General features: G+C 41.6%; 8 protein-coding genes across 9 annotated transcripts in view; 4 read left to right on the forward strand and 4 right to left on the reverse strand.

Annotated features, from left to right (window-relative positions):
- Positions 1-2,687: 2,687 nt before the first annotated feature.
- On the forward strand, positions 2,688-4,925 carry LOC308135456 (protein THEM6-like). The gene is made up of 3 exons (XM_080503461.1): positions 2,688-2,764; positions 3,988-4,493; positions 4,577-4,925. Exons 2-3 carry the CDS (start codon positions 3,990-3,992, stop codon positions 4,682-4,684), a joined length of 612 nt encoding a protein of 203 aa, XP_080359587.1. The 5' UTR covers positions 2,688-2,764; positions 3,988-3,989; the 3' UTR covers positions 4,685-4,925.
- A 913-nt stretch (positions 4,926-5,838) lies between these two features.
- LOC308135457 (protein THEM6-like) lies at positions 5,839-7,739 on the forward strand (the record flags this gene model as incomplete). Its single annotated transcript, XM_080503462.1, has 3 exons — positions 5,839-5,893; positions 6,543-7,047; positions 7,632-7,739. Exons 2-3 carry the CDS (start codon positions 6,547-6,549, stop codon positions 7,737-7,739), a joined length of 609 nt encoding a protein of 202 aa, XP_080359588.1. The 5' UTR covers positions 5,839-5,893; positions 6,543-6,546.
- Positions 7,740-10,538: 2,799 nt separating this feature from the next.
- LOC308135127 (uncharacterized protein) lies at positions 10,539-22,332 on the forward strand. Its single transcript, XM_080503001.1, has 19 exons — positions 10,539-11,187; positions 12,028-12,123; positions 12,210-12,443; positions 12,526-12,685; positions 12,756-12,857; positions 13,245-13,343; positions 14,120-14,183; positions 15,058-15,574; positions 15,760-15,820; positions 16,013-16,336; positions 17,267-17,446; positions 18,195-18,754; positions 18,981-19,067; positions 19,158-19,391; positions 19,609-19,768; positions 19,865-19,909; positions 20,020-20,100; positions 21,515-21,586; positions 21,656-22,332. Exons 1-19 carry the CDS (start codon positions 10,588-10,590, stop codon positions 22,186-22,188), a joined length of 4,209 nt encoding a protein of 1,402 aa, XP_080359127.1. The 5' UTR covers positions 10,539-10,587; the 3' UTR covers positions 22,189-22,332.
- LOC308135416 (elongation factor 1-delta-like) lies at positions 22,246-34,434 on the reverse strand. 2 transcript variants are annotated; one of them, XM_080503389.1, is made up of 10 exons: positions 34,350-34,420; positions 34,023-34,043; positions 30,860-31,436; positions 30,015-30,135; positions 26,620-26,676; positions 25,932-26,010; positions 25,453-25,550; positions 24,205-24,402; positions 23,685-23,879; positions 22,246-22,345 (listed from the first exon to the last, which is right to left on the reverse strand). In XM_080503389.1, exons 3-10 carry the CDS (start codon positions 31,393-31,395, stop codon positions 22,307-22,309), a joined length of 1,323 nt encoding a protein of 440 aa, XP_080359515.1. In that variant the 5' UTR covers positions 31,396-31,436; positions 34,023-34,043; positions 34,350-34,420; the 3' UTR covers positions 22,246-22,306. The 2 variants fall into 2 exon arrangements, with proteins under 2 accessions (XP_080359515.1, XP_080359516.1); XM_080503390.1 differs by lacking the exon at positions 30,860-31,436 and having other exon boundaries at positions 34,350-34,434.
- A 3,724-nt stretch (positions 34,435-38,158) lies between these two features.
- On the forward strand, positions 38,159-41,388 carry ackr4a (atypical chemokine receptor 4a). The gene is made up of 2 exons (XM_080502913.1): positions 38,159-38,244; positions 39,933-41,388. The coding sequence occupies exon 2, from the start codon at positions 39,949-39,951 to the stop codon at positions 41,053-41,055; it is 1,107 nt and encodes a 368-aa protein (XP_080359039.1). The 5' UTR covers positions 38,159-38,244; positions 39,933-39,948; the 3' UTR covers positions 41,056-41,388.
- A 7,296-nt stretch (positions 41,389-48,684) lies between these two features.
- Positions 48,685-64,104, reverse strand: lrrcc1 (leucine rich repeat and coiled-coil centrosomal protein 1). The gene is made up of 19 exons (XM_080503002.1): positions 64,034-64,104; positions 62,629-62,834; positions 62,478-62,543; positions 62,227-62,394; positions 60,745-60,905; positions 60,032-60,229; positions 59,267-59,451; positions 57,522-57,687; positions 55,645-55,793; positions 54,614-54,818; positions 54,319-54,458; positions 53,480-53,681; positions 52,737-52,922; positions 51,679-51,853; positions 51,267-51,430; positions 50,697-50,905; positions 50,476-50,613; positions 49,104-49,239; positions 48,685-48,801 (listed from the first exon to the last, which is right to left on the reverse strand). The coding sequence occupies exons 1-19, from the start codon at positions 64,075-64,077 to the stop codon at positions 48,691-48,693; spliced, it is 3,009 nt and encodes a 1,002-aa protein (XP_080359128.1). The 5' UTR covers positions 64,078-64,104; the 3' UTR covers positions 48,685-48,690.
- A 5,388-nt stretch (positions 64,105-69,492) lies between these two features.
- Positions 69,493-97,499, reverse strand: LOC308135881 (RNA-binding Raly-like protein; the record flags this gene model as incomplete). The annotated part of the gene is made up of 7 exons (XM_080504023.1): positions 69,493-71,178; positions 75,423-75,580; positions 75,723-75,836; positions 77,147-77,340; positions 78,080-78,127; positions 78,635-78,710; positions 97,244-97,499. The coding sequence occupies 7 exons, from the start codon at positions 97,497-97,499 to the stop codon at positions 71,083-71,085; spliced, it is 942 nt and encodes a 313-aa protein (XP_080360149.1). The 3' UTR covers positions 69,493-71,082.
- A 45,170-nt stretch (positions 97,500-142,669) lies between these two features.
- Positions 142,670-144,179, reverse strand: part of and2 (actinodin2) — a gene marked incomplete at both ends in the record, with an annotated part of 10,851 nt that continues 9,341 nt past the window's right edge. The window contains 2 exons of the mRNA XM_080503003.1: positions 142,670-143,062; positions 143,289-144,179. The exon at positions 143,289-144,179 is cut by the window's right edge and continues 9 nt beyond it. Coding sequence (XP_080359129.1) covers positions 142,670-143,062; positions 143,289-144,179 — 1,284 coding nt within the window. The remainder of the gene's footprint in view (positions 143,063-143,288) is intronic.

The following is a 144,179-nucleotide window of genomic DNA, read 5'->3' on the forward strand; positions in this document are numbered from 1 at the left end:
GGTTTTACACACACACACACACACACACACACACACACACACACACACACACACACACACACATTCCTTTCCCTGTTCGCCTTCAGTAATAGTTATTTTTATCCCTTTTTCCTCGTCCTTCAGCTTTTTCACGATTAATACATCTACCTCTTTTTTTTCCATCGTGTCCTACATTGTGTGTGACAATCTTATTCCAGTATTCCAGAGTGAGTAACTGAGCTAAATGACATCTGTGATTACTTCAACTTATTTTGTATTCATTTACATTCCTCATGATGTGTGTGTGTGTGTGTGTGTGTGTGTGTGTGTGTGTGTGTGTGTGTGTGTGTGTGTGTGTGTGTGTGTGTGTGTGTGTGTGTGTATGTGTGTGTGTGTGTGTGTGTGTGTGTGTGTGTGTGTGTGTGTGTGTGTGTGTGTGTGTGTGTGTTTTGCAGGAAAACATTAAAAAGCAGAGTCAGGGTGGGTGTGACTCTAATCATTCTGAACCTTCACTTGCAGGTGAGATTTCACATTGTGATCATTTCCTGACATCTAGTGGTAGTTTGAGGGAATTAAAGGAGAACAATTCCCATATAAAATGGGAAATATATAAGCTTTGTGGCCACAAATTACTATTTTCGTGGACACGTTGTAGTAGTTTGTGTCCAATTAATAATTCATGGCCACAAATTACCATTTGGTTACCACATTATGGTATTTTGTGCCCTCGAAATACTATTTTTCTGGTCACAGATTACCATTTCATGTCCACAAATTACTTTTTGTTGGCCACATTACGGTATTTTATGCCCTCAAATTATTTTTCGTGGCTTCTAATTACTATTTCACGCTCTACAACTTGAATTTTGTGTCCATAAATCTACAATTTTATGACCAAAAAAAAAAAGCTTTTCATGGACACAAATAACTATTTTGCAGCTTCAAAATAATATTTTGTGGCCACAAAACATCCATTTCTTGACATGAAATATACATTTTTGGCCTCAATTTAAAGCTTTACTTCAGATATCAAATCTGAGGCTCTGTAGGTTTCACAATGTCCAATACATCAGATTGATTTTTTTGTGTGTGTGTTTGTATATTCCTAGATCTCAGAGAGCTTAAAGAAGCTCTACAAGCAGACCTGGACCTCTACCGCGCTTCATCTGCAGCTTTCCAGCCTGACAAGGACCTGAAAAAATGCGTCAGGTCAATACACCTCCTGCAATTGTTCCATGTATTTTAAGACCTCAGATATATTTTAAGTTGGACATTTTACATTTAAAGAATTGAACCACATGTCATATTCAAAGCATGTGAATAAAATCCCATAACAAACTGCTCATTTCCTGTTCAGAGACTCAGTTCCATCATAATCTACCAAGTATAATCTATGAGTTTTAACACTTCTTTTTGTTAACTCCTCTTCTGATTCCTTTTCTTTAGGGTGCCAGCAGGACAAAGCATCAAGACTTCGACACACACGCCAATGTCAAGGCCATGTCTTCGTTTTCCTCTTTCTCACAAACCCAAACCTCCAAATTCACCTCCTCCCACTAAGAACTCGCCGTCCAGGACTTGTAGACCGTACAGAATCACCTCAGCACCCAGTGAATTAACCAAGACACCTGATGGGATGGACGCCTCAGCGCCTGCAAACATCTTCCCCTCGACTCCTCGGACTGACGGCCATTTGGTCGTTACACGCCAGCTTAAAAGTGTCCAGAAGGAAGAGACAGGGTCTCCGGTTCTCACTGGCTTTCACCTCACAGCCCCTCCTACCACACTGCCAACTTAACATCAAGGTTGAGAAAGAGCCTGAGATTACATTGAATTAACTTTTGTTCATCTGACCTAAAATCTGGTGTTGGTCCTCAATATTCAGCCAACAGATCACCGCATGTTGTTCAAATTATTGACTGATGACTGAAAATATCCACAATAAATATAATTTAAAATTAAAAAAAACAAACTGTCATTGAAAAAAACTCAAATGCAGTTTTAGAGGGAGTACAGATGTGTTTACATGACACAGCTGCAGTGTGTGCATGTGCGTGCGTGCTTTTCCATAGCAGGCCGATGTCATTATGTTGTGTTTTTGAATTGTTTAGTTTACATTCATCCTCAGATTTAATTATGTTGTCTGGCCAGTTAAAGTAGAAAGGTCGGAAACTACATAACTTTCATTAACGTTTTCGTTGTCACTCAAGTCACAGAAGCACAGTTTAAAAAAAGTAGTTAAGGTTAGTGGATAAGTGGGTTTCTGTTAAAGCACAGAAACCCCACAGTGGCCCCACAGTGGCAGATTCAAGACATTTATTTAAAAAACTATGTACATTTTCATTCTTTCATCTGTGTTCACTGTGGCTTTTTAGCCGTTTTGTCTCCTTGCAAGATTTACAATCGTTGGGATGTGTTTTGTTTGTTTGGTTTCGTTTCTGTATTTCTAATTCCAGCTTCTGGTTACTGCTCAATCGACACAATCAGTGTCAGAAAAATAAGACTCAGATTAAAAGCAGAATTCTCTTTAAAATCGCTATATTCAGAATATTTCCAATAATATTAATAACTGTGTCCGATAATAATTATTTTCTAAAGGTTTTTGAATTGTAGTTACAGAGGATTTCAAATAATAATGTGTACCTCGTTTGCATTTAGTTTGAATGCCTGACGGGTCAGCCAATCAGCGACGCTCATTCTAGTGACGTCACATGTTAACAGGAAGTAAGGTAACGAGGCTTTCAGAATGTCGACTCTGCACATTTGAGGGGAAACAGTGAAACAGGTGAGTGTTGATCACTTTGTCACCGTGTCTGAATCACTGGTAGACAGACGTGTCTATTTGGTAGTCATCTGATTACCCTGAACAATAAACTGAGCCTCGACAAAGGGGAAAGACCAACTTTGATCGCTGTATGGAGGGGGGTGCACACATTTTATTCTCGCCACAAGAGCACATTACTTATGAGAGGAACCAATTGTATGATTCCGATCTCAGTACTCGTGCTTACATTTGTTAGTTTTACTTTGACACTTTGTCAGTTTCAAATTAACCCATAGTTCAAAATACACGTGAAATCAATCATTTATTGTCTTTTGACAATTGGTTTGCAATTGGCTGCCCATGACCGCTATACTGGAAAGAAGTGTTGGAAATCAGTGTAAATGTAGATTTTCTTGATTTATTTGCCTTGACTTATGAGTTGAAGAATGGTGGTGTTCTTGCAAAATGCAGCTTGCTTTTCCTGCTCAACCAGTCTGCAGCCTTGTGTTTCCTTGAAATAAGAAGTCCACACACATACAACCATACAAGTAGAGCAGTAGATCTCACTCACATTGAGGAAATAAAGAGGCTACAAAGAGATTAAACCAACTTCGATTAATATGCAATTGTCATCTTATGAAATAAGATTCAAAATTCAAACTTTTTGAGATGCACACTTTTAGTTTTGAACTTTCCGTCCACATAAGCTGTGTATTGTCTTTAGTCTCCGTGAGTGATTCGTGTGCAAAAGCTGTTTTTGCTAGAGAAAAGTTTCACATTTGCACTGCAACGTTTTGAATACGAAGCCTTGCACGTTGTTATTTTCCATCTACTTGCACATGGGCAGAAGAACTATTTACTATGGTGCACATGCGCAGTTGCAGCATTTCAGAAAAGGTGTGTTTTTGTCCATCTACATGAAGACCAAGTGCCAGAGTATTTACAAAAAAGTTGCATTTACCAACATGTCCGTGGTGGTGGAGTGTTTTCAAAAGTTACACCTTGGAAGTTGTTTTCAAAATAAAGCATTGTCTCTTAGCACCGTTGTCATGTAAACAGTCACCAGAAACATAAAGGTTTTCCATTTTCACTTGAAAACGTTGTGTAAACTGGGATTAAGTTTGTTCTCTTACCCAGAACAAACTTTTTCTGTCTTTAATACCAACAGATGGAGCTGTAATGAATTAATGAGGCTTCAGCCTGATTGATCTCTCCTCCAAACCACTTGTGTCTCCTTCCCTCAGACATGTGGTGGCTGCTGTGGCTGCTCGCCGTCCTGCTGGTCCTGTTCAGCTGTCTGGATGTGTGGTACTTCCTGCGGGTGGCCGCGGTGGTCCTGCGGGCCTGGTTTCAGCCTCCGGTCTGGGACGTCACGGCAGAGCAGGTGCTGACGGGCCGGGTCACCCCGCGGGACATCGACATGGGCCACATGAACAACGCCCGCTACCTCCGCGAGTGCGACATGGCCCGCTTCTCCCTCTTCACTCGCAACGGCGTCTTCAAAGCGCTGCGAGCCCTCAGAGCCTCCTTGGTGGTGGGAGCCACCACCATCCGTTTCCGCAGGGCCCTGTGCATAGCGGAGGGCTACGAGCTACGGAGTCACATTGTCAGCTGGGACGACAAAGCCTTCTACCTGGAGCAGAGGTTCGTCTCAGCGAAAGACGGCTTGGTCTGTGCTGTCATGTACTGCAAGGTGAACATCGTGCGCTCCAGTCCGGACAAGATCATGCAGCACCTTTGCAAACGAAAGGTACAACAACAAAACAACTATGTGCAGTGAAATTGATGGCCCGAGCAGTTGAGAAAGTGAGCTTTCTGGTTTGCTTCTTGCAGGTGGAGTGTCCTGAGTTTCCAGAGGACCTTCAGCACTGGCTCAGCTTCATCTCCGCCAGCAGCCAAGCCCTCAGGGCCGAGAGCGGCCTCGAGGAGAAGAACAAATAGGACATTTAATGGGCAGCTACAGATGCTGGGACATTGAGTTTACCGGCTCTAATGTCAGAGATCTTCTCTACCGTCATATGGCTTGAATACACATGTGCCTTTTTTCTCCAAATGAGGTCAATGATCAGAGATGTGAAACATCTGAATAACACTAATTGTTTACTGAGGTTGTATTGATTATATTTAACGAAGCTGTGCAATTGTACAATGTGTACGACCTTGTATTTTGGAAACAATAAATATAAACTAAAAAAATTTTTGGAAATCATGTACTTTTTACACAAACCATCTCATAGAACTTCAGGCTGTAACTCCGGCCCTCTTGTTCCTGGTTAGTGCGCATTCACAGACTGACACACATTCAGTCATAAGTGACTTAAGCCCCATTTCCACCGCACAAAAGGTGCAGGGAAGGAATGGAGCGTTACGGAGTAGTAATACAAAGCGTAACCATAGCCAAATCTGGTGTGCGTTTCCTCCACAGAAATTTCACTTAAAATGTAGGCGGGGTTGAAAACTCCGCAGATATGTGACATTGCAACAGAAATCTCAACCGGGGCGGCAGATCTGGATCTTATGACTCGTCTGTTGCTGGCCCTGACTGAAACACCACCACATTCTACTGGGAGTGCCAGGACAGCCCCATGGTCTGTCCCCGTATCCGTTATGGCCATAGCGTCTGCTCCCGAGTCCTGGTCTCCATCCTTGCCTCACGTCTGCTCTTTCAGGAAGAAAAAGAAAAAAAAAAGTGAAAAGTGGTGACAGGAAGAGAATTTCTAAGCACACTTTGGGATCCTGATCGTCATTTAAACATCACAGCCACCCTGGGAATTATTACTGTCCATTCCTTTATGGCAGTCTTCTGATATCACATAGCAATGAAAAGAAACATTTTAAAATTTAGATTTTTTTTTTTCAATCGCTTGTTGAGCCTGTTCTCCTTTTATAGTTGTTTTTGTTTTGTGTTTGTCAAACAATTTAGAATCTATTTGAATTTAACTGAATTGATGCTTCATTTTGTTTGGTTCGTTGTGAAAATATATTTTAAATGTCGATAAAGTGAAGCTCCGGCACTTCAAGTACACAAGTTACCATGCCGACCGGTCGACCAATCAGACCCCGTGTCGTCACGCCCCCGGAAGTGGTGCTGATCTGCCGGTTTCTGGAAGTTGCGGCTCATCTATGGTAGCTCAGTCTTCGGGGCGCACGGTAAGTTTTATCTCCACGGAAGCACTCTCTTGTCGAGTTTGTAGTCGTTACTTGGGTTGTGGGATCCAGGTTAAAAGAAATTAGTGTGAAACTCTTGAGTTAGGAGCGTGTCCGCACCGGGCCGGTAGCGGTTAGCTGCTAAGCTAACGGATCTGGCTGTGGCAGCGGGTTCGCGTTAGCGCCTCTCAAGGTTGAAAGGCGTGGAAACATGCTGCCTGCAGCTTTTTCTACTGCACAGTGCAAACTGGGGGAGGGAAACAGCCTCTGATCTCAATACTGTCCTGCTCATTCGCAGTGTTATCGATGAAGGTAAAGCTTGAAGTAAATTATTCATGAAGTGAACACCATTCGTTCAGAATAAAAAGGAAAGTTAACATTATCATCATCATCACCAACAATGGGGGGGAAAAAATCCTTATTTCTCAATTTTTACGAATGTTTCATATTCATATTTTACAGTGAATGACCACAGTATCTGCTGAGTAAGTGCATACATGAAATTAAATGGATACGGTAATAGATTTCAGCTCTAAAGTAAAGGTAAAACGTTTTTACTTGAAACGTGTAAACGGGGCCTCAGGGTAGTTTTCTGCATGCAGTGTTGGATGAGCAGCTGACCCTTCACGTAGCCTTGATTCTGTGGTTGCAGAGAGATGTTGCTGCTGGTGCTGTTCACCCTCCTCCTGCTCTTCTGCACTCTGGACGTGTGGTACTTCCTGCGGGGGGCCCAGGTCTTCGTGCAGAGCCTGTTCCAGCCCAAGGTACTGGACATCCTGGCTGAGCAAAGGTTCGAAAGCATGGTCCTGCCCCACGACCTGGACTATATGGGCCACATGAACAACTCCCGCTACCTGCGTGAGTGTGACTTTGCCCGCTTCCACCATTACATGAGAAACGGCCTGTTCATGGCCTCGCGCAAATTGGGTGCTGCGATGGTGGTGGGCGCCTCCACTATCCGCTACCGGCGCTCCCTGGCATTCCGTGAGGCTTTCGAGATTCGGACAAAAGTGGTCGGCTGGGACGACAAGGCGTTTTACCTGGAGCAGCGATTCGTGTCCAAGAAGGATGGATTCGTGTCCGCGGTCATGCTCTGCAGGCAGAACGTGGTGCGCTGCAGCCCAGAGACCATCATCGAGTTCATCTGCAAGAAAAAGGTGAGCGCTGCGTTTGGAAGACTGTGGTCCGGCTGCAGTTTTACCAACTGCTTCCTCTGCAGCCAGCGGCCATGGGAGGTGTCCCGTAGTCAAAACTATAGAAAATGATGGATGTGGTGATCATCCAAACTTAATTGAAACAGATTGATGGTAACACAACATGTCTACCTTCCTGTTTTGAAGGTTTTCTTTTATTACTCCATAAAAGCTAATATTTAGACCAGTGCTGGAGACAAATCCGTCTTTACAACTAACTGAAGGTGAAGGCGACAGTCCATACACTGTCAAACACTCATACTAACATTCACACCTGAGCAGAAGAACACATTTTAGTAAGGAAACTAGAAAAACCCACACAAGAGACTGAAGACTAATATAGCTGAGTTAAGTGTGAAACCATGCAGGAGAAAATATGTGAACCACAGGGTTCTTATTAGTTTTTAATGGAGCATAAACACTAAGCTAATTCTAGCTGGGTGTTTGAAAACCTGAAATAAGATTGCGTCAGCTGATTGGAAGCAGGTCTCATCCTCAGGTTGTGTAACGTCTGTGACAGTTGTGCTCATTGCGTGTTTCTCCTGCAGATTGTGTGCCCAGAGTTTCCCGAGGACCTCAAACACTGGATCAGCTACATTTCAGCCAGCAGCCAGGCTCTGAGAGCGGAGAGCGGACTGGAGGACAAGAACAAGTGAAGGAACATATCACACACACACACACGCACGCACGCACGCACGCACGCACGCACGCACGCACGCACACACACACACACACACACACACACACACACACACACACACACACACACACACACACACACACACACACACACACACACACACACACACACACACACACACACACACACACACACACAGAGAGAGTTGGTTTGACAGTGTCATTTGACTTCCAGATTTCCACTGCGTGTTATCATGTAAGAGAAGCTCATTATGAAAACTTGAATGCCATAGTTTAAAATCCACTGCTTGCCTCTCCATCGGGAGGGGGGGAAAGGCTGCTTTTATCGTTGTCGCGTTTCGCATCTTCATTGTAAGTTAGCTCAAGAACAGCATGTAGCTTAATGAGGGGTGTAACATAAACCAAAAAAAAAAAGTGACGTATCCAAGAAAATCTTGTGAACAACTTTCAGTCAGAGTTGGGTTTGCTGCAGGATTTCAGATTAAAAGATTTAGTTTCCAGTTGAGTGAAGCCATATTATTCCGTGTTCTAACCCTCTTAGCTTTGACAAAACCGAGGTCTTGCGTGAACCGTTACACCCCGAAGCGTTTACCTCCCACTAGCATCGATGCATGTTCTCATTCATAACATTTGTTTTGACGTCTCACTCTTGAGATACTCCTCCTACGTATGCCTCAGAAGCGTTTAGCTCATTACGCCAATCCTGATTGGCTGGTAATCGCGACGCTCGCTTTGGGGGTGAAGCCACCTACCGGTCAAGTCGCTCACGCTTACTATGCAGAGTCACTCAAACACCTCTTGACCCTTCGTGTCCTCGCATCTGTCAACTTGGATATGCAGTCCGTGGGCAAATGCGTTGCATCCCGGCTGAACATCCCTTGGCCTGCATTAATAACGGAGACCACTAAGTCCCGTTATGAAGGGAAGAAGGTACCCCAGGCTACAAGGACGGCGAAACAGCAACTTTAAAGGCTTCGGTTTGCCGCTACTTAAGGGTAGGTGGCTCCACCCCCAATGCGGACGTTGCGATCACCAGCCAGTCAGGATTGGCATAATGAGATGGATGCTTCTGAGACATACACAGGGGGCGTATCCCATAGAGAGACATCTCTCTCATGAGAGCCGGGTTTACGTTAAGTAATCTATAGTTTTGAAACAAGGAGCCCGGATATTAAAGTTTTTTTTGTGCCTGTTTCTCGTAGATTAGAATTACTGCTTTTGACTGAACTATCCAATTGTGATGAACTACTGACATCAGTTTGACTCCCATCTGTATTTTTGCACAATAGAGGATATTTATAATTTATAATTGAACTCTTCTGAACGCTCCAAAAGGGAACACATCCTCACGAGGGTTTCAGACGTCAGGATCTCCTGCATGTGGTTTGAAAGCAGAAGCACTTGACCAATTCTGACCAACAGGAAGTTGCTGGCAACTTTGGGACCCCTTCTACGCACAGTGTGAACGGAAACACTCGGACCTTCTCGTCTGGGCTTCAGTTTGCGACCAAAGCAATGTATTGTTTAGTGTTTTTGAAGGGGAGAATGTTTATGTTTAATTCAGCACTGAATCTTGAAGGATGTTTGAAAATATGCATTGTCTCTTTATATTCCATTTATTTATAATTTATTGAGATATGTACGCACACTGAAGTCTATTTATTGTGTCAATGAATTCAATGCATTTTGAATTAAAGATGCACTGGAAACTGTTGGAGTCATGAGGTTTCTTCTTTAGGTTACACACACGCTCTCTGGAAAAGTGAGTTTGGTGATTTTGTCAGAATTAAACAACTTTGGAATGAACTCGTGTACTTCTGGATGGATGAGTCAATATTGTAGTTTAAGTGTCACAATCTCCATATCACTTTATGGAGAATGGATCAGGATGGATTGTAGCTATTATGATGATGACTTAAGACCGTTTATAGGTTGAATACAGCATTAAAAAAATTTTTTACATCACGTCACATACACAAACGGTTTGGGATATTTAGTATTTGGGTGGTATGTATGGAAGATGTATAAAATTCATGCTACAATGATGTATCAGAAAGTAGTAGTGAGATGTAACCCAAAACATGTAAGCTTGTGAAATATTTTTTAGATTGGTCTGATTTGTAAGACCATGAACTAAATGTACTGTAGCATTCAAGAATCAATTCAGTTTTTCGGTTTATTTTTTTAATTGAATTGAAAACGTTATTTCAGAGAAGTGGGAAACATGAATATTAATTTTTTTTTTTACAATAAAACAGACTAAACAGAACAAAGCTAAGTTAAATGAAGAAATGACCCAATATATCCTAAAAGAAGTAGGATGAAGCTTAAGCTTATTTACTAATTTACTGCTCCTACAGCTCAATCATTAGTCAATCAATACCACTGTTATGTCAGTTTTGCCATAATGATGATGTGTTGTTGCAATAGTACAAGCCAAAAAAGTAAGATAAATAAACGTAATAAATCATTATTATCATACCTATGTCAAAAACCCGTCCTCCATGAAATTGAGCTACGATAAATGAAAACCTGTATTCCCGGAAGAAAATGCATATCTGAATGCCACAACTGAACCCTAACCCCTGCTAACGCTGGTTGGTGATGACATAGTAAAGTCATAATATATGTAGATGTATCTTTATTTTGACGACAGCAAATAATAAATAAAATATTATAATCTGACGTTTATTTTGAGAGTGCATTTCCGCCGTGTCGTCATGTGGCCACGCCCCCGTGTCGTCACACATGCACGCCACCTCGCCTTCTTCCTGTAAACAAAGCGATCCGCTCGGTGTCAAAGTCCGTTCTCCCCACGCTCGTTCGCCCCCAGAGACCCGGACCATGGCTCAGGAGGCCGGGGTGGTCCTGGAGCGGGACCACTTCAACTGTTCCATCTGCTTAGACACGCTTCGGACCCCGGTGACGATCCCCTGCGGACACAGCTACTGCTCCGGCTGCATCCAGAACTACTGGGACCAGGACGACTTCCTGGGGGTGTTCGTGTGCCCGCAGTGCCGGCAGAGCTTCAACCCGAAGCCGCTGCTCTCCAGGAACACGGTGCTGGCCGACGTGGTGGAGCGCTTCAAGCGGGCAGGGCTCCAGGAGTCCTCCGCCGGGCCCGGGCCCAGGCTGGCCCAGGGCGACGACGTGGAGTGCGACGTGTGCGCCGGGAGCAAACACAAGGCCGTCCGGTCGTGTCTGGTGTGTCTGGCCTCCTACTGCGAGCTGCACGTCAAGCCACACTACGAGTCCGCCGCCTTCAAGAAGCACAAGCTGGTGGCGGCCTCCAGGCGGCTCGAGGAGACGCTCTGCCCGCGACACGACAAGCTGCTGGAGGTGTACTGCCGCACCGACCGGCGCTGCATCTGCTACCTGTGTCTGACGGACGAACACAAGGGCCACGACACGGTGCTGGCCGAGGAGGAGACGCAGCACAAACTGGTGGGATACACTATCACACTATCCCGTGTTTTCCTTGTTGTTTACACCCGTACTGGAAAATGCTCACACGTTCGGTTTAAAGGGACAACTTCGCCTGTGGGTGTGCGGCACCGCCCCCTATTGGCCTCTGGAGGAACTCCATATAACGTGTCAATATTAGAGTAGATTAGATGAGATCAGTCCTTATTAAACCTATGTGGGGAATTTCCATCAGCACAGCAGCGGTTTCACATTGCACAAAATAGGTAAAGACAGGATAGTTGCACACAGAGAATAGACAATGCATTTATACATAGATTATTATGTGTGTGTGTGTGTGCGTGTGCGTGTCCGTGTCCGTGTCCGTGCCAGAACAGATCAAGAAAGTAGTCCCATGCAGAATAAGAAACAGAAAAATACTTATGGGAGAAAAAACAACATAAAAAAAACCCACTAGGAGTCGTGTTGTTAGAGCTGGTGTGATGAGCTGCCACTGTCTTGTCATATCAGTATAAAATAAGCTAATCATACTTGCTAGTTCCTGTCAGTTCTCTTGCTGCAGTATTTTCAATCAATTGAATTTATTACGTTATGAGTTGCTTCAACCCCTTTTCCTCATTGTCCACCTCTGACCTATTTTTCATACCAGAAAATGTAAATTTCCTCACCAACTTGTTGCAGTATGAAACAGCAATTTCCTGAACCTCAATTAGAAGTTGATTCTAAATCCCAAGATGTCGTTGCACCAGGAAGTAAGAACTTTCAAACTATTGACTGGAAAGAGGAGATGAATCCTTTGCTTCTGGTCAGTAAAGAATGAAGAGTGCCTTTAATGTCCGCTCCGTCTCACTCTGTCCTCAGAGGAAACTCAGCGACATGAAGAAGAGCTCCCAGCTCAAGATCCAGCGGATAGAGAAGGACGCGCAGGAGCTGAGACAGGCCATGTTCTCTCTCGTCGTAAGTGCCGAGTCGTGACGGCGCCATGGAGCCGGTCTTCCTCGGCGCGTCGGGCGCTCACTCCTCTGCTCCGTGTCTCCCTGCAGCGGTCGTCTCGGACCGTCGCCGAGGAGAGTGACGCCATCTTCACTGAGCTCATCCGCTCCCTGGAGCTCAAACGCTTCGAGGTGCGAGAGCTGATCAACGCCCAGGAGAAGGCGGCTGTCGGCGAGGCCGAGCGTCTGCTGGACAAGGTCCAGAAGGAGATCGCCGAGCTGAAGAAGACCGAGGCCGAGCTGGACGAGCTCTCCCGCACCGACGACCCCGTCCAGTTCCTCCAGGTACGGGTTCAGTCTGCTGGTTCCGCCGGCCCTTCTGGCTCAGAGGCCCTCGGTCAGAACTCGCCTTTTCCTCTGTGCTCAGAACTGGGAGGCTCTCCACGAGCCGCCGGCGCCGTCGACTTCGCCCCTGGTCAACACCTACCAGAAGCTCACCTTCAGCCCCGTGATCACGGCGGTGACGGACTTCAAGGTGCTACTGCAGGAGGTCTGCCAGGGAGGCTTCATCAACATCTACGAGAGAGGTAGTAGCTGCACTCATCACGCCGCTGTGTTGCTCCGTCGACTCCCCGGTCACGTCTCCATCTGTTGCAGTGAGAGACGTTGCCATCGTGGATCCTCAGAGTCCAGAGGAGCAGTGCGACATGACGCTGTGCAGTGGCGGCGGGACTCCAGAACAAACCGCCGTGGCCACGCGTGAGTCTTTAACACACACCTGTAGATACATTCAGACACATTTGCATGTGCCCTGGGTGCAGAGCTTTTAGTGACTTGATTTTTTTATTTTCTTTATTTTATCACTGTTGATATAATATGGATCTTGAATAGCCGTTGAGTTCACAGACAAAGTCCATATTCAAGTGACCAGCGAGTAAAAATGCATCACAAATAATAAAACTATTTCCAGCACGGATGACATCATGTTTATACGTTTTGGGATATATTCAACTAAACTTAAAGATTGTGAGAATTTTAAATGGGAAAACTTTCATCCTAAATATGATTTAAACTCTCTCAATGGAATTTTCAAGTTTCTCTTTGCATGTCTTATATGACCTGACTGTCTGTTGGCACCCTTCGCAGCGAGCCATCCCATCGGCCTGGACCAAAGCCCCGTGAACCCTCTCAACCCGTTCCTCAACGCTGCAGCCCCCACGCCCACCTTCGCCGTCTCACCATTTGGTAAACGAAGCCATCGGAGCGTTTCTTTAATGAAATTTAATGAATCACAGAACACATTGTGGGATCTGTCCTTATTCTGAGACACTTTATCCAGAGAGCCATGACCTTCATGCTGAAACTGCCACTTTAACCCAAATACAGTATATCTACCCACTAAAAATGTGTCTGATGTAAAACAAAAAAAAGCAATACAGCTTATTTAGTTTTACAGCCTATAGTTTTGTTATATTGATCATATCTGTTTTGTTTTGTTATGTTATATTCATGAAATTAGAAAAATCCTATTTGGATATTTTATATTTACATTTTTTGGGGCATTTTAGTTTGATTACATGTGTATGGGTTTTGTTTCATCTTTTCTTTTTTTTAAGGAATATTAGCTTCTTTTTTGAGGTTTTAGAGTTTCATAGATGTGTTTTAGGAATTGTTGCCCCTTTTAGATTATTTGGGCTATTTTCATCATTTTCACTGCGATAGCCTTTTAGCCTTTTTTTTTTTTTACTATTAAACCAATCTTTTCTTTAAGAGTCCCTAAGCGGGAGATAAATGTTCAAAGCAACATAAAAAATCTGAAGTTTTATTTCCATGTAATTTTACCAAAGTTACAGGGAGCCACAGGAGAGAGGCTAAAGATCCAGCTGGCTCTTTGTGGCATCAGCTAAACTGGGCACATATTTTTCCAGTGCACTTTTATTTACCCTCGGTAATAGATTTCTTTTAGATTTCCGTGATATCAGCATGAAAAGATGTGGTGAGCTTCTGTTGTGTCCGGTCAGGCTTCAAACTGTCGTCAGGATCCAAACAGAGACACGTGCAGCGCCGCCCACACCCCAGAAGGAAGTGACAGAGGCAAAGAAGACTGACACAGGAAGCGACTGAGGCGAGGAAGACTGATACAGGAAGTGGACGAAGAAGACCGCCCACAGGAAGACCACCACTTTAAACAGGACCTTTTCAGTATCCACAGGATTCTACTTTGTCATTTACTTATCATTTTTACTCTTTTTAAGTGTGTTTTTTATTTTAAAGAAAAGTCTGGTTCTCATTAATTTTCTTTAAAAAAAAAAAAATTTCATTAAAAATCAGACTAAACTTTCTCAGACTCTGTTTCTCTCCCACACACACATGCACACTTTTTACTGGTCCGAACATTAATCCACATGTACAAAGTGAATTTAGCATCTAGTCTAATACTGACTTCAGAGTTTGGGGCAATTATCTGTTAAGCTCCAAGTTAGGGAATAACAAGTTGTTCAAAAAGCACTAAAACAGTCCACATCAAAAGTTTAGAGTCCTGCCTCTTATTTTTGCGGAATGCCCATCACACACTTGAAACTAATCTTGTCTTCAAAAGTCCCCTTCTATGGCTTAATAGGAACCGTTGGTGGAGCGTTCCATTATTCTGCATTTTTTATATCTTTAACCATTTTTTAATAAATCCCAAAACACTGGAAAAGATCAAAGTGAAAAAATGTCCCATACAAAGCGGATGGAAGAGGTACCTCATGGATATCAATGCTTAGATCTTTTTTCGCTTTGATTTTTTACAGTACTGTCTTGACCAGTTATGACATCACTATGAGTCATAGTGTTGTCATGACATTAGCTAGTGTGAATACAAAGGCATTCACACTCTTACTAGAAGATAGAACCCAGTTGGACCTATTCTTTGCGTGACAACCAATACTGACTGACGTCAATTCTGCGATTGTAGAAAGATGGTGCTGTTGTATTTGTGTTTTGTTCAGTTCACCTCCCTCCTGATCTTCTGCTCTCTGGACATATGGTATTTCCTGCGGGGGAGCCGGCTCTACATACAGAGCCTATTCCAGACAGAGCTATTGGACATCCAGGCTGAGCAAAGCTTCAACTGCATGGTCCTGCCCCACGACATGGACTTCTTGTTCCACATGAATAACTCCCGCTACCTGCGTGAGTGTGATTTTGCCCGCTTCCACCATTGCATAAGAACCGGCCTGTTCATGGCCTCACGCATGCTGCGTGCGGCGATGGTGGTGGGCGCCTCCAACATCCGCTACCGGCGCTCCCTGGCATTACGTGAGGCTTTTGAAATTCGGACAAAAGTGGTTGGCTGGGATGACAAGGCGTTTTACATGGAGCATCGATTCGTGTCCAAGAGGGACAGATTTGTGTCTGCAATTATGCTCTGCAAGCTGAACGTGTTGCACTGCAGCCCGGACACCATCATTGAGTTTGTCTGCAAGAAAAAGGTGAGCACTGTGTTAGGAAGACTGTGGTTGGGCTGCAGTTTTTAATGTAGCATAAAAACAAAGCTAATTGTAGCTGGGCATTTGAAAACCTTAAACAAGATTGTGTCTGCTCATGTGAAGCAGGTCTCATCCTTGGGTTGTGTAAAGTCTGTGACCTTTGTGTTCATTGTGTGTTTCTCTTGCAGATTGCGTGCCCAGAGTTTCCCGAGGATCTCAAACTCTGGCTCAACACCATTTTGGCCACCAGCAAGGCTCTGAGAGCAGAGAACGGACTGGATTAACAGTCCTTGATGACTATGGGGCAGCATAGCTCGGTTGGTAGAGTGGTCGTCTCCCAATCGGAGCAGCTTCGATTCCCATCCCTAAACTGCCTACATGCCAAAGTGCCCTTGGGCAAGACTTACTTACTGACGGGGTGTCCCGTCCCTATGCGTTAAGCCTACCAGATGAACCAGTTCCTTCCAGAGCTGACAATCTTGTGCCAGCTGCTCTGTGTTCTCCACTGCAACTCCATGTTATTGGAGGTCGCCTGTAATGACGTCGAGCCATCAGGTGCGGGGTTTACCTCGTGGCCGTCTCCAACCTGCAGCCCTTGGGTCAAACTGGAGAATGGCTCTTGTCGGGTGGTCAGGAGGAAGGCGGAGGACATGGCCAAACCAACGGCTGCAACGTTGTGCAGCCAGGTGGTATGCTCTGGGCTGGCCCGTGTGGGCTCTAAGCACTTCTTTGGAAACCCCCTGGGGCCACCTGATGTTCTCAATGGTTCTGAGAGCCCTGCTGTCAAAGCCATCAATTCTTGTGGCCAGAGTCTTGTTTAAAGGCCAAGTGTCCAAGCCATAAAGCAGGATGGAGAGTACTGCAGAGTTGTAAATCTGGAGCTTCTTCTTGCGTGAGATGGTCTGGTGCCACCAGAGTGCTTTCTAGAGACTGCAGAGCTGATGCAGCCAGGGCTCTTCTGTGGATAATCTCTGGTTTTAGGTCCCCATTGTCATATATACAAAGTGTTAGGAGTCACACACCTCGCTCCAGCACCGGATCCTCTCTGACACTCCTGCAGGCAATCAGCTGAGTGATTGCCTTGCATTCTTAAGCCCTGCAGTGAGGTGGGTCCGGTGCCAGAGGATTGTCTTGGTCTTCAGTCTGTGTGGTTAGTCTCCTGTTGGCTGCTGCCGCAGGTGAGTCGGTGTTGTCCTCCCCGGGGAGTGAGTGTCCTCCCCGGGGTGGTTCCCATTCCCGTTCCTGTTCCGACGCCAGAGATCCAGAGAGCCCCCCAGAGATCCCCCGGGTCCCGTCCCGGTTCCAAGAAGTCCCCCCGGGTCCCGTCCCGGTTTCAAGAAGTCCCCCCCGGGTCCCGTCCCGGTTCCAAGAAGTCCCGCCCGGGTCCCGTCCCGGTTCCAAGAGGCCCCCCAGAGATTCCCTGGGTCCCGTCCCGGTTCCAAGAGGCCCCCCAGAGATTCCCCGGGTTCCGTCTCTGTTCCAGCTCCCCTTTCCCTCCCTGCACAATAAAACTTTGACGTTTGCAAACAATTCTCTGCTTTGAGGTCTGCTTCTGGGTTCTAGCTCCACGCACCGGCTCCCAGCCGTGACACAAAGTTCTTGACAGGCTCTACAATGTCGTTACTAGGCCGTAGGGGAGGTGGATCTGGTCCATCACTGACATATATGAACTTGATTTTTCTTGAAGCGTGGCAGACAGTGTCAAAGGCAGCCTTCAGATCTATGAACCCAATGCAGAGATGGCGGTCTTTACGGAATTCATGGGTCTTCTTGATCAGCAGATGGATGGTGGAGATGTGGTCTCTTGTGGAGTGGTTGGGCATGAAGCCATCCTGCTGGGGACGGTGGCTGCTTCTGATGGCTGGGAGAGCACGAGTGAGCAAGAACCTGGTAGAGAGCTTGCCGGGGATGGGAAAAAGGGTGATGCCTCTGTGGTTGACTCAATATTGCCTGTGTGTCAAAATTCTCAACTATCAGACCAATAACAAAGTCGAGATTTGGTCAAATGAAGGCCAACAATGACATAGGAAGTTATGTGTTCAAATCACAACAAACTCAAATCACAACAAACTCAATGTTGACGTATAAAATCACAATAGTTTGTCTAACATATAAAGGCAAATGTTTTCAGTCAGTTAAACATTGATTCCTTCATGATTGGACCATGATTGTGCAGGTCCTGTTTGTTCAGTGGTTATATAACATGATTGTGAAGTCTTGTGTGTTTACGTTGAGTGATAATTTGAGTAGAGTTTGTGATTTGCACTGGTATATATTGAATTTGACTGATTTGGCTGTAAAGTGTCACTCAGATCTGGCAACCCCCGATCAAGTCACTCATCTTCCTGGCTTCCCTTCACTGGAGGGTGCAGTCTTTCCTCTATTCACCAGGCATGACACAGGCACACACTGTCAATGACTAAGCACAAACATGCCTGTACCTTTAAAAGCAGAAATGCTGGCGGTGGAGTTTCTGTAGGGCGGTTCTTGTCAGATGTATGTGCTGTGATTGGCTGCTTGGGTGAAACCTGAGAGCTGTTGTCAGAACACCTGAGAGCCACGCCCGTCAGTGTACACCTGAGTCCACAGAGTAGGATCATGGCCTCCCCCACCGTCTCTATAGAGCAGGAGCAGCTGTGCTGTCCGGTGTGCCTGGAGCTCCTCAGGGAACCCGTCACCGTCCCCTGTGGACACAGCTACTGCCTGCGGTGTATCCAGGACTTCTGGAACAGCCCCAAGCAGAGAGGGCAGTACAGCTGCCCTCAGTGCCGGCAGCAGTTTAACCCCAGACCGCTGCTGAGCAGGAATACGGTGCTGGGGGAGCTGGTGGAGACGCTTCAGAGGGGCAGATCCCTACCCCGGATCCCCCAAGTGCCCCAGCCTGAGGGAGTGAGCTGCAGCGTCTGCTCCACCAGAAGCAGCAGGACACTGAAATCCTGCCTGGTGTGCCTGCGCTCCTACTGCGGGGCCCACCTGAGGGTCCACGAGGAGCGCTTCCGCAGAGACCCCCACAAGCTGATCCCGGCCTCGGACCGCCTGCGGGAGAAGCTGTGTCCACAACACGGGAAGCTGCTGCGCCTCTACTGCCACACACACCAGCAGTGTGTGTGCTCGCAGTGTGTGAGAGAGGGCCACCGGGGCCATGCCACGGTCACTGTAGAGGATCAGAGGGCCGCGCAGCAGGTGAGTAACCAAGCTGAAACGGCCACGACAAGAGATGAAACTATACATTGTTTCCATTCAAGATTGTTCATATGTTTGATACAAAGTGGTGGATGATTCACACGACATTGAAATAAAGTTAAAACAAGCATAAATAGTTAAAATAGCTAAAGGAGCTGAAATGACAAGAGTTTATTAAAAGTATTTCAAAATGCGAACCCACTGAGCTTCATGGTTTTACTCTTAGAAAAGACTCCAGGATGCCTCCTCCAAGTCTTTGCAGAAACTGAAGGAGGCAGAAAAGGAGCTGAAATACATAATCAAATTCGTGAAGGTGAGTGAGTGAGTGAGTGAGTGAGTAAGTAAGTAAGTGGACGTCCAGCGATCCCTGGAGACCCAACTGAGGAAAGCCTGCCCTCCACAGCACTCCACGGAGGCCGCAATCGACGACAGCGAGAGGATCTTCTCCAAGATGATCCGATCCATCGAGAAGGAAAGCCGAGAGGTGAAGGACCTGATCAGAGCGGAGGAGAGGGTGGCTGTCAGGGAGGCGGAGGACGTGCTGGAGAAGGTCCAGAAGGAGATTGCAGTTCTCCAGAGGACGGATGCAGAGCTGAAGGAGCTTTCTGCCACTGACGACCACATTTACTTCATCCAGGTAGCAGCTAACTCCTGACATCTGGGAAAGTTTTCCGTTTTCACTTGACCCGTTGTTGTGTCCAACAGGAAGAGGATGAGAGTTGTGGACTCCACTTTCTTCCAAATAATGAATACCCACAGTTGAATTATGGGCTTTGGGTGTTCTCACTGTCTGTATGTATATTTTATGTGGATAATTCTCTTCATTGTTTCCCCGGAACTTCTGTCCTTGACAGAAAAGCAAATCTCTTCGCTTTGCTGCAAAGACTGTGGAGATTCCCAACGCTGAAGATCTCCCATATGTGATGTATAAAAGCATGCGAGGGGCTCTGACTGATCTGAAGAACAGTCTGAAGGAAACATTTCAACAAGAATTCACCAGAATATCCAAGAAGGGTGCGTATGCTCCTCGTCGCTGTCTACAACCGAGAAGATAATCTTCTGTTTTGGCGTCATGAACAACTGTTGATCTCTGCTTTTCTGCATTTCTAGAAACTTCACTAAAGGAAGTCAACAACCCCTCGGAAAATACTAAAGGTAGGACTCTGTGCTATTTAGCTGGTTTTCTTTTTGTTTTGTTTTTATAGCTGTGGATGCTAATCGTGATCCTCTCTCTCTCTCTCTCTCCCTCTCCCTCCCTCCCACAGCACCTGTTATCGCCATCCCAACCACACATCCCAGCAGCCCGCAAACAGGTTCTGATTCATGGGTCTTTAGAGGGGACATTTTATGAAAAAAAAAAAAATCATCGACCAATGTTATGGCTCGGTACATATCAGTAACAGCAGGGGGACACTCTGATTTCTTTGGACGTCTTTATACTGTTCATATATAATGGTTCTACTTTGTAATATAGGAGCAACATACAATGGAGTGTTTGTCACACGTTGCATTGTGATACTGGACATTATTGAATCTTTATAAGTCTTGTATAATTGATTGGAAATAGAAATGTTCATGCTACAGTGATATTTTGTCATGAAAGTATGTCATTTAAGTAGAAGCAATGCAATGGTGATTTCCTCTTCTCAAGCAGTTTTTTTAAACAAAATCCAACAACAGTGGAGGGTGTACCACAACAAACAATGTCAATGTCTCAATAAGTTGTCATTGTCTGCCTCAGCATGGCTTCCTACTCGGCCATCAGGTCATGGACGTTGGGTGTGCTGAGAGTTAGGAGCCTCTACATGGCGACTTAGCTGATCCCAGAGGTTTTCTATGGATTCAAGTCTAGAGAAAGAGCAGGTCTCTCCATGCGAGGTCCCCCAGTCTCCAGCAGCCGATCCATAATGATGCAATCTTGATAGGCCGTAACGTTGTCCACAAAGATGACATGAGGCCTGTGTTGTTCAATGACTGGATTAATGATGCTCTTCAGGTAGGATGGGAGTCCCACTGTATTTCTCATTGTTTGTACACCCCTACCACTAAAGACTCATCTGGTAACAGCAGTGAGTGACGCATAGCGCTCTCTTTGGCACTGGCAGCCATCATTTCTATTCAACATAAACGTATGTTCATCAGAACAGCACCGAGGCCCACTGGTCCCTCATCCAGCTAAATGCTCCCTGGTCCATCAAGACGATGACGTCTGTGTCTGTTGGTGTGTTCAGACGTAAACAATTTTCAATATTCTGACGTAACACTTGATGCCTCTCACATCCCTGAAATATGCAGTGGGAGGCATTCATAATCCAGTTTTGCAGAGTTGTTCCAGTTTTATTTGTGACTAGTCCAGTCACTCTGTCCAACCCACCAATGACACTCTGAACTCATTCAACTCTTCCATCCTGTTTGAAGCTTCAGTGTCGAGGTAGTTGATCCGTTGCTAGGCGTCATCCTGGTCTCATGTCAAAATGTAAACCACCATGATGAAGGGGACACTTTAAATACCAATTTATTGGTCCATTCATGGATCAAACTCCTGTTGTGCAATTTTCTGTTAAGCTCCTACGGTTTCAGTTCCAAAAGCACTGAAATAGTGCACATCAAAAGTTTAGAGTGGTCCACATTAAGTCCAGCTGTCAAGGTGGATTTTAGGTTCATCCTGTAATTTTACCCGGAAGCCAACTATACCAAAACTTTTTGAGTAGTGCAAATAAAAGACCTGACCGTGACTAAAAGCGCTGTGACGTCTTCCAGCTCGAGCAGAAGTGAACACGGCTTACATCGTGTCCAACATGGAGCCGAAGACACGAGCGGATTTACTACAATGTGAGTTTGATCATCAGCTTCTTCATGAACTCCGATCAGTTTGTGTTCATTCAGACTGTGTTTGTGCAGATAACAACAACCTGAACATCGACCCAAACACCGCCAACCCTTACCTGTGGTTCACCAACGGCGGCCAGGGGGTGACCACGCTCTCAGAGCTGCAGCCCTACCAGGACCACCCGGACCGCTTCAGCAGCTGGGCCCAGGTGCTCTGCAGGGCCGGCATGGCGGGCCGCTGCTACTGGGAGGTGGAGTGGACCGGGAGCGTTTCCATCGGCGTGTGCTACAGAAGCATGAGCAGGGGGGGGCGGGGCGACGACAGCAAGCTGGGCCATAATTCCAAGTCGTGGAGTCTGGACTGCTCGGACACGCTGTGCACGTTTCAGCACGGCCAGCAGAGCGTCAGAGTCCCGGCCGCCTGCTGCGGCAGGATCGGAGTGTTTCTGGACTTCAGTGCTGGAATGTTATCCTTCTACAATGTGTCCCACACCATGCTGCAGCTCCACAAGGTCCAGACCACGTTCACACAGCCGCTCTACGCCGGCTTCTGGGTGGGTTTAGGCTCCAGTCTCAACCTGTGCTGGATGAGGACCTCGGAATGAATCTAAAAGCTGGCTTCAATAACTAGTTTACGTCAATAATAATGAACGCAAGGCAGATTTTTGTGCTCAAAACTTTTTATTAACCGTCCAAGCAGCAGCAAAACTTTGGTGGCGAAGCTCAGATCTTATTGAATGCAGCAACATCCACACTCTGGACCTGCAGAGGAACAAACACACCAATGTAAATATTTCTTTCAGTAAATTAAACAATTTAAAGTGTATTTCTGCTCTTTTGTATCCAGAGTAAGTTCAGAGGTTGAACGGCGCTTCATTTGCACAAGGTATAAAATGGGAAGAGGAAAGCTTGGCAAGTTTGATAAGTGCAACATTGGTAAGACCCAAGCCAAGTAGGAACTGAGTAGTACAACATTTATCATGAACAACTGATAAATCATGTTCCAAACACTGCCAATTCAAATGAGTAATTTAAATAAAGATTGATTTAAACAAATCCACTAAAAAAAAAGTGTTGGTATTCATCAGAAATCACATTATCGCAATACTTCTACATCATCACCTAGTAAGATGTTCACCTAACACGGTGCAGTCGCTGTAAGACAATGACAGATTATATAACTTCAACTCCACACGTTGATTTAATTTTGTCTGGAAAATCCAGGGTAGATTAAAAAGTGGGTAAAAGCAATGATGCTCTCTAAAAACAAAACTTGACTTCTGTACAGACTGGCTTTCACAGTATTGTACAAAGATGACAGTTAACACCACAACTTTTCAGATGAAGTTTTGCACGTGCCTACTGACTGGTACCTCCATTTTGTGTTTTTCTAACAAAATATCTGCTTTTGCATATTTTTTGCTGCTTTTCATGCGAACAGTTTGCAAAGTCGTTACATCAAACCACACTATTCCAGAAATGTCCACATGCTTTGATGTGTTCTGTGTTCATGGTCCCAACGGTGCAGAATGAGTTAGGCACCGAATATCCAGCAGGAACACCCAAATCAGAATCCATGTAAAGAGCAGATCGTTACTTTACTACATCAATATGCGATAGATACTTCGCGCGTGATGTTGGCGACAAAGCAGGACTGGTGGCTTTAATAAAACGCTGCACTCAAACTTAAAGTGAAACCAAAACTGTCAGCAGCTGCTGCCGTTCAGCTGAGCAGTCTGAAGTCTGAGCAGATTGTTTTTCGGCAGATGTCACGAATCAGAGTCACGGTATTGCAAACTCATTGTGACACACCGATTTCCAGCTTGTGAGACACGTCGATGCCGTTTTACTCTGATTTGGCGACGAACCCTTCAACTGGAACTGGTTGAAGGTCTATATCAGGGGTGTCAAATTCAGGTCCTGGAGGGCCGCAGCACTGCACATTTTTCATGTCTCCCTTCTTCAACACACCCGATTCTCATGATGGTTCATCACCGACTTCAACCAAAAGCCTGATCACCAGAAATCACTGCAGAGCATGCAGGGCTGGAAGTTCTGGAGTTTGACACGCGTGGTATGTGATTCATCAACCACTACTCACGTAGTCCTCAAACTTGGTGATCTCCTCCTCCAGGATGTCCGTGCCCACTTTGTCGTCCTCCACCACGCAGTTGATCTGCAGCTTCTTGATGCCGTAGCCGACAGGCACCAGCTTGGACGCCCCCCACAGGAGCCCGTCGATCTGCACCGAGCGCACGTGCTCCTCCAGCTTGGCCATGTCCGTCTCGTCGTCCCACTGAGCGAACACACCCCCCCAACATTAACACCCGAGCACAGCAGCGATGTGCCAACAGCTGCATTCATTCTAACCTGCTCTGTAACGTTTAAGATAAACATACACCAGATTTTATTTTATGAAAGATCTGTTCAAAAACATCACCGCATCTTATTAGCCAAGATATGTGATATTTCTGGATTATAACTTTGTTCAACAAGGTGGCATTTTGAGTCAACTGACAAAGAAGTGAGCAATAACTAAAAATGTCACAAAAAAAAACCAAACAAGCACAATCAGAGTGCCGTCCTGCTGAACTGAACCGTCTGCTGCCGGTCCTACTTACGGGCTTTACGTCCAACAGGATGGACGATTTGGCAATGAGGGTGGGCTTCTTGGATTTCTTTGCTGCGTATGCATCCAGACGTTCCTGTCTGACGCGAGCCGTCTCCTCGTCGTCCTCGTCACTGCCGAACAGGTCGACGTCATCGTTGTCTTCCTCATCGTCACCATTCTCCACCCTCACCTGATGGGTCGGAGCAGCCTGGACGGTTCAGGAAGGAAAAGATGGAGGAATCAGACCGATCACATGAACTGACATTGAAAGTTTGCTCTTTGAATTTTTACATGACCGAAAAATAAATAAATAAATAAATAAATCACTAAATAGGGCTCAAGTGCAAACATGATTTATGAGCAGGAGAAAAAAAATATGGAGTAAAAAAAGGAACAAACAAGGGGAAAAACAAAACCTTGGCTCCACGACCAAAGCTGCAAATGAAGTCGGCAGTAATAAAGTAGATTTGAAGATATACATCAATATACCATCTACTGGTAGGAACAAGCACACTTCATATTTTAAATAGGTTTATTCGACAGTGTTACTCGTAGTTTTGAAATTATGCAAGATTCTATTTCTGAACTATAATAAAAGATGTAGTTGTAGTTTTTTTTTTTTTTTTTTTTTACATATATTGTAGTTTTCACATAGAAAGATGCTGTTTACACAGCAACGTTTTCAGGTGAAAATGAAAAACTTTCATTGAGTTTTCAGAAAAAGTAACTTTTAAATAACGTTTCAACTCTGTTGAAACAGGATCAAAAGAATACTTTCTAAAACACTATTTGTGCACGCGCAAGTTCTCCTGCACACGTGCAAGTACATGTACAAGAACAATGACGGCCTCCAGAGTGTTGTGACTCCCAGTTTATATTCTCCTGGAACTTGGTGATTATACAGTTGACAGTCACCGCAATAATAATCCAACTCTGGCCACTGATGATGATTAGAACATATTGTTCTCTGCTCATTTAGTAGCTTCATTACAAACGCAACCAACAGCACCCACCCACTTCCTGGCATGCCAACTACATTTTCAGTGTTTGCCATTTCCAGGGAGACGTATATATAATTCTTAAAATGTTGCTGAGTAAACGCGAACATCTTCTGAGACAAGAACAAAGGTTTACTTGAACCATAGTCCAGTAAACGGAACACAGGAGAATTATTCACAAACCAGATTAGTGTTTTTATAAAAATGTCACACATTTCAAGTCTTTCTGCTTCTTTACTGCATCAACTTGGAGGTCGTACCTTAACACATGGCACAGCCGCTGCTGCTGTGGGAGTCTTTTCCAGGAAGGCCACTCTGGACTCCAGCTGGTGCAGAGCTGCCCTCATGTCCTGCACCACTAACACACACACACACACACACACACACAGCCATGATGAATAATCAGCGAGGTCAGCCATGCTTAGATTAAAAGCAATTTTAACCACAAAGAGTCAATGAGAGCATAGAGTAGGCATGATACTTTAATTTCAGGGTCAAATTATTACTACTTCACTATGTATGAGAATAGGAACTAATCAGACGTAGAAAAATTATCGATTGAATTAGGTTTATCGAGTTAAACTGCACAAGTTATATAATGCCAGCTTTCAAGCGCATCTAACTTTATAATATTTAAGGAATAAATACAGTTGACATCTGTTTTATAAATGTGCTTAAGTGACTGTTCTTCATATAACTGTTGTGAAATTGAGATTTCATAACACTGTGGTCCACATACCTTTGTGTAGGGTCTGGTTCTCCAGCTCCAGGGTCTTCATGCGAGACACCAGCTCCTGGTCTCCTGCATGCGAGGATGACTGTGGGGGAAAAACGTTCATCAGCAGGGGGCGCTGTACACGTTTAAGCTGGAAAAGGTTACAATCCAGAGCTGTGTGTGTGCGCGTGTGTTCCAAACCAAGCATTTACTCAAGAAGCAAGCACAAAAACACAAAGTGATGCTTTAAAATGAAATCATGCAGGGGTGAAATCAGTCACACGGTCCACAGGTTCAAATTAACTCCCCTGCTCCCGGTTTAGTCAAACCCAAATAAATGATCAGTTCTGTGGAGAAGTGGAGGATTAAAAGCACTCCCATTCACCTGCAAGCTCTGAGGCTGAAAGCTGGGCCAATTCAAAAAGAAAAAAAAAAAGAAATTCTGAAAATCCAACAGCTTCACAGACGTTTGAAAGCTTTCAGGCGACGGACAAAGTTTCCCCTGCTTTCAGCCATTTAGTCAAGTTAAAACACACATTGGATTGATCATTTCATTCGACCCAAAGTCATGAAAACACCCCCCCCCCCAAAAAAAACATGAATTAATGTTGAAATCAAGGCTGCTGAATTAGAGCGTGATGGTGACGCCACAGAGCCGCACACTCCACATCCGGGCGGTCCCGGCTCGGGCTTCATGCAGCGCACCACTTACATTTCTGTGCTGCCGCTTCTGCTGTCGCCCTTTAGCCGCATGCTGGCCTGTTCTCGCCTGCCGCGGGCCAGATGAGGGTTACAGGGTGGAGGATACAGACAACAGAGTCAAGACAGGCAGGTGGAGGCACCGGCTCAAAGGGTTTAGGATTCCAGTACTCTTCAAAATCGTACAATAAGTAGGATTTTATTGACCTTTGTGTTGTGAGAATACAATCAATACATGGATACAATACCACCACATATAATAGGTCTTTGTCTAGAATCTCAAATTTAGTTACAAGCTCAACCTGCATGTATTAAAAGACTGAATTCAAAATTCCCTCGTTCATCTGTACCAAATGTCTTTCACCTCTTAAAAAGGAATATCACTTTAAAACAATGAAAAATAACTGAAAACAATTAGGCAAGACTGTATAGGCGAACTGCATATAAAAGATGTTTAACAAAAGTGTCCTAAACATTGAAAACCTGAAATAATTACAAAACAAATTGCAACTTTCAGCATTTAGTAAAACTACAGTCAATAGAGGCCCAAGACGGTGTGGAAACGAGGCACATATTGCGCTCAAAAACAGCCGATAACCACACGAGTGGACACAATGAGAAAAATACAAAACCCATCAGGAAATAACCAAAAGTTGCTTTTTATTCATGTCTTAATAATCCATAAATCCAGGTCTAATAGTTTATCAAGACAAAATTTGACTTTGCTTGGTATTGTGAGGTTTTAGGTTAATATGATAGTCAGTGGATTAGGTGTACAGAGGCTTTTTATTTGAAAAAAACTGAAGAACTTTAAGCGACATTGAGCAACATTTATAAATAACTCCCGTCTGTCTGATTGGTCCATCGGGCTGAAGCAATATTTGGATTCGTCTCCGCAGCTGAAGGTTTTCCCAGCCATCGGTTGGTCGGTCGTCAGGTGTGTAAACACAGGAACTTAACTTGACCTCAGGACATAAATCATCGCCACGTAATGACCCACTTTGTATGACAAAGGGTGAGTTTTTCCATTGAGCAGCACAAAACCCGGCACTTCAGATGTTACATGGAGACTTGAATGACGACTGCTTTGGTTAATCGTAACTTCAGACATCGCAAGTAACTTTAAGCTGGTCTTCAGTCAAGCTTTCACATTTTAGGTACTTGAGTTTTTGGGGAGGAATTTAAGCCAAAGTGTTCACCAAGATTTTCACCAGCCACCTGTTCATTTATTGTTGAACTGACACGAGCTAGAAACTGATAAAAATTATCTCAAAATCCTATTCTGTTGCCAATTCATTAAACCAAATTCGTGACCACCAATAGACTATTAAAACCATATCAAAACAATTTTATATAATTAGGGATCGTCAAAATGATCAACTACTCGCAGTATGCCACACAATGAGAAACTTTTTCTTTTTTTTAATTCAAACTGATTTTGTAGACTCAATAAGGTGTGTATATGTTCACAGAAAAGAATCATGTTTCTAGATTTTTTTTTTTTAACTCATCAGCACGTGTTTGACTGGAACACCATGAACAACTAGCATAAGGTCAGAAATCTGTGCTCAAGGCTACAAGTTCGAACTGTATGATACCAACAACCTGAATTACTTTGATACACAAATTCTGTATTTCATAATGGTGACAAACTCGTTACAGCCCCCGTATGGTCATTTTCATTGTATTGCCATTAAAAATTATTGACTTGTGTTAAAGGAGTATTGCAGCAAAAAATCATTTTGGGGGCATTTGGTCACATTTTCATTTAAATGGAAAGACTTTTTTGTTTTCAGACACGTTTAAACTTTGCTGTGAACAAACCAGCGCAAGTACTGAAAGTGCACAATAGTTTCAGTATTAAAAAAAATTGAGATATAAACAAAAACAGTTCAATCACTGATTAAGTGATTTTAGGGCAACATGACTGAGTGCAATTGGATCATTTGTATTGTAGCTTAAAGGACTGATGGGTGTTCCGATGGGATTTAGCATTACGTCCTTCATTTTGGCAGCAGACGCCAGGACGCATGAAACCGACAGGACGGCTCCACTTCAAACTTTATCCTGACTGTGTTTACTTTGGAAACCATCGCCATCTCAGTCGAGGAAATCCTGTTTTACTCTCAAAATCATGCTCCCATCCCGGTATGTTCTGGATATGACCCAGCCACAGTAATCCTCCTCTCCCTTCTCTGTGTACAAACTCCAGCGCTCGGGCCTGTGAGGAGCTCTGACAGCTGCCAAACCACCTGACCCCGGCCACAAGAACAGGCGCTTCTAAATCGAGTGGCTTAGCTGGCATGCGTGCAGCTGCTGAGCGCCATGACACACCTCTGTGACGGTCCTGGTCACTCCAAAAGGGCAGCGTGGAAACTGAGCTGTGTAGCCACACACTGGGCCCAAGAGAGCGCGTAGAAAGGAATACTATGCTAACGTAGAGGGGGGGAAAGCGAACCAGAATAACAGGCTTGAAACTAAATCTAAAAGCACTCCACAACACCTGAAGATTGGCTTCACGTCCTATGAAGGCATTCTGAAGGTTGTCAAGTGTTTTTGTATGAATGGGTTTTAAGTTATATACGGCAACATCAACATGCATAATTCCACGTACTGTGAACTGATGCTTTGCCCCACTGCCCTGGACTTTATGTGCAGCAGCTTTGTTTACCTTCATCATTTCAACATTATATGTAACCTTGTGGCAATGGACCAGAAACACAAAAACCAACGAAAGACAACTAAAAGTGCAACTGTGATCTAATTAAAAAGTTAAATGCAGTTCAAATTGGGTCCAAAAAGAGAAAGCGCACCGTTATTTGGAAGTACAACTTCCGAAGCAAGTTTTTTCGTATTTATCAACCAAGATATCATGATACGCAACATTATAAAGGTTGCGCAGCCCTGCAAAGGCTTACAAAACACCAATTAATTATTTACACCAAAATCCTTTCATTACAATTGGCTGTATGTCGAGATTGTAGTCATTTTTTGTACCAATTGTTTGGTTTTAGTTGAAAATTGACGTTTTCGTCACATACACTTTGCGCCACAACAAAGACACTATAAACTTTAAAATCAAGGGTTATTATGTGTCTATTTTACCAGTCCAGTCAAGATGAAATTGGGCTGTATGAGACCCCTGAACTTATGTGTTTGACACCCTTGCTGTATAGTATCTAATCATTCCTGGTAGCCTTAGGATATAAAAAATATTTCATCACGCAGTAAATATAAAACACACACTATCGAGAAACCGCAACACAATTGACCAAAATAAACCCTGGCATTCACTTATTGTAAAGACTGATATTGACTGATTACAGACATTGCAGGAGACTGAAGAAAAAAATGTGTGCAGGTATGCACTTCATTTGAAACCTCTAAAAGACCTGCATGCTTTCCCACCTGGTGCTGAGGGGCGGGGCCATTGCTGCCCTCGTAGAAGCGTTTCTCCGCCTCGTCGTAGCGGTGTTTGTCGAACCAGATGTTCTCCGAGGCGAGGCACTGCAGTCCACTCATGTTGGCGCTGAGGAACAAAAAGGGACGGGTTTGGGGGAGATTAGAAAACACTCTAATGCACATGGACCATTATTTGATGTCTCATCTTCGAGAAGAGTCTCCAGATGGTATTAAGTTGTTGGAAGTGGCACGGTGAGTGACTGAACGACACCACACGGCTGAGATTAGGGTGACGTTGCAGGATACAGCAGCATGCACACACACACACACATTTGGAGTGAGACTGAGCGAAGCTGAAAACTTTATCACAAATGTAGCCAGCAAGCCGACGTGACAACAAAACCGAGAAGTGTCATTAAGAGAAAAACGAACGCGACGCCAACATTTTAAATCCCCCTCTCGTTATGCAGCAGCACACAGACACGACACATTCCTCACCCAGACAGAGCTGCTTGCTCTGCAAAGTTGGGATTATACAACAAAAGGCTGGTCAGTGGCTAACCCTGGAACCCCCTCAGTCATGGCACAGGCCCACTTCATTGTTCAAACCACCGCAGGAAAACCACAGGCTATCAGCATGATGCACATCACAGCGGTGGCGACATCGACACGCCAAGACTCCATACGGGGAAAAAACAAAAAATGGCCCCTGCTGTTCGACACGAGTTAGAGTCACTGAGGAAACGATCAACAGTAAAGTGCAGACAAACGACAAGTACCAAAGAGTGGCAGGAGTTAAACTTCAAACACACATTAGAGCTCTGCCACTCCCTTTGCGAAAGGAGTCATACTTGTCCCATCTGGACCGGCCCTCCGTCTCGGAGAGCCCCCTCTTCCTTGGCTGGGGGCCCCTGCTGCCTTTGCCCCCCTGCTCCGTCTCGGAGGAGGTGCGGTGGCGGCCCCGGCTGGATTGGCGGTGAGGGGTTCCCGAGGCCCTCACAGTGGTGACGCCATGGTCTTGGGCACGTCTCGAGTGGAAGGTGAGGCCTCCTCGGGTGTTGGGGCTCCGCGGGGATGAGGGGAACCGGTGAAGGTGGGTGCTCTCCGCCTGCTCATAGGAGCCGCGGTGGCCCCATGCGGCCTCGCCATGCAGGACCGGACTTTGACCATAGGAGCCGCTCGCCATCGGCGAGGAGCTCAGCCAGTCCTCCTCGGGGCCGGAGTTCTCCGACTGGGACACTCGTGCGGGACGACGCAGCTTGCCGAACTGAAGGTTGTCGCCACTGATGATGCCTCGGTCTGTGGCGGCGCCCTGCCTGAAGGCGCCAACAGGAACGGCCCCTTGAGGGGCTCCTCTTGGATGACGGTTCGGCAAAGACTGATCCATTCCTCTGCCGCGGGGCTGTCTTCGTCTATCTTCGTTGCTCACTTGCGTGCCAGAAAAGAAAAGCAACCGATGGAAGCTCGAGGCATTAGTCGAGTGTGAAGTTAGTGCTGCAGTCTAACTCGCTGGTTAGAACAGAAGACCCACAGAACAAAACCAATGTGGTCTCGGAGCAAAAGAGACGGTAGATTGATCCAACAGCCAGAGACTTCTACACATGCCCACTTTCTACAAGGAACAGGTTCAGAATGAGCCGAGGCTACGTGGGAACAGACCAACAGATGCTGATAAAGCGAGGTACCGCCCACACCGAAGTTCAATGATCAATCCCACATTGCACTTTCAAACACAAACAAGGCAAAATGTAACAGAGGTTATCACAGATGAGGTCAACGTGGTCCGCATTCTGGTTAGGACGTGGCTGCAGTGTTTGAACAATATTCTTTTGTTTCAATTTGCTGGATGTTTGTTCATCTTGACTAGAATTTTAGGTCCAAGGTTAGCTGATCTTCAGACTTTCCCAATCTGTTATTTACATTTTTACAGTTACAGTTTATAGACCTGCAAACAGTTTAGGTATACAAAAACTACTTCAGCAAACGTATAAAATGTCTACAGCCAAGTCACAAAATAATCACACCTCCAACTCAGTCAAATTAAACCGAATCCAATAATACCGGTTCAGAACATCAGAGGTGGTACTCAACCACCGTCTCTTTAAACGGCTTCACTAGTTCACTCTCTGGAGTTTTTATCGTTCTTATTCAAGCCCAGTTTGTTTCTTTCCATCTGAACACATTGAACCCTTTGAACTTGCCGTTTAAATGTCGTATCAAACAGAGTTTTGCCGCCAACACAGATTGCTCATACTGCAGATAATACGCAAGGCTGGTGGAGTGTTATCACTTTCTACTTTATGATTTTTAACCATTTTTACTCATGCTGCTATGGATTGTTGTTACCACTCATTTAATTTCTGTTGCAAAGGTTTAAGGGGAAAAAAATATACATGAATTTGCTTATCCATTAAAGACCGTACAGCAGCAAGCACACAGGACTGATTCAATAATGCTCTTCTTTCAAACACGTTAATTCATGCTGGAACGAAACGTTGATGTTCGTAGACAGTGGAGTCTCTGTGTGGATATTGAGTAAATTCAGATCACATGCAGTGATACGTTTATAGAAATAAAACAAGGACATGACAGAGGTGTGAGAGGAGCAGCGCGTTTATAGACAAACAGCAAAAACAGCCACATTTCAGGCATCAGTGCAGAAGCAACCAGTTACTGAACTCTACACAGACCTGCTCAAACATTACTGAGGCATCGATTTAGTCTTTCATTTAGCCATTTAATTTATACGTTTAAGACATTGTTCGATGACATGAGGCTGTAAAAAAAAAAAAAAACAACTCTCCAGGCAAGTATGAAATGTACGCATGTATTCTCTCAAAAGAGAACTTGGTTAGTATAAGGTCAGAAAAGGAAACAGTACAATTTTTGTTCAATATGGACAATGTGGGGGTGTGCGTGACATCGTCTCATAATAAACTTGTTAAAACCTCAGAATCACTTTATTACCTTACGTTATTACGTTTTGATGGCATAATACGTCCAATCAGCAGGCATGTTGTCGTGAAAAGTTGGATAGCTGCAGTGCTACTACGCTCGCTGCAAACTGTGGAATGGATTTCCCGACTCATTACTCCACCTCTCAGAGACTCACTTCCATTCAGGAAATCCTTTGCACATTTTGCAGCCAGTGAGCAGATCAGTGGCAGGGAGACACATGGAGGCATTTCAGCAACAGTAAAGCACAGATGAGGTTTCATGGATCGGAAGTCTCCGCAGGTTGGATTGGAAAATTTCCGATCCGTGAATTACGTTGATATCGGAACCCAATACCGATACGGGATCGGACCCATCCCTAGAATTTACCATTAAAACCAAATACTTTAATCTCATCACTGTTCCAGAACATCATCTAGCATTCTGTAAAGTTTGGGTGTAAATTTGGAGAAAGCCAACACAATTTTCACCTCTAAAATGTTTGTAATTTGAGAAAACGTCAACACTGACTAATAATCACAGGACACATCCACAATTCTTTTAAGCACAATTAGCATTAAAACAGAACAATACATTCAGTTTAAAAATGATTGAAATCCTAGTGATTGCTCAGTATTGGGATCACGAAGAGAGATTGAACACACAGGGGGAAATATCTCTACAAAGTAAAGATTTTTCAGAGCTTTCTATATGTTAGAAAAATTCTGAAAAACTGCATGGACTACGTGGAATCTACTTATTGACTTCTACCAAAAAAACTATTTCAGCTGTGGAAATGGCCATCACCTGTAAGAATGCACTTATATTTGGAAACACCTCTTCCTGAAGTGATGCAATATAAAACTCAATTAACGTCTTGGAAAGAAGCCCGTTAGTGCAGGTTGTGTAGGCTCAGTATCCACTGAATAAAACGGTTCAGAGAAGCTGTGCTGATTCGGGAGGTCGACGCACAATGTGTCGGCTCATATGCATCAAATAAAACTTGCAGAGAATAAAACAGTTCACAGAGAGAAGCTGTCCTGATTCAGGACGTTGAGTTAAAGCAGCATCAACACTCACCTGTGAAAACTGCAATGAAGGCTAACAGAGGAGGAAAAGAGACAGTGAAGACACTCAACGACTGGATACAGCGGAGTTTAGAGGCTCACTGCAACTCCAGAGCAGATAACAAGCAGACAACGTTTGTGTGAGGGGATAATTCGGTGATAAGAACAGCTGGGTCCTGGCTACAAGTTACCGCACAAGTTTCTGACAGCCCTCCCAACTTGTACTCCACTTGAACACGTGGCGATAAAAAGCCACAAATTCACACCTTCTTGCGTTTTACCGACTTTACTCTGTAGTTCGTGAACAAGGTTGTGAAAATTCAACTTTTTGAACACTTACTGGTGTGTTTTTGACGTTTTACGGCTCGGGAATCGTCTGTTTGCGTGCTGCCTCGGCTCTAATCCGACGGTGGAAGAGGACTCGCATTACCGGGCGGCTCGTATTCATCAGCGGCCGAGGGGGGCGTGATCCAATTTTTAACCGGTTTCTCGACGATTACAACGTTTATTTAATATATGTACAAAGTGATTCGACACAAAGTAACTTACGACACGGATTTAAAATGTGAAAGGACGAGAAATGGTTGTTTTAGATGAATATCACGGCTTAATATTGGTATGATCCATGTTTGAAAAGACTCCATATCCCATGATGCACTACGAGCAAAAGGCTCCACCCGGCATGTGATGACAGCTCACTTGATCGGTGTAGTATTGTAGGTTATTTACTTTTTACAGTACACAGTAGATCCATTTCTCAGTGGGATTCAATGAATCCGTGCAATGGGTTTTAAACACCGATAATTTTCACAACAATTATGAAAAGACGCATATTTAGGAAAAATCACTTTTTAACACATTGTACATGTTGTACCCTGCCTCCTCCCAAAGTTTACTACGATCAGCTCCAACAATCCACAAGTCCTCAAGTCAAAAACATAAAAATTCCCTATTCTTAAAGTCAAAAACTTGCTTAATATTTCAGAATAACTGAAGATGAGCTATACGACATTACTATTTGTCGTTCTTCATATTACTCCCAAAATGAGTGACACAGAGAGTTTCTTCTTCAAAAAATAATTGAATTTAAAAATGAGCCACAGCCAGTGTTTTGAATAGCTCTGCAAGCTCCACAGGAGCTGACGCTCTTCAAAGAGTCAATTATTAAATCGCGACAGCACACAACCAAACTGAAGGACTGAGAAAATACAGATCAATCACAGCTTTTAGGTTTGTGAGGTGTGAACCCTCCTAAAAAAGCACATCTATGATTACCAAACTACACCATGAATGTTTAGGGGAAACACGACACAAACTGCACCAATGCAGATTAAATGTGGTTTATGCACTCACTTCACAAATGCAGATTTCAATCAGAGATAAAAATCTTACTACACGAAAAGATAGAACAACACAATTACCAGACTGTTAAAAGCATCAAGACTTCCCACACACACGTTGTAAAACAAGAGATCTTATCCTTAAAAGTTATTGGCATAAGAAGCAACAACTCAACAAAAATAATTCAAAAAAGGTCTCTAATAGAAATGCTGGACACAGGAACTAACCTATGAAATGTCTTCATCGACATGACAAAATTAATCATTACATGGACTGTTCACATGGCTTTTTTTTTTTAATCCACCTTTTGAAACTTTTTGAGTTTTTAATGTGGGATTTTTGAAAGGGCTTTTGTTAGTTAGTTAGGTTTAGTTTTTTTCATGGTCTATGATATTTCTTTTAAAAACTCCATGTTTAAAAGAGACCTGTCACGGCACTTTCAAGAACTTGTTAATGATTTACTAATAGATTGATTGATCTTATTCAATAAGATAGATGAGGGCACTGTATTTTTGTGACTCCCTGATCCTACAGGTCGAAACCAACTCAATACATTGATTTACAATAATTTCCTGCAGAATGAACTGAATCCTAATGACCACTTGCCAAACCGGTAACCGAAACGTAACCTTCGACTGAAACGTATCCTCACCTCAAAATACATGACTTGTACATGACCCTGATTCTCTTCTGTACAACATGGAATGAAGAAATAGTTTCTCTTCATTAAACATGTGTTTCCCACTACAATGGCCAGCAGCTTCTCCCAACATTTGCATGCAATTTGGATCAATATTCCTCAATAATTCTATTTAAGCTCAAAACCACCAGAATTCAATGAGAAAAGGGAGTTTTTATTTTCTCCACTGATCATTGTCTTGTGTTGCCGCTGGCCTCGGATGGGATGCAGAACAGAAACCTCTGACAAGCCCTTAATGAAAGAGCTTCTCCACCAGACAGTATCAGTATGTGCTCACTCTTGTCAACAGTTTATTTCAGGATTTAAGCTGTTTTCAGATTACACCATTGTCCTTTCTCTTGGATTTCTGGCTGCAATCTGCTGAAGTAAATCCACCAGTCGTTCTCACAGTCAACATGCTAAAAAAAAAAAAAAAAAACACAAAGGCAAGCGTTTCTCAATAAAAAAGAAAAAAACGAACAACAGCCAAGTGTCACTTGACTTCTCCATCTGTCTGAGTCATTCATTCTCAGAAGTCCATTTGAAATGTGCTGAGATACGAGATGCAGCTGCACCGAAGTCCTGCTCTTACCCATTAACACAAAGCTTCGGCATTTCGGCTGTGTTACAGATCTTAATTTGAGGGGAAAAAAAGAATTAAAGTGCCTCTTAATACACATCTGTTGTATATTTTCCTTAGTTTAAAAAAAATTATGCTATATCATAAAATTTTAGTGTGTGTTTTGTGCTTTTATATTTAGTGCTGTTGCACTTGTGCTGTGATGGTGGTTCACTTCAAACAGGGAAAATCAAGAATTTCTTGACATCCAACTGAAGATTTGGAAAAGTCATGACAACAGTGTTTGATGTTCTGCAGCACACAGTGGTGTAGTGGTTAAGCCTCTCGCCTCACAATGAGAATTCCTTGGTTTAAGTCTGAGTTTGGGGTTTTAATCCAACAGTACAATGTGTTTGAGCTTAATTTTGTTGACATTTTAAATGTATGCATCTGAGGCTACGTTTACCCAACAAAATTTCAAGTGAAGACACATCATTTCTGCAAAATGCAACTTTTCTGAAATGCTGTTACAGTGCATGCACACGTCGGCCAGTGGATAGTTCTGCACATGCCAGAGCAGGTGGACAATAACAACAATGGCCGCCTCCAGAGTGTCGTAACTCCCAGTCTATGTTCTCTTGGGATTTGGTGGTTTTATACCTGGATCATCCGCAATAGCAATCCAACTTCATCTAAAATGCAATCATTACCAAAACAACCAACAGCACCAACTCGTAGCCCAGCATGCTAACTACATCGTTTTCAACGTTTCTGCCGTGTAAATGTAAAAGGGCAACAATTTCAAAATGTTGCCGTGTAAACATGAAACCTTTCAGAAATGAAAACACAAAAAGAATGCCTTTTCCCCTTCATCATCAAGTAATATAGGTGATATAGCTTTGACGCTAATGCTACAATACCAGCAGCTTCTTTCACAAAAACAGTACAGACCCAAAGAGAAAAATGTAAAAACTTCTCACTGCGAGGGGAGAATACCAAGATAACGTCACGGCTGTTGCTTTGCGACATGAACGTTAGTGAATATTTCAAACCTATTGAAGCTTAAAGGTAGACTGACTGTCATGGTTCCTCGTGTTCTGGTGGAGCTCTGCCGTGTTTTAATGTCTTACATTCCCTCATGATTATCCAACATTGTCTTGGTTTCAGCTTTTTGTTTAGAATTCCATGTTTAGTATTCAGCCCAGTGTCTTTTAGCTCTTATCCTTGACTGTTATCAGCTGTGGGCAAATATGCATCCTCAAGTTTGTTTGAATTGTTTGTTCATCTCCTCTACTTGACCTTGTTTCTCTTAATCTTATTTGTTCACCAGGATTTTGGATTCGGTTTGTTTCTCCTTTTGTTTACTTTTGTTTTTGTCCCTGGTCAAAAGAATATGTCCTCTGTCCGACTCTGTCACACTGTAACTAACTTCAAAGCCATTTTATTCTCGATGGGGCGTTTCTCCCAGGACTGATGAGGAACTGTGGTGGATTTGTTGTGTGGTTGGAGCCGGGGTTGGCCTTCTTCCACCCACCCATGCCGTGCTGGTGTAAAATGAACCAGCCCCTTCTGTGCAGGGTGCGAAGACAAACAGCAGTTCGGAGAGCCGCACAGTTTATGGAGCGGTCGGCAGTACTGAGAGGAGGATACAACTCAGTGAGTACCTCAAATATTTGATGTTGTCCTGACTTCTCTTTCCCCTCTGCTTCCAAAAGTCATAGTACTGATTTGACTGTGGTTCTCTCCTGATGTGTTATTGTGTAATGTACTGTTAAAAAACAAAACAAAAAGAGTAATGACGAATTTCTTACTGAACTAAATAAATAATTTAAGATTAGGATGAACTAATTGTCTCTATTAGAGCAATGTACTGTTCACGTTTCGGAACAAAACATGAGCTAATTAATTTAATGCATACATGGTATTCAGTCTCTGCATGTCGTTGTCATTCACAACTCAAACCCCCTCAAAAACGTTAAGTTTACACGTTAAATCTTGGTGGTCGACCCATGTGGCTGTCTTTCTTTACTCTCATTTTTACATTGGACACGATCCATTGTGCAGGTTTAGATGACCGGAGGACAAAGTAAAACTAATCGGATGTCTGTGAGAAAGATACCAAAGCAGATGTTTTGATGTACTGTTGGGAGGACAAATCTGACCAGGGGATCTCCAGGGGAAGTTGATCGTTTAGGCAATCTATGCTCATGTCCTCTCCTGCACACACAGACAGGCAGAATCAACTCCCCCGAAATACAAAGGAAGGAATCCTTTGAAACTGAGCCTGCTTTCAGTTTTAGTGCGTTGGCTTCAAGTAGTAGCATGTCTGGAAAGTGACAAGTGTGTTGAAGAAATAGTGCTACGAGAAGTACGGCATCTGGTAATCTATCATGTTGGACTTATATTTTGCATACGTAAAAAAGGATTTGACCGTTGTAGCATCACTGTATTCTCAAAATAGTGTTGCATTGCTGTTGTGAGCTTTCAGTCTCCTCTCCTTTTTTTCGAGAAAGTTCCTGAATTTCTTTGTTACAAGTAATTTTTTTACATTTTTCCATCAGTTCCTGTTTACTATTCACATGTCACACAGAGCAAAACATTCAAACATTAGCATTATAGTTGCATGGTGGCTGTAGTGGAATGATGGCACTGGACCAATATTTACTCAAAGGAGTGTTTTAGTTGTCTTGCTCTTTGCATACCAGATTTATCTTTAGCGAAGCTTCAGTCAGTTATGTCCTAAATTGTTGCTCCAGCAGAATGTTTGAAGGTCCATTAAAATACAAGACATTGACATGGTCGCACATGTGATGTTAAAATCATATGTGTTTTTACGAAGCACATATGCTTTACTTTGATTTATTGATGAAGGTCATTTGTGCAATTAATCAACCTTTCAGAAGAATTGCAAAAATGACCATCAATAAGTCAGATGAGCAGAAACATTATATGTCTGGGGATTATAATACCACTTTAGGACACTAGATGATGAATGAGTCATGGTAGAAAATGACCTCACAGCCATTTCAAAAGCAGAAGAGATTCTGAATGTCTGAATACACCGTCAGGAAATAATTGTTACCTTGAAAAAGAAATAAGACATACATTGAATTAGTTGGGTCACATATCTGTTGGTACTCTACGAACTGCTCTAGTTGTATGCTGCCCCCGATTGGCGTGGTCTGTAATAACAGCACACAGGCACAGAAAGCATAGCTGACCCTGACGTAATCCCAAAGACGCATCCAACAGTCAGTGTATTTAGTTATTTTACTACCGTCTCTGTGTGTGAATTGTTTCACAGGCTGTGAATATTTTAAATAACAAAACGTTCTTCCTCGCAGCTTCTTTTTGACCAGCATGGACGTCCCTGAGGCGGACGACTACTACTATCATGAAAACATCAGCTACAACTTTAGCTACGACGACTATCCCATCTTGTGCGTGAAGGACGACGTCCGCTCCTTCGCCGGCCTCTTCCTTCCTGTCGTGTACGCTCTGTGTCTGGTGGTGGGACTGGCCGGCAACGCTTTAGTCGTGGCTGTCTACGCCTACCACAAACGCCTGAGGAGCCTGACGGATGCCTTCCTCAGCCACCTGGCCGTGGCCGACCTGCTCCTGCTCTTCACGCTGCCCTTCTGGGCCGCAGACGCCGCCAGGGGCTGGGAGCTCGGAGCAGCGGTCTGCAAAATCGTATCGGCCTGCTACACGGTGAACTTCACCTGCTGCATGTTGCTGCTGGCGTGTATCAGCTTGGATAGATACTTGGCATTAGTCAGAGTGCAGAGTGAAGACAGCAGAGGGTGGCTGGGGAAGGCGTTCACCCGGAGACACTGCTGGAAGGTGTGTTTGGCCGTTTGGACCGTTGCGCTCCTTCTCGGACTCCCTGATTTGGTGCTCACGGAAGTGAGATGGACATCTAATAGGAACATGTGCCTCACTATCTATCCTCCCTCAATGGCTCGTGGTGGTAAAGCGACGCTGGAGGTGATCGAGGTCCTGCTGGGCTTCCTCCTTCCCTTCCTGGTCATGGTGACCTGTTATTGGAAGGTGGGTCGTACTCTGAAGGGTCTCCCCACCGAGAGCAGGGGGAAGAAGTGGAAAGCTCTGCGCGTTCTTCTTCTAGTGGTCGGCGTTTTCGTGGTCACTCAGCTGCCTTACAACGTGCTGAAGGTCTACCGCGCAATGGATTCCGTCTATGTTTTGGTGACCCATTGCGGGACGAGCAAAGCGCTGGATCAGGCGGCTCAGTTGACCGAATGCCTGGCCCTCACTCACTGCTGTCTCAACCCCATCCTCTACGCCTTCGTGGGCTCTTCTTTCAGGCAGCACATGATGAAAGTGGCCAAGACGTTTGGAAAGAAGAGGAGGAAGCGGAGGAGAGAAACTACGGCAGAGACAGAGGGGATGGGGATGTCGTTTAATTCCCATAGTGCCTCCCAGGAGACAAACTCATTCTCAATATGAGTTACTGTCCATCAGAAACCAATTTATACGACTGGATCTCTCTTTTTATCGTGTGGTAGAAAGAAGAGCCACAGCAAATTTTAACAATATAAACACAAAGTCATTATTCTCCTCGTCATCTGCAACTTTTTTGCCAAGAATTGCAGGTGAAGTCAGTTATATTTCTGTGTATTAGACATATTAAAGAGCTTAAAACCAGAAATCCTTCAAAGTGCAATGTATTCACTCATCCAGCAGGTTATTAAAGCATAAATCACAGTATTTGCAATGAAGAGTTACGCAAAGTGATGTAACTGATCGACAAATGATAAAATGTCTTTTTTTTCTTACTTTCCTGGTTCGGATGTCAAAGATGAGAACAAATGTCACACTTTAACTTGTTTATAGGAATTATAGAAAATATTGATTGAGGTTTTAAATTAAGTTTCTCTCTCTGTATCTCTTGGCCAATAACTGGTAACTATAAACCAGAAGATGACAAAATGATTTGAAACCTGTGAATTGTTTCTATGTAGATAATTTATCTTTTCTTCATCTTTATTCGTTTGCAAATTTGAAGATTACAGCCGATGGCTTGTTCCCAAGCTGTGGGATGTTTTGTATCCTGATGCTAATGGGTTGATCCAAACGCTGCAGGGCTCTGGAGGTCAGAATTGTTCTGTGGATAGTGTGAGTCAGATCGCGGTCGTAATGTTCGGGCTAATCAGTGCAAGACTTTCACAGCCAGAACTTGGCTGTTAACTTTGTCATGAAGCGTGATCAATCAGATTAATCCTTAAGTTTCACAAGAAACGTTTGAAAATAGAAAAACAAGGTTCGATTCAAAGAGTGCTACTCCTGGAAAAACACTCAAACTGTTTAATGAAAAGTTCGTCTGAGTAATAGCATTTATTCATATCAATCAACTGATGCGTTTCTTCATTTACTTTGTCTGACATTGTTAGTTTTTTATGTTTCCTGCATTCCTGGGAACATCTGAAAGCCATACTGTTTTCTTATTGTGTGAGCAGAACCAGATCGAGGTAACCTTTTTATGAGGTTCGACACAGGGTTTTCATAAATGAAGGGCAGTAACACTCTGAATATTTATCAGCACACTTACCATCAAGTATTAGTATCATTAGATCCAAAGCAACATTTTATGGGATTTTCATGCATCACTAACCGTCGCTAACAAGAACACAGCACCCCCCCCCCCCCCCCCCCCCCCCCACCCCTTGTTGTTGTTGTTTGTTTAGTTGTTTGCCAGCTGTTCAAAATCAAGTGAAGGTTCGTGCTTGCAGGTCGTGATCAGGCACTCGCCTGTGTGGAAACTATCCGACTGAATCCTGCCATCTGTTATGAGAGCAAAAAAAAAAATCTGATCACTCTGCCAAAACAAAAAAAAAAAAAAGCGAGAATGCTGTCTTCCAGGGCGTAATCAGCGGAATTATGTGCGATAAACAGTCTGGTTTGTGTTGTTTAACATGACCAGAAAAGCATGTTTTATATTTACAAATTAAACAAAGAAAGATGAGAATTAAAGAACAATAAATAACTTTAATGAAAAAAAAGTGCAACCAAAGTGTGATTTCTTATTAAAAAAAAAAAAGACATAATTTGAGATCACAAATATGTCAAACTCAATTAAATTATTAAAATTTGAGGCAGTCAACATGCTTCACTATCAACAAACAAGGTACATTGTCTCTTAAATTAAATTAAACATAACATTTACTAAAATATAAATAATAAAAAAAACAACAACTGTCGAGTGAAACTTTCAGGTCTGTTTAACGATAATTTAGACAACAAGCAAACATTCACCACTTATGCACTCGATATATGAAACTGGTTGAAGACTAGTAAACCCTGAACTCAACCATCAACACTGTTTTTTTTTTGTTGAGCCAACACTATATCCATTTTTTTTTTCTCCCCCATCTCACTTTCACAGTAACGCAACATTTTCAGAAAACGATCATTTCCACCGGCTGTGGAGAAAAATGCAAAAAGCGCAGCAGAAAATGAAAGGATATGTTTCTAACTGGTTTCTGCAGAGGCACTTCAGTGTGGGGTCAGTTTGTGGGGCGGGGGCCAGCGGCCGCTCTCAGTAATGGAGGAGCTGCAAGTTTAGCGTGTCGAACAGTTCGTCGCTGTCGTCCAGGTGGTAGATGTAGTCTGCATCTGGAACAAAGAGTCCACCACACACTTTTTAAGACATTTAACAGATATTATTCAATTATTTAAAGGCATTTCTTTAAATTCACATCAACCCACGATCAATTATCAGTATAATTATACGGACGGTATGAACCAAAAACATGCTTTTACGCCATAAAAAGTTGGATTATTTCTCGTTTGAGTCCAAGAGGTGACAAGGAAAACTACCAGCAGACTGAAATGTCAGAATAGTGCAGAAGTTTAGTGATGAGCCTCGAAATGAAAGTCAGAAGCATGGTGAAGGTATCATCAGGCTGTGAGGCTGCACATCTTATTATTATTATTTTTTTAACTGAATGATTTAAGTTCACACAGGTATAAGAGAAAGTTGCTTTTCTGTTTCAAACTATTTTTAGAAGAAAAAAAAAACACTCAAAACAATGTACTTAGCATGTTGGGCCACTAGTTGTTGCTGTTGTTTGTTTTTGTACTGAAACTATGAGAAGAAGTAGAACCATTTACTACGGCCGTACATTTTCATTCATTCGATATCTTTTCGCAAATAATGAACATCTGTGACGACATTTCATGGGATATCTTTTACTACTTGCACTACTTTTAGTATCCAGTTATAATGTGGTATTAACGGTTTTACATAAGCACATTTAAAGTTTCTAAATATAACAAAACTCTTCCCCTCAAACAGCATCATGTGTAAATGAGGACTTTTTGCTACTGACAGTAACGTTGACACCGAATGTTAGAGTCCGATGCTTCATGTGAAACAGAGATCATTCTTACCATCAGCAGACAGGAATTCATCCTTCAGGTTCACAGCTGCTGAGCAGGAGAGCAAAACCATACATTATGTTCTATGATCTGTTTAAAGATTCACTTTTTTGGACCGCGTGTGCGTTTACCTGCGTGCGTCTCACCGTCCCGGAGGTCCATCTGCTCTGCAGCCGCGCCGAACTTGAGCAGGCCGCTCACGCCCAGCAGAGACGGCAGCTCGGAACAGTCCTGATCCAGCTGCTGCTGGTTCTCCAGCGCGGCTGCAGACAAGAAGGAAAGACGTATAACGATCCAGAAAGAACCTTGCAGGGTTTTGAAAGTGTCTATTAATTTTTTTTTTAAAAAGGGGAAAAAAAAAGTCAGATCCAGAAAGTAAGAGCTACCTTTTTGATAACAATACAACATTAATGTGAAAACGTGCTTATTGAAACCTCTTACAGACGCTTAATAAAAAAAAAAAAAAGATACGCCAACATTAAACACATAAACACCAAGCCTTATGCAGACGAAGGCAATGTGTTTGTACTTTGTCTCACTGACACCAGCTGTTCCAACTGGATCATGTTGCTTTTTTGTCATTATTTCTATCACATGTATATATACTTGTCTTTTTTTTATCACCTTTCATGATTATTTGCACTTCATTTGTAGGACTTTCCCCCCCAAAAGATCAATGAAGTTAAAAATCTAGTAGAATCAGACGAAGAGGCAAAGAGATGTTTTGTAAATGAAGATATAAAGTGAGAAACAGTTAAGGGACTGGTGAGGAGATTGATGCTACTATGCTAAAAAAAAGCTAAAGGTTAGCTCAACTCTGATCACTCCATAAGCAGGTTATTGATAATAAACGCTCGGCTCAGGAGGCTTGAGGCTCTCACCCAGCAGCTCATCGGGAGGCGAGAGCAGCTCGTCGCTGTCAGAGAGCGCCACCTGCTGTGAGGAGCCGAGGGACTCCTGGCTGCTGTTGTAGGTGCTGGAGGAGCAGCAAGCGGCTGCGGGGGGCAGGGGGAGGAGGGTGCTGAGCGGGTTGGGCGGGATGTTGAACGCCACGGACAGCTGGCGGTCCGAGTTGGTGCTGTGGTACTTGATGTGGATGGGAGCCGAGAGGCTGCGCAGCTTCAACTGGAACTTCATCTGATCGTCCTCCAACTTCAACGAAGAACAACGCAGAACACCTCATCAGCATTATTTCAATATCACGTGAATTCAGAGCTTGTTGAAGTCTTCAGCAGAGAAAATGCTGCTGCAATATATGAGGCACTTTGCTTTGGATGTCAGCATGCCTGCATCATATTTTCTAAATCGATATGTTCCAATAACTTCCTGAAACTTTTAAAACTTCGTCTCAGTCATCTTACCGGGATCCGGATTACCTACCGTGTTGAACGAGGCCAGCAGCTCCGTGCCTTCCAGGGTCTCGGCGGTGAGGACGGTGTACGGGCTGAACATGTCGCAGATATCCTCGTGCGTTACAAAGCTGCGGGTGGCGCAGTGTTGAGGAAACAAGACGCGATAAAACAAACAGCGACAAGACTGGAGATCCTCCTCTCCAGAGTTCGATCAAAAAGTGTTGACGAATATAGAAAACAAAGGATATGACTTGTTGGTGGGGTCGCGTCCGAAGCAGTCGATGTTGTCTTGCATCGTGGCCATCTGCTCGTCCAGCTTTCGCTCCTGAGCGTCCAGATCGCCGATTTGGCCTCTTAAAATCTTTAACTGCTGCAGCACCTCTGGAGACTGGCTGCCTTGGATCACACCCCTGGAGAGGACAAACACTTTGTCTTTTATCTAGCAGAGATAGGATCCATTTACACAACGATGCTTCAAGTGAAAACACATCGTTTTCAGTAGTAGTCGTAGTAGTGTTTCAGAAAAGTCCCCCCATTTTCAGGAAGTTCAAGCGTTTTCAAAAGGTTGTGTTTTCCTTTGTTCACATGGAGTCGGGAGTATTTTGTAAAAGCTCCACCTTGGGAGCAATTTTCAAAAAATTGCGCTTTCAGCGCTCAGAGAACTGTTGTCGTGTTCACATGGCACCCAAGATGCAACGGAGGTTTTCACTTGAAAATGTTATTGTGTAAACGGGGCCCGAGTAGATCTTTATTTACTGATTCATTGTTGTCAAACCTCCACTGGATGAGGTTCTTGCTTTTCTTCTGGATCAGCCCAACACCTTCGAGGACGTTGAGGATGTCGTAGATCCTCCTCTTCTGCTTCGTATTCATGACCAAGATGTCCGCGGCCTGTTGGCACAGACGTCCAAATATTTGCAGGATAGTCAACTACATATATGATAATACCAAGTATGTCTTTCACTTTAGTTTTTTTCATTTAAAAAACAAACAAACTTTATCACTGTATCCTCATATGTTTTTATGTGTTTTATAAAAAAATACATTTGAAAGTGTCTATAAACACATATCTAATGTTTATAGGTCGCCATATTCAGAAGTTTGCTTCAATACATTCTAATTAATACATTATGAAGTTGGACAGTGATACTAAATAGCATGTGACCAACATGTTCCATAAATCCATTCACAATTCAGCCAGTTTGACTTCAGAATGGTGATATTTCTGTGAGTTCTGGTCTGTAAAATGCTTTGCAATGTATTTCATCATGTATAGAAGGCACATAAAGGTGTTTCACACTGACTTTGAAGCAGTTTTAATGAATATCCCAATAAATCTAATCTAAGTTTGGCTTTTCCACGGTCACGTTTTGAAAACAATGTCTGAAACAATGTAGTTAGAATGCCAGGCCACGAGTTGGTGCCGTTGGTTGTTTTTTTTGGCATTAAACCACATACATAATCGAGAACTGAGAACAATACGCTATAAGTATTTACAATGGCGAGTACACAGACATTTGTATGGATAAACAACAAAGTTGGGTTATGATTACAGGTCATGACACTCTGGAGGCCGACGTCCTCTGGCATGTACAGAGGAACTGTTTACTATGGCCAGGGTGCTCAGCCTTTCAGAAAAACAGCATTTTTCCACAGGAGTTGGAGCATTTTCCAAATGTTCTACCTTGGGAGTCACTTTCAAAAATACAAACAAAGTGTTTTATAGTTGTCACTTGTAAACGTGTAGTTGAGCTCTTGACTTATATGTATTTAAGGCTTTATTATCTTCACATCCAGCAGGTGCTGGCTGAAATGGGGGGAAAAAATCTCTCTCTCTCTCATATATATATATATATATATATATACATATACACACACACACAAACACGTATAAACCGCAGGTAATGCAAATATCTGTACCTTAACACTAGAATCTGTCCATAAACACACAGGTTTATCGGGAGTGTTAGCATTGTGGTATCGATCCTCTGCACTGTCATGGCGACACACTCGCCAGTGATTGAACTGATTAAAACGAGCTAGCCGACCCGCCCCCGTCCCGGTCCCTTCTGCTGGGGCGGTAGAAAGTAAGACTTTAGTCTTACTTTCTACCGACTTTAGTCTTACTTTCACCAACTTGCTCTGCATTCACTCACCACTTTCAGGTCCAGGACGCCATCTTCAGCCTCTCTGAGCAGACGGACGAACTTCATGGTGAGAGAACTCAAACTTTTCTGGCGTCTGCTAGTGGAGGGGACGGTCTTCTTGGCGTCACGCTCCATCCTCTGGCAGTTAAAGGAATGAAAAAAAAACCCAAAACAAAACCCCCCCCAAAAAACTCCTCCAGGACTTTGCTTTGTGTTTTGAAGACTTTCTTAAACAGGTAAAGTTCTCCGTTCGCTTTCGGAACAACAGCAGCACCTGAGAGCCTTTTAAAGCGAGCCAGCGGGCAGATCCACGGTTGCCATGGTAACCGATGATCCGCTATTGCCGCGGCCCCGCCCAAATCAGATGTGACCACGCCCCTACTTGACACTGCAGGAATCGGGATCAAGGGGAGGCCTTTTTCCTTTCCTGAAATTGTCTCCATCTTGAACAGAAATCAGAATCAGTTAACCTTTTGAATGAACTCATGTACTTTGTTGTCCAATGAGCCCGCTCGGTTTTCACTGGGGTTTTACGCATAAATGAACACCGAAGCTTTCGTTTTCGCATCTCGTTTCCAACACATTAGTACATATTTGACCTTTTTTGGGGAGTATATTACACCTCATTTAAATTAAATCATAGATAATCTTTCATTTGATAAACGGACATCTATAAAACTAAGTGATCACAGGCACAACTGTTAAACGTCTGTGAGTTCCACAGTCATCACGCTCAGGAAGCTTTAACACATTCATTATTGAGAAATCTGTAATACTGTAATTGCAGATTTGGAGTTACAGTATTGGAATTGAAATAGACTTTAAACCTTTTGAGACGAGGCGGGGAAGAACTGCTGGTTTGCCAAATGGATAAAAGGTTTTTGGTCTGTATCATTTAACATTTCCATTTGTGTATTTTGAACTGACGCATCACTCTGTAAATCTAATTATATGTGCAAAACCCATTTATTGGAAAGTGCAATATATTTTGAGTGTAACATAACCTCGGATAAACCTATCCAAATCTAAAATATATATATAATATGACTTTAAAACCAGAGGAATTATTAAATGGTACTTAATTCGATCTTAAGAAGAGAAAAGAATTCAATAGATTTATTTCAATATAACCAGACTGTGCTGAAATCTACAAAAACGCTTGCATGCAATTAAATAAATACAATAATAAATCCATGTGTGTCGTGTTAAAAGTCCTTAAGAACACTGGTAAGACGTCTCATTTTCTCCTCTGTGATTCTCTTGTTGGTTTCTATCTCTTCTAGTAGCTGCCGCATCTCCTCCTCCACTTCTATTACCTGTTGAAGAGGCACACACACACACAACATCCGCTCAATAAAACAACCAAAACACCTGTCATGTCTTAAAAACTGAATACAAATATATATATTTAAAAAAAATCATTGTGACTGAAGGTCTCACTTTTGGAGAAAAAAAAATATGCCAAAATTGGGTCATAATTTACATTTAAAAACAAACTTTGCACTTTAAACCTTCTCTGTCAGTCCCAATGCATAAACAGTCCAGCTGAGTTGGAAATCAACTTTTTGTTTCCCTCCCCAAACACCAAAAACCTCCAGATCTTTTTTTTCCCCCTCACCTTCTGATTGGCGTGTTCTATCTTGATTTGTTTTTCATTCGCCAGACGAAGCAGCTCAGCCTGATGCGTGGCCTGGACCGACTCCAGCTGTCGGCGAAAAGCATCGTCCACACAGTGCAACTTCTCCACTGCTGCTCTGCAGGAGAGACGTAATGAAAGCAGACTTTAGAGAGGAGAGATTAAAACCCTCATAGCCTTAAAAGCCACCTTTCTTCTTTGGCCTTCGACGCCATGTGAGCTGTTGAATATGTATCCTCCGGTTTTTACTCATCTTTTTAATGTCTTTTATAATACCCATGTTTTTAATATCTATTGATTTGTTTTTACTGTACTGTTATTGTTTTATCTAGTTTATGGAAATGTGTGAACTGTGCCTTTTTACTTATTTATTCAGTTGTACAGCACGTTGGTCCACTGCGGTGTCTTTAAATGTGCTTTATAAATAAAGTTGGCTGGTAGTTTAACATAACTACACATTTCAGTAGACGTCGGGAGAGGGATTCGAAACTTGCCAACCTCCAAATACAGTATGATGCTGGGAGAAACATCACGGAAACTGTAGGATTATGACCTAAATCAGGGTTTGTTTGGTTTTTTTCTTGCACCAAATAGGAATTTAATACAGAATTACAAGACATAAAACCTTGACTCTGCAAGAGAGGAATAGAGATTCTATGAAATCCTCCCCATCACCAAATTCAACAGTAATGAAAATATAAACAAAAAAAGGAGTTGATAAAAAAGAATCATAATATATTTGATCAAAATCAGTGGTACACTATTTGGACAGGAGATTCTTAAATATTTTTGCCTTAATAATGGCCAAAATGCAAAGCACTTGAAAGGATTTGTACATGGAGTTCGAGAGTTGATAGAAAGTTGATGCTTAGAGGCTCGACAAAGTTATGACTGAAAGTCTTTAGGGGAAAAGTTCTGAGTTGTCTGGAAGACATTGTCAATAAATATGCGTGGTTATAGCACATTAATAAAATAAATTGGTAAAAGTTGAAACTTTGTAAATAGAGAAAGCTTATCAATTAGATCATTCTTAAAAATCTTTTTTGTATGAAGAGTATTTGATTAAATTGAGAAGGATGTGACTCTGCACAGAGAATCTTACGATATGGGAGGTGGTATATTAAACGACGGTACAGTGACATCAGACAGGACTTATCGACTAAATGAGAAACCCTTCTAATAATAAAGACTTCATCACTAACACAATAATGTTAACTATTTGGCTTCTGAAAATTTTGCCCAGGAGCCAAAAACTGTCTTGCCAGAGGGTTTGTTTTGTGTAATAATCAGCATGGCCACAATGTGGGACTCATGGGAAGTAAACAGAAAACAAAACAAAACCCAACATGCATACTTGTGTGCTTCTGTCGCTTGTTCTCTCTCTTCCAGCAGCAGGCGCTCCTTCGAATCAAAATTCTCCTTCATGCGCATCACCTGGCTCTCCAGCCGAGTCAGCAGATCTGCCTTGTCCTGCCACTTCTTACTGGAATCACTAGAACAAGACAGGGAGACACCCAATGGTTAGACATATAACCATTTGACTACTTCACCTTCACCCTCTTTAGTGAGACTTGCCTGTAAACTCTCCTGAGCTCCTCCAGCTCCGCCTCCTTGTCTCCCAGCTGCTGTTTGAGCTCCTCCTTGCGGAGGCTCAGCTGCTCCAGTCGCTCCCTGAGCTCGGCCTGCTGGCTCGTCTCCTCCTCCAGCTGCTGCTGCAGGCTCCTCTGGGCCCGGGCGGCTTCCTCCCGCTGCCTGCGGATCTGACTGTCACGCTCCTGCATGCTCTGGACAGCAGAGGAAGAGAGAGCAGCATGAGGAGGAGTTTTGACTTAAGGGATAGACAAGAGAAGATGTAAGTGTGGATGTGAGTGTCTCTCTCTGCATTCGTAGACTAGGGTACTCCGGCTACTGAAGTGTGTGCTGTCACTTCAAAATACAAAGAGCACTCTTTCACCTTCCTAAGAAAGGCTGTGATTGTATTTGAGCCTGGCAAGAGGTTTTTGTTTTTTTTTAAGTCCTTGGAAATCACCCTTGTGTGTCCTCACACGGAAGCAAAACTAAAATAATTCTCATGATTAAAATGCCCAAACTGGGCAGCTTCCGTTCAAGATCACCACATCTGCCTCCATCGAACTGGTATTGTACCTCCTTGAGTTTGCGGATGGTTTCCGTCTGGTCGTCCATGATTCTGGCTTTTATTTTAAGAGCGTCGCTGTCCCTCTCTGCCTGCTTCTTCTGAGAGTCCAGCTCAGAGCTCAGCACCTCAATCCTCGCCTCCAGACGTCCTCGATCCTGAGCCAACGAGGCTCCTGGGGAAGGGGAATGGAAGTGCCGAAAATGAATTAAACCTCTTTTCTGGCTGGAGAAGTGTGTTTCACGTACACAGCCACTAGATGGCAGGCTGCACTCGATCCCGGCATCAATAGTCACACCACTTCAAGAAATCACAATAATGAGAACCTGCTCCAAGATATACACTCAAAGTGTCTCCCACATTGTCCCGATGCTCCACAATGCTGCCTGAAAGCACACTGCAGCCGCCCCGGATGCCTCCCACCTTGCTGAGCCAGCTCCTGGCCCCAGATCTTCCTCTCCGCCCTCAGGCCGTCGATCACAGACTCCTGAGCCGTGAGCTGAGACAACAGTCGTGCCTTGTCTTTCTTGAGCAGCTCGAGCTGCAGGTCGAGCCGCCGGTCCTGTCCCACCTCTGCTTCCAGGGAGTGCAGCCGGCTCTGGGAGGAGACAGACAGACGATAGTGATGATCAACCTGTCAGATAGAACCGGAGCGGCGTCGTTCAGTATTCATGATGCATCAGAGCAGTCAGTTGCCACAGGTCTTTGAGCGGTGGTCTTTTATACTCTCGTCTCACACTACATATAGTGTCTTTCTGTATTTGGCTTGTTCATGGTGTACCCTGCCTTCAGCAACGCTCAGCTTGGATCAGGTTCCACAGAAATTGTTTGTTCTCACATACAATTTTTGACAGCAGTGGTTCCCAAAGTGTGTGTGTGTGGGAATCTCCTGGAGGGGGAATCAAGGGGGATGTTTTTTTCTATGCACAACCATTTAAATAGGTAGAAGGGTCGCACTTATTTAGCTAAAATTCAAATTTCATAACAAATTAGACTTCTAATGCCTCATTATAGCAATAAACATCATCAAAGATCAGTTCACATCCTAGTTTCAGCCGAGTAGAATGATCAACTTAACCTCAGGCCAAAACAATACAAGCAGCAACTATATAAAGAAGAGCTCCAAGATTTCAAATTAAAATCTACCAATGCAGGTGTGTCAAACCTGTGTAACTTGCAAAGCACATGGGGAACTGATGCATCATATTGTTGAAATTACAGTTTTTATTCAAATTTCAGGATTTTTTCACGTGTTGTAAATTGATAGTTCGTTAAATATGAACTTGTTAATGAAATATTAATACTTTGAGTTTAAGAGTTGTAGTTACTTTTCGATTATAATGCTCTTATTGACACCCTTGAACTAACTCGCTCGTGAATAGTTCAGCTTATAAGTCTCAACAGCTGATTGTTACAACTGGACCGTGAAAACGAGGAGGATCTCCCGCTTTACTCGCCACACGCTTCGAAAACCTCCACACCTTAAGTTGAGTCACGGCGTCTTTCTTAGACTTCATGAGCTCCGAGATGCAGCTCTTCTGTTCTTTCACTATGGCCGTGAGCTCCTGCACCAGAGAGCTGGATTTCTTCTCCCTCTGCTGCGACTGGTCCAGGGTCGACTTGACTTCCGTCAGTTCTGCCGTCATCTGTTCACACGCCTCCTTCACCTGCAGAGGAAGAGCGGAGGAGTCGAAGGGAACGTCGATCAGAGACGAGACCTAAACGGAACGAAAGACTGATCCCAAATTTAGCTGCCTGGAAAATGCCTCCGATCGGGGTCGACGGCGAGGTCCGAGGGAAGACATTTCAGAGGCGAGGATTTACAGAAAGCAATCATTTTAAGGTTCCCCTGCATATCAGGAACTCACTCGGAGCTGGTGGAAAGTTTTGGGTGAACTGAAGGAGAAATTGTGCGAGCAGCTGCAATCAAAACTAAGATTAGAGTTTCTGCTTGGGCTGGAAAGAGAAAGAAATAAAAAGGCAAGAATTGATTTGAATCCAATCTTTCTTCTTTGTGCAATCACAGGCTTTTTGTCCGGAGTCAAATGATCCTAATTAACTCTCAGCCAGAATCCAACCAGGCCGGAGTGGATTCCAGTTCAATCATTTCTTTTTGCCGTCCAGAGTAATCACTAATCAGCTGGACTGCAAATTCAAGATAACATGGCCGTGATTACAGTCCGTCTGTATGTATTTTTTATTTTTTTTTCTTCTAATGGCAGACCTCGGAGAAGCGGGCCGCCTCGATGGTGAGCGCCATGCGGAATTCGTCCTCCAGCGCGGCGTAGTGCCTCCTGCCCTCCTCCAGTTTCTCCTGCAGCTCCGCCTCCCTGCGGCCGTGCCTCTGCTCGGCTGACGACACTTCTTTCGCCACCGCCTCTTGGAAATCTGCCCCGCCGGGTTGTAACCGCGAGTCCAGCTCTTGCCTGAGGCAGAAAATGAAGGGACTCTTTTAATCTATCATTATTAACAGAAACCAAAAGCTATAATGTCACGTGTCTAAAACCGGATTTTCTTTGCCCTTAAAAAAAAAACTTTGATTCACCAGTTTTGCACCACAAAAGATGCATTCAGCTCTAACTTTGTCAATTGTGTCAATGAAGCCATATTCAATGTTCACCCTCTCAGCACTCCTCTTTTTCTTTTACACAGCTTCACCTTTCCATTGAGCCTGACACTCCATCACTGGGCACTGCAGACAGGATGTTCATGCTAAAAATGCTCTTGCCCTTGTGATATTACAAAACTTTTAAATTGTATTTGTCTTGTCTTTTGTTAAATAATCCCCACGTTTAATCAAACAGTTAGACTTATATAATTTTTAAACTATAATTCCATTAAGAAATCACAACTTTTTCTTGCCATAGTGTGGTAATCTTTATGTATTTACTCCCGAAATGTCAAATCTAATAACAATCCAATAACATGTTTGAAGATAAATGCTAAAAGCTCCAATAACAAAAAGCTATTTACAATAGTAGTTATGCAAGCAAATGGTCTGTCAGAATGTTTTGAAATCAACCTTGAGTTCATCCCTCAGTGATATTGACGATGAGGAGGTACCTGTGTACTTGTTCCCTGAATGCCAGCAGTTCATGCAGCTTCTGCAGTTTGTCTTTATGCTGGTGCACCGAGGCTCTCTGGATGTCCAGCTCTCTCCTCAGAGCCACCGCCTTGTTCTCCAGCTCCTGGTGCCGCTTCATCTGAGATGTTATATATACATTTATCAGACTCTAACACAAGGACACATCAGTTTTTTTTTCCACAACTGTTTAAGAAATGAGCTATAAAGAATGTGTACAGGGCCACCAGGTGCTCATGCCTGATCTATATGATGAAGTTCTGGGACAAAATGCACCTCTTCAGCCTGCTGGCGAGCTCTGAGTGCCTCCGCCTGTGAGATGGTCTCCTCCAGCCTCCGCAGGGCGGTCTTGTGCTGCTCCTCGTTGCATCGAGCCTGCTCGAGCTGCTGGGTGAAGGAGCAGCACCTCCCCTCCAGCTCCTCCACACGGGCCTGCAGCCCCGAGCGCCCAGATCGCTCCTTCAGCAGCACTTCTTTCAGCCTGGACAGGACGAGTTAAAAATAAAGCATGACGTACGGCCCAGGATTTTCTGTTCTGGCAGGCCGATAAAACCGCTGCCAATTGTGTGATGCCCTTGAACGTCCTCTACAGTTTTCCCTTAATATTAAAGATGTGATTGTCTGAGGAAGTGAAAAATTGAGCATGAGAGGCGCAGTCAAAATGTAATCTCAGGGGATGGGAACAGCAGTGTGGTGGAGAGAGCTGCACCACACGGACAGTCTGCTATTCTGAATAGATGAGTCACTCATCTGTAATCTGCCTCCTGATGAGTGTTGCAGCGACGGGAACGCAACAGAAAATGACAGCTCAGATTGATTTGTGCAATGATGCCGACATATGCGGCTCTTCAGGCTTTTAATTATGACAATAACGCAGATTCATGTAAGTGGGATGAGATGCAAACAAAGACCAAAGCCTTATCTGTGCAGCACAGAGGAGAAAAATAAAAATAATTATAGGTTCTCAAAGCCTGGGGAGTTTAAAGAAAAGCTGTGCAGTGTAATCGGGATGAGTGTGCAGGTTAATGGTCCCTGCACAAAAAAAACTGCAGGTACGATTTTGGGAGTAATGGAGCCAAAATATGCGCCCGATTTCAGTCCAAAGCACAATGACAGTGAGGGATTTTAATGGTGGTACAGGAGCTCATTGTTCAAATACGAGACGGGCAGGAGGCTCTGGTACAAAAGACCAGAAGTTTAGAAAAGGATGGATAAAACCCACAAAGACGACTTCATTATCTCGTCTTTCTCTCTTCACGAGCAATAGAATTAGAGCCACTGGTGATCCTTCTTCTGCTCCTCCTCACCTGTCTGTGGTGTGCAGCGCCATGCTCTGAAGGTCCTTTTCCTCGTTGACCTTCGTCTGCAGGAGCCTCAGCTCCTCCGTCAGCTTCCTCGCGGCCTGTTCTGCCTTCCACCGCCTCTCTCTCTCCTGGTCACGCTCCTCCACGATTATCTGAGCACACACAGAAAGTAACAAGTTGAAGTTTTTAAAAACAACATAATGAGTTGTCAAAATGTTCTCATCATCTGTAAGAACAAAAACAGTTTTACAAAAAATATTTTTTAGACAAAAGTTGGTGTAGTGGTAAACACTCTCACCTCATAATATATATATGTAAACATTTATATAGAGCTTCAGTATGTTTACTACATGTAAATATACTTAGGTATAATTGTGATGATTGTGTAGTGATACACAGTTTGTACATGTAGTGTGAAATAAGTCGATGGTTACATATCAAAAGGAACATTTTCCTTAATTGTTCAATCTTTTTTGTCGCATATTTCTTAAAATAAATGAATGAATAGTGAAAATGGATCATGGTTGAGAGACTTTACATGTTCTACCTGCAGATACAAGGGTTTTCTCAGAATACACTTGTTTCCTCCTACAACAACGTGCACGGGATATTTTTGTGTAAAACTACTCGTATTAATGTGACTTTGTTCGTCTGTCTTTCTGTGTTTATCCAGTGATGGTTGGTGCCCTGTCCAGTGTGTATCCAGGAAAACAAACAAAGAGATTGTGTGAGGAATGAAGGGAGCATTTCTACTGTTAAGAAGCATTTCCTCTGACATCCATCAGTTTGGTGGGTAAAGCAGAAAGATTCAAGTCTTTTGTTAGACGAAACTGAACGAACTGTGCAAAGTGTGGAGAGTGGACGAGACCAAAAAGATGGTCTAAATCAGAGCAACATGCATCATGCGACAGATTGTTTCAGACATTTCCCTGCATTTTTGCATCATTAAAATTGGCTTTATGTTGAGATTAAAGCCTTTTTTTTTTTTTTTGGTAGAAATGGTTTGGTTTTGTGAAAATATTGACATTTTCATCACGTATCGTCTGCACCACAACAAAGAAAAGTTTATATTAAAAGGTAATCGTGGCACTATTTTATCAGTCCAGCTGGCTCAAGATGAAATTGGGCTGTTTGTAGCACCTGAAGTAAAATATGTTTGACATGCCTGATCCAAAGAAACCAAGAAAGAGGAGAAATTCCATCTTCTGAAGTGATAAGTCAAAGACTAGTGCTTTGTAGTTAACCTTCTGGCCGGTTGGTTTTGACTTGTCGGCCGTACGTCGGACACACAGGCAGTGCAGAGTGGAATTATGCAGCTTGGCTGGCTGAGCGGCTCAGAGCTTGAGCAGCTATCTGAGATGACTGGCATTTCTTTTTATTATCTTCCGTCTTTTAAATGTAGTTTTAAAATACTTTACTAACACAAATGTTAAAGTGACAGTTGAGTGGGAATTTGGTGTTGAGAAAAAGTGAATAATACCTTGAAATGACATATGTTTTAGCAAAAATGTGCTTTATAAATTGTATTTTCAACAATGTTTTAAAAACTGCTTACCCCTCATTGCGCACAGAACAACTTGTTAAAAGGCAAATCTGAAGCACTGAGCTAACGTGGCATCTCAGAAATGATGACTGTTTTTTACTCACTATTTGATCATTACTTTAAGGTTATTTATAACATATTCTACCTTTGCAATACAGTGAAGCACAAGATTTCTTAAGAATTGACCAAATGCTATAATAAAAAATGGGTATAAAAAGCAATCATTTGACTAGTGGCTGTATTCTTTGAAGCGGGAATGTATGAAAGAAGTTGCTCCAAACACACTCCTGTATAGGAACTCATTCTTTTTAAATCCGGCTTCTTATCCCTGTCGCACCCTGTAGGTTTCCTCCTCCTGGGTCGACCTGGTTTTGATGACGTCTGAGGCCTTATCTGTCCTCGCAGGTCCCTTCTTCAGTGGCCCGCCGGCCTCCACGTCACCGGTCTTCCTCCTGGGCCCTGCTGCGTATTTCAATGTCCTCCGCTTACGCTTCTCCTGATCGCTGCACATAAAAAAAACACACCACGGGAATTAAAGCAGCTGTAAACACAAGAGTCGACACAGAAAACGACTCACTTTTAAAAGGCAAAGTTTCAACAAGCTGATGCTAAAAATCACCTTGCGGAATTTTAAGTGTCGGCAGCTGATGAAGTGAGATGAGCGGCGGAGGACCACGGAGGAGCGCTCATTAATCACCGCAGCAATGTGACGGTGGTAATTTCTATCAGAGGAGGAAACTTTATCACCTCTTTCAGGGCTAAAATGATTTCCTCTGTCATTAGGACACCTTGATGGCATTAAGGTGATGCATGATAAACCGCTGCTGCATACTGCTTGATTATTAATGATGCAACTTTGGCAATAAAAACATTCATGTCAGCAAACTTTGTTATTGTCAGTGTTTCCTGACTTTACTCCAGAAATATCTTTCATCAAGAGCCCGCGTCAAGCAGGGACCGCTGTAGTGGAATGCATGTGCACATGAAGAGCGGGAAAATGTGGAAACATCCGCCTTCTGCGGGGGAAAAAAACGTGTCATCGTATGAATTAAATTAAGCTGAATTAAGAAGTTTCCCAATCAGGAAGTTGCATCTTTGATTCCCCATCTCCACCTGTCCACATGTCGATGTGTCCTTGAGCAGGACACTCAACCCCCAAACTGCTCCAGACGGATTGTTATCAATGACGTAAAGTGCTTTGGGACTGCTCAAGTAGATTAAAAGCGCTACTTAAGTGAAATCCATTTACCATTTTAATTAGATGATGTTTAGGTGCTCTTTCTCTTGCTCCTAATTTAAGCCTTGTTTACACGACGTTGCCTTTTGGGGTCCGTTTATGTGGCAACGGTGCTCGGAGTCACTGAAAACACAACATTGGAAACAGCTTCCAAGGTGGAACTTTTTGAAAATACTGACTCCAAAATACTGTCTTCAGATCTAATAAAAGACTAGCTAAGTAAGCACACATCTTAGTTGTAGATAAAGTAGATGTCAGCAGCAAACAGTCTTCTTTTAATGAGCTGACATTTCTGCAGTATATGAAGAAAGAACTGTGCACACTGACAAAAACATTACCCCGCAGAAATATTGGCCATACGATTGGAATGCATGAATCATGTTAAGTAGTTTCAGTTTAAGGCGACTGTCTTTTTGTCTGCCTGAACAAAGAAGGTGCCAAACTAATCTATTCACTTTTTTTTTTTAAGGAGACAGTTGGTTTCCAGAGAAAGAAAGACAAAAAGTCAATAATAGGTTGATAATTATAAGACAAGATTTAAAAAAGCTAATTCAAACTACCTGAAATCTCTTATGCCCATCACTTTAAATCAATAAAGTTGTAAGATTTAAAGTTAATTAATCGCCATCATATTTCATCCTTCAACAAAATGCAGCAAATAATCGAATCAAAAGTCAATAAATAATTTCAACAATCAACTTCAAGCATTCAAATGATGCCCAAACACTCTTCAACAACACGACTGCAAACAAACTCGAATAATGTAATTTATTTTACTTTTCCAAATCCAAACAACCATTAAATTGACTTTGCAATGTGAATTCAGTTCCACTGAACAGCAGCACCTGTCAGACATCCTGGCCTTGCTCTCCTGCGTGCTGGTGCTCGACCTGAAGCAGGTACGAGGTTTGGGAATCCGTGTTTGCCTCCAGATCTCCTTTGCGCTGTCGCACTCGCTCTCTGAGGTGCGATCTGTGTCCCTCTTGGCTTTCCGTACTGTGAGGCGGGTGGATTTCTTACTTGCAGGAACCTGAGTAAATAGTGTAAAGAGATACCATCAAGTGTGAGCAGAAAGAAATTCAGGTTAGTCCAACACACCATCTATTTATCGATCAAAATTTTTGGCAGCTCCTTCTGCTTTTATCACTGAAAATGACACATTTTTGTTTTTTGATGATACTGCTACCTTTGTGAGGCAACATGAGCAGGAGATGTTTCATTTTTTGTTTAATTTTGAGTCTACAAGCGCCAATATCTGAGTGAAATCACACATTTGCGGTGTGATGAGATGTTTTCATTAGAAATGAGCCAAAAATATCAAATGCTGGAATTAATGTACGCAGTTGAACGAATGTTATGAAAATAAATGTAATGAAGCACTGTAATAGATGTAAAAAAGGATCAAGAAGCTCAGTGTTCAAGTTGGACTGGAAAGTTCCAATGTGCTGCTGTTTTTCATATAAAATGTCTCATTTTAATTTCCTACCAACACCGATGTGCACAATGGAGCAATTTGGATCCATTTTAATTTGCCAATTATCATAAAAAGCTCATGAAGTGTGTCTCAGCAGTTTTCATTATTGCGAGCGGTTTTTGAGTGAAGTGTGCACCTGCTGGATGCGCCGCTGCTCTGGTTTCCCGCTGCGCTGTTCACGAGCAGGATCGACTCCTGTGGAACAGACCGGCTGGACTTCCTCGCAGTCTGGGCTGGAGGCCGGATCCGACGCTGCCCGCGAGGCGACCTGCTGACGAAACTGAGTCAGCAGGTGGTCGATGCGAGGCGTAGTGATACGGCCGTCCCTTGCAACCTGGAAGACAAGCTTAAGGTGGACTTTCTTCTTTTTCCAGGTTTCCATTTTGTGGTTTCGGGAAAAAGAAAGTGGCCGAGAGAAAAACAATATTGTGCACAACAGAGAGTCGCTATGAGATGCAGTGAAAGAGCCAAACATCTACAGTAACATAACCGAGTCCCACGATTCATAGAATCCGGAGAAATGCACAAGACAGCACTGGGAACCACTGCTCTCCTGGATCTGATTGCCAGTGAGCACATTTCATTGTCCGATCCAGAAATACAGATTAAAGCCGTACCATGCAAACAATAAGATGTATGTGAACACAATTCTGAAATGCTGAAGTAAACCAAGAAAACTATTCTGCCCTCAGATGACGCTAAACTTTTATAGGCTTGAAACTGATTCAACTGAGTCTGAGTCCACTGGTGATGGTTTTAAAGTGGTGTCTCCACCTTCAAGCTTTACTAAAACGACATTCCTACAAACTAAACGTTCTACTGGTATCAGCTCGATGGCTCAACAATTACCGCTGCGCTGTGACTGTTGTCCGAGGAGAGCAGGAGGTCCACGTAGTCCTCCAGACCGGGGATGTCACACAGGCTGCTCAGGCCTGACGGCTTTCCGAGTCGGTCCACGCCATCCAGGACAGAGATGTGTGGCAGCGACTGCAGAACCATCTCCCTGTAGCCTGCAGTGATAAAGACACCCTCGCACATAAGCTGCCCATGAACAATAAAAAAAAAGCTTTTAAAGATGCATTATAAGTAAATGCTATAGGTGTGCGGCCTCAAAGAAGCAGTAATATAGTACTTTGAATCAAATCATTGTATTTATGTGAATATCCTTTGTGTTTGACTTTGCACAGGAAAAAGGAGGGAATAATGAGAAGTGAGTGCAGGTACATGTGATTACGCAGAAAACCAGCATGAGCGAGAATTAAGAATGTGGTGTGATGAAAAGAGACTGTGTTCGTGAATTAGTCAAAAAGTAAAAACTATGAATGACGACAGCAATTGGCTTAAAGCAGGAGTGTCAGACATGAATCAACCTGTGAAGAGGCTCCGCTCAGATTAAGGAGGATGGTTGAGTTCATTGGTCCATCATGAAGAAGAGGGCATCAGACTTAGAAAATGTATGAATCATGTAGTTTAAGACCATATAATCCAGGCCACATTCTGCAAGTTTTTTTCTTTGTTGTGATGCAGAGTATATGCAACGAAAATGTCTGTATATTCAAAAAGACTACTACCACCACTAGAAATGACTACAAAATTCAACATAAAGCCAATTTCAACTACTCTTAATAAAACTGTTAATGACTTCTTTGGAATGTTTACAATTCGGCTGGTAGTTTGGCGGTTTGATTCGAGCCTCTTGCGGCCCTGTTTTGGCCAACTGGCCTTAAGTTTATTTCAATTCAAAAACCACAAAACAGAAACAAATTAAGAACAAACATACCCAAATAAGTTAAGCAGATTAAAAACAAAAGTACAGCAGTAGAAAACTGTGAAATCTGAAGTGATTGTTGACAATCAATCATTGTTTTGAGTAAACTTGTCCTGAATGGGTGCTTTTGTTTGTTTGTTTTGTTTGCTTTATTATCAATGTGTTGAAAATCAACCGCATTAGACACAAAAACTTTTTTTGTTTAATTGTTCAAGTAAGGGGCATACAAATATAAGAAATTACTAATTTAAATACAAGCTTTCTTCTTGCTGCTCCTTTCTAGTCACGGAGGTGTTGATCCGAAAATGTAGAGCTCATTAACGTTAACATTTTGCTTCCGCTTTCATTACAGGAACACAATCAATAATAAATAAATAAATGAATAAAACAGATATGTATGTTGAAGCTAGAAGCACAAACACATCCTCAACATTTCTATTTATTTTTGCTGCAATACCCAACAGCATGAATACAGGTGAGTTGGCCTCCTGTTTTATAACAGACGAAGAAGAACACACATACTGTAATGAAGGCAATCGATGAATCGCGACACCGTGTCCTACCTGGTGACCTGCAGACGGGGTTATCGTTCCCATCCTGGATTAAAGTGACCTCTCTCAAATTGTTTAATCCCAGAAGGCACTGCAGGAGGTGATCGATATCGTCCAGGTGGTTGCTATGGAGACTGAGGTGCTTCAGCTGGTACTCGGGGCTGTGCAGATACAGCAAGCCTGGCGAGTACAAGTATCAGCCGGTTGTTAGGCGGCGTCCTGCGGGAGCGGGGGGGGGAGGGAGCTTTCGGGGCGCCACTCACCGCTGAGGTCGTTTATCTGATTGTAGGACAAGTTGAATCTGGTTAGGTTCACGAGGCCGTTCAGTCCTGGAGGTGGGAGGAGGAGAATCACAGGACCCGGTAATGAAGAGTTATCACTCAGCCGGCGCTGAAACGGTGACTAAAGACTCACCTTCGACCGTGCTGATTAAGTTGCAGGATAAATTTAAAGTCCTCAGGGACGCGAGGGAACTCAGACCTTCTATCTTGGAAATGCGATTGGAGGAAAGGTCTAAGTGGCGCAGGTGCCAGGCCGAGGCCAGGCCCTCGATCTTCTCAATGTGATTGCAGTGCAGATTGAGTGAAGACGCGGTCGGAATCAGGGGGATGTCGAACAAACTGCACAGAGGGCGAGGTTGGATGAACAGCACAACATAAAACATTGCACCACATGTGAATGAATGTTTTTTTTCCCCCCCTGATCATAGTTCAACACAGAGAAAAACACAGTGTTAATTTGAAATGACCAAGAAAACAAACAGGCTGAAGCCAGTGAATTATGTATGACTATCCTATAAATTCTATATGTTTAACCTGGAATATGTGCAAGTTACAAACAAAAACCTAGAAAAAAACAACTGAACTGAAATTCTGGATTTTACAGATTTCTTTTTTTTGTTAAGTTGATAGACTCCAACATTTAAGTTTCTCATTGAGAGATTAACTCCCTGGACATAAAAATGTCTAAATTATCCATTCCTTCTCACTTTATTAAAAAAACAAAAAAACAAAGCAAACCAAAACCAAAAAAAAATCCTCTTCACTAATTTTTCCTTCTCTTGTATATCAACAGGAAGGCTTTGACTCTGAATATCATTTTTCACATGTCAATTAGTAGACTCAGAAAAACAAACATTATTTATTAATCCAAATGCTTTTTTTTCTGTAGTTTGATTATTGAATCTAAATTATTAGTATTATTATTATACACATTTCCCTAACTCTCAGAACAGTAGGCTATAAGAGGAAAATACAGTTCACTGTATTTTGCATAATAAAAATTGGCTTTATGTTGAGATTGTGATTCTGTAGTAATTATTTTGTTTTTTTGGAGAAAATACATACATTTTCTTCAGGTACAGTCCGTGCCACAAAAAAGAAAAAAACTTCAAAGTTTAAATTTTAAGGTTATATTATGGCACTATTTTACCGGTCCGACCCAGTCAAGATGAAATCAGGCTGTATGTGACCCCTGAACTAAAATGTGTTTGACAGCCCTGCTTTAAACACATTTTTTTTTTCTGTTTCATGTTTCTTGTTCCTGTTGAAATGACTTTTTGTTTCACCTTCAACAATGGCTTTATGCTTGACATGTGGGTTATTTAGGTTGTTGTACAATAACATTAAGTACTGTGAAGTAACTGTTGCCGACTAAATAAAACGTAAATGAAGATTAAATGGAACGTTAAACTACTTTTTTATTCACTACATCTGTGGGGACAATATTGTAATATAGCATGTTTTTTTCAAATGATCAATGATTGATGTCAATCTGTGACTGTATCAAAAGTTGGTGTCAGCAAAAAGCAGGTAGTTACCTTGTTATATTCTTGTCAATGAGACACAGCTCCTTGTCTCCCATAGCGACGTCATGAAGCGGTTTGTTGACTTTTTACACATGAAGTCTGCTCAAAATGTAAAACAAACGAACCCCCGGTGTCAGATTAATCCGAACGTGTAAGAAAATACAGTTCTAAATGTGAGGGAAACATCCCAAAACACTCTCCAGCTGAGTTCAGTTCTCGGAAAACTCATCGGCGATAACTTACACGGACAAATAGTTTTGACTGTCCACAAATAGCAGCGTTCGTCGGTGGATTAGACACAAAGTGGTCAAAGCTCAGTTTATACGAGCACAAACAACATAGAAAATGTTGTTCTCTAAGAGTAAAAACAACATATTGTGAGTAAAAACAACATTTTGTGGGTTTGTTTATCAGTTGAACTCGCCGCTTCTGGTCTCTCACTTCCTCTTTACGTGACGTCACCGACGCGAATTTCCGGAATACTTAACATAGACCTATAAATGTAGTATTTAGACCTACACAAGTGGACAAGTAGAACATGTAGTCATTCAAACATATAGACATCTATATGTAGATACGTAAACCTATATAAGTGATTACTCGGTGGACAAGTAGATCATATAATCAGGCACATAGAACTATACATGCAAAAACAAAGATCTATATAAGCATACACATAAACCTATATAAGTAGACATTTAACCTATATAAGACAACACATAGATCTATATAAGTAGTTCTATGGACCTATATAAGTGAATACATATTCCTACAGGTAATCATAGAAACTTCTATAGGTCGATACATAGCCTTATATCAATAAACATATAGACCTATGTAAATAGAATTATTGAACTATATAGGCAAACATATAGATCTATATAAGTTTATACATAGATCTATGTAAGTAATACCATAGACGATATAAGTACACATATATACCGATATAAGCATCTATGTGTTGACCTATAAAATTAGACAGATACACTTGTTTAAATAGACTGTCGAGAGGTAGACAGTCCTATTGTAAGAAAGCGAACGCATATACAAGTAGCCACACAGACATATGTATAAGTGGACAGATAAATGTGTCGGCGTAAAAACACAGGCCTATATAGGTAGACACTGATATGTATGGACAAATAATAGACACAATTATTTGAGATGACACGTACAAATATCTTGGACACATAGACCTATAAAAGTGGACATGTAAGCCTTGTTTCAATAGACAGATATATACAAATTACCACATAGGCTACACATGTATAAGATGACATTGAATTTTAAAACTAGACTCAAGCACAAATAGGTATATACAGATGGATATTAGTACAAATATACACATTTAAGCAGATACATAGGCCATGGTGTGACTCTTCAAGTTAAAAGTCATAAGAGATTTCTTGCAGTTTCATGTGGCAGATGTGACAAATAAATGTGTCTCAAGATTTTATGATCATGATATAGAAGGATCCCTTTTTCTTATTTCACCTGCACAGTGCTTGTCACTGCAAGTGATTGATATTGACTATTTCACCGTCTAATCATCGCTAAATGCCAAAAAGAAAGCTCTTATTGAAAAATAGGGAGGTCAGTCTAATGTATACTTGATTCAATTTGGTTTCATAGCTAAAAGTAGGTTTATAATTTACAAACTAAAGAATCACTTTTGATTCTCTTCCAGAAAATGTATCAAGTCTTGAAACATATTCAATAATAAGATCTTATACATTTTGTAATACAGTTTTGTTTGTCAAGCAGATATGTTTTTTTTTAAATTACTTTAGACATTTAGTCTTGGACCGAAAACAATTTTCTACATCTCAATCAGGACAAGACTCAGACAGAGAGAGAAACAGAATATCCAATCAATATCTTTAATATCTAATTAATAAAAAGAAGAAGAAGAAGAAGAAGAAGAAGAAGAAGAAGAAGAAGAAGAAAACACTGATCAGTTACAGCTGCTGCAGAATTCAGCTGCTGACAAGGACCATAGGATGAGCATGTATCACACCAGTTTTATAGTCTCTTTACAGGCTGCCTGTTGGTTTTAACAGATTTCAATGTCCTCATATTGGTTTATAAAGGTTTTCATGGTCTTTGTTCATGAAACAATTTGTAAGACTGTTGGTAAAGAAAAAAATGCTTTTACATTGTAAGGTGAAGGAGTATCTAATATTGCATCTAATATTATGTTTATCTAATGGTTACTTCCAGGTACTTTGCATTTAATTTTTACTTGTACATAGTTGTGTTAATTTATTACTTTTGATCTTTTGAGAAAATGTAGATTGCATCATGTTTAGTATCACAAATCGTACAATCATACACTAACCACATCAAGGCAGTTTCAACATGTATGAATGTCTGTAAACATTGTCTGCAAGAATGTAAACCTCGATAAATGTTAACTTTTGTTATTGTTGAGTACCCAAGCAATACTGTGAAGGCGTCTGCATTAACCTCACTGTCTGTTTTGAAATTGCCATAAATTGTTTTGTGCTGATTTTTAAGAGAGAAAAATTGTTTCCAATCTACGTTCATCATGAATTACCTCCAGTATTACAATCCACAGTTATGCACTTGTTTACCTGCAAATTAGCAGACATTTTGTACCCAATTGCTCAAATTTCATAGCTGAACAATGTGGAAATTGCTCTTTTACTTTCCTAATAAGAATATAAAAAGCCAGACAAAATGTATTTTTTCATAAGAATAAAAAATGAGTGGCATATTACGGTAATAAAAGTACACATCAGGAAGACCTTCCCCTTTACCCTTGCATAGAAAACACAATATAAAACTCAAACACCTCTGGAAGTTTTGTCCAACTGACCACAGTGTGAACACAGGGATGCCTCAGGGCTGTGTTCTCACCCAACTGTACATTCATTTTGCACTTGTCCTCCCAGCCTGACACCAGGATCCTCAGGTTTACTCGTAGGACCACTGTAATCAGACTGCTATTAAAATGGTAAATGGATTTCAATTATATTGCAGTTTTCACTGGTCATCACATTCATCCATTCACACACCAGTGGAGGCAGCTACCACGCAAAGCACTCAGTCTACCCTCTGGAAGGATATTGGGGTTCAGTGAAGTACACTTCAACATGCGAACAGGTGGAGAAGATGGGAATCGAACCGCCATCCTTCAGATTGGGAAACAACCAATCCACCGAGCCAATGCCTTGCCTTCTAATGTCAGGACAGTTCGACCGATGTGACTGTGGTGACTGTTTCAAGGAAGACTGAAAAGCAAATATGCCATAATGACACGATGTGATGAAAGAAGATGGAGGAGATGTAAACCACACTCATCTTCTTGTCATCTTGTGAACATGGCGTCAATAAAACTTTATATTCTCGGACAGTAGTACTCAATAAGATGTGGTAATATTTTATGATGTTATCTGACAAAATCCAATGACATATAATTGTTTCTTTAGGCTATAAATCATTGAATACAGTACACACAACTGTCATCCGTTTTACACTTTCATTTTAGATTGAATCATAATTTTTTTTCTTTTTAATTTTGTGAGATTAAAGTGTTCTGTAATAAAATCATTTCTGAAATACCTGACAGAAGATGTGCTGGGTTTGAAACTATCAAAACTATTCCAATGAGGGCCCTAACAATCCATCAATCTAATGGAGAATAGAAAATGGACCAGATAACCAGAACTGCAGAAAGCCTTCAGATATCTGTCCACTCAATATTCGATAGTTTCATTTAAATGAATAAATGTGTGGTGGTTTTCATGCCCTCAATTTAGTGTGAAAGAGAAAATCATGGGTCAGAGTGAAGAATTCCAGCTCTGGCCAAGTGGAACAAATCGAAGATTAGAAAGGTGACGGTAAAAACTTGTTTTGAATAATTTATCAAACAATATACTCATTATTAAACAATTGCAGCTGGTTGTATGTCCTCCCTGAATTCCAGCTAATCTCAGATGTGTTACAGAGATCTTGACCCTCATTACACTTGGAATTCCTCCAGCAGCTCTGCCGGCCCCTGATTGATTCAGCTGATCTCACGCTGAACATTGTCCATATCAGAGGAGCCGCATGAATGACTGATCACGGCACTTGCTGGCACCCAGCCAGCGAATGATAAGAGCCAATTATACCTGCAACCCAGCCAATGGCCCTCCTTAACCAGCCAAAAATGATGAGCTGGTACTAATTAAGTGACTAAATTAGAAATGCCATCTGTTGCTGCCTTCGCCCCCACGTCGCTCATCGGCTGGACTTTTCAAGGGCACAGTAGTGCGAGGCAAATGAGATGAATACTCTCAGAGCAAATTAAGGAAGGGGGATAATGAGCAGCAATGCTACAATTAAATTTGAGAGGAGAATTTGTACATTTAGCATATTTCGGTGCTCTGGTTTTCACCTTGGTACTCCCATTAGTTTTAAATGTGGTTTGAGGGCAGAGTGAGGAGGCTTACTGCAAGTTCATATAAGGTTAATCACTACAACATGGGCGTCAAAGAAAAGGCCTGTGGGGCTAAACTGGCCAGCAATTGGCTGCAATCTGGACTGCCAAAACACCAAGCAATTTCGTTTCAAACAGATTTTTCTTAAACTATTTTTTTTCCCTTCAGAAAAGCAGACCAAACACAACACTGAGACCTGAACTGAGGAATCAGTGATGCTGCCATAAAAGCTAGATACCTCGTTGCAATTACTCTAGCCTTAAAGCCCTGCCATCATTGGCTTTATTTTAAGATGATCATTTTCTGTAGTAATCGTTTCTTTTTTGTGAAAATAGACATTTTCATCATGTACACTCTGCGTTCAGCTTTCTGAGGCTAACAAGATGCGCTGTCGATGGTTTTTACGTCGGTTTAGCATGTCTAAATAAGCATGACTTAATGTAATTAGTGGAGTGTGGGAGATATTTAATAAATAATCTTCAATATGTGTAATTGATTTCTCCTCTGTAAATAATTACAATAGCAGCATTTTATAGGCAATTCTGAGAACAGGCAATTACAATTAACGGGACCACCACAACAGTGTTTTTGATTATGTCAGCTGACTGACAGAATAATGGGTCAATATATTTATATATGGTTAATTAAATCAATGTATTGACCAATCATTGTCGTTTCATTGGTAATATAATGGAGTGTATCTTTTTGTCCTTACATTTGGAGACTGTTTGACAGCTATTGCAGAGGATCTGTTTCAAATAAAATGATCTCGCTTGTAATTTGTCACAAGCCTCATCTCACTGGCTTATCCTGGTCCAGGGAGACATAACCACAAATGTATATCAACCAGGGGTAACCAACCCGTTTGAAACTGAGAGCTACTTTATAGGGCTGCCAGTTTGACATATGTTATATATTATATGTTATTATTCTTGATATTCATCCATGTTAAGACACTGATCACATCAATGATTTCTCACAGTAATCATCAACAATGACTTAATGAGGTGGCAAACAGACAATATCAATATTTGACACTTTATTTCTATGCATCTCAGCAAAAACAAAACAAAAAAAACAACATTTCATAGAAAAAATGTCCCATTTTCCCTCGCCCAGGGGTCGGCCACCTTCATCACTCAGAGCCATTTGCACCCATTTCCCACTGGACAGAAACTCTGGGAGCCACAAAACCGTCGGGACATAAAAATGAAGATAACAATTTTAACCTCAATGCTACATAAAAATACAGAAGAATGGTGGATCGAAACTATAAGAATAGGAAAGGCAAGGCAAATGTATTTATAGAGCACCATTCAAACGCAGGGCAAGTCACAGTGCTTTGCAAAGAAATAAAAGAAATGAAAGAAAAGCTTTACAAAGAAATAAAATAAATATATTAATTAAATAAGTACATTTAAGCTTTAAAAGAAATGAAATACATTAAAGTAATGAAGAATCTTAATCTTAATTTCCAGATCTTTAAGTATTTTAGTGAGTGTTTCCCACAACCACTGACCTTAAGGTCCAACAAAACAAAAACCGTGACTTTAAAAATTAATTAAACGTATCTAAATAAATTACTACGCTGATCAGAACCTGAAACTTTGTCTCCCCGCATGGCAAGTAAGAATCATAACGACTGGACTACGATGGCTTCACAAGTGATGCAAAAAACACGACATCAGTGACTTAACTTTATCTTTGTCATCTGACAGAAAATATTTTTGTGATTTGCATGTAAGGCCCCGTTTACATGACATTTCAAAGCTTCTCTGGAGCGTAAATGCAAAACAATGCATTTTCATTTGAAATAATGTCATGTTAACACGGTCCACGTTGCACATTACCACTAATTTATAGACAAAACTAATAGTTTCAGGGATATTTTAGTCCAAACTGGACAGTCACATTAAGACATAATTATTGGGATTTAAAAATAAAAGACACAGCACTTTTGGGGGGGGGGGTCGTTGCAGGTTTATGTGAGAAACTCTGATGATTCATGGCTGTACAAGAGAAGCATGAACAACAAATGAGCCACGGGAGCCACAGTTTTAACATGCTGATAGAAAGATCTGGAGCGCTTTTGATTTACAGAACGTAAAGGACGCAAAATGTGGAACTGATCATAAATGTGATATTCATACGATACAGCATGGGAACATTGTGGAAAAGGAAACACATATGGGACACTTCCTCCAAACATATTCATAAAACAAATCACATAATTATTAACACTTAAAACAATGTGCTACTTTTACATTCGTCTGTAGCTCTCTGCCTGCCAACTGTGGCTCTTCACAGTTTTAAATGCACATGAACCGAAAGATACATTTGAGATACAACAAAAGAGACCATTTCAATGTAATCAGATCAAACGAAACTGTATTTTTATGCACAATACAGACCATAGAAATATTAAGCACACATATAATGTATTGTCCATATTGTCTGAGAGAGGTTATCAGTTTGAGGGGAAAATATATTGATTGCTCTTTGCAGGTGATCTTCATACCTGGCATTTCAGATGAAGCAATCATCAGGAGTGCCACGTTGTGATGAGGAAAATAAGCTACAAACAAAGTGTGGAGAAACTCCTCCTCCTGCTGTCAGTCACTTCCTTCCTTGCTTCAATGTCAAATACACCTCCTTGCTCCAGAAGGCTTTGCTGGTATCTGTTCTTCTCCGTGTACCATTGCAGGTGTTTCCCTTCCAAATTGAAAGAAAAAAAAAAGAGAAGTCTGCAGTGAACATTTATTTCTATTACTGACAAGATGTCTACACAGGAACAGTTGGCACATTTTTTGATGCCTTATAAATGGAAACACCAAAAGCCACCACTTTTTCTGGTATTACCTTTAAGTTACTTAAGCATTGTTTAAGAACTTGTGTTTGGTAGATTTCACTTTTTTGTGCCAATGCTTCCTGGTGATGGATTTTCTATCACTGAAAAGCCTGAGGGTCGTGGTGATTAAACACTTTCGCCTCAAAACTAGGATGTCACTGGTTCAAGTCCTGGTTTGGTTGGGATATTTCTGTGTGGGGTTTACATGTTCTACCTACGCATGCATGGCTTTTCATCCAGTTTCCTCCTACAATCACAATCCAAAAACATTGTGTTTTGTGTTTCTGTTCAAAATGACAACAGCCGTCAGAGCCAATGAAATTATTATTATTTTTTTTGAAAATGGCTCCCAAGAAGGAACTTTTTCAAAAAAAATCTCAAAACCATCTCCATGGAAACAGTGGAGGGCCGGGGTGCAACTGTGTCACAGGTACAACCCTCAATCTCATGCTATATTTACACGGCTACATTACAAGTGAAAATGCATAATTTTCTATTTTTGTTGCAGAAGAGTTTCAGCGTTTTCGAAATTATGTCTGTTTACATGGAAACAGAAATGCTGAAAATGATGTAGTTTGTATGCCAGGCCACAAGTTAGTGCTGTACACAGACACAGACACAGACACAGACACAGACACAGACACAGACACAGACACAGACATAGACACAGACGCACAGGACATTCGTATGGACAGATGACAAAGTTGGATGGCTATGTCCCGGGTGACTCTCAACTACAAGTCCCAGGAGAATATGCATTGGGAGTCATGACACTTTGGAGGCAAACATTGTTGTTATTGTCCAACTAGTTGCGCATGAGCAGAAGAATGATTTACAATGGCTTTAGTGTGCCATAGCAGCATTTTTTTCCCCACAGAGATTTTAGAAAAATTCCAATTTTCACAAAGTTGCGTTTTCAGAGACTCCAAACATTGACACCAAAAAAGCAACAAAAGTGTTGCGCTTTCACTTGAAAAAGTTGTGTAAACAGGGACTCAGCTTGGCTGCTCAACCCACAAATGCAAGTTCCTTATTAATGTGGCACCATTTCAAATGAACAGAAGATTTATTTCCTTGAAAAGTAAAGCTAAGGTAAATATACCAAGTTCCTTTTTTATTATTGTACTATGTTTAGGTATCAACTGAGAACACGCAGTTCTCTCTGCCATCATTTTAATGGTGTGTCACAATCAGCATTTAAAAAAAAAACATTCAATGGACCAGCACTTGAGGACAGTGAGAAAGAAATGTCAGCCAAGAGGCAAATTAAATTTCATAGCTATTTTTTACCACCAAGAAAATCAGCCGAGATTGAAATGTCGTTTGATGGGGAGCCGGATGACACGGAGTCCTATCTGTGTGGCTGCTCAGCCATCAGCGATAACGGCGGCGAAGCTGCCTTTCCTTTCGCTTCCCAGACGAAGAGAATGACAGGCCATTGAGAGGAACAGCGCGGAGGATTAAAGTAGAAGGTGATGAGTAGCGCTTCTCACTCTCACTCTCTCATTCGTCTTGAAAGCCGGAAAAATAAGGCTTCTTCTGCCGAGTGTAAGTTGCCGTGTCCCCGAAAGGCCTGATGTGCATCTGTTTTTCCAAACTCCTTTACCGGACTAAAATGGAAGTTTTGTACCAAATAGTTAAAGCGAAGCAGAAAATATTTACCTCACTCAGTTGTCAATATCTGATATGTGGTTCTCCATCTGCAATGTGAAAAAAAAAAAAAAAAAAAGTATTAAAAGAGTAACACCAGGACAGAAAAGATAATTTTTTTTGTTTCTTACTCTGAGTCAAAATGATCAAATATTAAAGAAGAGCAAAACTCCTTGGTAGCAAGGAAACAAATTTAGATGAGATTTTCCTGGAAATGAGCCGTGGACATGGTGCTGCTGTCCTCCGCAGTACTGTAGTATGTTATGGTGAAAAGGTCTCAATCTCTGTTAACATCGAAATCCAACTCCACTCTCATCTATGGTCATGAAATTTAGAACATGGCCGACAGAAGATCACTGATATAAGCAGCTAAAATTAATTATCTCCGTCGAGGGACGACCATCACTCTTCGTGATAATAGTGAGCAGCTCGGTCTTCCAGTAATTATTCAAAAGTGAGTCGCTACTTCGTCCCATCGAGAGAAACTTGTTGAGGTGGTTTGGGAATACGATTAGGATGCCGCCTGGTCCCTTCTCATTAGAGTTCTACTGGGAGGAGGTCCCAAGAACCACAGTAGAAATTGTTTTCCTTCGTCTGGGAGTAATTGAAGGTTTTACCTTGGAAGGAAAAATCTGGAGGAAGTTCTGGGGGACAAGGAGGTTTGGTTGACTTATTGCTCCATATCGCCACAGTGATCACATGAGAACTGCCCCTCAATACCATTTCCATGGAGATCACGAACAAAAAGAGAGACAAAGCTCAACCTCGGTGTCCATTTAACTGCTGAGTGTAAGAATGCAGTTCTGACATTGTAATTATGTGACCACTGAAGTGGCACAGACTCCTGAAGTAGGTCCCCACAACATCCTGGGAGGCATGATTGTAAGCCTTCTCCCAGCCCACCAAACACATATATATGCTGGATAATTTGTAAGATGGTGTAAAACTGATCCTTTGGTCTATATCCATTTGTTTCTCCTCAATCGGAAGTTCGACTATTGGTCACAGTCAGTTCCAGCTGTGCTCTGAAGCTAAGGAGCATGTGCATCACAATAATAGAGGAAAATCAACTAAGCGCTTCTATCGACTGCAGAGGTATGAAAAGAAAACTATTTTACACCATTTGTTGTACCTGCTGGAAGGCGTAAAAACTACAACATAGATTGTTTTTTTGATCAAGGCAACTTATGGATTGAGGGTCACATTGCTTTAATTAGATTAGCAGGCATAACACAACACAGAGATCGAGAACTGAGGCCCCATTTACACAACAGTTTCAAGAGAAATCGGAACACTTCTGTTATGTTTTCAGTGTCTGTTCACATGAAAGCAGTGCCTAAACGCCACTTTTGAAAAGTCCCACAGTGGACCTTTTTGTAAAACACTCCATCTCTGAAAAGAAGAAAACGCAACCTTGTTGAAAATGCTCCAACTCGGTCTCCATGGAAATGGAAGAAAATGCAGCTTTTTGAAAACGGCTGCCAAGGTGGAACTATTCAATACCGTTCCAAGTCCATCTCTGTGTAGTCGTAGAAAAGCGCAACTTTTTTTTGAAGTGCCGCTACTGCACATGTGCCCCACGGCCATAGTAAATAGTTCTGCACATGTGCGAGTAACAATAACAACAATTGCGGTCTCCATAGTGTCATGACTCCCAGTCCATATTCTCCTGGGACTTGGTAGTTTTATAGTTGAGAGTCACCGTAATAGCAGTCCAACTTCATGGTCTCAAATGTCTGTGTACTTGACATTGTTAATGTTTATAGCGTATTGTTCTGTCAGTGCATGTGTGTAATTTCATTAGAAAAACAAACCACAGCAGTGGCTCACTAGTGGTCCTACAGGAAAATTACATAATTCCATTTCTGTCGTTTCCATGTAAACACAAAACTTTTCAGAAACAAAAACGTGTTTTCGCTTGAAACGTCGCCGTCTAAACGGGGCCAAAGCAGCATCTTGCAGCGAAGGAAAGCTTATTCCCTCTTTGCTCCCAACAACACCTAACCCATTATTGGAAATTGATCAAAACATATATGCGGGGGAAGCAACACGTTTCAACATGGGTTTGGCCAAAAACACAGTCGCAAAGTCATTTCAAATTTTTCCTCAAAAGAAATTTCAGCTAATTTGTAATAGGTTTTGGACCAGGTGCATCAGAAATTAATGTTTTTGGAGAGAACTTCTCTGCTCTGAAACTTCTGAAAAATTGAGAACTGTCAGTATCGATTGGTTATGATGGCTCTTTTGAGTGGCAGAGCCGAACTGAGGTCAGATGTGGGAACTCAACTAAAGCGAATTTGACACCCTCGCCATGGACGCAGTAAAAAAAAAACACTGAAGGGTCCGATTTTTCATTTCATGTTGCTTTGAAGACTCCGACCGTCATACAGTGACACAGATGCCCACCCGGCTCTACTTTCACTTGAATTCCCTCCAAACGGCCTCTTGGCCCACTCACCATGTCACCAGCGCCCTCGTCTTCAAAGTCGTCTTCGCCGCCATCCGTCATCTCCCCGGCCTCCACCTCGGCCGCCCCTTCCGCATCCTCCCCGCCACAGTGGTCGGCCACGTTGCCATGGTTACACTCATACACCTCCTCCTGTTTCCTCTGTATCTCTGGCAAAGGACATCAGCACATAACCGACGTGTTGAATAAGAGAGAAATCCGAGTTTCCGTAAAACAATTGGATTTTAAGGGCTCACAGCACTCTGCGCTGCATTTGATTTCATCCGAGGCGCTCCCGCGCTCACATCTTACCGACGTCAGAGCGATGTTGCCTCTCAATCTTCTCCAGCCTTCCCAGCAGCGAGTCGATTCTGGTTTTGATGTGCGACAGCTCCTTTTTGATTGTCAGGATGTGGTCCGTCTTCACTGTGGGCGCACATGAATGATTTTGAAAAGCAAAATTAATTGGGCTCCTTTTTTGTTTTTTTAAAAAAGACAAACAGTTCTCTGCTGAAATTGTGCCGTTTTGTGCTTGAGGCCAAGTTGGCAGAACAGAAACTTTCGATGCATTGTGGAGAGAAAACTGAATGGAAACAAAAAAAAAACGAGTTACACGTTAGAATGTCCGTGTATTTGTTATTGTCATTGTTTATAGCAAAATGTTTCTGCATATGCACGTGTGTGTGATTTCATTACAAAAACAACTAACAGCGCTCACTAGTGTCCTAACATGGTAAATTATCTCCATTTCTGTCGTTTCTGTGTGAACAGACATCATTTTCAAAAATGTTGCTGTGTAAAAGTGAAACTTTTCTGAGTGGACAATCCAAAAACTATGCGTTTTCACTTGAAATGTCGCCGCTGTTTTTCTTTTATTGCTGCTTCTAGTAACAGTAACATTTTTTCTATTGGTTTTTAGCGGTTTGACCGATTTCATCCATTTACATTGATCCTTTTAAGGGTTTAAGATGTTTTAGAAATTTTAGCTAGATTTTAAAATTTCCCGCTTCTTTTTTTTTTTGTAATATTTTTTGTTGCCATTTCGGCTGTTTCACACAAGTTTTGTTGTTTTAGTTACATTTGCTGTTTCTCGCAAGTCTAGTAATTTTAGCGACATTAACTGTTTTGACCATTCTATATGTACCCGCTTTTCCCTTTCAAGTAATTTTATCCATTTTGCCTGTTTGTCTTATGTTTTGTACGAGATTCAAGGTGGAGCTATTTTATCTTTTTAAGACAATATAGCAATCGTAGGGAATTTTAGGTTTTCAATCTATATGCATTTCTTTCCATCATAACTATTTTAAATAACGTATCCCATGTTGGCCTTTTTCCCTTTTGTTGAAGTTTAACTATTTCACCCCCCCCCCCCCCCCCCCCCCCCCGCCCCTTTTTATACCAGTTTGGCGATGTAAAAGATCTTTGTAATTTCAGCTGTTCTTTTTTCAAAGTCATTTTAAAATCCATTTGAAAATGAATCTGGCGGACAAATAGAATAAATGAAAAATGTAAATGTTGAATTACATCCAATTTTATTTGCAGTGCTAGAAAAACACTGACTGACTGTGATAACCAACAAGGTCTTTGCTGCACTGCATTTACTTATATAGTATATTTTCTTACACAATCTTACAGAGACCCACAACTACAAAGACAAACAAGATCTAGTAACCCGAGTTGTTCCTCAGCAGGGAAAAGTGAATTATAGGAACAAGAAAAAGACAAGGAGAACATACGTTTTGGGCCAGCGATGGAGGAGCCGACAGTGAGCGCTCGGGAGGAGGTAGAGGAGGAAGAGGAGGAAGAAGAACAGGCCCTGACTGGAAAGGAGGATTTGGCTCTGCGGGTGGAGGGGACAACTAGCCGGGAGCGTTTGATGGGGATCACAGCTCGGGTTGGGGGAACGACGCGGCCGTGGTACTCAAAGAGTCTGAGGAAACGTGAGAAATAAAGCTGCAGCAGTGGAAATCTTCCAAACTGAGACACAGTTTGGGAAATAAGCGCAAACATAACATTTGATTTTTCACCGAATGAGCAGGGAAGTGTTCCTTGTTGTTTTTTTCCCCCCTTCAGAAGTCAGTTTTGTTTGAGCAACAGGAAACGGTTACGAGGCACTAAATAAACACGCAGTAAAAACAATCTGAACAGTCGAGCTACATATTGAACAAAGCCTCAGCTCGTTCAATCAAATCCTGCTCCCTGATGCCTGCAACGCATCAAATCACCAAAACAGCAATAATGACTAAAAGCTGAAGGATTTAACTCTCGGGGATGCTGCAAAGTAGAGGAAGTAAACAAACCAATGAAAATGTCAAAATGAAGATACATTCTGAGCCTGCCCGAGCAAATGACCAGCCGGGGGACTATCTGACATTCAGTGCTCGCCTGTGCAGATAAAAGCATCATTAGGAAGCCCAGCGGAGAGGAATAAAACCCTCCCTGATATGACATTCATTATGCCTGTGATAATGTAGTTTCTTTGCCTCAGATGAAAATGAGGCCATTCTGCTCAGAAAAATCATCTTTATGGAAGGAAACTTTGGGGGGGGGGTGAAAGCTAAAGAGCAGCATGTCAGGAGACGTGAGGGCTTCTTTGGGATAAAAGACGAGAGATGTTAAAAGAGGACAAGGACCAGACACAGTCTCAGATAAACCGATTTCGTACGTACCTGCTGTAGAAATCGTCTCTGTAGTAGTCGTAGTCAAACTCGTAGCCGCTGTGAACACGCACACAAAATAATCCAGTGTAAACTGAAACATTATCGTCTACCATTCAGCCATAACATTATGATCACCTGCAAGACATTGTGTTGAGCGTCTCTGCTTCCCCAAACACGACAAACTGTGCTGCACCGTTAATCATGGCAGCAGTTTGAACTACAAGAAAACGTCTGTTATTGGACCGCGGGGGCCATTAACCGCTCGCTGGTACGATTCTGAGACCTCCATCTCCCCTTCACCAGTTCACTGCCTTTCCTTCCTGGGACCGCCTCTGATAGATATTGACCACTGCACACTGGAGAAATCCCACAGGAGCTGTGAAGGGTCAAGCTGCATGGTTTTGAGAGGTTTTGAAAGCCAGACCAGTTGGGAAATAATGATTTTGGCATAAATAGCTATTTTCAAATTGAAAATTTATTTTTCTACGCATACCAATAGCACGAGCTGGCGTACCTGCTACAGGTATGTTTGAGACTGATATAATAAAGGAAACTGAAACAGACCTGTAAAGTGACGACAGGGGTCTCTTGGAGCAGATCTTAGGCCTGTATGGTTTCGGCTCTCCTGCCATGTTGATATCTGCAGACACAGTCACAGTCAGAAGTCACACAGCAGCACCATAAAACATGCAGGATTGAGTCTGATATTTCTAAAGTTTAGATAAACTCGCTGTCACTCATTGCCGCGAAAGTGTCCACTGAGGCTTGCATACGGGGGTCGGTAAAATAGAAGCCTAAGAACATTTTAAATTCATGATGTGAGCCTCCTGCTCTCAGCAAACCTGCAGCGGGAGGGTTTTATGGCTGAAATGTTGCTTGTAGAGCTCTGTCCTATTCTTTTATCTCTTTCAATCCTCTAACCCCAACCAGAACGGCAGAAAGTCTCCACCTCTGAGTCTGGTTCTGAGGGCTTGCTTCCTGTCAAGAGTGTCTTCCTTTCCGCTTCTGCTTGCTCATATGGGATTGTTGGGTTTTTCTTTGTAAAAGTTTCTTCAGATGACTGTTTTTATTCGCTAATAAATAGAAATCACTAGACGTCAAATTTAAATCATATCAAGATATTTACATCCAGTTTCACAAGAATATTAAGCAAAAAAAGATGAATGTTCTTTGATTGAAGACGACCAAACTGAAATGTAACACGCTGCCAAATGAACCTGAAATGTGTTTCTTGATTATGAATTAATTTTAAACCAAGCAATATTCTCACCGCACCACAATTTAAAGCAAGCTAAATTGATCAAATGTTCATTAAAACTTGATATTTAAATCTTATTTAAAAACATGAAGCTTTGGCAGAAACCTTAATGTTAATTAAGTTTTGATAAAAATGGAATATTTAACATTTCAGTTGAGTTGTGTGTCATTTCTCCAACTAAATATTAATTAATCGGATCCATTTATGAAAGAACAAAAGCGGTAATTGTGGCTCTTCAGTGGTTCTCGTTATTTTTAGTAACAGAAAGTCTTTGAAATATTGTGCAAAAGGGAAACAACTACATGAACCGAGTCAGAAAGTTTGTATTGAAGACATTTTAAACACATAATTAGCGAGAGAATCCCTTCAGAGTTGAGAATGAATTCTTGAATGATTAATTTCTATCAATTTTTAATGCTACTGTTCTTTGTACTTTTAAATTATTCTCATGAATGAACCTACTTTTAACTTTTGTTTGAAAGAAGTACAATCTCGCACCAAAAGTTAATACAAAGTCTGATTCACACTTTAAGTCGATCAATAAGAAATTACTCAGAATTTGCAGCTTTCAAACACTTTAAATAATTATGTGGATGCTTTGAAGTGAAAAGCTTTAATTATGAGCGCGCTTTAGAAATTTTCCTGAAGGCCTTGACAGGAACAAAAAAAAAAAAGAAAAAGCGGCAATTACATACAAGTGATCGAGTAAAAATCCGAAGTTTCTTCTTAAACAAAAAAAATGTCTGAGTTTTTTTTCATTCAGATGCTGATATGAAGCAAAAGCTGTAAGTGGGCTTTTTCATAACATGTACAATATATATTATTGAATCTTTCACAAAGTTCCAAGTGAAAAGTTATTGCTTTTGTGTTTTTGTTTGAGAAAATATACACGCTTGCATGCAACATTTTGAAAACGATGTCCGTTTACACTTAACGGACAGAAACGCTGTAAATTATGTAGATAGCATGTTGGGCCACTGGTGGATGCTGTCGACCTTCAAAGACTCCAAGCAGTGAATGTGGTGTCCTCATCAGTATTTGTATTTTGGGGGAAAGTGTTATTGCATTAAATATAAAGTTTACACTCAGCAGCCGAAGTGATCGCAGAAACTTGGAAGCAATGGTTTAAAACAGGAAGTGATCACCTGAAGCCGAAGTATAGTGTTTAGAAATGTTATCATCCCTTCCTGCTCTCCTCCCTCCAGGCAAAGGCAGCATCTGCAAGTACTGTGAACTTTAATTTGTTTAACCATCTGTTTTTTGTTTTTTGTTTTTTGTTTGCACTTTAGCTTAGTGAAATGCTCGTCGGATTGCGAAGCTCAGCTAACGAAGGCTAAGAAAAGTTGCCAAACCTTGCATAAGAGGTTTCAAAAGACTTTAAATACCATTTTTTGAGAAGTGGAGGAGAAAATATGAAGTGAAATTACTCCATTGTGTGTTTTGGGCATGTAAATGAGTATGTTTCATTAATGAGGCTTTTGACACTTAGTTTGAGCCGTGGAAAAACCTGCATGGCTCTCTCCAATGAGACTAACTGAGGGAAAAGCATCGACTCATTTAATGATTTTGTGTCAGTCTATTGTAACACCAGGACAGTAAAAACTTTGGGGGAGTTTTAATGGTCTTCTAACAACTAAGACAGTCACTGTGTGTAAAAAAAACAAAAAAAAAACACATCTCCGAGTCAATGGTAGGACAGTGTTCAGAGTAGGGGGGGAAAAAAAAAAAAAAATCCACAAATCCCCAGAAGACGGCTTTGAAATGCATTAACGGACTGAAGTGACTCATCTGTACGTAGCTCACGGCTGCTCGGTGACTGACGGGCTGCTTCTACCTGCCAGCGGCCCCGGTGCATTAAACCCCGGCTGGTATCACCGCGATTATGCTGTCGGCTTGTCATCGCCGCTTCTGCTCAAACTCAGCTCAATCAGCCTTGAGTGCCGCTCAAGGTCATTCACAAAAATACAAATAAAATCAAACACCCCCTTCCTGTGAGCAGGAAGGGGGTGCACGCACACACACACACACACACACACACACACACACACACACACACACACACACACACACACACACACACACACACACACACACACACACACACACACACACACACACACACACACACACACACACACACACACACACACACACACACACACACACACACACACACACACACACGCGCGCACAGCTCTAATGAATGACTCACCCTCGACTTGCACAGATAAAGCTTTAGCTTTAGGGATCATGACAGAATATGAAGTCAAGTTGTTTTGTTTTGTTTAGTTTTTTGTGGGGATAGTGAAATCCCAAGCTGCTGTACTAATGCACCCTTGTTTACAATTTACAGAGAGCAAAATATCTCAGACAACTTTTATTTTCATCTGTTGGCAGCTTTTCTCGCACTCCAGAGGTTGCACCTCTCCATTCTTTACAGCCTTGCACTATACTGTATTTGGGGCCTGGACTCCTCGCTTTTCTAGATTTTCTGTTTTGTGAAGGTTTTGAAAGTATGGAGAATGACTCTTCAAGGGGGCGCCAGACAGCTTCAAGCTACAACAGGAAAAAATAACCATAGAATGAATGGCTATGACGATATGGCCAGTGAACCTTACGAAGCTGTAGTACAATATTCAATCAATGGGTGCCCTGTAAACGGACACCCATTTTCCATTTTCACTTCATAACATGGTCGGCCTTAATTAAACATACTTCACCGAGTCATTAACACAAATAGCTAATTTGGCAACCGCATGGTAGCAACTCACTGTATCCAAGCATGAAGACGTGGGTCTCACATTCCCTTCTCATGTCGTTTTTCAGGCAGGCATTGGAGAGAAGAAACTATCGTGGTTTTTCACAATTCCTTTCATGACGGCGATGGGAGGATGGGGTTTGGGAGCATCAGAGTTGTTTGAAAGGAGGGTGGCAAAGCATTTCATGTTGTTTCTGAGGGGCGAATCTTCCTACATTTAGACAAATCGTGGACTAATGGACTACCATACGAATCGGTGGCTCTGAGGCGCCACGGCTTCGTCATCGTCATTATGCTGGAGGAAGACGTAAGCAATGGTTCACACTGTGCAGTTCCCTCTCCTGGTCCCCTGCTAGGGCCATGAAAGAGAGTGAAGCTCTAAAATGCACTCTGAAATGAACACTGCCAGCTCACAACATCTTTCACAGATGCAAAGTGAGACCCTCATTAATTACAGTCATTATACTAATCATAAACAAAAAGTGGCACCAGTGCGTGTGTGTGTGTGTAAGAGCAGTGAAAAAGAAAAGTTGAAGTTGGATGCAAGATGAGATAAGAGCCTGCGTTGCTTAGCAATAGCCACTTCGGACCTGATTGATACCGACCGTGTGTGGCACATCGAGGGGGAATATAACAAGTTGCTTAATACCAAAGCTATTATGAGCAGGAAGCAGGAAAACACCAAAGCAAAACACAAGGATGTCTGTATTAAGAACTGTAAGAAAAATCAACAGTGGATATCTACTCGACATTGTGCTGCAAAAGCAACTCAGAGTGAATCCCGCAAACCCTGTGGACTGTCAGAAGCGTAAGGAAAACCAGCTTAATGTGACTCCCACGAGGTAGAATAAACGGTAACCACAACTTTCACAGTTATTCATGTTTATATTGTATTCTTCCCCATACACGTGTGTGGCTTTTAATACAAAAACAAACAAGAGCACCCACTCATGGCCAATGAAAACCGCATCGTTGTTTTTTGCCATGTAAAGATGAATCCTGTGAAACAAAAACGTTAAAAACGATGCGTTATCACTTGAAACATTGCTGTGTAAATGGAGTCTCAGATGCACATAGCGCATTTTTTTCCCCCCTCTTGATTGGGGTCACATTTAATGGGACTCTCGAGGGTAAATAATTCTTTCTGTGGCCGAGAGAGACTGGGCGATTACAAAATGGTGACAAAAGAAGTAGCGGCCCTGGTTTGTGGGGCTTTATTTCATCCCCTCTACTCCTTGTGAGACAGGCTGAGGACTCCCTCCTGGCACACACACACACACACACATCCTGAGAGCAGGTGAGTTTTGTATTTGATTAAGAGATCATCCAGCCACCTGCATGAATACAAATGGGCGACCAAGAGACATCCTGGCTGACATTCAATCTACGCTGTGTACTCACACCCTGTAAATCTGACAGACAGGGCTTGAATAATCTCCCATCTCGGGCAGAGGCAGCCTCGTTTTTTTATTACACCTGAGAGCTTGTTTCCTCCGGTGGGGCAGGCGTGACTGACAGGCAGGAGAAAGCCAACGCTTTCTGTGCCCGTCTGAGGAGATATATATATATATATATATATATATATACGTGTGTTTAAGAGAGTGTGTGGGCATAATGACTTCTGGTTCACATCATATGAAAATGCTTTTCTTACGGACTGTAGCTGAAAAGGCAGCCTGATTTAACAATCTAATAATGCACAGTCATAAATGCATTTGTTTATGTGTGTGGGAGAGGAATTATATCAAAGACTATTTCATGCTTGTATAAGTAAGTGCGTACATGCACAAATATAGATGCAACAAAACATTAAGTCTGGTTGGTTTATGTTTGTAATTCAGATACTTAATTTAATCTTCTGTCTGGACTAAATTGTCGGAATAATAAATTGTTCTAGGGACAAAGCGGAAAAGAACTAAGACGCACGTCATAAAAATCACTAAGCCTGCAGATGGAAACTCAACGTAAGCGTAAATTGTGCACCCAGCATGCACCTGTGATGTTGTGGCTTTTTAATCTGGCAGGGTTCAGTGCTTCTGCCAACTCCTCAGCCAAGTTCACAATATCTCCTCGGACAAGTTGATGAGGCCCTTAAAATATTTCCACCAGCAAATTGCAAACCCTGTAAAAACTCCAAATAGTTTATGAGCAACACGTGTCTCATGTCTGGACTCATAACATTTTATAGAAAATCGTCTTGAAGACAAAAGATTGGCTTTCAGACCAAATTAAAACTTTATGAAAAGCAGCCACTTGCAGTATGTATGTGGTATCGCACATCACTTCTCATCATGGTATTCACTGCTGGATTAATTTGCAAAATGCTGGCTCAACTGGTTTGCAGGTTTGCATCGTGAGCGTAGACAATCCCGCCGCTAACAGCTCGCCATCAGAATATCAATCAGCCTCAGCTTTGAATGACTTTCACTCCATTTAACAAAACCGTAACTTCAATTTGGAGAATTTAGATTCCAATATGTATCTGAAATCTGTGACAAATTACTGTGATGTTTTCAAGGATCTACTCTTCAACCACGTTTACACGTTTATATGTGAAAGTGGAAAACTTTCAGAGTTTCATTACTTTTTCTATACATGCCGGGCTAGATGGACAATAACAACAACAGCGGCCTCCGTTACTGGAGAGTATTATTCTCTGCAGGCGTGTGTGTGTGGTTTCATTACAAAACAACCAACAGCAGCCTCTAGTGGCCCAACATGTAAACTACATAGTTTTCAGCATTACAACACCCAAAATGCTCTGAACGTTTTTTCACCTCTTTTGTTCAAGCAATTTCTATATGCAATGAAAGGTCAGTAAGATAAAAGCGAATGCGACGGAAACATCTAAAATTACAATTTTGACCTTTTAGTGGGGGCCACCATCGTCATATCAGAAGCCAAAGGCAATAACAGATGATTATAAATCCATCTGAACTTTAATGGTCTTTGGATCAACTATGCAATAAATCAGATTTGGGTACAAAAGAGGTAAAGGAGAAAGTTTTGCTCTTTCCTGCCATGCAAAGTCCACAGCTGTGTGTTTTTTCTCGCGTCAAGTTTCGGAGCGGATGTAGAGAAGTAGTCTGGAGCAGGTGGCAGCAGCCTGTCCGTCTTTCAGCTGGTTGCACCGATAAACGAGCGAGGTGGGAGCGATGGAGCGGCTCCTTCGGGGATTAAAACGTTTCACTGCCTTGCACTTATGAGACAAATCGTTACATCATAAGAAAAGAGGAGAAAAGTGCATCAACAGCTCAGGAGACCTGAAAGACAAAAATTATCTTTACCTCGGGCTTCATTAATATGCTCATCATGATTTAATGAATAAATCAACGCGTATCCATTTGCTCAGTCATTTCTGATCTTGCACCTTGGGATGCAATAACACTCTCCTTCTAATAGCTGCATTCCCAATGCAACGTACCGAGTCCAGTCAACCTGGAAATGTAGCAATCTTAACATCCCTTTCTCTCTAATGGACCGGCGCGCTGCAGCTCTTATGAAAATAATTTTACTCGGTGCTCAGTGGCTTGAAGCCTGGCTGCCAAATTCAAGCACTGCCAAGTAACCATTTTCCTTAAAAAGGGCGAAGGAGTAAAGTACAATGAATTCATTATGTGAGGGCAGACTGGTGAGCAATTAATTGATCCACATGTCCTCTACAACCAGAGATCCATCGAGCCGCCGGCTCTTTGTCCTGATTGGAATCAGTCTGCGTACTGTAAGTGTCAGATAAAGACATGCTGTGAGGATGTGGTGGGAAAAGCACCAAAGATTCAGGCCCCATTTCCACGACGTCATTGAGTGAAAACCAAAAAAAAAAAACTTTTGTTGGGTTTTGGATGGCTGTTTTCCAAAACAGTGTTTGGAGGCACTGAAAACATAACTTTTTGAAAAAGCTCCGACTCCATCTTCAAGTCAATGGGGGTAAAAAACGCAACTTTCTGAAAACGCTCCATTTCTGTCTCTAAGGAAATTAGGTAATACACAACTTTTTGAAAATGCTCCGACTTTATGAATTCGGGGGGAAATGCAAGGTTTCAGTAGATGGACAATAACAATGTTCTCTGCACACATTTGTGTGTCATTTTCACAACAAAAACAACCAACAGCACCGACTAGTGGCCCTTTGCAAGTCAACTACAATTTTTTATTTCACCGTTGCTGCTGTTTCAGTGGACGCAGTCATAATTTAAAAATAATTTCCGTGTGAACATGAAACTTTTTCTGAAATAAACATGAAAAAACGATCTGTATTCACTTGAAGAGTTACATATAGGTATACTTCATGCACACTGCGCTATATAGTATATATGTATATAAGGGCTGCACAATATCATAGATATATCATTACCTCAACATTAATATGTGCAATATACTGACTGAACTGCGATAAATAATGTATAAATAACCATTAATCAGAATTTATTGCCCCCCCAAAATTACAATTCAAACTCATTGACAGTGTTAATCATTTCATAGCCGGTGGCCTCAGAAGCACAATCATTAAGTAAAAATTACCACAACAAACTGTTGATGCAGGTGCAAAACAGTTGGTGTAAATATGGCGCAAGAGAAAGAGCACTGTTACGGGCAAATCACATGAATGCATACACTTTAAATTGATATACGGTACTTAAATACTCCAGCATCATAATCATGACCGCTTACAGTGCAATGATATGTAAAAACGCACTTTTAGTAAATTGGATTCATCTTCATCCCTTGTTGCTTTTCCAATGAAGGTTCAAAGTGCTAACTATGCATTTGTTGAAGTCCCTCTTTATGTAGGAACCGATTAGTTATACCACTTGCGTGCGTTTGACCATTTTAATGACAGTCCCGCCTTAAATATAGCTTATTTGTAGAGGATTATGGAATCCCTGCAAAGTAAATAATGCTTTGATTTATACTGGGAAAGAACTAGAACCAGGGAAGGGTAAGTAATGTTAACGTCATTGCGCTTTATGACATTTTCACTTCCAAATAATGGGGCTTTTTCTCTTCTTGGAGTCACTTTAACCAGACAAATCGGTATACATTCATTGTCTCATGTGTGGAAGCAGTTTCCAGCAGCAGTGCTTCAGAAGCTTAAGATTCTTAACATTGTTTTTTTTAACATCGGGCCTTGTAATGTTGAACAGGAAATATGATCACTACAGTGCAGTAGGGCTCCATTTGATTGGTCAAGTATGTAGAAATGCAGAGTGTGAAACCAATACATGATTCATGATGATGAACATGAAACGCATCCATTCAATAATATATACAGTATATATATTTAATACACTATCAGTCTCAATGTTTCATTTCTATTGGCAGATTTCGGTTTTTGAAGTGAGAGCTGAACTTCTGTATTTTTTTCTGTATTACAAAGTCAGTGAGGTGCACAAGATCTGAGTTGGGGGGAAAAAATCACTGTTGAATGTGAGATAAATAAATGTGACAAGCTACAGTTGATCTAAACCAGGAGTGTCAGATGAATTTTAGCTCAGGGGCCACATGTAGCCCGATTTCATCTCGAGTGGGCTGGACCAATAAAATAGTGCCATAATAAAAGTTTTTTTCTTTGTTGTCGGGCAGAGTGTTGTGTTGTGTCCACTATTCTTTAGAAATCTGTTGAATTAATAAAAAAGAAAAAAGAAAAAGAAAAACCCCAATGTTTTCCCATTTTCCTTTGTAGTCTAAACTGAATATAACTTACTGGAGTTCACACATTTTTATCGTCCTCCACTCACTAGTTTGTATTCGTCCGGCCGGTGTGTCTGATTTAATGTGGCCGATGTCTTGATGCATCTGCAGTGTTTTGCTAGACGTGTCTGTGGACAGCACAGCTTGTTTCATTAACTTCTTCTCTGGAGGAAATACATAAAGATGCATTACAACTTTGCCACCTCGTGACCTGTTATGAGTTTGATAGAAGTTGATTTGTAATAAAAAAAATACAAAAACAGGACAATAAGAAAACCTTCATTTCTGAGATATGCATGGTGTTATACACAGCCCCGATAACACTTCATCTTCACAGAATGTTTCTTCAGCAACAAACACAGCCTATTCAAACTTCTGTATAAAAAAACAATTTGTGTCATATCAACATGGCTGTCAGACATTACATTTTTTTAACTGTTGTTCAAAGAATCTTAAATAAATAAACAATTTTTTCCCCACATAACTTTACTAAATATTAACAATGATAACACTCAACAGCCCCTTTGAGAACAATTGAAGCTAGATGAAAAGTTCGTCTAACATTATCTATTTAGATTGCAAGCAGGTTCAAAAATAGCCAAAACACCTTGCTCAAAGGTACCTGTGCAGAGCTCACTGAGCAAGACCATGCATGCATAGTTTCATTCATAAATACAAACCGAATAATCCAGAGACGCAAAGCAATTTGAGGCTTGATAATTATCAGAATGATAATGACAAGAATGGATTTCAGCAACTTTCATCCTAAACGAATACGTCGTTTTTATACTCACATCTGTGGTTGCGACGCCTGCCTTTGTACATGATCCTGCAACTGAAGCCCGAAGCCTGAAGTAGAGAGCACAACTTCACCGGAGCTCGAGCGGCTCTATCGTGTGCGCGTTCCCTGGGAAAGTGTCCAGACTGCGTGGGAGCAGCCCCACACTCTGCAGGCTCACACTGGACCGTACCACTCAGCGGCATCCCGGGGGGGAACCCGACCCCCCTCCCAAAAAAAAGAAAAAATAGCACGAGCGCAGGTAAAATACGGAACGCGCTTGGAACGAACTCTGTGACGCGAGAGAGGATTTACAAAAAACTAACATATAGATCATTTGACTTATAACTAAGTCATGTAAAAAAAAAAAAAACCCCAATCATAATGAGAATTTATTTCTGACAAAGAGAAAAAAAAAATTCGAAATTCTGATTTCCAAGTCAGGATTGTGTGTGTGAAAGAGAGAATACTAGAAGAGTCAGAAAAGAAATCCATAATCCACGATTATCCAAAATCTATAATTATTTGAGGTTCAAAGTCATAATTCTGAACAGAAGTCTAAATTCTCACACTAAAGTCAGAATGATGAGGGAAAAAGTCAAATTAGTGAGAAAAAGTAGGAATTACTAGAAGAAATGTTGATCTATAACAACAAAAACAAGTCTGACATTAAAGTTGTCTAAAGAGTCTGATATTCAAGTCAAGGTTATGAGAAAAAGGCACAATTATTAGAAAAGAGTGAGAAAAAGTGTTTTGACATTAATGAATAAGAAGGAATCAGTAAAATCATAATTGTTAAAAAAAAAAAAATTATAATTGAAATGAAATTGAATGAAATTTTGAATCCACAGAAAGAAAAAAAAACTGGAACCAATTTAGAATTATGAGAAATGTTACAAGTCTGATTGAATTATGACCATGAGTCTAAATTCTGATACTGAAAAAAGTCCCATTTACAAGGAAAGTTAGAAAACAATCCAGAATTCTCAAAATATTGAAGTCAACAAGTGAGGGATGAAAATCAGAATTTAAAAAAATTCACGATTCTTTAAAAAAAAGAAAAGAAAATAAGTAATATAAATTTAGAATTATGAGAAAAAGAAGATGTTACACTCAAAAAAAAAATTTGCGAAAAAAGAAATAGTGATTCTCGAATTATTTGTGTGGGAACAACATCAGATGCATGAGCATAAGAAGGAATTCTGATACTAAATTTATAATTATCAGAAAAAAGTCGCAAGACTGACATTAAAATCATAATTCCAAACAAAAATCTGATATTCACGTCAGGATTATTAAATAAACGTGAGAAACTCATTAGGAGAAAAAAGTCAGAAAACTGGGATTGTTTTTTTTTCTTTTTAAGCTAAATTGTAAGAATATGTAGGAATTTCAAGAGGACGGTCAGAATTATGATAAAAAAAATCAACAAGCATGAAATTAAAATGATAATTTTAAGAAGACAAGGACAAATTCAGAGGCAAAAAAGTAATTACAAAAAAGTCACAATTCTGAGATTAAATCCATAAATATTAGTAAATAATTTCAAAAGATTTGAAACATTGTAAAATAACATCAAAACATTTGGATGACTCTGTTTGACATTGGTTCAACGCCACAATGCAACATCAAAAAACCACAACAAAAATGCAAAGATCACAGCTCGGTGGTCAAAAGAACAGTCTTTGGGTGCATCCGAATTGTTCCTCCTATCTCCTTTCCTATCCACTTTTCCTTAACCCCTGGAAGTGTTTAAGTGGCGGCCATGATAAGGAGCCTTCACGTTCACACTAAGCTAAGGAAAGGAGGCTCAATGCTTCCTTTAGAACCTCCTTTAGCCAAGGAAACACTGATGCTTCCTTTACCAAAAGAGACGAGCTCATGCTGCCCCACAATTCCTTGCAACATTTAAAGGGACCTGCGTATCCAAGTGTTCAAGGAAACTCATGATGACTAAAAAAAAGAGCAGATAATGAAAAGTTACCAATGCAATATGCCTTGAACAACTTAATTAAGCTAAAACCCAGATCCCAACTATGAATGTTATGCGGATGTTGTAAAACACAGGTCAAAGTAAACCTTTTGTGCAGCCTATTCTCAGTTTTATTGGTTATTTATTTGCCAATTTTCTTCTGATTTCAATTCAAACCTTGTGATATTTGAGTTTATATCAGCAGTCAGAGCCACAGGGGAAAATGTTAGAAATGCTCTTTTTGTCATCCATTTTCGGAAACTTGTAGTTTTTTCACCATGGCCGATGTCACTAACCTTTTGTCAGTTATTATTACGTCACCTAGTGGAAGTGATGACGTCCATGGGGTTAAGTGAAAGTGGATAAGAAAGGAGATAAGGGGGGACTATGCAGACCCACCATTTGTTAAAAACATGCATTTTAAGGTTGACTGGATACTATAAATTGGTGGTGTGCTGATTAAAGATGCATGCATGTATCCTCCACTGACAAAATATAACCTTCTATAGTCTGTGCATGCAATCATATTAATTTGACATCAACTCAAAAGACTTTACTGTTTTCGATGATTTCTTTTCCTTTGCATATTTATTTTGTTTAATCTTTCATCGACGGTGCTTGGCTGAGTTCACTTCTCCGTGTAATGTTTTGGTCAGAAAAAAAAATGCACATAGCTGAAGGGAATAAATGAATAGATTATAAGTCTGGTTTGCTGGTGCACAAAATGAAGTAAAATATATGATTGTAACTCTCGAAAATATTGATTAGGGGAAAAAAAATCATTCTCACTGATGTATGTTTTTTTTTTTTTTTTTTTTTTTTAACTTCTGTAAGACTTAAAAAGGTCACATGTTGAGGAACGTGTTTGATTTCCAATGGTGGGCTTCAAGAATGCATCTGACTTTTTTTTTTTTTTTTTTTTTACGTCTACTTAGTCTGCAGACACATCCCTGTTTGACCTCACGAGTCAAACGATGTGCACTCATTCAAATCAGCTTCCATTTGCCTCCGTCTCTCCATTCATCTATCAGCTTTTAAAAAAAATGTAATTCAATGGGAATGTGCCATGGACTTCGGAACGAGATAAAAAAAAAAAAAAAAAAAAAAAAAAAAGGTGCCAAGAGGTGAAGCTGAATTCACCAGCTGTTACTGGGCTGTGCTGAAGATGAAGCCTTATAATTGTAATATCTAATTACCCTGACATGGAGGCTTACAGCTGTCTCCCACACAGCCTGACGTCTTAATAGTGGCCAGGCTTTTCTCTCTCTCTCTCTCTTAAGAGAATATGAGAGAACCTCAAACCTGGTGACGGCAGGCAGATGAGGCGAAAGTACAGATATATTGTCTGACATCTGGCAAAACCACAAATCCTCTGTCTGTGATTACTACAGAAAAAGCTAGGTGATTGCTGAAATGTTACTAAGTGGCAGAAAAACGTATTTGTTATGAATTAAACGGTATAATTGGAGCTGTTTGACAACTCGTTTGTTCCTACAAATGAATGAAAAATGCTAAAAGACCCTGTGGGACATGAGCCAGTTTAATGCTCTGACTGACACTATTCTCTCAGCACCATCTAGTGTTCATCGCACACACACATGCACACAGAATTGAACCAAGTTATTCAAATGGCTTTTAAAGAAATCTTAATGGTCTTGCACCTTCACAAACCCTCAATTTAATTATTTCCATCTTTTGATGATTCGAATAGTTAATACAAAAAGCTACAGCGAGGCTGTTCTGCAGCATTACGGCCCTGAGGTCTGCAGAGAACCTTCATGTTTTTGAAAGCAGGCTTCTTTTTTTAATAAGGATTTTAAGTAATGTCTCCTTTTACATGTTGAAAGACTTTTATTTTTATATTTTGCCCGGTCTTGAATTGTATTGTTATTTATTTGTTTAATGTGTCAATTATTATTTACATGATTTCATTACATTTGATTAGAAAACGGTTGATGAGCATGTTAATTATTAACAGTGAATCTATGTAACAAAGTAAAGGATGAGACAAAAAAAAAGTGATAAACAATTATTGGAAGTAAGTAATAGTTATGATGATAATGAAATGTGATTATCTAATACTGGGAAAGTGGTAGGAATAAATAAGATTTACTTCTTCCTACCAATGACGAATTACGTATCCGCTCTTGAATGAGACATAGGTGATTGGAATTCAGGACCAGATTCCAGATATTGGTTGTGTGTTTGACTCTCTGATGGACTGGTGACCTGTCCAGGGTGAATCCTGCCCTCACCCACAGTTCGCTGGGATTGACTCATGACCCTGAACAGGATGAAGTCGTACAGAAAATCAAATCAGCATCAAAACACAGAGAAATGTGAAGCTTTGGTGGAGAAATATTGGTTCCCACACAAGCTGATGGGAGCAGTTCACCCCCTTGAGCTGCTGTTTGCACCTTACAAGCTCAGCTTAATACGGCAGATATTGTCAATGTACATGTAGTGGTACACCGTCACAGTGGAAGTGATCAGGGTTTTAAAGTTGTACAGAAGAAGCCAGAAGAAATGAAAACACAGGCACAAAGCCGTGTCCATGTGAAGATTTGAAGCTGCTGGCGGCTCCTGATCTGCGCTGGTCATTTTACAGCATGAAAACACAACAGAGATGGCAACGATTGCGTAAACAAGGTTAGAAACTCTTTGCAAGGACATCACAACCATGGTTGAAAGTCCTGCAGTACCTGTTTTAACCACAGGGAGGCGCTCAAACACAACAGCAGCCACACTCGGAGTCCAGGCTGATACAATCACACAAACGCTGAATATAATAGAAAATGAAAGTGGAATTATCAATACATCTATGTCCAGATTTTATCCCCACGAGCAGCATTTGAAAGCAGAAATGCTGAGTCGGCGGAGAAGAGACGAAGCCCCCGCTTCCTCCGCCCTCTTCATCAGCGGCCGACATCTTCATCAGGCTCTAAGTAGCTGCTGCCGGGGGCCAGCCAGTGATGGAACGTCATTTTACTTGTGCAAACTACTTAAAGCCATTGTGTCTGCGATCCAGTCACGTCCGGACGAATTAAAATGAGTAAAGCAATCAGTTGAGCCTCGGCGTGGCTGGATATTAAATCTGGTGGAGCGTTAAGGCCGCTCAGCAGGTCCGGCTCGGGGCTGGATGTCCAAGATGTTACAGTTTCTGACTGTGGCGTCGTCCCCTCACCCGTCACACATATTCACTCATCTGGGGTCAAATTAAATTTAAAGGTTATGTTTAAAAGATGAGGCAGGAAGAGTTAAGTTTCACAAGGGAGAGGAGGTTATTATGGAGCACGGGGAGACAACACTGCTGCCTCCTCGAGGCCGTAATCCTCAGAGCATGGAAGTGTGCTGCAGTTTGTCAAAATGCACTTATAAGTCGGCCTGACGGCTTTTACAAAACACAGGCTGTATCGGATTGATGCAACCGTGAGCCTCTATTGTAGCGCAACAGCAACCTCTGATCATAAATCAAAGGGAAAACACTTATTCACACGGCGTCTTCATCGAGTCAGAAGACTGAGAGCGGCTCGGCGGTTGTAAACCGAGGTGTTTTTCACACAAGTTCTTCATTACTGCCAGATGCAAAGAAATACTCAAAGGCACGTTCACGGTGCGAAGGAAGAAGGATGTCATTTCAACTCGAACACGCCAGATACGTTACACTCTTCTCGTATGGTAATGAGAGGAATGTAGGGATGTGATAACGCATCATTTTTCATTTCACAAAAGTTCCGTGTTTACATGGCAAGGTTTTCAAAGTGATGTCCATTTCCAATTAGCAATTAAAGTGAATGTTCTTCATAGTGATCAGCCTCTATTGGAAGAAGTGTGCTCAGTATATTGATCCAGGACACTACAATAAAGATTAGCCTGGGAGATGGGGAATCGACCACACAACCATGTGATCGAAACATGAACTCGTTCTATAAACTGAGCTCAGGGTTTTGCTTTTTTTGTTTTTTTTTACATTAACAATTCAATTGAGTTTCACACGTGAGGAGCATATTATTTTTAATCAACCAAGCCATAAGAATAAACTCCTGTCTGTACTTTTTTTTAAAGGCACAAAACGTAGATTTTCAGAGGAATCAAAGAAAAATATCCACGTTTATTGCCCTGCTGGGGACAAACGTGAGAAGCAGACTGCGGCGTATGGAAAACTGCACATATTAGAGTCCAGCTTGTTCAGACCAAGGGTCAATTTCATTAGGTTGAACAAACTTTACGGAACCAAAAAGAAGGATGCTGTGCATTTTGACTAGGATGATAATGACAGGCGCTTCTGTAAGAGGGTGCGGACGAGATGTGCGAATATGTGCTGACAGCGGTGTGAACATTTCTCTATTGTTGCAACTTTAAAACACGACTCGTGACTCATTTTTCTCACATCTCGTTCAGTAGCTACAGGAATCTGCTTTTATCATTTGTCTTGCTGGAGAAACCTCTGATGATCAGTCATCTCGAGACTATCTATATTCAGTACGGACCTTGAATGTGTCTTGCAGAGTTGGAGGAACTGAGGGGAAAATAAAGAGTGATAACAGCCTGCAAACAGAGGGGGACATCAGGCCAGATCAGGCCATCCTCAAGAAACACATTTAGAAAAGAGGAGCAGGACGGGGTGGCCGGATACATCAAACACTGGACTTTGTTACCCAGGAGACTGAAATGAAATGTAAGGTCCTGTTTATATGACAACATTTCAAAAGCAACCTTATTTAGCCTTTTATAGCCTAGAAACCTATTTGAATTGGACAGATTCCTCAATACATTTTTGGGAATTCTGCAATCGACATTCTTGGTGCTGGATCCGAAAGAAAAGCGAACAACAAAAATTATTAGAAAATGCGAAAAGAATGAATGAATGAATGAATGGATGAATGAATAAATACATGTCTACAAAATGTATATAAATATCTAGAAAATGTAAAAAATGCCTTGAAATGTCTAAAAATATGTTAAGATGTCAAAAAAATGTCTTCTGAAGTAGATATTCAAATGTCTACTTCAATAGTCAGTTCTAAAATAGACATTAAAAAAGTCTAAGAAATGTCTTAAAAGGTTAAAACATGTGTGAGAAACACCTGAATTTGTTAAAAAAAAGAAAGAAAAAAGGAAATTTATTATTATTATTTCTAGCAAAGCTACAACTTCATAAGCTCCTTGTTGTATGAGATACACATGTTGTAGTTTTACAAATATACACATGAACATGTATTTGGCAGAATTTGTATGAAATAAATCATTATAAATAATTAAACTACAGATTATCAATAATCTTCTCAAAATAGTGGAAACCACAAAAAAAAAACTCAACTAAATTAATTAATATATATAAAAGGCTCCATTTCCAGTTTATTTATGTTGATCTTGGTTCTGATGATTTTCCACGGTTTGATGATGCACAAAAAACTTTCACCCTGGTTGACGTTGATCACGTGAACATTTCACTTCAGGATTCGGTCATAAAAATCTGTGATGATGCATTAATAGTTGCTGAGTCATGTTATCCCATAAAACCTGCCGTCAGCAGAGCTTTCCTCTGCCACATGTAAAAATGCATGAAACTGAGCAAACATTTGGTGGAATTACAGATGTGACCTCACAGCACACTGATTCATATTTAATGGGAGAGCAGCGCCTGTGAACTTTTATTTTCCAAGGAGGAGGCCGTGAAGCAATCAATAAGTAATATAAGGAAGATTTGCAAGGATCCGCCGAGGACCCAAGAGGATCCGGGCTGCGAATGTTTTCTCCTTGTTGTTGTCCGTCTCGCCTCGCCTCGCCTCCCACTCTCTGCTGGAGGCTTCATCTCAGTGCTGCAGTCGGCTCGCCTCGTAGGTTTGAATGCAGCGGATTAACTAAACATGCTCCCCGAAACTCAGGAGTTCACGTGGGCCTCTGTTCACTTCATCCTTTCCAGGGTTTCACCCATAAAACGTAAGAAATAGAGATTAAAACGCATAAACAGTAAAGCAAATCTGTCAATCTGCATTAGACAGAGTCTCGACAGGCTCGAAGGTCACAGACTGACTTTGTTATTTCTTCCACAAACTTGAGGAATTATCACTCCGGCCTGCATTTAACATGTCGCTCATAACTACATTTGTGTTATTTGGCTTTTATTGAAGTCTTATTGCTAATTGGAAACATTTTCAAGTAGAAACTTTGTTGTGTTTTGGGTGGTCATGTACACAACTTTTTGAAAACGGCTCTGACTCATTTACCGTGGAAATGGGGTCAAATGCAACTTCTGGAAAATACTCAGAGGAAACTTTTTTAGCTATCTTTTTCAACTAATAGAAAACATGTCTGCCACGTCTTGCTCTTCAGTCTAAAGTTAGCGTCGACAAAATTCACTCTGACAGAGTAGCTTTGATGCTAATGCTAATTTGCGATAGACAAAGTTAGCTAGCATTTCCCACTCACCATCAGTGTTGAGTTTTATGTCCAATCCTTTTTGAGACAATAAATAGATCAAGAATTGCAGGTATTTTCATTACTATGACAATGTTCTCATGATCATGGCCGGATTGGAATGCTGGTGGGTCAATGTTAGTCAGCGAGTCTTCATGTTTACCACCCATGGATCAGATAGATCAGCCCGCACAATGTTGACAGCGGAGTACAAAGAGTCACTTTTCTAAGTAACCACATGCGGATTTTCAGTAACTTGCTCATCAGCGCACGCATGAATCCGAAGCGTTCCTCACCTAGTGACTGTCCGGCGATGACCCTGGCGTTCTCCCCGGACACGGCCGCCCTGGCGTTCCTCTCGCTGACGTACTGGACGAAGGCGTAGCCCTTGTGCACGGAGCAGCCCACGATCTTGCCGTACTTGGAGAAGATGACCTCGATGTCGGCCTTGGTTACCACAGCCGTGTTGAGGTTGCCAATGAAGACGCGGGAGTTGAGGGAGCGAGGGTCATTCTTGTTGGTCACGTTGCTGGTCAGGGTCTTGCCGGTCATCCTAGTCCTGCACGGCTGTCTGCTAAGAGACACAGACGGACAACGCTCAGGAAGCTGCTGGTGAAGCAATCCGTCAACACGTAATTCTACACAGAATGGCGCACAAGCTCACGACGCCACCTTCAAAATAACAGACTTGTTTGAAATCAGTTCTGATTTATTTGCCTACAAGTTCGAGTCCTTAATTCTTGACCATGTAGCTCTTTTTGTAATTGTTACTTTCAAGGTTATGAGTCTTGTCTTTTCATTATTTTGAACAAAACTGACTCAATCCGCAGGGGTCCGTAACCATTATGACCAATGAAGGTTCAAGTGAAAACGCTTCTGCATTTCCGTTTTGGAAAAGTTTACTTGGAAACTGCAGAAACAGTGTTGTTGGCATGCCAGGCCAGGAGGTGGCGCTGTTGGTTAGTTTTGTAATAAAACTACACACATATGCGCACAGACAACAATACAATGTCAACATTAACAATGGCGATTACATAGATCTTCGTATGGAGAGACAACCAGGTTGGATTATTATTCCAGGTGACTCAGCTATAAAAGTAGTTCCAGGAGAACGTGGACTGGCAGTCATGACACTCAGGAGAGAAACATTGTTGTTACTGTCCAGCTACTTGCGCATGTGGACCACAACTAGATTCCACGGATGTGGCGTGCATGCAAAGTAGCAGCGTTTCAGAAAAGTTGTTTTTCTCTGTTTCCATGGAGACATAGTCAGAACATTTTCAAAAAGTTGCATTTTCAGTGGCTCCCAGCGCTTTTGTTGTTTAAATGGACACCAAAATTTTATCAAAAGTTCAAGGACTTGTTTGTTCTAAAGTTTGTTTGGAGCCAAAAAAACATGTTTAAGCTTTAAAATGATGCCAACACAGCAAATAAAGTTGTATGCATAGTTTTGCTATCAATATAAAAATTGTATTGCATGTTGCATTTATGAACTTTGAACATATTATTGAAAAATGTTATCAGTTATAAATATTTTATCTTTTTTTTTGTTTCTTTGTTTGCCATTTCAGCAAGCAAAACAATATTTTATTTAATGTGCATAGGCTAATTTGCTTTAATTGTGAACGATGCAGGTTAGCTGTATGTTTGCTAAAAGTTAGGATTGGATTGCTAAATGCTGAAGACAGCTCAAATGAGGCAAAGCTGTTAAAAAAATGTTAAATACTAAAACAGGTTTACAGTGGTAGAACTGCTTTGATGGCTAAAACATCTGAAGGAGCTGAAATGGCAAACAGTGCTAAAACCTACTAATGAGATCAAATAACTTTCATAAATGTTTCATTTATTGTTCCTAAATTTCATAAATGTGACATAAACTACAGTGTCATGTTGCAGATTAGCTGTATGGTCAAACGAGTGTTTCTTGGATTCCATCCTGTTACGTACGAAAAAGCACATGAATTTATTTATTGTTGTCTATGTTCAGATATCAAACCTTCTTTTTTGTGTTTGTTTTGTCTCTCAAGTGAACATAAATCAATAAATGTCTTTGTTGGCAGATCGGCTGTAAACTCAAAAGAAAGCCACATTCCTGAAGGCATAACTTTGAGATGTGCGGGAAGGAAAACTATTGATTTTATTTGTATTCCTATTGATTCTCCAGAATAAGTGCCAAAGATCTTGGTTTATATGGTATCCTCTATCCAATCTGGAGCCAGGAACCTGAGATTTTGTGACACGGAATGAGGAAAATCTGAAAATCCATCAATGATGGGAGGACACCAGATAACGATGTGTCAAAATATTTGCCGATATTCCTCGTTTGGACATTTTGCTGCTCTTAAATCACAAATAAATTGCATTTCATTGAACAGCATTCATAGCAAGTAACAAGGATAAAACAAAATCGAAAGGATCTGCTTTGATTTCATGATCAGATTCGAAAGAATTACGTAAATGGAGTAATTTCTTTATCGTGTGCTTCCTTCCAGAGGCCTCTGACCTGGGCTGGAGTGACACTGGGGTGATTCTGGGATCGATTGCCATCTGTGGGAGGTGAGAGGATCTCTGACTTGTGAATATGGTGCAGCTCGTCGAACATGTGAACTGTGTTCCCACGTTTGAAAATAGCACATAACACTGAACTCTGTTCACTTCTTTCCTGCCCACTGTCATCTGTCTCCTCCTGCCGGCACCCGTTAGAGGAACATCATCGCGTGGAGCTTCATGCAACTGTTTGCTTCAGGGTGAATTTTAAGGTCTGCTTAGTTTGTTTATTTGGTCTCTTTTGTATCTTGTGAAGCTTTGTGGTGCCTGATGCGCTTTTGGATCAGTTGACTTGTTTTCATGTATCGGGGAGAAAAAAACAGAATAAAACCATGGTTAGTTTAACAGTAGGTGGTGATAATGAACTATAATGTGAGCCACCATTTAACACCACGGAAGGAGTGTAGAAAGACAGGTAATATACAGAAAATGTGGATTTTTTTAAAAACTGCCATTATATTTGGAGTATTAACACATGTTTCACATTTAATATTCTGTTTATTTAGTTTGTTTATTCCAGTATTTCCAAGTATTGCACCTGAGTACTTATTTACAACATCTGAGAGGAGGATGGCACAGGTCAGCTTTAATTGAAATAATACAAACTAAACACGCAGGATAAATGTAAAATATATTATGATATATAGCTTTATTTCAAACATATATAAAAAAAAAAGAAACAAAAAAATCCCCAAAACATCCAAATAAGTAAACCAGATGTAGAACATACAAAACAATGTGTTTTCATTATGTGCCAATCAGGCTTTACATGTTCGAAAAGGAGCAGGGATAAGTTTAGATTAATACATTAAGATTAAAACTATATTGGGGGTTTTTTTGTTTTGTTTTTTGTGCTGAACTTGTGGTTGGATCTGATTGAAACAACTGAGGCTGTCTAATTATACATACAGTACATCTGATAAAACCTGCCTGCTGAGGAAAAAAATTAAAGACCAAAACGACACAATTATATTTGGTAATAAATCAAAAAGAATAGAAAATGGTGGTTTTCACCATGAAGGCAAAGCCAGCGTATTTAGAGAGCAGAATTCATTGGATATATTCAATATAAAACATTGAAGCTGGAAGATGAAGAACAAATTTCAAATGCATATTTGCGATCATTATAGATAAATGTTAAAGCAAAATGAGTGTTTCAACATATTTCATAAATAGAATTAAAACCACAAATAGATTGAAATCTAGCGGTAAATGTGAGTCAATGAATAATACTATTCAAAAAAGCAAACATAAAGCAACGACAGACGACACATACAAATGATAAAAGTTATGAATCAAGCAGAAACACTAAAGATCCTTCTTTACCTTCCCAGTATTGCACAGAAATCTAAACATACCCCTGCTACTGGCAGCCTCTTTACTTTCAAACAGAACGCAGGTCAACAGTAAGAAGGACGAGTTTGTGGACACTACAAATACATTTGTATGATTTCAGATGAGCTCGACACTAATCTTCATCCAAACATCCTCGGTGAGCTTCCTCCACGCTCCCTCGGGGCGAGCTGGGAGATCCAGCACATCAGCTGGGAGATGAAGGAAAAAGGGGAAGCTCTTCTTCTTCTTCTTCTTCTTCTTCTTCTTCTTGGTATTCCCTCTTGGTGGTTGATCTCTGTGCGTATTTACTGGCAAGACTGAGAGCTTTCTCTGTAATGAGGCTTTCTTTTAACCCACGTTCCACAAGCTGTGTGTCACATTGTTATCACAAAGGGTGGCTTCTCGGGAGGGCGCGGGGATGGCGGCAAGCCTCGGCGGCTACTGTCACCGCACAGAGAAAAGACCGCGAGCAGAGGTTCACGACGGAGCTCAAACAATCCCTTTTTATGATTGGATTTAGATACACAGGCGATACACAAACTCAAATGCAAGTTTTTAATGTTTTGAACACAAACTTTGGACTTTTCACACAATAAACACACCAGAAGCTCTTTTGCCCTCAACGTCAGTTGAAGCTGTGATTATTTGATCACTGAGAACAAACACCACAAGACTGTAAATTAATTTCACTATCAACGGCAAATACGCGAACATTCGTACAGACAGGCAGTGAAGTTGGATTGCTTATACGGGTGACTCTGAACTCTAAAACTACCAAGTCCCAAGTGAACATGGACTGGGACTCATGACACTCTGGAGGCAAACATTGCTGTTATTGTTCAGCTACTCGCTCATGCACAGAAGAACTCTTTACTTCAACCGTCGTGTGCCTGTACAGTAAAATGCAGACGGAGTCAAGAGTGTTTTCGAAGGGTTGAGTCTTCAATGGCGCCACGCAAACCCAAAACCCAGCAAAAGTGCAGTGAGAATTACACGCACCGACCAAATCAGTAGTCATACGTCACTAACAGCAGGTTAAGCCCACTTTAACCATCACATCCGTCTTCAGTTATTACTATATTGTTGGATGTTAATTTCTTCTTCCACTACATCCCAAAAGTGCTGGTTTGGACTGAAATCTGGTCGTTAAAGACGCCATCTGAGACCTGTGAACTCATGATCATGTTCCAAAAATCATGTTTGGGATGATTTGTATTTGTGACATGACAGAAGATGAAATGTGGATGTGATGTTTAAACAAAAAGGCTCAAATTTCCAACCATACATTCATTATAACACTGGCAGCAGCCTGAACCTTTCACACACGGCAGGATGGAGCCATGCTTTCATGTTGTTTTCACTGTATTTAAATCAGTGTTTGTATTGTGGTGAAGCGAGATCCACTGCTATAACAAACATCTGCAAATTGTAGCATGTGCCAACTGGCCTCTATGCAAGGCGTAATCAAGACACCGTCTGCTTCTACAAAAATCTGCATGCAAGGTCTTATCAACATGCTGCATGGTACATATTGCATATGACATGTTCAATTGTAGCTATGAAAAAAAAAAACAGTGATCAGTGATAAACAGTTGGAAATTGGTAAAAAAAAAAAAAAAAGACGAGCAGAATCCCTAATTGTATTGGTTGAGTATTCTTGGTGAAGCTTTTCTGTCCTCCAAGGTGCAGCAGCCTGAATAGAAATGAATCCATATATATGTATAAAAAACAAGCGTACGGGTATCTGCATGCATTATCTAAAAATATGTCTGGAAATTCTCCCTGTTGGAGACGGAGTGAGTGTACGGAATGATAGCTACCTTAAACACACACACACACACACACACACACACACACACACACACACACACACACACACACACACACACACACACACACACACACACACACACACACACACACACACACACACACACACACAGCTCGGTCGGGCGTCACGTCACTTTTCTCCCCGTCCTAACTCTTCTTTACTTCCATCCTGCGCCTCCACCCACACATAATCCACTCTAAATCTCCTCAGCTGCTCTCGGGAAAAAAAGAATACAAAAAAGAAGAAGAAGAAAAAAAAAAATCTTTTTATGCACCTCACAGAAAAGATGATAATTCAATGCTGCTGCGAGTCCCGTAATGTGAGGGTGCTGTGCTATCATCGAGTTTTCTGGAGTTAATTGACGTAGTTATCAACACAGGCAGGGGGAGGAGCCGCCAGTCAAAAGCACACAATTCAGTCCAATCAAACCTCAACTCGCTCAGTCTCAGCCTACCAGCAGGCTCCCGTGAATGATGGACGTCCACCGAATGGCCTCTGTGAGGTGGATGTGCAAAAGTGGGGCTATTAGCTGGCAGTTTTGTAATTAGAACTGCTTTGGAACACTCAATGGATACTTAAAACATCATAAAAAGATGAAAAAAAACAAGTTATTTTGTCTTCTAAGCTCATCCTTTCTTGTTCCGTTTGAGTGTGAAACATACAATCGAGTGAAGCTAATCTCCTCCTGCACCGAACGTTTGGAATAAGACTGATCTCTCAGCAGGTCACCACCAAAACCTCGCTGACAGGAGCCCCCGCGCTCTTTTCTTTTCCCCCCTCTCTGCAAGTATTCACAGAGCAGAGTGGGAGCGTTTTAAAGCCAGCACTGTTTACTTGTTGCTGCACTTGTTGCAAACACAGCGTGAAAACACTTTAATCTCTTTATCCGTCAATCTTCCATAACAGCATAAGGCAGCCAGGATGGAATGACAGTCCAACACAGAAAACACACACATACACACACACACACATACATACACCTTCAGAACATTTAAAGTCATCGACGACCAATGCAAACCCATAAAGAACCTGCAAACTCACCATTTAAAAGCACGGATCCTGCAACCGAACCGAGGTCGACTCGCTGCGAGGTGAACTACGTCTGTCACAAATTCACAGCAGGAAAAGACTGCAACCAGCCAATCAGAGATAACACACATGTGCTCTTCTATATAAATGGTGGGAAAAATCATGGTACCTGCATGGATTTAGTATTGTTGAATAAATATTGAATCACTTCTAAGTGGAGTATGATTGCAGGGTTTTTTCACAACTGAAATCAGGAGATGTGACAATACCACATTTTGAGTATAAGGACGAACCTTTAACTACTTGAAGATACAAAGTATTGATATGAGTACTTATTAAGTGCTATTAAGCTTAAAGTTTATATAGCCTAAGTTTATACTCCACATGCACAATTGTGTGACAACCGTTCAATATTGTGAACCACCTCCGCACAGCCTCTATGTCAACGCTACATGTATCGTGAACAGCCTTGAAGGCTGCAGTACAGTATAGTTGTACATCTTGATGGGAAACTCGACTCCTTCAACTGGCTGAAGGGTTTATGATGTGCATTATTTCCACTAATCCACTCATTGTGCTTTGAGGGTGGATTCAAACGAGTTTGATTTTCTACGATGTCGCTTGGAAACTATTGGAGCTCAAGCACCCATGGAGAGATAGCTCATCAAAGAAAAAAAATGAGTACCGTATTTTCTGCCCTATAAGGCGCACCGGGATATAAGGCGCACCTACATTGATTGACATAATTTACAACTCCATTCATATATAAGGCGCACCGCCCTATAAGGCGCACGGAACAGACCAGTGGTCAGCAACATTTATAGCTCAAAGCCTTTAAGTTACATTTTCCATTGCTTCTAACACCCAGAGAGGTGCACACGCTTCATTTTGATAGTCCTACCTGCAGCCTATGCCAGTACCACACTACACACAAAACCTTCTTCACTACTGGTTGACAACTTACAACTACCGGTAATAATAATAATAATAATAAACTAAACTACATGAACTAAGCAACAAAAACACAACACAACACAATTATTACCGACACCACAAACCAAATAGAACCCCCAATAATTGCATTTAAAACACCACAAACAGCTGCAATGAATTATGGGAGTTTCTATCGGCTGCACTGAGGAGCTCAGGTTGAATTTGTGCTTCAAATTGCGCTGCAAGGCATGATGTCCCATCATGCCTTGCAGCGACAAATTCATGTTTTGTGTTGTTGGAGGTTATTGTGGCTCGTTGTTGGGCTTGGTGTTGATTGTGTTTATGCTGTGTTTTTGTTCCCCAGTTTAGGGAGTAATTATTTCATCTAGTTTATTTTGGTTTGTTAGAACGTTGGTGTGCAACCATGAGTGATTAAGGTGTTGTGCGGAGTCTCGTCCGCACTGAAGATCCGGTTGTAAAGTTAGAGTTGTCAAAATAAAAGCTTCTAATTGTTCAGCTGTCAAATAGCAGCCTGGAGTAGAACAATTGTCCATATATAAGGCGCACCGGGCTATAAGGCGCACTGGCAGCTTTTAAGAAAATTTGAGGTATTTAGGTGCGCCTTATAGGGCGGAAAATACGGTATATACAACCACAACTTTCAAATGAATTAAACACATTTGAATGAATTCTTGAAAAAACTATTGGCATGAACCGCAGCCTCCCGCATGATAGATCGAGAAATCTGCCACTCGACGATCAACAACTGCATATTTAAGATGTTTAATCTAATCAATTAAACATTTGGCCCAAGTTAAAATGTTCCTCCATTCAAGGAACACTAAGGCCCCGTCCACTTCACAACACCGTCTCATGTAACCGCCGTTTTGAGAGCCTGAAAATGGGTTTTTATGAAAACAGGTTCCAGATTAGAGAAAATTGAAAACACAGCCTCAGCTTTGATGTGTGGAGAGGCAAGACACAAATTTCAGCCCTACGACCCCGAGAGCCTCCCTGCGACGTCACTTAATATCAACAATGGTGGACGACAGGCTCCAGGTCAAGCTTCAGAAGCGACTGATGCTATTTGGTTTAATGAGACAAAATGTTGGATTGGTCGATTTCTCCAATTTTGCATGCTCCATATCTTCTTTTCCAATTTTTCATGGTGTCACGTGGATGCAGATATTTCCTGCACTGATGAACAATGAGCAGAAAAAAAGATTGCTTTGGCTGGTGTGGACAGACTGATAGAGAGAGAAAGAGAGATATTATTTGGGCAAAATATGATAAATAGTGAGATTGGGGGTCTTATTTTTCATGTTGTCTGTGACTGTTAGGAAGTTATCAAATATGGTCACTAAAAGGGTTAAATCTAATAAAACTTGACTCAAACTAGCTTCATCTTAAATGTGTAGGTACTTCATCATACAGCGAACAAAACAATAAACCATCTCTCAAGCGTTTGAGCTTGAACTTCAAGCCAACGTGCTTACGGACACAAGACATTAGCTTCACTAATGGCTTGCGGTTTTACAACAAAGACTGCAAACTTGTCAGACTTCTATCGGCAGCTGACGGCATCAAATGGTCACTGAGCAACCACTGAACCGAAGCTGGAAATAACCGCAGGCTGCATCTGCTACAAAAATACAACTGTGGGGAATCTGCAGCTTGTTAAGTAGAGGCATTCACACCCAGTGCTTTCAGCCTCTCTGTCTATCCCCACACGCATCGCCAACACAGCTTCACTCCAGAGATGAGCCGGCATTATTTTTGTCAATTACCCCCAATTACATGTTTTTTTTTTTTTTAAATGAAAGTGATCACAGGAAAGAGAGGGGCGTTATTCCTCCAACCTTTTTCAAAACGGGGGGTAAAAAAAAAGGCTGACTTCAAAGACGGGGTTCTTTTACAATATTCATGAGTCTCCAGCATCCTCAAAGCCTTTTAAGAAGAAGCATGCGGCATAACTGCTGGCAAATGCTCGGTGGAAACGTCCCAGGCCAGAAAACACACCAGCACTGGATTCGGAGCAGCCTGATAGGCGAGACGGGAGGAGGGAGATTCATTTTGGCATGCTTAACGCCTCAAAAATTAATGCTAAATTACATCTTCGTGCATCAGTGGAGCTGCGAACATCTCCCGCCGCTGGCAAGTTTTCACACGCAAATACTTTGTTTTCTCTTCTTCAACTCCTTTATCAGAGCAGAGTGAGCACCTGACAGTTGTCCTGTTTGTTCCAGCGTAGCACACGTTCCAGTGTAAGTATTTCATGGATCCTGTTTGGTCCTTTCATACGAACTGTCAGGGGCTTCCAAGTCAGAAGTCTTAGAAGATAAAAAGGAAAAAAGAAAAGGCGAGGAGCTGGTGAAAGTAATCATTTTAGCGCTCCCTTTCTCACTGACTCACATTCCTGTCTGAGACGCCAAAAGCGGAATGAAAACTCCTCATCCGATATGATAAATACATGTGGAATGTGAAGGATGCATTCAGGCCGCACTCGGTCTCCGTCGTTTGAATGTTGCACTGCAGCTTTTCATCTCCGAGCGATTTGACTGTGGTACAACTGAAAGCGACAAACCTTGACTGTCGTCAGCTGAGGGAAATGGGGGGGCCGAGTTAAGCTTCACAGTCCATCTGCACAGAGACACTGACACACGTCACCTTCCGCTTTATCAGACCCTGAAGACTCTGTCTCAATCTTCATGAAAAATGTCTTTATTTTGTTTTCGCTCTTCCTATTTTCTAGACCTTTTTTTTTTTTTTGATGAATGACAGCCAAACGCATTATAAGGGAGCAAATGTGGACTGAAATCTAATTACAATTTTATACAGTCAAACTTTACAAACTGGGCAGCAGATGCGGGGTGATTCTTCCTCCTATTTATGTGAGACCATATGCAGCATAAAAAGTGGCGATATATCAAAATGATGACGCGTGTCCATAAAAGCTGGAAATGGTGCCAGAAGGTGACAGATTCACTGCTGGAGTTTATTTTCAGAATAAAGACTGGACCTGACCTGACTGCTGCTACACAAGCACAAAGAAAGGAAACGGTTTACAAAACTTGATTCATAATACATTTAGGGCCCCATTTATCTGAAAAGGCAAAAGTTTTGTCGTGCGTATCTGGTGCTTGAAACCACTGAACATGCAACTTTTTGAAAATGCTTCATCTCTGTGTAAAATGGGTGAAAACGCAACTTTCTTGAAATGCTGCTTCTGTACATGTGCACCACAGCCAGTAAATCGTTCTTCTGCAAACGCACGAGTACATGGACAATAAAAACAATGTTTGCTTCCATAGTCTCATGACTCCCAAGTCAATATTCTCCTGGGACTTGGTGGTTTTATACCTGAAAGTCACCCATAATAACACTCTGACTTTGTCATCTGTCCAAACGAATGTACTCGCCATTGTTAATTTTTACATCGTATTATTCTCTGCACACCTGTGTGTATGTGTGTGTGGTTCCTTTACAAAACAAACAATAGCATCCACTAGTGGCCTAACATACTGACTACACCATCTTCAGCATTTCTTCTTCAAACAGATGTTCTACAAAGTTAAATGCAAATCTTTTGTAAAACAAAAATCTAAAAACTAAGATTAATCCAGAAATGTTTAAAATTCCTGATTTATATCATCAATAAAGTCCAACAATAAAGGTCATGGAGGCACAGTTGAAGAAATGCATCCCACTACAACAACAGCATCTCTGCTAAAGCCTGAGCTGATTTACTGATGCAATCATAAACAACAGAAGGAAACACTTGCAGATGGATATCACATTGCGGGTCCACTCAAACCTATAATAGATCAGACACTTTGAAGTTTAACTTTCCCACATGCAAACAGACATTTCTCTAATAATAATAAGCTTTGTTTAGCTCAGATTAATGAAGAAAAACTAGTCCAAAGACGACCACAGAGAAACAAGCTGTGGTAGGATTAGGACTTAATCTTCAGACACAGTTTGCACTACACTGTCACTTTAATCATTTTTTTTGTGTGGCTAAATTCAAAGCACTCACAGCTACTCTACTCCCAACATTTGATGTTATTTAACACGCCATTGTTGGTTCATAACTTAGTTTTATTCTTCCTATGAGCAATCTGCTACCACATGCTCCTCTACCTTTATAGCTACAGCATAAAGTTTTACATGTGATATTGGAAAAGGAGTAAGATTAAATAACTTTTGCTTCTTTTCAGATATGTTAAACTATATATATGTGTGCTAGATGTTCGTTTGTATGTGTAAGTGTGTAAGTCTAGCTCGGTCTGTTTACTGTCTACTGGTATAGATAGATTTATTTTGTGTACATGTATATCCATAAAATATAGATGTTTTTATATCTATATATTTATTTGCAAGGCTATGTGGAAACTATACCTTTGCTCATTTTCAGCTGAGAACAGGATAAAAACCTATGGAGGATCGTAACTTCATTTGCAATTTACATCATATATATTCAGAGTCTTTGTTGCTTACTGAAGGCCTGTCGTGATTGTCATTATATCTGCTGATAAAGAATGCAAATCTCTAGACGCACTAAACATTTCTTATTGACAGTTGGATTTCTCCTCACAGTTCAGTGTGTTTTGATTCATCGGTTGGTGTCGGGCAGGTGTTCAAACACTACGATGAAGCGGCTGGTTAACGTAGCTCACTGTGAAGCCTTTTAAAAGAAGAAACAGCCAGCACAACTCTTGCCTGAATGAAAAACACCGAGCTAAGAGAGTGGAATCCATCCATCTTCCTCCAGTTCAGGGGCACTGGAGCCGATCGAAGCCAACAATGGACGGAAGCCTGGTCGAGTCAGCAGTCAATCATAGAGCAAATACAGAGAAACAGACTCTCATTCAAAACCTACGGCTAATACAGAGTCACCAGCTAACTTTAAATGTTTGAATTTGGACTGTTGGAGGATAACAATTTTTGCATAGAGAAAATGCAAACTCAGCATGTGGGGGTGATTAATCAAAATGTTCCAGTCTCCGTGGAAACGGGAGAAAAAGCAACTTTTGTGCAAAATGCAAAAAACAAAAAGCGAAAAACATTGCCTTTTCATTTGAAACATAGTCGTGTCAAGGTGGCATTACAGTCCTTAACAAAATCTGAATTAACGTTGCACAAGTCAAATAGTGAAAAGCTAAATGAAACTACTGCACAGTATGCCTAAAAAAAAAAAAAAAAAAAGAGCATCTGGCAAGTTTTAATAAAATAAATATTTTGGGGAGGTAATGGGTTGAGAATTGAACTTTCAACCTTTCAATTGAGAGACGACCATACAAACCGAGCCGGCGCTGCCCCCTCCAGAGGGTTAACCTGAGGTGGCAGTGTAATACCAGCATGTAAACCCAAATGTTCAACAATTTCCTACCCTGGCTCGTTCTTTCCCCCTCTGCTCCCTCGCTGCCATAAATTACTCAGCTAATGCTCCAACAGCAGCCGCTATTGCTGAATCATTCAAAGGCCTCAATTAGCAATTAAGAAGGTAATGAATAGAGGTCCTTGCTGGGCCGTTTTTCGCTCCCAGCTCCGAGGGGCCCAGTGGAGGCTAATCTCTCCTGCAGGAGTTGTACAGTAAACACTGTGTAACGTTGCAGAGAAAATAGCCTGTTACCCGCCTTGCAGTTTGGCGCCGTGTTTACTGTGTAACGATAAATTCGCGTGAGACAGTTTGGCTCTGGAAATCCAACAAAGAAGGATGACTGGCTTTTCAGTTCCTACACCCCCATTACCTTCTGTGTAATACCTGTCTCGGGTTTGAATTGAAGAAGGAGAGGGGAAGTGGTAACAAAAGGTGAGCGACAGAGATACAGAGGCGGGGAGAGGGGAATGAAAGGAGGTGAGATGGAAGGAGGGAATGAGCAAACTTCAAAAAAAAAAAAAAAAAAAAGAAAGAAAAAGAAAAGAAAAGAGGAAAAAAAGACATTTGCAATGCCAATCATCTTCAAGGGGCTTGGAAGTGGGCCTCGGACCTGAATATCAAAGACAGAAAATGCAGGGATACATCATGCGGTAGGTTGGGTGGTAGGTAGCACTGGCTTATAAATTATTACTGTGACTCTCCCCCTTTCAAATTGCCATTCCAGCAGCCTTTTTATCATTTACATATTTTTCATATGTTTAATGAAGAGACTTTTTGAACTGTAAGGCGATGCTTCACAGGTGCGAGGAAATACGGAATACGGAGGTCCTGCAAAGAAAATACCCTCCCATTTCCACAGGGTTTATCTCCACTCACCACGACCACACGGGGAGGATTTGTTGAGATGTGAAAACTGAGGAGCGACGGTCACCAGCCTCAAAAAATGAGTCGTAACTATAATCGGATCACAGCGACCGATCGGGTCAACCTGTGAACACGTCAGCATGGAGATAAAACGCAATGTGACCCACACGGTTTGATGTGGATGAAGTCGTATCTGTGAAAGACGTTTTATCTAAACCAGAAAAGCAAGACGCTGATCTTGGAGGCGTCATTGAGACAAGCTGTTTCGTATCGTAAAGGAAGTATAGAGGCTTTACTGACACCAAACCAATGTTTTCTCAGACTTTTCTGTGCAAATCTTCTGCTTCATCACAGTATAGCAAGCTGGATGGAACGAGTAATGAAGGAACGCAACACTGTATTTTAATGTGTATTAAAGAAAAGGTGTCGTCAGTGAAATTGAATTGTTACAGCGACTAAGTTTTCAAGTGAAAACAGAAACCTTCATTATGACTGTGTAATATACAGCAGAATATGGAAACGCAGCTGCAGAACGGGTTCAGAGTGTCTCATGAGGGATGTTTTTCCATGAACCATGAGTACAAGTGCTTTATGAATAAGAATAAGTTCCAAATTTCGAAGAAAACACCAACACAAAAATGCTATGAGCCTCATAAATGTCGCATATGCAGCAGCAGCAAAACCAGCAGATTGAGAGAAACGCTCAGTTTAATGTATTTGTTCTTTTTCCAATTGGATCCGTTGTGGTTCTGTTCTGTGCTTTGATTGTCGATGGGTATCTGCATGGAAATGAGCATTATTTAGCATTTTGGAACGTAGCGTGTATGTCCCTGCTGTCACCAAATCTATTTCACACATTAAAATGAAACACACTGTAAGCTGGTATCTGCCATTTTCTGTATTTATATTGCAAATAGTTGAAATGAAATCGTAATCAGCTCCTAGTTGTGTTTTCTTTCTTGTCTGTAGTGTTGCTTTTTGACCTTTTACCCTCCGCATGGAGTCACCACCGCGGTGCAGCTCCGGTCTGCTGCCTTCTGCTGTCGTAAAGCACAAACATATTTTGGTATCAGCTAATTACTCACAGCTCCAGTGACCCAGTTACTTCTCAGGCTGGTGGAGCGGAAGCCGTGTTTGGCATTCGCACAAGAGGAGAATTAAGGAAATGGAGAAATATGTCGGTGCCAAGAGATGTGGGAAAGCATGGCATATGTTCACATGCCCCCGAGCAGTGCTGGTGGACTTCACAGCGACAACAGCAGGTGGAGACGTGGCTGTTTGTTTGTTTCTTTTCTTTTCTTTTTTAAATCCTCCTCATTCAGTCAAATGCACAGAGCTGAGTAGGAGGAATCTTTCATTTCGAGCATTTCTCAGGGTGAGAGTAGGGGATCTCCACAACTATAAACTTGGAAAGCAACAGCATACAGCGTTACAGTTTTTGGGAGTTATTGAAAATTAAATGCAGTTACTTGGTTTGATCTCCCTTATTCTCCCTTTGGTGACTCGTCTCATGGCAGGAAGGTTGTGGGTTCCAGTCCAGCCTGAACCTTTCTGTTGGCATGTGAGGGATTTTTGTAGTTACGCAGTTTTCCTGACACAGTCATGGTTTCAATTTTTACCTTTGCTGTTTGTTCGCTGGCATCGGCTGCAGAACCACACAATCGTTAGTTAGATAATGAGCTCTATTTTGAGTGTTGGCAGTTTTAGGACCCGTTCACACGATAACCTTCCAAGTGAAAATGCTTCATTTTTTGCTGTTCAGTTACTGAAAAGATTGTGAAAACCATGTCTGTTTACATGTAAACAGCATAAAGGATGAAAACAATGTAGTTGTAATGTTGGGCCACTAATGGGTACTGTTTGACTGTTTGTTTGGCGACAACAATGGCGAAGACATGGACATTTGTATGGACAGATGACTGTTGGATTGTTATTATAGATAACTGTCAACTCTAAAAGTTTTTAAATGACCTTTTAAAACATGTTTCTGATTTGCCAATCTGGTACCTGTAATCCTCGGGTTGCACCAATACCACTTTTTAAAGTATGAACATGAATACTCATCATTAAATTCCATTACAATTCTAATTGTTTTCAAAATGTTTAATTTTCATCAGATGCTTTCGTATGTTAACTAACATTTTACTCACACTTACCTGTTCACTGTACATAGTTTTCTAAGCCTTGGATTATCAACATATCTAATAGAAACAACAACAAAAAATCAACTATGGTTTAGTAAACATGGCCCGTCACATATTATTTTACATACATATAATTTTTTCACCCAGCAGGTGACACTACAGTTACACACCCAAAGTGTCTTGTATGATTATTTGGTTGTTAAAAGCACTTTAAATCTTAAATTCTACAAGCTGCTCATGTCTGACAAATGTCTACAAAGCACATATGTACTTGTATATCTGGCCCTCCACGATAAAGAATATTTAGGCTTTGGTTTAAAACAAAGAATATTAGCTTCTTATTATTATTTTTTGTTTGTCTTCTTGACAGAATATTTCAGCTTCATTATTCCCCTAAACTGAACAATTTCTCATCTCCTAATACAGAGCAATACACTCACATGTTCATGCAACAAATGCTGCAGTTGAAAAGCTCATTGTGTTCAACTTGTCACCACTCCAGGCAAGAAAAAAAAAAAATCTCTCCATTTCAAAAGAAATCAGGGCCAATTATAAGTCACTGGAAAGCTCAGTGTTAAACTGTGTAGAGGAAGTCAAACTCACAGCAGGGAAACAGTAGATTTTCTTACTTCGTACTGCACACTCACTTCTTTCAAACAGCTTTTAAGCCATTTTCATAGTCATTAATTCTGTGATCAATCTGGCCATGTACTGAGTTTATTATGTCAAAAGGATTTGAAGGATGAAATAGGAAGTGGTTGTGTTTAGCAGTTGCAGATTCCATTTACTATTAGTCTCTCTTCATAAGGACTGTCTGCATATTGGTAATTTATCCTTTTTGATGAATCTTCTCATCAATAATGTCTAAAATTGCTTCTTTTTAAGATCATAGTGCATCTTCCTCCCTGTAACTGATGTAACTTCAAATTAAGAAAAAGTGTCATTAGGTGGATTTATACAGTGCGACCTGCTCAGTTAATGCGGCGCAGCAACACTACAACTACACACAAGTACAGTATGAGCACATTATTAAAATGGGCTCAGACCTTTCCAAGTCATCTGCAGTGACTAGTAGCAACTACTGTGCAAATGCTGCTTCTGCACATGCAAATTTCAGTCACCTGGATTAGTAATCCAACATTATGTCTGCATACGTGCCCTTGTTAATGTTTATAGTATATTTTTCTCTGCATGGCCGTGTGATTTTGTTACAAAAACAAACAACAGCATGCAGTAGTGGCTCAAGCTGAAAACAACATAGTTTTCAGTATTTCCGCCGTTTCAGTGTAAATGGACATCATTTTCAAAACGTAGTTGTATAAATGTGAGACTTTTCTTGCCAAAGAAAATGCCAAAACAATGCATTTTCACTTGAAACGTTGTGATGTAAGCAGGACTTAACAGGAGCCTCTCTGCTGAAGGATGAGCTTATCTTCACTTTCTTTTCAAAGCGGGTTGAAAGCACAAACTCTTAAACATTTGTAAATACATCTATTTATATAATTTGATACATACACATGATATTCCTTTTTAATGAATCCAAATGTATTTTAGTCAGTCTGTGTTGTGTGTGTGATGTCAAGTTTTAAAAATAAACTTCAGTTGATCAGGCTCAGAGTTTTATTAGTCTTGGACTGAAGAAAATAAACTTTCCCAGATAAACCCTATGCAAGTGCATTGGGGGAAAAAGTGTTATCATTTTGTTTCTTAGCCGTTGCAGTGATTCTGGAGCAGCTCAGATGGAGACGTGAGAGGCCAGGGGTTAGTGAGTAGAGATACTCCACACTTCCAGGCAGGAATCAGTTGGCTCCAGCTGCCGGAGTAATAAAGTGCTGGCAGCTGTCCATGGTGCTGAAATCAACCGCTATCTTTTTGAATGGATAGAGGGGGAGGGGGTAAAGGGAGCTGTCCGTGGTGCTGAGATACTGACGCTGCGAGGGAAATGGCTGAGCGTCAGGTGCGAGTGTTTCTGCTGCTTCTGAGGATGATGACTTCACTGAAATGAATGTGATGATGACAGAGGTGGAAGATTTAGTAAAGGGCAGTAGGCATGGTGTCTAATGTAGCACAGGTCTGTGTGAAGTGGATGACATACAGACATGCATGTTCATATCATATAATCTCATGTTGTTTTTTCTCCTTTTTTTCCACGCGTTGGTAAGACCCTGTTTATCCGACACCGTTTTCAAGTAAAAATGGACAACACTTGTTGCATTTTGTATGTCTGTTTACACAACAACGCTTCTTGGAGCCATTGAAAACACAACTTTTTAAATAATAACCCTTTATATATTATACATTTATAAAAGGATAATAAATTCCCAACTTCCCAAAAGTGCAACATTTTAAATATGCTCTGACTCCACCTCCGTGGAAACCAGAAAGGAAACTTTTTGAAAACTGTCACAATGTAAATGGGGGGAAAACAAAACTTCTTGAAAATGCCCCAACTGTCTCTGTGGAAACTGGGAAAACGCAACTTTCTGAAAACACTCTGAAAACGTCTCCATGAAACGGGGGAAATTCAACATTGTGAAAACACTGGCGCCGTGGGAACAGATGGGAAACAACTTTTTGAAAATGTTGCAACCATGCATTCACACCATGCTGGAGTAAATGTTTCTTCTTTGCATGTGCGAGTAGATGGACAATAACAACGTTTGCCTCCAGAGTGTCATGACACCCAGTTCATACTCTCCTGGGACTTGGTAGTTTTATTGTTGACAGAAACCATAATAGCAATCCAGCTTCATCATCTGCTCATACGAATGTCCGTGTACTTGCCATTTAAAAAAAAAATGTTTCTAGCATATTGTTGCACACGTGTGTGGTTTCATGACAAAAACAAAAAACAATGCCAAATGGTGCCACGGCATGTTAAGTACATCACTTTCAGTGTTTTTGTCATTTTCGTGGAAACTTTGTCGAAACATAATTGCAAAAATGATGAATCTTCACTTGTTAAAAAAGGGAAACCCAGCAGCTCCTCATCAATCTGCTCTTTGGCACGCAGACTGAACGTCCGAACCGCTCAGAAATGTTTCTCACCCGCATCTCGCTGAAGATGGACTGTGCGTTGCATACAGTCCCGTCTCTCCGCCGCTTCTGAGGCGGCCCACACATCACACCCCTGCAGGGGTCAACGCTCGCCCGGACCCACTGGTGCAGAAAAGCAAAGACCGGAGGCCTCCACTGGACAGAGACAGATTAACCAACCTGGTCTAGAAATGCCTCGCTAAACTTTATTCCTCTCCCTCTCTGTCTCCCTCTGAGCTCATAGTCATTCAGTGCATGCGTAACACACCACTGGCTATTCCAGAGCCAGCCTCCCACCTCATCCCTTCGCCAGAGATAAGTATTGTTTGCGTAGCAGCACATTTCATGCTCGGCTTCCCCCACCTGTTCCCTGACCTGCAAAGTCTGAAGGGCCGGAATAGCTGTCAAATGTCTTCACAGCTATCTTCCCAACGATGATTGAAAGGTGTTTTTTGTCTCAGGGAGAGAAAGTTTCCTCTAACCGAGTTTAAAAACAAAACTTTGAGTCAAGGATTTTCACTGAAGGTGATCTGTGCGGTTTTGTTCCCGCCCATAATTGTAGGGAGTTTCTGTGTGTTTTGGGGATTTGTCGCCTGCAGGTTTGTGGCTGACTTCTGGCCGAGTTTCAAGGTCAAAGTATTAATCGAATCTATCAGGTTGATTTGCATAATGAACTGCTGCAGCTTTTTTTCTGACCTCTTTTCCTTCCATGTGTTTCCCCATTGACCCATTCATGCTAGTATATGAGCCACTATGAGAGCATTCATGCAGTAACTAATTACTGATTTTCTTCTAATTATCATGAATAAAAGGTACTTACTTGGAGAAGTAATGATTGTGTTGTTTTCCTAAAGTAATTCTCTCGGTTTCTAATGATTCAGTTATTAAAATCAGACGAAGTTACATCAATGAGTGGGATGAAAATGCTCTATAATCTGGATGTTAGCTGGCGTTACATCAGTTAGTAGGCGGAAGATGCTCTATAATTTGGACATTAGCCAACACTACATCAGTTAGTGGGATGAAGATGCTCTATAATCTGGATTTTAGTGGAAGAAGATGCTTTATAATCTGGACATTAGCCAACCTTACATCACTTAGTAGGAAGATGCTCTATAATCTGGATGTTAGTGAAGGAAGATCACTGAAACTTTGGTGATTGTCTGTGAGAAACGAATCCATAATCTGACAGCTTGGTGCCACTTTACTGACAGATGTAGTGGTGTAGGGGTTCTTTTAAGTGAGCTAATTCCAGACATTTGGTTTGAAATCTGGAAAGTCATAATATACAGACTGCAACTGTAGTGGCATTAGTGTGCAGCTTACTAAAACAGCCAGTGGATTTATTTCTCAAGTGTATCTTCTTTTTTTTTTTTTTCCAATATTATCATGGTTTCTTAAATTTAAAAGAAATAACCATGCTGAGATGGACACCCACTTCTTCTGCTCCTTGGATGAAATTGTGATAAATGCAAGTGAATCCTGAAATCTCTGACTTATTCATCTCGTCTCTCCTATAGACAAAGACTGCAATGTGTCTAACTGACCTCTGAGTGTTCCTGCTGAGCTTTGATTCATTGAAAGATTAAAAAAAAAAAAAAAAAAGGAAGACAAAAACGATGCGTGAATACAAATCCAGCTGTGTCCAAGTCAGTTTAAAAGCAATAGGGGGGAGAAAGTTCCCGCAAAAGTGCAAAGAAAACACCCAAACTCCAGCAAAGTTCATATTCTCATCTATTAAGAGACGGAAAAATCCTCAGAGATGAAGATCCAAAGTGTTATTTTGTGCGCCAGAGAAACACCGCAGGATGAGAGAAAAGCGCCAAGATCACATCAAAACAAGCCAAGACACAGAGGGGGGAGGGTGGAAACAAGATAGATAACAAGCAAAAGGTTGGAAGTGTAACAAGAAGCTTCTGGATAGAAAAGAGACAGAAGAAAAGAAGAAGAAGAAAAAAAAAACAAGAGCGTCCGCAAGCACGTAGAAAGGCGCTATTTCTCACTCGGCACCAAAGATTTCAATGATCGCATGCAGAAAACACGTCGGAATACCAAGAGAGGGAGGGGGGGGGGGGGGGGGGGGGGGTGGAAAGGAGGCTTAAGAAAAGGGCATTGCGGAATGTACTCACCGAGTGGGAGTAAAAAGGTTGAATTAAAAAGAAACTGGGCGGATCGGCGGTGTGCAGCCGTGTGTGCGCCGAGCCTCTCTGCGTCCTCCGGTGCGCTCCGATCGCTGCCGCTGCCGCTGGAGGAGTCATGTGACTCGGGATTGGCCGGAGTTTGTGAATCAGCCCGAGCTTTTCACCCGGTGCTGCCTTCTCACTGATGGGAGCTTTTTTTTTTTTTTTTCCCTCCTCTTCCTCCTCCGGTTGTCACTGATGTTTTTTCCACTACAGTTTCCCAATATAGGGTCTGCGCAACCACGGCGAGACATGAACCAATGAGCCATTTCTGTCACTTCACTGAAAGATGAAAGATGAAGAAACATGTTTAACCTATAAACTTTAGATTTATTATAGTTTAAATGTTGGGGGGTTAACTCTTTTCAGCTTTTTGCAATAGTTTTTTCTTTTTCCCTTGAAAAAATATTTATGTATCAGTTTAGCTTCTTTTTATTATTATTATTTTATTATTATTATTACTATTATTATTATTATTAGTGAGGAGATGCAAGGCCCTGCCCACACATGCCAAAATTATCTTTTTTTCTCCTCTTCGTGAACGAGTCCTTCATTCGAGATGATTCGTATGATAGAGGAACAATGCCGTTTCATGTAATCGTATTGTTTTTGGAACATCATCCACACCGCACAGTGTTAGAAGAGCCATTGTTTTGAGACCGGGTTCCGGCATTACGTATGAACATGATGATGTCATCGCCCCACCTCTCGACCCGATAACCGTGTGATACTTTTCGCAACAATCTAACAAAGTATCATGGATGGTGTAAAAGAGCGGAGACATGTGGGAGGGCAAGTGTCATTGCAGAAGCAGACCACTGATCCAGCACTGTAGATAGATTTAGACTGGCATGACGTGACTGCCGTACTTGTGGCTATCTGCGGGACTAAAAGGATCCAGCGGGATCTGTTAACCCAGGGGTGTCAAACATAAGGCCCGAGGGCCAAAACTGGCCTGCAAGAGTCTTTAGTCTGGCCAAACCACCAGATTTACATGCAATATAGGGGAAGTTTTGGGGATATTTCACTGTATTTCGTACCAGAACCTTTCATTAAAATTTGCTTTATATTGAGATTGTTGTCATTTTAATTGTCAGCAGTAATTGTTATAGACCTTTTCATCATGCATAGTTTTCACCACAACAAAGAAAAACTGTTATAGTTTATGGGTTATTATGGCAATATTTTTAAAGTTCAGCCCACATAAGATGAAATGGGGCTGTAGGTGGCTGCTGAACTAAAACATGTTTGACACCCCTGCAATAACCATTGAAATGTGCAACAAAGTTCAGATTTGTCTTTTCATTGTGAGGTTGTCTTTTGTTGGAGCTGTTGGATCTGAACTTTCTCTGAGGGCTGTACATGTTGTGCTACCTCTCTGCTTCTTATTCTTTTAGATCTGCATTGATGCTTGTCTTTTAAATTTGGATTAAAGTGATAGTACTGGCAGGCAATGTTCAGATTTATAGGTGAAATACAAAGTAGCTTCATTGCTTATATTCTGGGAAGGTTGATGCATACTCCAACTTATTATTTAAACAACTGTATGTCTTGTAGGGTTTTAACACCATCATGAACTCAGTGGAGCAGAAAACATGTGACAATGCTGCTCTCCCGGTGTCTGCTGAAATCTATCAGCCGCTTTGCTTCTTTGTGAAAAGGAAACAAAGGCGTGTGGTAGGAAGCGGGTTGCCCTTGCATCTGTCTGCCCCCACCCATCAGCCCCTTGAAAAGTCATTGATCCGCACAGACCCTTTGCTCATACTGTATGCCCGGCAGACACTGCAGCAACAACAAAGACTTGTGTTTCTCCCCGACAGAATGACCACTCGCGTTTCCATCAAAGGACGGGGCACAAGCCTCGCAGCTGTCAACCCCACACAGCACTGATCAGCTGAAACATGATGACAAGCCGGGCTGATGTTTCCCACATTGGAGGAGCACTGCACCTTTCTTCAATGCTTCAATTCAATCCTCAGTTGATATTGGCTGCAGGTCAACTCTTTTCAATACTCACAGCCACCAAGGACTTTTCATTATTGATTTGGTTATCAATATTCTCTTACGTTCCAACAGAGATCCTACGCATGAATCTTTTTTTTTTTTTTTCAGAGACCACAAACAGACTCAGGCTGTTCAATTGAAGATGCATGGAAACTTTTCCCAACTATTTTTGACAGCACTGTCATCAACAATAATTTTAATCAGCAAATGGACTAAACATATGTAAATAAGGCAACAACCGACTCGTAAGAGTGGAATAAAAAATGTTGATAGATGTTATAGCAACAAGTAAATCCTCTGGAGTCAGAACTCCAAAGATGCTTACAATTCATCCGATAAAGTAACGTGGATCTACTGGGGTAGTTTAGGGCGGTGATTTATAAGTTTGCTCTTCACCCGTTTAGATCAGTTTAGTCACAGAGCTGCATTTTGTGTTTTCATTCTAAAGTCATAGTGTTTTTGTTTTGCATTTTATTGTAGTTTGGACCAACTTTGTTATTCTCGCTCATCTCCAGGTGTGTTGGGGTCTCCATCCCCTGTGCTTCCTCTGTGGGTTCCAGCCAAAGTTCATCTGGGCTCCTTCGCGTGGAGCCAATCCAACCCCACACTTCTTCTTGGCTACCAATGTCTGCTTCAATCCGTTGGTGAGCCTCCAGCTCTCCGAACCACACAAGAGCACCGCTTTCACATTTCGCCTAAAGATTCTCATGTTGGTCCTGGTTGTCAGTGCCATCCACCGCCATACTGGTTCTGTCATTGCTAACCCCTGCCTGCCTGTATATCTTCATCAGGTCTTCCCTTCTTGCCCACAATAGTCCTGAGGTATATGAACTCATCCACCTCTTCTACCTGCTCCCCTGCAATCAACACTCTCTCACCATGTTTGGAATCGATACACTTCAGCTTTTTCTTTGCGGCATCGATCCTCAGGCCCCCCTAACTACTACGTTATCCAGCTGCCTGTTCTGCTTTTAGTTTCTAGCTTTCATTCCATGTCTTGATTCACGTTCCTCACACGTGTTCAGTACAGTGTCGTTTTACCCTTGGTTTCTTTATTTAACCACTGATTGTTGTCAGCTGTGCCTTTTTCTTGATTATCAGCTCAAACTCCTTGTCTGCTATTTCATGAGTTTGGACTTTGATTAGATGCATTTAGGTCCATATTCTTATTTATGAAGGATTGTATGGCATAAACATAATATAACAACTGTCCAATGATCCCACAGGATAAAACGACAGATGACGTTAAAGTAAAAGATAAATTATGGCCCAAATTATAAGTCTGAGAGTGAACTTTTGTTCACAATTCAAAGAAGTTGTGATCCTGAGCTTTAGATATTACATCAAATCAGACAAATCAGTACGAATGAATGCTTGTAGAGTAGATGAAGAATGAGAGGAGTGGATGTGTGAAAAGACTCAAAGATGTGACATCACAAGCTTGTGTCTGTCCACTTACAATCAGTTTGCCTTGATGGACTGATTCTCCTCCTCTTTACCACCAAAAGAAAATGAGAAAACTCATGACTCAAATGCCAACAAACCTTTAATCAAGGTCGCAATTTGTTCATCATTGGTCATCCTTTTATATCTACAAAAAAAAAAAAAATCTGTAGACACACAATTTAAGCTTCATGTGGTCTCCTTATGGAAGATGTCAGTCTGGCCTTCAGCAGGTAGATCCATCTCGTCATTTACCCACATTCTGCTCCTGTTTTGAGGGCGCGCCACAGGTTCTCAATGGGGCGGAGGTCAGGGAATAATAGGGTCCACAAGTATTTACAGAGAGTATTTCTGCTTTTATTTCCATGGCAACAACCAACAAGTCTCTATAAAGCAGTAACGGTAGCAACAGATGACCTGTCAGTAACTCGTGTGTTAGAGCATTCGTTTTCACACTGACACTAATGTCACATAGATGATCAAATATTAATCCATATTGCTTTTCTTTTTGGTATATCATCAACTTAATCCAGCTCCCTTAGAAATACACATAGCAATCCCATATGTTCACATGCTAAGAAAATGTGCTTGGTTATGAGGTTGTGCTATAAGATTTATAAAATACACTAACACAACATTATCCCCACAAGCTTAAATTAAAATGAAAAAGTTATGTTGATTTTAATTTCCCTCTGGCACACTTCATAAGGTTCCTACTCACACTTGGGTGGATTTATGCATTCCAGATGGCTTCCCACTGAGAAATAAACAGAAAAGATAACAATGTTTTTATTTTGGGTTTTTTTTTGGTCATTTCTGTCTAGCATTCAAATTACAGGCCACTGAGACAAGAAAAATAAAATAAGAAATTTATATAAAATAGAAAGGTCATATGATTTGAAGCTGCCTGCAAAGTGAGATAAGAAGGTCATAGGGATGAGGTAGTTTGTTACATTTGCGCTTGTTATTGTAACTAATGTGAGCTTGCTCAAATGATTAAGTTACTCAAAAAAATATCATTTTTGAAATCAACTTTTCTAAAAGACAGTCTCCAAATGTGCGTGTGCAATGTTTAAAGTTTGCGTACTGGCAAGCATATTTTCTTGCAAAGTTCCTTTTTTAGATCACAAACTTTGGTGGGAAGTGGTGTACACATCTTCCAGGACCCATTTTGTGCGTAAGCAACCTTTATAAATGAAGCCTCTGGTCTTGTCTGGGTCTCGGGATGCTTTGGTCATGGTCTTAAATCTGTCTCGGGTTAGACGGTGTAGACAACAACACCAGTGATGAATAAACTGGAAGAAAAAGGAGTCAACCACTTGTGGGACAAATGACGGAGCACCGTTGGAAATACAAATCTAATATCATCCACCGAAATGGACACCATCACACATGCACCTGATATCATGAGTCTCTACTATACAACGTAGTACCTTGAAACCTTGAGCCAGAGGCCGTAAGACTGATGTCAGGCATTTCATGGCAGCGTCAGCTCGTTATGGAGAAATACTGTTCCTCGAGCGACGAAGGAAATACATTCATCTCTGCTCAGTATCTTACACAAATATCAGGGCGATGCCATTAGTGGAATTTTCTGGATCTATTCATCTCGGCCGAAGTTCCTCTCAACGTGTGGATCCCAACAGTGTTTGGCTTGTGGCTGGTCTTGTTCAGACGATGCTCTGATGCACTGGATTTGTTCCCCGGCATCAGGTTGAGACGCATGTCTGAACCGCGGCAGAGCGAGAGTTGTAATTGTGACAGGGAACGGGACATTAATGGCGGGGGGACTGATGGTTCGCCCACAATGTCCCCTCTTCAAGCACGAACATTGCATTAGCAGCAGGGAGGTTCTCTGATTGAAGCTATTAAATACAATTCAGGATATGCATAAAGGGAAGTGGAAGCGGGTGGCTGAGTGGTGCGTATATGTAGACCAAATAGGCTTTGTCCTGATGTAATGTTGTGTTATTCAAGGTCTCGTAGTGAACGAGAGCGAGAGCGAGAGAGAGAGAGAGAGATGCATATTAATGATGTCTAAATTACAGCTCTGAGGAAATTTTGAGTGCTTGCCCTGTTTTTTTTCCCCCTGTTGCTCTTTTTCTCTTTTTTGGTTCTGCTCATGCTTCATTTTTGAGGCGCTGCTTTGCATGTGCTGCCATTTGTTACAGCAATAATTGCACAGAGAAAAGTCATTTGGGTGTCTCTGTGAGATTCATGAAAATGCCATTTGTCCTGCTGACTCAAAAAATAATGATTAGGCAAAAGGTAATTTCATAGTGCAGTTTGCGTGTGTATGTATGTGCATTCTCGTATTTACACGTGGTTTTGTTTTGTGGGCACGTGGCACATCGTCTGTTTATCCGCGCACCTGCCGGCACACAAGGAACTGACGAAGCATAACCTTTTAATGTGTTTACACACTGGCATTTCCTGGGATTCGCGGCGTCCCTCGTTGAAACAAAAAACCCCTGACATTCTTTAGGCTCACATTTCCCTAAGCTGCTGGCCCTGTCAGCTCTCATACCGCACCACACCGACATCAACACCATAATTGCACCCCCCACCCACCCCCCTTCACCCACCTGCCCGTCAAATCGCAGGTAATGGTTTGGCTTAAAATAAAGGTCTTGCCGTCACTGTCTGTCTGCCTTTGCTGGACATCTTCCCTATTCAGGACTTAGTGAAAGGTTTTCACAGTTTACAGTAAATTGGTTTACATCTGAAGGTCTCTCTCTCTCTCTCTCTCTCTCTCTCTCTCTCTCTCTCTCTCTCTCTCTCTCTCTCTCTCTCTCTCTCTCTCTCTCTCTCTCTCTCTCTCTCTCTCTCTCTCTCTCTCTCTCTCTCTCTCTCTCTCTCTCTCTCTCTCTCTCTCTCTCTCTCTCTCTCACTGTCTCAAAGCAAACCTGATGATTCATCCTTCTCAGTGTCTAGTCAAGCTGGTCAGACAGAATCTCACAGAAATTAGAAAAGCAATTCTGGCTTTGTGGAAGTCAGACACAGCGCCCCTGATATTGACTCCTAAATGAGTTCTGACTTCTGAAAGTCTCACTGGGTTTGAATCCATCTGTTCAGCTGTCTTTTCAATACTGTCGCCCAGTTGTCGAGCGTCTCAGCGTCACGCTATGATTTAACCAGGCAAACTCAGCACATTATTGTTATTCTGTGTGCGTCTCGGATCCAGATTTTAAACTTTAACTCTGTCTAGTTTTGAGATTCCAGCTAACAATGGGCAAACACTGGGTACACCAGGTCACCCGGCCATTAGAGGTCAAACACACCCATATCTACAAGCAGCTTAGGTTCACCTATTGACTTAGGCCCTGTGTACACAATAACGTTTTCAAGCGTTTTCTCAGGGGAGTTGGTACTTTCCTATTTGAGAATCACTGGAATAGCAATCCATCTTGGTCATCTGTCCATACGAATACCTGTGTATATCATAGTGTATTGTTCTCTGCATGTGTGTGGTTTCATAAAAAACAACAACAACAACAACAAATCAATCAACGGCACCAACCTGTGGCTTAACCTGAAAACTACATTGTTTTCTGGATGTCAAATTTATATTTCAATTATCTGAAGTTGAGGGTCTAAACATTGAACTTTTCTTTGCTGAGGTGCAGAGTATACATGATTTAAAAAATATTTTCACAAAAACCAAGCAAATTACTTTGGAAAACTACTACAATCTCAACATGAAGAAAATTTCAATCAAACCTTCTGGTGCAAAATACAGTAAATTGTCAAGAGAACTTCTCCTATATAGGTTTTCATTATGCATGTTGTTACAAACGCATCCTGACAGCATGGCTTTGAGGCTAATGCTACGTTGCTATTTTTCATGGCAGATATCTCAGCTCTGGTCTCTGTTGTGTTGAGTCCAAAACTCTTAAGAAATTAGTTTGAAAAAAAAAAATTACTTTCTTAAAAATTCTTACAATTTTCTTGATTTGGCTGGATTGGAGCCTCTAAGCAGGCTGGTTTTGGCCCATGAGCCTGAGGTTTGACATCCCTGATCTAAATGAAATGGAGAGCATGAGCACAAACTTTTCTAAAACTACAGCTGCAGTAGAAATACAAGGAAAGAAGCTAAGTCAGCTGTCGTCACCAGAGCTCAGGCCAAATGTCAGTGTTTACCTTCCCAGCTGTCTGTTTGTGGAGCGATGTGTCCCTTGTGTTTCCAATTTGGAAAACATGCTTACTCTGATTTGGGCCCGATGCTCTTGTCGATGTAAATCAGGTAGGACTCTGAGGACTAATCAATACAGACGTGGGAAAGGATTCACTACAAACACCCCGGGGACTCATCAATGACAGGAGTCTATTACTCCACAGTGTGAGCGGACCTGCTATGAATTGCAAATGTGGCGCTGGCTGCTTCGTCTGCTCTGCAAACTCCTGATGTATTACGCCACACTTGGGAATATCCGCCTGGGCCACAAAGCAAGGTCTCCCACAGCACAGTGAAAAATAGCTCAGTGAAATTGCCCTTTGTGTCGGAATAGACTCAAAACTCTGCTTGTGGTGTACGAACAGAGTGATGAATTGGTATTTCTGTGTTTGCTGGGAGGTTTGTTTCTTTGTGCTTGACCAGGACTCCAACCCAAAGCTTCACTTCCCTTCGTGCGGGCTGTTGGCTCCACTCTGTTATATCTGTCCACTGTTATTAGAGACGCTCTCAACACTGGCTGGTATTCATTAGACGAGATTCTAGTCGGTGCCTTGAGGAGTACTCTGATGAAGTCTGTTGATGGAGAAGTTTGATGCTCCCATTCATCGTCTTCTGTTAGTTTAAACTCATTGAGATGGTTATTAGGCTTCCTGTGGGGATTTGAAAGGTTTGGAAGTTGTCAAAAACCTTTTAACACACACTTGTTCTTTTGTAAAAATAACCAGAACTGGGGAAGAAAACAGACTTCCTTGCATTCTCTAAGCAGTGATTTATGGGCGCTTGGCATGATACTCAAGAATTTAATGAATTTTTCTGACAACAACAAACAGCCGCTGAATATAATTGCTTCTTTTTGCTTCATTCGTTTTATACAGTAAGAATCACTCTCCCGCCTGCAATAGTATCAGATCAATCGATTGAACATGAGATAATGAGAACCACCTCCACCTCTTACCAGGGTTTAATAAGGGTCAAATGACTCATTTCAAATATGTGGCATTTGATGTTTGGGTCCGGCTGCGGTTTATGATTCAGGAAAGAGCAAATTGTGATCTGGACAGTGAAAATGATGTTTTGATCTTTCTGGCAACTGAAAGAAGACTGAAACATTACCTAGGTTTATTTAGACACGAATAATGGGAATGAGAGCCTGATCACAATGAAAATGATTCATCTAACCAACCGATCACTTCATTCAAGTTGTATGTACACGAGATAATCTGATCTCTATACCGGAACAAATTATTTCATCTTCTTTCAACTAATTAATTAATTAATTGCCGAGATACATTTGACATTGATTCAATTAAACTTCACCTTGGCTGCAACACCTTCCATCCTGGCATCTTCTATACTGCTTCATCCGGTTCAGGGTCGCCGTTTCCCGCAGCCACTCTGAATTCAATGATAAACTCAGTTCCTCAGTACTGAGGACTGTTATGAAGTCTGTCTGTGCTTCAGATGAAAATGTTAGTCATAAATATACGTATTTATCACTATATCCACAGTACATTATCTATGTCTATGTCTAATGGTCAGTGTTTACACCTCATTGACTTGATTGATTCAATTCGATCAATGGACTGAGAAGACAGATAGATTATTTCATGAGGACTTTCCTCTAATGATCAATGACAGATCGCAATCAAAACAGTTTACTAGGAACTGCCATGAGAGATTGTTAGACCTTGCTTCTTGTAATAATTACCTGACATAATCACTTATACAGGGGAGTCAAGGAAAGTTCATTTCTGCAGCACCTTCAGACACAAGGCAAGTTTCAGTGCTTTCCAAAGAAAGATAAGAAACTTAAAATGTCATTAGTAATAATGATTTAAGTCCAGATTTCAAAGAAATTAGTGTCAAGAAGTTTGCAGTTTGTCACCTTGTTTCTTCTGACACTGGGAATACTTAGTAAACCTGTTCCTGAGGATGTCAGGGGTCTGGACGGTTCATATTATACTAATACATTTAAGATGTATTTGAGCCTGAGACCATTCAAAGCTTTGTAGAGCAGAAGTAAGATTTTGAATCTAGTACTACAATAATCTGATTATCTAAAAACTGATTAGGTTGAAATGTGTACTTTATGTACTCATCATGATGAAAGAACATTAAAAGTGTATTTTATCAAGATGAATTTAGTGTATACATACTTTATACTAATATTTGGTTTGTAGAAATCTACAGTTACTACTGGCAGCGTGTTTCTTTGTTACCTTCCTACACTGCTTCTGTCATAATAACTATCACCACTAGAGATTACTGTATATCTTATTTTCTGGTAAAAGCAAGTGCAGCTCTGCTCCACCACCACATGGGCATGATTTTGTAAGGCTAATTTCACACTTCAGGTCTTGATGATCAATTCTGGTTTCTTGCTAAGATCTGATTTATTTTATGGATCATTCACACTACGTTTTAAATGTGACCTCCATCAGACTGTGTGTGAACGTTATCCGATCCCAAGGTGACCCGCATGCACATAAAGAGGCGAGCATGCTGTTTACTGAAGTAATGCCACACCAATCAATGCCGGGGTAGCCAGATCTGACTCACTGTTTCCAGCCCAACTCTCAACCTCTGTAGAAATCATGTTAAAACCGTAAAACTAGTATATGTGTGATCAAGAACACAGTAGAAGCACGTAAATGCACAAAATAAACGAAGTAAAAAGGTAAGAGAATTTGGCTCCCCAGTTGAGGAAGACACACCTAAACTGGCAAGGAACTGAATCCATCTTCCCTCGTTACACTCGGATATGGTATAAATGCTGCTCAGACGTTCCAACAACAAGCCTGGTTCTCATTCAACTCAGGGAGCAGACGCACATCAAATCCTGAAATGTCAACCTTTTAAAGATGAAACATTGCATCTAAATCTTCGACACAGACGAAGGCGCCACCTTAAAGACAGATATTTTCCATCCATGCTCATCACATGAATTTATTCATCTGCCTTGGCTCGTGTCGGGTCATTTAGGTCCATCACCCTTCAGCAGCTGATGATGATTTCTGAACATAAAATCAGAGTTTAGTGCCATGCGAGTCCCTCGTTACGTGTGACACACGAGTCCCGGCCATCCAGGTTCGGTGTTTGAATTATCAAGCAGGTCTTGGTGGGCTGACCTGAGCATGTTTCTCCCTGCAGTTCAGGCAGTACCAGACACCACTCGAGGACAGTAATGATGCTATAATGCCAAACAATCAGCAGTTACAAGAGATGAAGGCGCCAGAGACAAGAGAACGTATTTAATACCACTCTGAAAGCACATAGAGTAGTTTGGCTCTCATTTGTGTTGTTGCAGACTTACAATCAAATATCAAAAGAGCAGAGCCATTCCCCTGCGTGCGTGCGCGCGTGTGTGTGTGTGTGTGTGTGTGTGTGTGTGTGTGTGTGTGTGTGTGTGTGTGTGTGTGTGTGTGTGTGTGTGTGTGTGTGTGTGTGTGTGTGTGTGTGATGTTCAGTGAGCATCAGGTGGGTAATTCTGCACCGTTGTGCTAACTCCTGCCTCTCCATAACAAAGACGTCGCCTTTGTAAATTTTCGGAGTCGCCTGTTTATGCGACAAGACAAGACAAGAGCAAAAAAAGGAAGCGAGGAAGGAATTAAGACATAAAAAGTCAACCTACATAATAGAAATATGGGGCGGGAGCACGCACAGGAAAGGCTGCAGAGCTCGGCCTCCTTCACATAAGCTCTGAAGACCAGTTTGTGCATGTAAGAATAGCTGAGAGGTAATGCCAGTTCTTGCACTAATGGGAGGGCTGTTCTGCTGAGAAGTTGTTACTGTCAGAGATGAAAAAGTAGCCGAGGCCTCCCCTCTGTCTCTGTGATGCCATAAATCTCGCAGCATCCCGGCGCACAGAGTCTTCAACAAACCCGTCAGATTGTCTCCGTGTGATTACACCGAATCCTCCTCGCTCTCCTTTAAATGTCAATCACGCTTAAACAAAAATGACAAACATCAGCGTTGCATGCGAGTGTGTTTTAAATGTCAGGGTTTTGAGATGATGCGGCGAGATGAGTTTCCTGAAATAAAATCCTCGTGTTTTCTTTTTGCAGCACTGACAGTTTCATCCTCAAACTGGATTTTTTTTCTTCTCCCACATGTTGCCCATGAGAGGACAAGGAGTTGGTCTTTTATAAGTTTCAAAAAGCTCCCGATCATCTCGGCACAAGGCAGCCGCCTTCAATCCAGCCTCCAGAGTACAGCAAGCAGTCGTCTCAGCTCGTCAGTCTCAGTACTTTGTCGCAGCTCCCTCAAGACCTTTTTTTTTTTTATTCAACCCAGAGAAAAAAGTTGAGAGCTTTGATTACAGACTGTCACATTTTTTTCCCTATGTGTGCACATGCCCTACCAATCCAACAGCCGCCCCAATCCCCACCCCGCCCCCCCCCGCCCCCCCACCCCACCCCCCCCAAAATCAATAACCTCCATAGGCTGCAGCTGTAAGTCATGTTCTCCACAGCCCGTTAAACAGAAAGTGAATTCCTTCCTGCATGTTTTCACCTTCACATCTGCCAAGCATCTGTTTCATCAAAGCTGCAGACAGGCTAAATTAAGAGCACATAAACTCCACTGGAACAACTGATAATGATCACTGCTGTGCCATTTTTCAGGGTTTGTAATGATGTAGTGCATCTTCAAGATGCCTCGATATATATATATATATATATATATATATATATATATATATATATATATATATATATATATATATATATATATATATATATATATATATATATATATATATATATATATATATATATATGTGTGTAATTTTTTTTTTTTTTTTTTTAAGTAGATTATAAACAATCTACAGAGAGCTAAAAGTAAGTGTAAAGGAGAATGGTAGTGCACAACACAGAGAAGGAGCACCTTGGGAACATAGGTAGTGGAGATCTATGGGAAAACATACGAGTCATTGAATTGTTTGAAATTTTAACTGAGCGACATTCAGGCATCATTTACATGACATTGATTCAGGTGAAAATGCATAGTTTTTGTGGGGGGGGGGGACTCCAAAAATTATGTTGTTTGTATTTTGGGCCACTAGTTGGTGCTGTTCATTGTTGGTTGTTGCATTTCAACAAGTTCCAACTTGGGAGCCGTTTTTAAGAAGTTGCATTTTCAGTGGCGCCGAGGACCGTTGTTTGTGTTGTTGCTTCAACGGGGTGTTGGACTTGAAACAACATGACATAAAATGTCAAGATTATACACTCATACATATTTTCTCATACTAAAAGGAACCGCCAGCAATCAAGTAGCTTAGCATGAATATATAAACATTAATCAGTAAATAACATCTCCCTTGTAAAGGAAATAATATTAAGTATATTGCATGTTTTTTTTCATGTTTTTGAATCTTCAATACAAAATTGCCAATGGAACAATGCTGTATGTGAGTGCTGTTTCTAATTATATTTGGCCTTGATTATTGTATTATTTATACCCATGAAAAAGTATTCCTGAATCCACTTTTAGTTTGATTCATCTCTCAAACCTATTTTAGGTGTTTCTCCAATGTTTTATTAGTCTTCCATCACACCTTGCTTCTGTCATTATGACTTCAACCACTAGAGGTCACTGTCAAGTCACACAAATCTAAAAACTACTACAGAGCCCATCTCCAGAATGATAAAAAGAAAAACATGGTGGGGGAATCACAGCACAAGGATTGACAAATTCTATCTCCCATCTTGCATATGCAATGCCCTTGATCCTGCACATGTGAGGGAACTAAATAAAAAAAAAAAAAGAAACCTAATCCTGCATTTGTGCACAGTGCATTATGGAGCAACGGCTTTCATCAGCACAGAACAAAAGGCCAGATACATGATACATATGTACCTCAGGGGGATCGAATAAGACAACCAGCAGAAGGTGAAAGAGAATAAAAAGACAGTGGGAGCCTCATCTTTCAAGGCTGCGTTCAGAGAAATGCAGAAAGCAGAACAAGACGGCTTCGCCAGTTATCCTTGTCTCACAAAGGCGATGGTGTGTTGCTTTCACAGACAAAGGATGTGTCATTGTGCCTCCCCTCGTCGTTCTCCTCCACTTTACTGACCTTCGCTAATGTGTTTTGAAACTCACAAAACAGGAGAGGTAGAACCTATTTGATGCAGCCATAACCCCGCAGTTCAAAACCTTCCAGATTTTCATACACAAAAGCCATACCGGAGGAAGAGCCTGCTGTTTCTCTATTGAGTCGTGTGTGTCGGGGTTTAGAGGAAGCTGCTGAGTTACACTGCACAAGTGTGTTCAGTGTTTAAAAAAAACACACAAAAAAAACCAGCCAAAAAAAACCCCCAGATGTGATCGGAGAGTATTTTGGCTCAAAGAGAGATTCAGAGTCCGACCTGTGAAGTCTGCTTCCATCCAGCATCGACGGTTCAAGATGCAGCAACCATGAGAAATTCATACTGAGAGTAATATTCTGGGCAACAGATGCTTCAAAGCAAATTCTCAGCAGTATACTATATGTCAGGGTGTGTGTATGTGTGTGTGTGTGTGTGTGTGTGTGTGTGTGTGTGTGTGTGTGTGTGTGTGTGTGTGTGTGTGTGTGTGTGTGTGTGTGTGTGTGTGTGTGTGTGTGTGTGTGTGTGTGTGTGTGTGTGTGTGTGTAGTTTCCCATCCATAGTGGGCAACACCAGTGAACTCCACAGAGGCTCCCAGTCTGCCGGGGCTCTCTCACACTTTCCAAATGCTTCAAGCGCATGAATGAAAAGAAGGATGTTGAGGTCTTAAAAGTAGCTTTTTCACTGGCGGAAAAGAACCCCACTCTTCTTGCTCAATTAAAAGCGAGGAAGAGTACGTCTGTTCATGTCATGGACTTTAAAGAGCTTTTCTGAATGAAGAAAACTTAAAAAAAAAGAAAAAGAAAAAGAAAAAAAGGAGCCATTTAATATTTTTTTATTATAGTTTTTCAAAAGAGACATCAACATGATTCTGGAAAAGGCCCAGTTTCATTCTTCTGCTAAAAAAAAAAAAAAAAAGGAAAACTTTAAATTATGAATAAACCCTGAGGCAGTGAAGCACTTTGACGGCATCACTGCCTTTGAACACAACAAAACATTTGTATCCGCAGGATGATAGAAATGAAAATACTCCCAACACTTTAAAGGAGTCTGGCACATTTACATGAAATGTTTTAAAGATGCTCTGTGTTATTTGTCTTTAAATCTGAAAAGAGCGGTTTGATGTTTTCCTGCCGCAAAGGGAGCGTTTCCTGCCGAGTGTATGACAACTGCCCTCCAGAGGCCGAAGAACATTTGTAGCTCGGCTAACTCGTTGTCACATTACGTGACTTCTTCTGGAGCCGCTTTGTGCAATTTGCAAGCCGCCGGGGAACGTCGCCTCTCCCAACTCAAGTCTGAAGACAAATAAGCTGTTGACTCACTCGGCATGCGGCGCGTCGAACTCAACTGTGATACACTGCAAAGACTCTGTTTGCCCGTTCTTTGGTGAACATCTCCACCTAATATTTGCAAAGATTATCTGTTGGGATCCTCGTTCAAACAGCGGGGGAAACGGCAGCGATCACGTTGAAGCTTTTCCGTTTGAAACTTTTCGATGAGCAGCCTGCAGTCGCGGTTCGTAATGAATGTACAGAGCAGCTAATTCTACCGAACTAATTCGCTGGCTCTGCTCCCTCATTGCCATTCATAGATTGCTGGTTTGATTGGGGGGTAATGATATTCTGGGTGTGGGTGGCTGAGGCCTCTCTGAGGCGCAGTCAGCACAAAGCTCGGCCGTGCTGACTCAAGCTCCCACTGCGCGGGGTCTTCCTCGCAGCCTCTGAGGCCAAGCCTTCGCGAGAAGCTGGGCTTTGTAACAAGTCAGCTAAAAGTACCACAAGACCCCGAGAAGTGCCGGCTGAATAACAATAATGTAATTTTGGTGTGATTTTTTTTGATCAGCGAACACCCGGTGGACCGCCTCTGACTCCGTCTCCCCCTCAGGCTCCCACAGTTTGTTTGTCTGTGCGTCTGCCAGAACCCCCCCCCAACACACACACACACACACACACACACACACACACACACACACACACACACACACACACACACACACACACACACACACACACACACACACACACACACACACACACACACACACACACACACACACACACACACACACACACACACAGCCTATCCCAAAGCCTCCATCTGCCCTGTGTGTTTGTCTGCCTCCACTCCTCCATCTCGCGTCTCTTCAGTGCAAATATTCAACATAGACCTCAGATTTCCCTCATCCACACTGCGCCACTTCCTTCCTCCTCCTCTCGCAGCCTCCTCTTGGCGCGAGCTGATAAACATCAGGCGTCTCCAGGTTTACCCGCAGGTTAAATCGCCGCTGGCAGAGCTGCAGATCTACGACAGGTCGATGACAAAGCCTGTCAGGGTAGCGCACTGTTATTTGAAGATAGATTGCAATTGAAAGCCTCTGTGCCACGTGGCTAATGAATTAAAGAAGTGGCTGGCCAAGATTGATCAGATCAGATGAAGACCATCAATATCTTCCCCAGGGAAGAAAGAATGATGGCTTTTTTTCCTCTCATATATATATATATATATATATATATACACACACACACACACACACATACACACACACACACACACACAATGGCCAAAGTAAACACTTGTGATTTACAATAACAGAAAGTTGCATTTTGCCCCATTTACACAGAAATTGAGCATTCCACTTTGTAAGCTGTCGTGTAAACAGACACCCAAAATGTAACGAAACCTTTCCAGTTTCACTTAAATGTTGTGTAAACAGTCGCCATAGTTATGAGGATACTTTTGAAAAATGTCCAAAAAAAATGTGTCGTTAGTGCGAGGGAAAGCCCAACATTGTCTTCAGGCTGTCAAAATAAAACAGTATCAATATATATGCCAAACAACAGAAATCCGAGTGTGCAAACAGGTGAGCAACTTTGAATATAAATATTCGCTCTCCAACAGACGAGACCGTGAATTACATTAAGAGCAGTGACTCAAAAGTATTTTGAGCATGTCTTTGGGCAGGTGGTTTGCCTCCCGACAGCATGTAAACCAAAGCAGCAGCCACATAAACAGTAATAAGCTTTAATTTGCATGATGAAACAAGAAAAATTGCCCTCGCTTTATAATTCAAAAAATAAAACTGTCTCAAAAAGCCTTGGCAGGGGAAGAAAAGGCTCTAAAATGTTGTGGTACAATTACTCCTCTCCAAAGCTGTGGGCTTTTTTTTTTTCTTTCTTTCTGTGTAAAAATAAGAAAAGGCAGGATGTATTAGGGTGCATGCGGGGAAATAGATTTGAGGAACAGAGGCGGCACTGTTAGACTGCAAAGCTCCCTGTGGGGTTTCTCTCCATGTTTGTGGTCTCTTTGTGGCCTACCACTGACTTGAAACACAATGAATTTTGATGGCAGGACAATACAATCACTTTTTTTTTTATTATATATATTAAAAAGACCTCCACTGCAACACAATACTTACACACACACACACACACACACACACACACACACACACACACACACACACACACACACACACACACACACACACACGCACACACACACACACAACAAAAAACAGAATCAGCCGGTATGTTTTCGACCAGAAACCTCTCTACATTTGCACAAACTAAGAAACCACAACAGAAAACACACATCTATATGCAGGAAGTTCATTAGATTACTTAATTAAAAAAACACACTGAGAGCTTATACGGCGCTGACCTGTCAAGTCTCTCTCTCTCTCTCTCTCTCTCTCTCTCTCTCTCTCTCTCTCTCCTCTCTCTCTCTCTCTCTCTCTCTCTCTCTCCTCTCTCTCTCTCTCTCTCTCTCTCTCTCTCTCTCTCTCTCTCTCTCTCTCTCTCTCTCTCTCTCTCTCTCTCTCTCTCTCTCTCTCTCTCTCTCTCTCTCTCTCTCTCTCTCTCTCTCGCACAACTTTTAGCCTCCCCCGCAACTAATCATTTTCATTTTCCTTCATCTCTGTGAAATAGTAATGCAGAGAGCGGTCCACCAAACGTAATTATCATCTGTAGCACAAGAACAGGGGCCTCCACAGATTGCCAGATACAAAGTCGCTGTCAATTTATGGCTACAGTATACCTTTTCCACTTTATTGCCCCACTTATATAAAAAGCAATACCGCGGACGAGGCGGAGAAGATGAAAACCCATTCTTCATATGGCTACTTTGGACTTGGTGAATCGGTGGTGGTGAGGGGGGCAGGCCTTTCCACACAGCTACTAAAAGGCCACCAACTCGGTGGCAGCTCAGCAAAACACACTCAGGGATCCATTTATGTCCCACTTCAGTTCTGGTCAACTGAAATAAGTGCATTTGCTCTGGAGTTATTAATAAATGTTGCTTGCATCCATTAGTTTAGTCTTTGTACACAGAATGAAGTCAGAGTATATAGTATAAGAGAGCTGTGACTTGTGTTTTATGACAGTGAAAAATAGTTGTACCCAATATGAAGCTGACCATAGGCTCTTCATGTATAATGTATCTATGTGGTTCTGTCTGTTGCACATGAATATAGATGTTCAGATGTGAATAATGCAGAACATTTGTCAAGGGAATATGCATAGCCTGAACTATATTGACATGTTTGCTGCTCATCCTGCACCATCATGAAAATTGTAGATATGTTTGGAGTAACTGAGATTTTCTATACAACCTTGATTTTTATTTTTTATTTTTGGTGGGGGTTGGGGACTTTTGTACATCTCGCATATCTCCACAGTGCAAGGCGAGGGGACAAAATATCTTCCTGCATTGCTATGCTGCTGGGATACCTCTGCTGGCTTCACATCAGTCTTAACAAGTGCAAAAGCGAAACTTTTCTGAAATGAAAATGCAAAAACGGTCGTTGTTGGCAACGCAGTCTTCTGCACAAAGCGTACCTCCTTTTCAAATGCATGTCAAACAATGAAAACATTAGATTATTGTTATTGTGATTTAATATTTATGCATGATCTGGAACCCACATCCATGTTCCATATTCATGCAGGAACAGTGAATCAATAGTCTGTGTTGATGACTGCGTCAACCTGCATTTATTAACTTCTATCTATCTATCTATCTATCTATCCCTCTAGTAAATTCAAGGAGGAGAAACGTTTCTTTTCATGGTGAATAAATGAATCTGTTTTGAAGCGATTAACACCAAACAGGCAGCCGTGATAAACCAGCAGACTAAATACGTTCCACGACGACAGGCTGAAAGGCGCTTATCTTCATATCATAATGTTTGAAATCCACCTCAATTATTCTTCACGGGGGCGTGAAATTGATTCCAAACATTTTCATTTTTCTGCTCCTCGCTGTTTGATCTTTGCTCCCCTGAGACGACCTTTAATTAAATTCAAACCCGAGTTATGACACATCGTGCAGCGAACACCAAAGGTGTCACTCTTTGATATGTGGTGAATCTTCGTGTTTGACTTGGATTATGAAATGCCGGCACCGAGGTGGTCTGTCAGCTGCTGATGGATAGATTGCTTAATTAAGAGAGAAATACTTTGATTGACAGTGAAACAGTCGGAGCAATCAGGGAAAGACGGAGCATTATTCAGATGATTCAAATTTGAGGAATAATGACAGATGAGCACCACCTGCTGGAGGGGGTATAAGGACATGACATTTTACACCACAGTGTAGAAATACAAAATAAAACAGGAGAAAAATATAGAAACAAAAAAGCAAACACATTTCTTCTATTTTTAGAGGCAAGAGGGAGAGAGAGCTGTTATTTCTAAGGAATATATTTGAAGGACATTAACATCATCTACTCAAGTGTTTGTTTTAATTACAATGTACTGCAAGACTCAAAAACACAATCATGTATTGCATGTTCACCTAATTATTACAAAAGTGATTGTATATGTGTCTGTTGGATCCTGCAGCTTCGTCATGATTACAGATCTTTCTTTAACTTGTGTCAAGACAGAAAATAATGTATCTTCAAGATTTAGATTGACTCTTATGTCAAACATTAAAGCCCATATAGTATTTGCATATATGCAGTTTTTTGTTTTTTTTTACTTGAAAAACACGTGATCCGCATGTCCAGGATCTCTCTCTGTTTCCTGGGTTGACTTATCCAGACACTCACGATCCTGATCACTGTTACTACGAAGCAGGTTATCAACTCGCAAGTGCAACCAGAACTATATGTGTTCACATGAAAGGGGTGGACTTTGTCAGCGTTGCTGCCATTTCCATGTAAACGGACATTGTTTTCAAATCATTGTCTTCTTAAAACAAAAAGGTAAATCAGTGCATTTTCACGTTGAATAGTTGGCATGTAAATAGCCCTAAAACCTTCTGAAATTGTTATTTTTGCAACAAAAACATACAATCATTAACCACTGAAATCACATTTGAATTAACAGCAACATTTGATGTACACAAACACTTTTTTAAACCAACAATTTCTCTGTGAAGCTCAAAAGTTTCTACGATCACCAGATCTTTTTTCTTTCACTTCAGCCAAGAATTGTGTCGCATGAAATGTCAGAATGATCACGACAAAGTTTTCTCTGTACAGTACAGGACGTGTTTTGCGTCTTAAATAAAGGTGTTTCCCAATGAGAACAGGGAGTTTATTTATTGAGGGATGTTTCCAGTGTAGGAAACTATGTGTCATGTGGATAAAAAAGATTTGTATCTACACTGAAACACAAAACATGTCATTAAAGTTAACAATGTGCTTCAGGTATTATTTATTTAGTTCAAAGGCTTTGTTATAAGCAATCCTGATGGATTTACTTTTATTTTACAAAGAAACTGGAAGTCTTGACATCCAACAATTATTGATGTAATTTAATCTCTCTTAAATGCATTTTTTTTTCTATCTTCGATGTAGATAAATGCTAAGGTACACAGATTTCTGGAAATAGTCAAGTAAAGTGCAAGAAACTAAAAAAAATCTTGATAAGAGTAAGAAACTGCTTGTACAAGCACTGTTTTGGTCTGCTTTGTGCTGGCGCTGTGAGAAAATGCTGATTATTGAAAAGCAGAGCAGCAGAACATGTGGCCCATGGCTGCAATTCACTTCTCAAATGTGACGTTTTCAGTGAGGAAACAACACATTGTGTCAGTCAGTATCTCTCAGACACAGATTGGAAAAGCCTAAAACAGCCAAAGTGAATGTTTTGTGTTACAAACAGCTGGTAAATTGTCTGTTAACCATCTGATTCAGTCTCAAAGGAGTCACAAGTTTTCCTCACTGATTATGCATCCGTAGCAACATAAAACTGTCAAATCTTCATTTTATTTAGCTGCGTGCATGACTTTGTGTAAAACCCAGAAGAGCACACTTTAGCAACAAAAATCATTTTGAATTTTTAAAGTGTGCTAAATTGTGCAATAGATTGCTTTCTGTTTGTGTGCATCCTGCAGATGATCTTCTCAGCATAACACCATGAGAGATCTCAAGTCCAAAAAGGAATATTAAATTGAGGTTTTAGGCAACTGTTTGCATGAAAATTGTGAGCTGGGAAGACAAAATACAATATGAGAGCTTGATAATCTATGCTTCAGTTATGAAGGCCATAATTCATGGTGTGTGTTTTCCTAGCCTGTTTTGTTTTGTGCACCTGTCATCACTCTATGTTACCACATGTGCGTGCATTATTTAGTTTGTGCTCACCATTCTACATGGAAACCTTCAGTGGAGCAGGCCGACAGATTAGAGTTTTGAACTCTCCACAGAAAAGGCGAGGCCTGGACTGAAACCTGCTGAGTGACTGTGGACTGCATCTGAATAACAAGGGGGGAGAGATGTTATGACTCCAGGGCTTCCCAGCTGGAATCAGTCCAGATCGTTTACAGTTATGTAGTACACGCTGTACTCACAAGGATACCTGTTTTAGATGTATTTGATCTCTACCTAATGCATATTAGATTAGTGGTGATAATCTTGAACAATGTTCTGACCTTAATTCTGCAAAAAGGGCTACGCAGTAAAGCAACATTAAATTGGCATCAACAGGTGCATCTAACTATCCCCTGAGGTTTTAAAGACCAGGTCATTCATAGAAAGCAGATGCTTTGTGCTTTGCAATTTAGGGGAATGATGTGCCTTTAAAAAGCCCACGAGACAAACATTAATTGTTTATCACATTTGTCCTTGCCCAAGCACCTGACGGTGTAAGTATTTCATGAAAACACAGAAATCAGAGGAGTTATAATGGGGAAGGGGAAGCAGGCCCCAGAGAGGACTGACATTGATTCATATCATTGAAAATATGATGAGCACGTCTACATAGACCTTGGGTGTCAAACTCATTTCACTTCAGAGGCCATATACAGTGAAATCTGATCTCAAGTGGACCGGAAAAGTAAATATTAGCATTATAATTTAATACATAAGTAGAGTTCTAAATCTCAAAGCATCAATATAATATATTATTGTCTTACGACACATGATACACCTAACATCTGAATAAAGGAACTACAATTTCAACAACAGGATGCCTCAGGTCACCATCTTACAGATCATAGTGGATTTTCATTACACTCCATCTTTAAAGGCAGAAAACATTTGGCCACACGTAACTCAAACTTCAAAATAAAAAAAGCTATTTTAAATGGTCAAATTCTAGAAATTATGTATTATGTAGATACATTTCTATATTTGAATCCCGATCACCTGAACTGACTCACCATATAATACAGAGCAAAAAATATATTGTAGTTAATGTCAGAATTTCCCACAGCTGGAAAATGTCGTCTTGTGGGCCTGATTAGACTCTCTGGTGGGCCACTTCTTACATTTGACACCCCTGATAAAGACACTATAAGTCAGGGATCACTTTCCTTTTTGTTGCTGTACATAAGCCAAAAGGGAGCCTTTCACTAACAGATGATATCTGGTTTATATCAACAACACAGCACCCCCCCCCCCACACACACACACACACTTTTGACTATAACTACAGGTTTGTAGTCCTGCTCTTGCTGCTGCTGCTTTGAAACACCTTAAAAATCAAGCACTCCTATCCAAGCTTCATGAAAGTTGTAAGAGCAAACAGTGGATGATATCGAGCCAGGTGATCAAGAATTGGAGATTAATTCTATTGTCGACATCAGTCCATACAGTGAAAAGTCTACAGTAATGTGAGCTTTAAATTTCCTTTGATGCGTCCGGGTGGTGTTGGACGAGGACACACCTTGTCCTTGCCAGCACCTCTCATCATGATGATGTTACATTAACAGAGTTTTATATATTTAGTAGTCTGCTTCTCTTTACCCAAATGGTTATATGGACATAAATTAGGATTATTTATTATTTATGAGTTATTTTTACCATGCTTTTGCAATGCTGCATATTCATGAATTAATTACTGAATCATAATTAAATAATAAATAGGGATGCGTCAACACCACTTTTTTAAAGGACGAGTACTAACCTTGCCAAACCAGTACTTAGTAAAAGCCATAATCCTAATTAGTACTTGATACACAAATAATATATGAAGGTTGTGCATACGTGAACTGTACAGTGTAGACCAAGGAATCAAGCTCGGTGCTCCAGTTTCCTGTTAATTAGTGTAACAGTTATACCTTAATCAATGTTTATCATGTAGCATTACTGGTGTGTGTGAGCCCCGATACTCTTTGGCATGTAGCATGTAGCACGTCTCGGAGTAAAATCCTTCTTGAGCTAGTGATTAAGTTGCTGGAGTTTTACGAATGATCTTTCACCTCCTCTTGATATTTTGGCAGAACATAATTTACAGTCTGTTTTACTTCTGTCATTCTAAGTAATATTAAAGAATCTCCAAACAATATCATTCATCCTCTCTCTCTTGTCTACCTGCTGCTGGCGTTGCTGATGGATGAAGTCACGTAATATTAGCTGGGTGGTATCAGGGATCTTTTATGAGTGCGCTGCGCAGTACTGGAACCCATACTGGTATCGGTTATGAGCATCCTTACTAAAAAAAAATATTGGATTCAACAGGTCAGCAATGAGGAAAATGTTCAAATCTGCTGCATATTATGTTTGGATTCCTGCTACTCTTTCAAATACAGACAAGATACCAGCAGATGTGTTGTGCCAACACATGTGGAATTTATCACTGGCGTTAAGGTTTTTTTTTCTCTTCTTTTTCAAAACCTATATATAAAGAGAGTGTACATGACAAGCAAAGCTCTGCAGATGTTGCAGGAATATGCAGTTTAGATATTAGTGGAGCAAACCTGTGAAGCACAGTATCACTGCCACTTGTTACACATTAGCTGTCGCTGCTGGTGACTGATGTATCGAGCAAACTCAATCAGAAGGCCGAAGGCTGTGACCTTCAAAAATAAAACTCAAACAGATTGTTTGGGTTGTTTTTTTTTTTACCACATAGAACTTTATAAAAACTAAACAGGTGAAGGAGGGTTGGTGATACAGAGAAATGTGGAACAACTTTAAATACACTCATGATAAAAAGAATGTACAACAGAAGGGGAAAACGTTCAAACTAACCCTATTCTATAACACATCTATACATACACTCTTTTCTACAAACTTACAAACATGAACTACTTTACCCACAAGTTTTACATATTCTTTTATGTGTCTTGAGTATCTTTAATGAAGGGTACAGCTATAAAACCTTCCGATTGTGTGGGGAAAATGAATTTGCTGTGTAAAAGTGGTGATTGATCTGAAGTCTCTGGAAGGCCTCGATGGTACTGTCTGATGTTTTGTTCCTCAAGCTCATATTAGGGACTGAAGGGCTGAAGATCCACTTTCATCAGCTTGATTGTCTGATATGTGTTGGTTTTTGAATTGGATGCGTTTCTATTTAATGCTGGCTCATTACACCCCGGAGAAAATCTTCAAAGCGAGATGTGGCGGCCTCCTTGGCGGGTTCGTCGGCTGCCTCGTCTTTAGCAGCGGCGGGATCATCGGCGGCGGTCTCAGCACGGCGCAGGCGGCAGTTGTAGTCGTACTCGGGGTCGCAGTCTGGATCGGGCAGTATGAGGCCGTCCTTGACAGGCTTTGAGGGCCCGGCGTTCGGAGGCGAAGCAAACTTTCCACAGTTGGGATCGAAGGGATGGCAGAAAGGCTTGGCTGGAGCCTTGATGTCGGCCTTTGCTTCAGCGCCAGAGTCGACCGGGGTGCAGTCTTTGTCATAGTGCACATAGCAATCGTAGCCCTCCTTGGTCTTGCCAGGGACACCAAGCTTGTAGCGGACCTGGTTGATTGATTTAATTGGTTCGTTTTTTGGGTTCAGATCAAAAAGCAGATCACAGATAGCAAATGAAAGCATTATTCAACACCTTTTTTATTTTACTACACCATTTAATAATCCAATTGTTAAGGAATAAACAAATAACTGAATCATTCATTGAGTAAGATTACACTAGATTAGTCAAAACAGTGAACTTTTCAAACCTACTAACAGGACTAAAGAGTCAGACCTGGTGCTCGGGGCTCAGCGGGCGGGGCTTGCGCAGGGCTGCGGCGGCTGCCAGAATGCAGTACGGGTCAACACGGGGGTCGCAGGAGAGAGGGGCGGCAGCAGCAGGTGCAGGGGCATCGTTGGGCATGTACTCCAGGACGGGCTTGGTGAGGCCGGACAGCTTGGTGGCTGTCAGGGGGTTGCATCCAGCTTCAAACAGAGGGTTGCAGCTCTGCTCTTTGGGAGACTCGTCAGCACTCAGAGGGGCAGCCACTTTACTCACACAGAGAGGATCCACCTCTGGGTCACAGCTGGGGTACAGCCTGTGGTAGAAGCCAGTTGGGGCCTTCTGGACAAGGAGAGGCATGCAGTATGGGTCCTTGGGGTCGCATTTGAGTGCGGCGTAGGATGGAGCTGGACCGGCGGCTGGGCGGTAGCCGTATGCTGCTCTCAGGTGGTACTGCAGACAATCCACATCCTCGGGGTTGCAGATCCTGAGCAGCTCGGTCCTCTGATCAGCGCTCAGGAAGGGCTCCAGGACAGGAGCATAGTAGTAGAAACCAGTGTGGCTCTTCAGGGGCATAGGCAGCAGAGGGGTGAGGATGGGGGCGGGTACCTTGGCTGGAGCAGGCTCAGGCTCGGGCTCAGGGATGGCAGCCTTGGGAACCAGAGGGAAGAGGCAGTAGGGGTCGAGGTAAGGGTTGCACATCCTGATGGCAGCAGATTTGATGGGAGCTGGCATGACCACAGCGGCCTTCGGCTTGCTGGTGGACTCGGAGATGCACTCCGGATCGTCAGAATTGGCACAGGACTTATAGATTTCACTGAGGTGGTTGAGGTAGTGGTTGAAGGTAGGTCCTTCCTCTGACCTGTGCTTGTTCTGCAGGTAGGCCAAGTACAGGCGGTCCAG

The sequence above is a fragment of the Blennius ocellaris genome (genome assembly GCF_963422515.1).
Source record: "Blennius ocellaris genome assembly, chromosome: 10".
Lineage (NCBI taxonomy): Eukaryota > Metazoa > Chordata > Actinopteri > Blenniiformes > Blenniidae > Blennius > Blennius ocellaris.

Coding starts and splice junctions, on each gene's coding strand:
- LOC308135416 (XM_080503389.1), bottom strand. CDS start 31,395: ATGGATCAGTCTTTGCCGAACCGTCATCCAAGAGGAGCCCCTCAAGGG. Junction 30,136..30,859: donor GGCCGGTCCAGATGGGACAA/GTATGACTCCTT, acceptor TTTGTTCCTCAG/CGCCAACATGAGTGGACTGC. Junction 24,403..25,452: donor CGGCTGTGCCATGTGTTAAG/GTACGACCTCCA, acceptor TGAACCGTCCAG/GCTGCTCCGACCCATCAGGT.
- lrrcc1 (XM_080503002.1), bottom strand. CDS start 64,077: ATGGGAGACAAGGAGCTGTGTCTCATTGACAAGAATATAACAAG. Junction 55,794..57,521: donor AGGAGGAGGAAACCTACAGG/GTGCGACAGGGA, acceptor GTGTGTGCTCAG/ATAATCGTGGAGGAGCGTGA. Junction 48,802..49,103: donor TAGAACACGCCAATCAGAAG/GTGAGGGGGAAA, acceptor CCTCTTCAACAG/GTAATAGAAGTGGAGGAGGA.
- LOC308135456 (XM_080503461.1), top strand. CDS start 3,990: ATGTGGTGGCTGCTGTGGCTGCTCGCCGTCCTGCTGGTCCTGTTCAGC. Junction 4,494..4,576: donor AGCACCTTTGCAAACGAAAG/GTACAACAACAA, acceptor TGCTTCTTGCAG/GTGGAGTGTCCTGAGTTTCC.
- LOC308135127 (XM_080503001.1), top strand. CDS start 10,588: ATGGCTCAGGAGGCCGGGGTGGTCCTGGAGCGGGACCACTTCAACTGT. Junction 12,124..12,209: donor AGGCCATGTTCTCTCTCGTC/GTAAGTGCCGAG, acceptor GTCTCCCTGCAG/CGGTCGTCTCGGACCGTCGC. Junction 19,392..19,608: donor ACCACATTTACTTCATCCAG/GTAGCAGCTAAC, acceptor TGTCCTTGACAG/AAAAGCAAATCTCTTCGCTT.
- ackr4a (XM_080502913.1), top strand. CDS start 39,949: ATGGACGTCCCTGAGGCGGACGACTACTACTATCATGAAAACATCAGC.